A 144,179-nucleotide genomic window follows, 5' to 3' on the forward strand; every position below is an offset into this window, starting at 1 on the left:
TATGGGCACAAACAGTAAGTACCATCACTGACAATACCAACTATCCAGTCTTTCCTGATACATCCGGGGTGTGTCCCGAATAACACCCTACTCCCCATATACTGTAGTGCACTAGTTTAACCAGGGCCCATGGAGCTCTGTTCAAAAATATTTATATAGGGAATAGGGTTCCATTTCTGAAAAGCCTGGTGTTTGATATCTGTTATCTTTGTTAAAGGAAAATTCCACCCAAATCCTATATTTTGGTATGTGTTTCATTAGTCCATTGTTGACATATTCCCAAATTGTTTTGCCTGTCAGCAATCAAGTTTTCCAGATAAACTTTGAAAATACAGAAATCGTCCCTGTATTACGCATTTTGAAAGATTGGCTGCTGACATGCTAATCATTGTGGGACTGTTCCAACAATGGACTAATTAAACAAATACCACAAGATAGTTTTTGGGTGGAGTTTTCCTTCAACATCAACCCCTGACACTTCTGCTGCGGAGGACATAAATCAACTGTCACTCCTCTATCCCATCCCTCTCTCCTCCTCCTCTCCTCTGTAGGAAGATAGATTCACACGCTCTCTCAAATGGTAGGTATTGTCTTTGTTGAAATGATTCACCCTCCCTCTGGGATCACGAGACCTGAGTGAGAGAGGCAGGAGACAGAATAAATCACCAGTGTCATGAATCCACACACACACATTCTCCAATTCAGCCTGCCAGTAGGAGATGGAGCATCCTCTGCTGTCTGTTGGTAGGTTAGCAAGGGCTTGGAGGGATTAGCAGTCAGCAAGGTCTCGTAGGGACAACAGTCAGCCAAGTCTCGTAGGGACAACAGTCAGCCAAGTCTCGTTGGGACAACAGTCAGCCAAGTCTCGTAGGGACAACAGTCAGCCAGGTCTCGTAGGGGCAACAGTCAGCCAGGTCTCGTAGGGACAACAGTCAGCCAGGTCTCGTAGGGACAACAGTCAGCCAGGTCTCGTAGGGACAACAGTCAGCCAGGTCTCGTAGGGACAACAGTCAGCCAGGTCTCGTAGGGACAACAGTCAGCCAAGTCTCGTAGGGACAACAGTCAGCCAAATCTCGTAGGGACAACAGTCAGCCAAGTCTCGTAGGGACAACAGTCAGCCAGGTCGTCAAGAGACACATACATCATCAGAGTTCGCAGTGGAACATTGTATGCTGGAAACACTTGGTTTGTTATTTTTGATTAAAAACAAAACCGCTATTCATTAAATATGAATACCGAACTATACCGAGACCCAGTTAGCTTTTAACAGCAAGGACCACTATTTCTTGTCCCAGACTCCTGCTTAACAGACAGGTTGAAGCCTGCTTGACAGAGGCGCTAAGTTGCTAGCCATCAAGCTAATGAAGTTGGTACAAGATTCATTTTGCAATGGAGCCTTTTGTCTGAAGAAGTAAATTAATGGTTCCAGCACTGTAGGAGCTGTATCTTCTACGCTTTGTTTTGGGACAAACCAGATCACTCAGTTCCAATGCGGCAATTGTTTGCTTGCCATGGATTATAGACTTGAGGTAGCTTCCTTGATCACACAGCTCGCCAGCCTACATAAGACACTGGGGGGAAACCGCAGAGTGGAATTTTTACATTGTCTGAGCCGGTGGTTGGACAGCATTTGCGCTTGTTGGATGCATCTCCGCCTTGTCTGTTATCCGACTGGCCAGTGTTGCCCGGAACTCCCCCATCTGATAGCGGAGTCGAAGGAGCACAGCAAGAGGAGCAAGGCACAGCAAGAGGAGCAAGGCAATCAATAATGGTCGCATGTCACGAGCCGTGGAAGCAGACGACAGAGGCCTCCCGCAAAGTAGTCTACACTCCCAATGAGAGGCCCGGAGCCCCTGGGGGTGTCTGTGTCTGGAGCCTGATCTTCCTGCACCTTTGTCCCTGGGGGTGCCTGTGTCTGGAGCCTGATCTTCCTGCACCATCGTCCCTGGGTGTGTCTGTGTCTGGAGCCTGATCTTCCTGCACCATCGTCCCTGGGGGTGCTTGTGTCTGGAGCCTGATCTTCCTGCACCATCGTCCCTGGGTGTGTCTGTGTCTGGAGCCTGATCTTCCTGCACCATCGTCCCTGGGTGTGTCTGTGTCTGGAGCCTGATCTTCCTGCACCATCGTCCCTGGGTGTGCCTGTGTCTGGAGCCTGATCTTCCTGCACCTTCATCCCTGGGGGTGCCTGTGTATGCAGAGAAGGTATGATTTTGAAGTCGACGTCGGCAACCTTCTGTCCCTGCTCTGGATCAAGTGGGGCTTCTCCATCTGTTAAAAGCACCAGGCGCTGGGAGCAACGGGCTAAAGTTATCCTGCCTCTCTGAATAGTTGAAACTGGATTAAAGAGCTGATTGACACTCTGCTAAACACTAACAAAATACCCATCATATCTAGCCCTGTGCCTTCTCTGAATCGTGGCATTGAACGCTTTAGCAGGATTCATTCTCTTCACAACTGGCAACTCAATGGGTGTAACTTTTGTTGACAATTTCGATACCTTTTGGAAACAAAACACGTTTTATAAGGAGGGTGGGATCCACCCAAATCATTTGGGTTCCGGGATCGTTTCACAGCATTATAAGGCTGCGTGGAGATAATGACTTATCAATGACCCAAGTCCAGTTCAGCTAATGCCTACCATTGTGATGCAGAGTTGTCATAATCCTTCAGCAAATGTACATTACTCCAGGGGCATTGGTAGACATAATGTAAGTAGCCTAATGTATGTCCCTCTAACTGCCCTGAATGCCTCTGCTGATCCTACAGCTATTGTATACAGTAATCATGTGCATATAAACCAGATTTATACCGTTAGCACCGAGGCGGCATGCCCTAATAGGAAGTCCACTGTGTGCAGCTCACCCTGCACTAACATAAATAACATGAACATATCTACTTCTGCTAAGCGTCCCAATTAAGCAATGAAAACAATTAAGCATCCTAGAAGAAAAGTGCTCTAAATACCCACGTTAACACACGTCGCTTAAGAAACAAGGTTCATGAAATCAATAATTTGCTAGTAATAGATGACATTTATATTCTATCTCTGAAACTCACTGAGATAATACATTTGATGATACAGTGGTAGCAATACATGGTTCTAACATCTACTGAAAAGACAGAAATGCCAACGGAGGCGGTGTTGCTGTTTATATTCAGAACCACATCCCTGTAAAGCTTAGAGAGGATCCCATGTTAAAAACTGTTGAAGTAATGGCTACATGTTCATCTGCCTCACCTCAAGCCCATTCTTGTGGGATGCTGCTATAGACCATGAAGTGCTAATAGTCACTATCTGGATAATGTGTGAAATGCTAGATCATGTATGTGATATCAACAGAAATGAATATTTTCAGACACTGCACTTGACACATTTATGAAATTGCTTATTCCAGCTACTAATAAGCATGCACCCATTAAGAAAATTACTGTAAAAACTGTTAAATCCCCTTGGATTGATGAGGAATTGAGAAATTGTATGGTTGAGACGGGTGAGGCAAAATTAATGGAAAATAAGTCTAGTTGCACAACCGATTGGCAAACATATTGCAAATTGAGAAATCGTGTGATTTAAAATGAATAAAAAATATCTGTGAAATCTGTGAATGTATTGTAATTGTACAAACTGCCTGAATTTTGCTGTGGCAGCAGCTAATGGGGATAGATTACAAATACAACAGTCAGCCAGGTCTTGGAGGGACAACTGGCTGCCGTTTTACGGGCTCTTAACCAACTGTGCTATTTTGTGTGGGGTTTTTTTGCATGATTTGTAACTCATTTTGTACATAATGTTGCTGCTATCGTCTCTTAAGACCAAAAAGAGCTTCTGGATATCAGAACAGCGATTACTTACCTTGAGCTGGTCAAAGCTGGAGGTACAGGGGGCCGGAGACCAGGGTGCCTTGTGAGAATTTGTCGGCGAGTGGGTAACCCACCCCAACCATCCGTTCTATTGGCCAACGTACAATCACTGGAGAATAAACTGGATGAGCTCCGTTCGAGATTATCCTACCAACGGGACATTAAAAACTGTAATATCTTATGTTTCACCGAGTCTGGCTGAACAACGACATAGATAATATACAGTTGGCTGGGTTTTCCGTGTATCGGCAGGACAGAACAGCCACGTTCGGTAATATGAGGGGTGGCGGTGTGTGTCTATTTGTCAATAACAGCTGGTGGGCTGTATTAAGGAAGTCTCGAGGTATTGCTCATCTGAGGTAAAGTACCTGATGATAAGCAGTAGACCACACTGTCTACCAAGAGTTTTCATCTATATTTTTCGTAGCCCTCTATTTATCACCACAAACCGACGCTGGCACTAAGACCACACTCAACGAGGTGTATACGGCCATAAGCAAACAAGAAAATGCTCATCCAGAAGCGGCGCTCCTAGTGGTCGGGGACTTTAATGCAGGTTAACTTAAATCAGTTTTACCTCATTTCTACCAGCATGTCACATGTGCAACCAGAAGAAAAAAGACTCTAGACCACATTTACTCCACACACAGAGACACATTCAAATCTCTCCCTCGCCCTCCATTTGGTGAATCTGACCATAATTCTATCCTCCTGATTCCTGCTTACAAGCAAAAACTAAAGCAGGATATACCAGGGACTCGCTCAATACGGAAGTGGCCAGATGAAACAGATGCTAAGCTACAGGACTGTTCTGCTAGCACAGACTGGAATATGTTCTGGGATTCATCCAATGGCATTGAGGAGTATAGCACCTCAGTCATCGGCTTCATCAATAAATGCATCGACACCGCCGTCCCCACAGTGACCATACGTACATATCCCAACCAGAAGCCATGGATTACAAGCAACATCTGCACGAGCTAAAGGCTAGAACTGTCGCTTCAAGGACGCTAATCCGGACGCTTATAACAAATCTATGCCCTCAGACGAACCATCAAACCATCAAACCGGTAAAGCGTCAATACAGCCTAAATGACTTCTATGCTCGCTTTGAGGCAAGCAACACTGAAGCATGCATGAGACCACCAGCTGTTCCGAATGACAGTGTGATCACGCTCTCCATGGTCAATGCAAGACCTTTAAACAGGTCAACATTCACAAGGCTGCGGGGCCTGGCCGATTTCCAGGACGTCTACTCAGAACATGTACGGACCAACTGGCAAGTGTCTTTACTGACATCTTCATCCTCTTCCTGACCGAGTCTTTTTTAAATTATTTTTATTATTATTATTTATTATATATTTTTTAGCCCTTTTTCTCCCCAATTTCATGGTATCCAATTGTTTAGTAGCTACTATCTTGTCTCATCGCTACAACTCCCGTAAGGGCTTGGGAGAGACGAAGGTTGAAAGTCATGCGTCCTCCGATACACAATCCAACCAAGCCGCACTACTTCTTAACACAGCGCCATCCGCACCAATGTGTCAGAGGAAACACCGTGCACCTGGCAACCTTGGATAGCGCGCACTGCGCCCAGCCAGCCACAGGAGTCACTGGTGTGCACTGAGACAAGGATTTCCCTACCGGCCTCCCTAACCCGGACGACGCTAGGCCAATTGTGTGTCGCCCCACGGACCTCCCGGTCGCGGCCGGTTACGACAGAGCCTGGGTGCGAACCCAGAGTCTCTGGTGGCACAGCTGGCGCTGCAGTACAGCGCCCTTAACCACTGCGCCACCCGGGAGTTGACCGAGTCTTTAATACCTACATGTTTCAAACAGACCACCATAGTCTTTGTGCCAAAGAAAGCAAAGGTAGCCTGCCTAAAAGACTATCGCCCCGAAGCACTCACGTTTGTAGCCATGAAGTGCTTTGAAAGGCTGGTCATGGCTCACATCAACACCATAATCCCAGAAACCCTAGATCCACTCCAATTCACATACGGCCCCAAACAGATCCACAGATGACGCAATCTCAATCACACTCCACACTGCCCTTTCTTACCTGGGCAAAAGGAACACCTATGTGAGAATGCTATTCATTGACTACAGTTCAGTGTTCAACACCATAGTGCCCTCAAAGCTCATCACTAAGCTAAGGACCCTGGAACTAAACACCATCCTCTGCAACTGGATACTGAACTTCCAGACGGGCCGCCCCCCCAGGTGGTGAGGGTGGGCAACAACACATCTGCTACAGTGATCCTCAACACGGGATCCCCTAAGGGTTAGTGCTTAGTCCCCTCCTGTACTCCCTGTTCACCCATGGCCAAGCATGACTCCAACACATTAAGTTTGATGTCCCAACGGTTGTAGTCCTGATCACCAACAACAACGTGGTAAGTGTTCATGATGATTTATTAAAAACAAACTGAACACTGAAATACAAAACAATAAACGATGTGATGAAAACGAAAACCGAAACAGTACAGTGTGGCGACAAACACTCACACGGAAACAAACACCCACAAACCAACAGTGAAACCCAGGCTACCTAAGTATGATTCTCAATCAGAGACAACTAACGACACCTGACTCTGATTGAGAACCATACTAGGCCGAAACAGAAACCAAACATAGACTGCCCACCCCAACTCACGCCCTGACCATACTAAAACCTCTTGATACTAGCCATCCCGGATCCGGGATCGTGAATAGAGCCTCAAGCTCATTACCATAACGCAACGTTAACTATTCATGAAAATCGCAAATGAAATGAAATAAATATGCTAGCTCTCAAGCTTAGCCTTTTGTTAACAACACTGTCATCTCAGATTTTCAAAATATGCTTTTCAACCATAGCAAAACAAGCATTTGTGTAACAGTGTTGATAGCTAGCGTAGCATTTAGCGGGCAACATTTTCACAAAAACAAGAAAAGCAGTCAAATAAAATAATTTACCTTTGAAGAACTTTGGATGTTTTCAATGAGGAGACTCTCAGTTAGATAGGAAATGTTCAGTTTTTTCCAAAAAGATTCTTTGTGTATGAGAAATCGCTCCGTTTTGTTCAAAACCGAAAAAAATATTTTCAAAAAAAAAAACGAAAATTCAGTCATCAAAACGCCAAACTTTTTTCCAAATTAACTCCATAATATCGACTGAAACATGACAAACGTTGTTTAGAATCAATCCTCAAGGTGTTTTTCACATATCTCTTCGATGATATAATGTTTGTGGAAGTCTGCTCTCTCCTCTGAATCCCATGGAAGAATGCTTGCAGCTGAAGATTACGCACCAATTTTGACAAAGGACACCGGGCGGACACCTAGTAAATGTAGTCTCTTATGGCCAATCTTCCAATGATATGCCTACAAATACGTCACAATGCTGCAGACACCTTAGGGAAACGGCAGAAAGTGTAGGCTCGTTCCTGGCGCATTCACAGCCATATAAGGAGACAATGGAAAACAGCGCCTCAGAAATTTTGTTCACTTCCTGTTTAAAGTGTCATCTTGGTTTCGCCTGTAGCATCAGTTCTGGGGCACTCACAGACAATATCTTTGCAGATTTGGAAACGTTAGAGTGTTTTCTTTCCAAAGCTGTCAATTATATGCATAGTCAAGCATCTTTTCATGACAAAATATTGCGCTTAAAACGGGAACGTTTTTTTATCCAATAATGAAATAGCGCCCCCATAGATTCAAGAGGTTAAGACAAAACAAAGGAAATAAAGGTCAGTGACAGTACCCCCCCAAAGGTGCAGACTCCGGCCGCAAAACCTGAACCTATAGGGGAGGGTCTGGGTGGGCGTCTGTCCGCGTGGTGGCTCTGGCGCGGGACGTGGACCCCACTTCACCAAATTTGTCCTCCTCCTCAACCGCCCCGTGGCCTCTGAGTGGCGACCTCCGACTGGGGACCCTAGCCATGGGTCCCAAATGGACGGGAGATTCCGGCAGCGCCGGACGGACGGGAGGCTCCGGCAGTGCCGGACAGGCGGAAGGCTCCGGCAGCGCCGGACAGGCGGGAGGCTCCGGCAGCTCCGGAGTGAAGGGCGATTCTGGCATCGCCTGGCTGACTGACGGCTCTGGCGGTTCCTGGCTGGCTGACGGCTCTGGCGGCTCCTGGCTGGCTGACGGCTCTGGCGGCTCCTGGCTGGCTGACGGCTCTGGCGGCTCCTGGCTGACTGGCGGCCCTGGCGGCTCCTGGCTGGCTGGCTGCTCTGGTGGCTCCTGGCTGGCTGGCGGCTCCTGGCTGGCTGGCGGCTCTGGCGGCTCCTGGCTGGCTGGCGGCTCTGGCGGCTCCTGGCTGACTGGCGGCTCTGGCGGCTCCTGGCTTACTGGTGGCTCTGGCGGCTCCTGGCTGACTGGCGGCTCTGGCAACTCCTGGCTGACTGCCGGCTCTGGTGGCTCCTGGCTGATTGGCGGCTCTGGCGGCTCCTGGCTGACTGGTGGCTCTGCCGGCTCAGGACAGACTGGCGGCTCAGGACAGACTGGCGGCTCTGGCGGCTCAGGACAGACGGGAGACTCTGGCGGCTCAGGACAGATGGGAGACCCTGGCGGCGCTGGAGAGGAGGATGGCTCTAGCAGCGCTGGACTGGTGGGAACACCTGTAGGCAGAAGACGGAGAGACAGCCTGGTGAGGGGGGCTGCCACTGGCGGGCTGGTGCGTGGAGGTGGCACTGGGTAGACCGGACCGTGCAGGCGCACTGGAGCTCTTGAGCACTGAGCCTGCCCAACCTTACCTGGTTGAATGCTCCCGGTAGCCAGGCCAGTGTGGCGAGGTGGAATAGCCCGTACTGGGCTGTGCTGGCAAACCAGGGACACCATGTTTAAGGCTGGTGCCATGTACGCCGGCCCGAGGAGACGCACTGGAAACCAGATGCGTAGAGCCGGCTTCATGGCACCTGGCTCGATGCCCACTCTAGCCCGGCCGATACGAGGAGCTGGAATGTACCGCACCAGGCTATGCACACGCACCGGGGACACCGTGCGCTCCACCGCATAACCCGGTGCCTGCCCAGGCCCTCTCGCTCTCCGATAAGCACGGGAAGTTGGCGCAGGACTCCTACCTGGCTCTCCCTGTGTGCCCCCACCCAATACATTTTTGGGGCTGCCTCTCGGGTTTCCAGCCGCACTGCCGTGCTGCCTCCTCATACCAGCGCCTCTCTGCCTTCGCTGCCTCCAGCTCTGCCTTGGGATGGCGATATTCTCCAGCCTGTGCCCATGGTCCCTTGCCATCCAGAATCTCCTCCCAAGTCCATGAGTCCTGCGATCGCTGCTGCTGCCCGTTACCACGCTGCTTGGTCCTTTTGTGGTGGGTGTTTCTGTAACGGCAGATTTCCTCTTAGTCTGAAGAAGAGTAAGGATCGGAACAAGATGCAGCGTGGTAAGTGTTCATGACGATTTATTAAAAACAAACTGAACACTGAAATACAAAACAATAAACGATGTGATGAAAACCTAAACAGCACCGTGTGGCGACAAACACTCACACGGAAACAAACACCCACCAACCAACAGTGAAACCCAGGCTACCTAAGTATGATTCTCAATCAGAGACAACTAACGACACCTGACTGTGTTTGAGAACCATACTAGGCCGAAACAGAAACCAAACATAGAAAAACAAACATAGACTGCCCACCCAAACTCACGCCCTGACCATACTAAATAAAGAAAAAACAAAGGAAACAAAGGTCAGAACGTGACACGATCAGAGACCTGGCAGTGTGGTGACAGGACAACAACCTCTTCCTCAACATGAGCAAGACAAAGGAGATGATCGTGGACTACAGGAAAAGGAGGGCTGAACACTCCCCCGTTGTGGTGGAGCAGGTCGAGAGTTTCAAGTTCCTTGGTGTCCCCAGATCCTCAAACAGTTCTACAGATGCACCATCGAGAGCATCCTGACCGGTTGCATCACTGCCTGGTATTGTAACTGCTCGACACCGTAAGTTACTACAGAGGGTAGTGCGTACAGCCCATTACATCACAGGGGCCAAGCTTCCTGCTATCCAGGACCTACAGTGCATTCAGAAAGTATTCAGACCCCTTGACTTTTTCCACATTGTGTTACATTACAGACTTACTCTAAAATGAAGAAAAAAAACACACACAATACTATGACAAAGCAAAAACAGGTTTTTAGGATCATTAATCCCTCCAATACTATGATAAAGCAAAAACGGAAATATCACATTTACATAAGTATTCAGACCCTTTACTCAGTATTTTGTTGAAATACCTTTGGCAGCTATTACAGCTTTGAGTCTTCCTGGGTATGACTGTACATGCTTGGCACACCTGTATTTGGGGAGTTTCTTCCATTCTTCTCTGCAGATCCTTTCAAGCTCTGTCAGGTTGGATGGGGAGCGTCACTGCACAGTATTTTCAGGTCTCTCCAGAGATGCTCGATCAGGTTCAAGTCTGGGCTCTGGTTGGGCCACTCAAGGACATTCAGATACATGTCCCATAGCTACTCCTGCGTTGTCTTGGCTGTGTGCTTTGGGTCGATTGAAGGGAGGGATGGAGGAATGAAGGGAGGGATGGAGGAATGAAGGGAGGGATTACCAAATTACCGTACAACAGACCATGTATTCACCCTGCACACCCTAATTGACAACCAAACAAACCAAAACAAAGGCAAAGTCTTCTTTGTTGATTTCAAAAAAGCCTTTGACTCAATTTGGCATGAGGGTCTGCTATACAAATTGATGGGAAGTGGTGTTGGGGGTAAAACATACGACATTATAAAATCCATGTACACAAACAACAAGTGTGCGGTTAAAATTGGCAAAAAACACACACATTTCTTCACACAGGGTCGTGTGGTGAGGTGAACCTTTGCCCAGTCTGAGGGCCTGAGCCCTTTAGAGTAGGTTTTCATCAGAGATCTCTCTGTACTTTACTCCGTCTTTTGCTCTAACCTGACTAGTCTCCCAGTCCCTGCCGCTGAAAAACATCCCCACAGCATAATGCTGCCACCACCGTGCTTCACTGTAGAGATGGTTCCAGGTTTTCTCCAGATGTGACACTTGGCATTCAATCCAAAGAGTTCAATCTTGGTTTCATCAGACCAGAGAATCTTGTTTCTCATTGTCGGAGTCCTTTAGGTGCCTTTTGACAAACTCCAAGCGGGCTGTCATGTACCTTTTACTGAGGAGTGGCTTCCATCTGGCCACTCTACCGTAAAGGCCTGATTGGTGGAGTGCTGCAGAAATGATTGTCCTTCTGGAAGGTTCTCCCATCCCCATAGAGGAGCATTGGAGCTCTGTCAGAGTGACCATCGGGTTCTTGGTCACCTCCCTGACCAAGGCCCTTCTCCCCCGATTGCTGAGTTTGGCTGGACGGCCAGCTCTAGGAAGAGCCTTGGTGGTTCCAAACTTCTTCCATTTAAAAATGATGGAGGTCACTGTGTTCTTGGGGACCTTCAATGCTGCAGACATGTTTTGGTGGCGCCTCACGAGTGGCCCAGTGGTCTAAGGTACTGCAGTGCTTGAGGCTTCACCACAGATCCGGCTTTGATCGTGCGCTATGTCGCAGCCGGCTACAACCGGGAGACCCATGATACCCTTCCCCAGAACATTACCTCGACACAATCCTGTCTCGGAGCTCTACGGACAATTCCTTCAACCTCATTGCTTGTTTTTTGCTCTGACATGCACTGTCAACTCTGGCACCTTTTTATATAGACAGATGTGTGCCTTTCCAAATCATGTCCAATCAATCCAGTTGTAGAAACATCTCAAGGATGATCAATGGAAACAGGATGCACCTGAGCTAAATTTCAAGTCTCATAGTCTGAATCGTTATGTAAATAAGCTTTTTCTGTTTTTATTTTTAATACATTTGCAAGAATTTCTAAAAGCCTGTCTTCGGTTTGTCATTATGGGGTATTGTGTGTAGATTTAGAATAAGGCTGTAACATAACAAAATGTGGAAAAAGTCAAGAGGTCTGAACACTTTCCGAATGCACTATATATACTAAGTGGTGTCAGAGGAAGGCCCAAAAAGTAAGTAAGCATTTCACAGTAAGGTCTACAACACCTGTTTGTATTAGGCACATGTGACATACAATTTGATTTGATTTGAATTCATACTGCCTGACAAAATGCAGAGGCAACAGGGATCAGAGCTATGGCGCGCTGGTGAGAGCTATGGCCTGTTCTCGATGGGCCCTGGTCAGAAGTAATGCACTATATAGGGAATAGAGTGCCATTTGAAACTCAGACATTTCCTTCAGGATTGTGACAAAGTTTTAATCTGGAGTTAATCCCTCCACTTGGAGCAAAGAGGATGTTTGTATTCTCTCTAATGCTCCTTGATAGATACCGTGACTTAAGGATTCCCGATAATAAACACTGGGCTGAATTCAAACTTCCACTTAAGTCAAATATTCACTTAGTCTCGCATTCTTCTAAAGAAGGACTGACTTGATGTCAAAGGCAGACTACAGATGTCATCTGTATGTGACTTCTAAAGAAGAACTGATCCAGGATCTGTCCCTAAACCCAATTTCATAACAATCATTTCTACAACGATTAAGAATACCTGAACCTGTATCAGTCAGATCTGTGTTCAAATACTATTTGAAATATCTCTTTGCTTTAGCCTGTCTTGAGTGTTTTTCAACCCAAGTCTGGGTAGCCGAAACTTCAGACAAAATGACACAGTTTCCCCAGAGATTGTAAAACTTGTGAAAGACACTGCAGGGCTGTGTGTTTGTCTGAGACCTGAGACCGACAGACATACGACAATTAAAGACAGAGAGGCTGTACTGTTATAGGTATAGAGCCAGGTCAAAGAGAGGATGGGTAGTAAAGACGGAGAGAGAGAGAGAGAGAGAGAGAGAGAGAGAGAAGCCAGGTTAGACTAAGAGCGAGAAAGAGAGTTCCTGTTCAACAGAGCATCATGACTGTTCGTGAGTATGGATACACAGAGCATCATGACTGTTCGTGAGTAGGGATACACAGAGCATCATGACTGTTCGTGAGTATGGATACACAGAGCATCATGACTGTTCGTGAGTATGGATACACAGAGCATCATGACTGTTCGTGAGTAGGGATACACAGAGCATCATGACTGTTCGTGAGTATGGATACACAGAGCATCATGACTATTCGTGAGTATGGATACACAGAGCATCATGACAGTTCGTGAGTATGGATACACAGAGCATCATGACTGTTCGTGAGTAGGGATACACAGAGCACAGTGACACCTTGGGTGAGCGCTAAAGATAATCATCACGGTAGAGGAGACCAGGTCTTGCAGTGTACCGCTGTGCTTGTACAATTAAAAAACACAAACACACAAACAGACCACCACTGTGACAATTAAAACACACACAGAACACCACTGTGACAATTAAAACGCTTTCCTCAGGACAGCCTTTAAAATAACCTATTTACTGTAATTAAAGTATTGCTCTGAGAGAGAGAGAGAGAGAGAGACCATGCAGTGATTCATTAGGCCAGGCTGAGTGATGATGTTTATGCCACAGCACAGATGGGAATAATAAGTATGTGATTGTGTTGGTCATGAAGTTGTTATTCAACTGTTCCCATCTTAGCTAATCACAATACCACAAGTTATAATTCAATCACATTCACTATTATTCTGTCTTGGGCTTGGATAACGGCATCATAATAAACACAAAACCAATCTGGAGAAGCTTTTTTTCTGGCTGTATGTGTGTGGGTTTGTGTGTAGGTTAGGTGGACTAGGCTTTGAAGCTTGTGTTAATATTAATCAGTTGAAACACTTGACATTAATAGACCCAGGGATCACAGGGATTTCCTTTTCCTTTATTTTGCATCAGTGAGGTGAAGCTCCTCAGAACAAAAATAACACTATTATTCTCCATTAGCCTGATTCTTACTAGAGAACAGGGCCAACATAGATTTCTTTTTCCAGGACATACTAATATATTGATCTCGTCAAGGGTGAAAGTGGAATCACAGAACTGAAAACTCTGTTTCCTCTGTGTGGGTTAAAGACATTGCAGTAACATTCTCTATAAGGATATTTTTCTCATTGGCAAGAATATCAGTCCCATTTTAGTTCATGGTCCTCTGGATATTATACAGTATATAGATCCAGTCTAATATCAGTCATAGGAGTCCTCTGTATATGATATTATAGTTGTCCAGTCTAATATCAGACATAGGATCCATTTGCTGTTGACATGTAAAGTAGATATCTTCATCAGCAGCACTAGCCTGTAAACGTATTTGTTCCATTGTGTTGTTAACACTTAATTGTATTGTCCTCATAGTTTTTTGCTTCAAGTAAAGGTGAGTATATGGAACCATGAACCAGAAAGCATTATGTGATAATAAAACCACTGGAATCAATGTGGTCTAGTACAGTTTCATGCCTGATTTCTAAAGTCCAATGCCAATTTAATGCAAGTCCTATTCAAGCCAATCGTTGATACACACTGCTTATTACTGTAATCCGATATACACAGTAACACCATCTTATTGTGTTGGGTCTGTTAGGTTGCCGTGGTAACGTCAATGCCCCTAGGCGTCGTATTTTTTCAATAGGTCGCTCTGCCAGTGCCTCTTCTTGTCAGGGAAGACTTTAGGAACTTTGATCTTCCTAAAATCCTCAATACACTTTTTTAGATCTTCCTCCATCACCTTCCTCTCCTCCTCTTCCTCATTGACGCCTTTTGGGGGTCCCCCATTCTCCTTGGCGGTGCTGGGGCGCGGCAGGGTCTTCAGGGCGAGGGTGGTGGGCCGCTGGGGGCTCATGTCAGGCAGGGGCGGAGAAGGGGGAAGAAGGTCGGGGCTGACCGGGGCTGGGACTGAGGCTAGAGGAGGGGGAGGGAGAGGTGGGAGATTAGCAGGAGGAGGAGGGTTGACAGGCAGGCCGTTTCGCAGGTCCAGAGTGGTGCTTGTTTCTGGTTGGCTGACGGCAGTGCTGGGGGGGCAGGGGTCGTCGACGGGCTGGTCGGCGTGACGACTGGTGTCTGGGAAGTCGGAGGGCACAGGCTTGGGAAAGGTTAATCGCCCACCTGTAGCAGAGTGAGAGAGCGAGAAAGAGAAAGGTGGAGAGAGCGAGAGAATAGAACTTTAAAGGTGCACTATGCAGAAATAACTCCGCCATTTCCTGGTTGCTAAAATTCGAATAGTTTGACTACTTTCAGTTTATGTGATAAAACAATCAAGTATAGTGTGAAGAATCACACCAACAGAAACAACACTAAATAAAGAGAGACCTAAGACAAAAACATAGCAAGGCAGCAACGCATGACAACATAGCGTGGTAGCAACACAACATGACAACAACATGGTAGCAGCACAAAACATGGTACAAACATTATTGGACACAGACAACAGCACAAAGGGCAAGAAGGTAGAGACAACAATACATCATGCCTTTAATGTTGGGATTGATCAGTGTGTCAGCACTATACCACAGCTGCCTGGTAGGGAGAGAAAGCCTCTCAAACCGGATTAGATATGAGATTCTGTTGCCATGGGAACCAAGACAAATACACCCTGGAAGGAAGAATGTTACTAGTTACCACAGCCACAAGTCAACATTGGCTTTTTCACAAAAGTTAATGAAAACAAAAATGTGCTTTTAGATATTAATTTAAGGTTAGGGTTAGGCACAATGTTAGCAGTGTGGTTAGGGTTAGGCACAAGGTTAGCAGTGTGGTTATGGTTAAGGTTAGGTTTAAAGTCATATTTTAAGAAGATAATTTGAAGAAATATGCAGAGTTTAGTTATTTGTGGCTGTGGTAGCTAGTGATAAGCTGGAAGGAGAGAACAATGAGGATTGTGGGTAAAGAGGACAAGGAGAAACACAGCAGGAGAACATCAGCAGAAATTAATATGGAGTAAAAGCACATCAGGTAGGTGGTGTTAGGTAGTGCTAAGTAGTGTTAGGTGATGTTAGGTAGTGCTAAGTAGTGTTAGGTGGTGTTAGGTAGTGCTAAGTAGTGTTAGGTGGTGTTAGGTGGTGTTAGGTAGTGCTAAGTAGTGTTAGGTGGTGTTAGGTGTAGGCAGTGTTAGGTGTAGGTGGTGTTAGGTAGTGTTAGATGTAGGCAGTGTTAGGTGTAGGTGGTGTGAGGTAGGTGGTGTTAGGTGTCTGTGGTGTTAGGTGGTGTGAGGTGTAGGTGGTGTTAGTTGTGTGAGGTGTAGGTGGTGTTAGGTGGTGTGAGGTGTAGGTGGTGTTAGGTGGTGTGAGGTGTAGGTGGTGTTAGGTGTAGGTGGTGTTAGGTGTAGGTGGCATGCGGTGTAGGTGGTGTGAGGTGGTGTTAGGTTGCGTGAGGTGTAGGTGGTGGTAGGTGGTGTAGGTGGTGTGAGGTGGTATGAGGTGTAGGTCGTGTTAGGTGGTGTGAGGTGTAGGTGGTGTGAGGTAGTGTTAGGTGGTGCGAGGTGGTATGAGGTGTAGGTGGTGTTAGGTGGTGTGAGCTGTAGGTAGTGTTAGGTGGTGTGTTAGGTGGTGTGAGCTGTAGGTAGTGTTAGGTGGTGTGTTAGGTGGTGTGAGGTGTAGGTAGTGTTAGGTGGTGTGTTAGTTGGTGTGAGGTGTAGGTAGTGTTAGGTGGTGTGTTAGTTGGTGTGAGGTGGTGTGAGGTGTAGGTAGTGTTAGGTGGTGTGTTAGGTGGTGTGAGGTGTAGGTAGTGTTAGGTGGTGTGTTAGGTGGTGTTAGGTGGTGTTAGGTGTAGGTAGTGTTAGGTGATGTTAGGTGGTGTGAGGTGTAGGTAGTGTTAGGTAGTGTGTTAGGTGGTGTTAGGTGGTGTGAGGTGTAGGTTGTGTTAGGTGGTGTTAGGTGTAGGTAGTGTTAGGTGATGTTAGGTGGTGTGAGGTGTAGGTAGTGTTAGGTAGTGTGTTAGGTGGTGTGAGGTGTAGGTCGTGTTAGGTGGTGTTAGGTGTAGGTAGTGTTAGGTGATGTTAGGTGGTGTGAGGTGTAGGTAGTGTTAGGTGATGTTAGGTGGTGTGAGGTGTAGGTAGTGTGTTAGGTGGTGTGAGGTGTAGGTAGTGTTAGGTGATGTTAGGTGGTGTGAGGTGTAGGTAGTGTTAGGTGATGTTAGGTGGTGTGAGGTAGGTGGTGGTAGGTGATGTTAGGTGGTGTGAGGTGTAGGTAGTGTGTTAGGTGGTGTGAGGTGTAGGTAGTGTTAGGTAGTGTGTTAGGTGTTGTGAGGTGTAGGTAGTGTTAGGTAGTGTGTTAGGTGGTGTGAGGTGGTGCATTCCTACAGTACCACCATACAGACACACAGGTTACACACACACTGACGCACACACAAAGTTCCTATACACACAGAGATGCACAACATTTCCACTCACCATCATATAGACCGATCAATTGTTTTTAAAGACTTGCACATCATATGACACACACACACGTACACACGTACACACGTACACAGGCCCAGCGCCTCTGCCCTGGATCTCCCAGCAGGCCTGATCGTCAGGGTAACCCTGCTTATGTAACAACTTCAGAGCAGACAAAGGGAGAGAGAGAGAGCGTGTGTGTGTGTGTGTGTGTGTGTGTGTGTGTGTGTGTGTGTGTGTGTGTGTGTGTGTGGTGTGTGTGTGTGTGTGTGTGTGTGTGTGTGTTTTCATATGCATATGTGTGTAAGAGATAGGCCTATATATAGAGAGCTACGGAGCTAGAGAGAGAAAGAATAAGCAATGTAGGTTAGATAAAAACTACTGTACTGTGATATACTGTACTGTATTATACTGTACTGTAATGTACTGTAATATACTGTGATATACCGTACTGTATTATACTGTACTGTAATATACTGTACAGTATAATGTAATGTATTGTAACATACTGTGAAATACTGTACTGTATTATACTCTACTGTAATGTAATGTACTGTAATATACTGTACAGTATAATGTAATGTAATGTATTGTAATATACTGTGAAATACTGTACTGTATTATACTCTACTGTAATGTAATGTACTGTAATATACTGTACAGTATAATGTAATGTAATGTATTGTAATATACTGTATTATACTGTACTGTAATATACTGTACCAGTCAGAAGTTTGGACAAACCTACTCATTCCAGGGTTTTTCTTTATTTTTACTATTTTCTACATTGTAGAATAATAGTGAAGACATCAAAACTATGAAATAACACACATGGAATCATGCAGTATTACAGATAGTTGTGAATGAATCGTGAATAACGATGAGAGAGAAAGTTACAGATGTACAAATGTCATTCACCCAAGACATGTTAACCTCTCACCATTACAATAACATGGAAGGTTAGCATTTTGTATGATATATGTGTTTCTAATTTTCTCACTCATTATTATTCACGATTCATTCAGGACTATCTGTAATCATGGTAGCATCCACATTAATACAGAAGTGTTTAGAAATACACACACACACTTGACCAAAAGTGTGTGGACACCTTCTCGTCGAACATCTCATTCCAAAATCATGGACATTAACATAGAGTTGGTCCACCCCTTTGCTGCTATAACAGCCTCCACTCTTCTGGTAAAGCTTTCCACTAGATGTTGGAACATTTCTGCTTCCATTCAGCCACAAGAGCATTAGTGAGGTCGGGCACTGATGTTGGGCGATTACTAAGCCTGGCTCACAGTCGGCGTTCCAATTCATCCCAAAGGTGGTCGATGGGGTTGAGGTCAGGGCTCTGTGCAGGCCAGTCAAGTTCTTCCATACCGATCTGGACAAACCATTTATGTTTGGACCTGGCTTTGTGCACGGGGGCATTGTCATGCTGATACAGGAAAGGGCCTTCCCCAAACTGTTGCTACAAAGTTGGTTGAACAGTATCATCTAGAATGTCCTTGTATGCTGTAGCGTTAAGATTTCCCTTCACTGAAACTAAGGGGCCTAGTCCGAACCATGAAAAACAGCCCAAGATGATAATTCCTCCTCTACCAAACTTTGCAGTTGGCACTGTGCATTCCGGCAGGTAGCATTCTCCTGGCATCCCTCAAACCCAGATTTGTCCGTCGGACTGCCAGATGGTGAAGCGTGATTCATCACTCCAGAGAATGCATTTCCACTGCTCCAGAGTCCAATTTCGGCAAGCTTTACACCATTCCAGCCATTGCGCATGGTGATCTTAGGCGTGTGTGCAGCTGCTCAGCCATGGAAATCCATTTCATGAACATTTCATTGTGCTAACATTGCTTCCAGACGCAGTTTGGAACTCAGTATATAGTGTTGCAACTAAGGACAGGCAATTTTTACGCGCTATGTGCTTCAGCTGTCTCGTTCTGTGAGCTTATGTGGCCTACCACTTCTCAGCTGAGCCGTGGTTGCTCCTAGAGGTTTCCACTTCACAATAACCGCATTTACAGTTGACAGGGGCAGCTCTAGCAGTGCAGAGATGTGACGAACTGACTTGTTGGAAAGGAGTCCGTGCCCGGTGCCATGAGTCATTGAGCTCTTCAGTAAGGCCATTCTGCTGCCAATGTTTGTCTATGGAGATTGCATGGCAATGTGCTCAATTTTATGCAACTGTTAGCAGTGGGTGTGGCTGAAATAGCTGAATCCACTAATTTGAAGGGGTGTTCACATACTGCTGTATATACAGTGTATTTCTATGTTTGTATCTCTTTCTCCCTCTCTCTCCCACTCTCTCACCCGTCTGTTCATTGTGACACCTCTCTGTGTTTCCACCATCAGAGCCATTAGCAGCTCTAATGTGTCACCATTGCCAGGGCTTAGCACCTCATGTCAACTAATTTCTACTGCACCCAGCACATATTTCATATTAATCCTCCATCTCTTCTCTTCTACTCCAACTGTACATGACATTTATTTAGCTACAGAACAGTAATATATAGAAAAAAATGCATTACTTTGCTAACAGTCGACACAGTCCATAGATCTATAGATACTGAGTATGGTGAATGTATTAAATGAATATATTCAGATATTGGTGAATTTGAGGTTGTTTGATCTGCTGTCATTCTGTACTGATGAATTGACCCCGAGAATGAAGAACTACACCAAAACACAGGGAGTATTTTGTATCCATGGTAATGCTGTGACATGGGGAAAGACATTTCATAGTAACTAGTGGCTCTTTAGATCGAGTAGTGTTTTTTTTGTTGTCCTGGGGGAGTATTGGTGCATAATGGTCACATCCTGCACATTCAAAAGGGATATCACGCTACACGCTACTGCTACATATCTTCCACAACAGCACAGTGTTTTTGATCTAATTACCCATAATTCAGTTCAGTTCGTGCTATAAATTCTCAGACAACACAAAGATTCCTTGATGCCCTTCCAGGCTCCCTCTGCCTACCCAAGGACGTCAGAGGACAAAAATCAGTTAACCACCTAACTGAGGAACTCAATTTAACCTTGCGCAATACCCTAGATGCAGTTGCACCCCTAAAAACTAAAAACATTTGTCATAAGAAACTAGCTCCCTGGTATACAGAAAATACCCGCGCTCTGAAGCAAGCTTCCAGAAAATTGGAACGGAAATGGCGCCACACCAAACTGGAAGTCTTCTGACTAGCTTGGAAAGACAGTACTGTGCAGTATCGAACTGCTCGATCAAACTATTTTTCCAACTTAATTGAGGAAAATAAGAACAATCCGAAATTTATTTTTGATACTGTCGCAAAGCTATCTAAAAAGTAGCATTCCCCAAGTGAGGATGGCTTTCACTTCAGCAGTAATAAATTCATGAACTTCTTTGAGGAAAAGATCATGATCCTTAGAAATCAAATTACGGTCTCCTCTTTAAATCTGCGTAATCCTCCAAAGGATGTCCTGAGTCTGCACAACTCTGCCAGGACCTAGGATCAAGAGAGACACTCAAGTGTTTTAGTACTATATCTCTTGACACAATGATGAAGATAATCATGGCCTCTAAACATTCAAGCTGCATACTGGACCCTATTCCAACTAAACTACTGAAAGAGCTGCTTCCTGTGCTTGGCCCTCCTATGTTGAACATAATAAACGGCTCTCTATCCACCGGATGTGTACCAAACTCACTAAAAGTGGCAGTAATAAAGCCTCTCTTGAAAAAGCCAAACCTTAACCCAGAAAATATTAAAAACTATCGGCCTACATCGAATCTTCCATTCCTCTCTAAAATCTTAGAAAAAGCTGTTGCGCAGCAACTCACTGCCTTCCCGAAGACAAACAATGTATATGAAATGCTTCAGTCTGGTTTTAGACCCCATCATAGCACTGAGACTGCAGTTGTGAAGGTGGTAAATGACCTTTTAATGGCGTCAGACCGAGGCTCTGCATCTGTCCTCGTGCTCCTAGACCTTTGTGCTGCTTTTGATACCATCGATTACCACATTCTTTTGGAGAGATTGGAAACCCAAATTGGTCTACATGGACAAGTTCTGGCCTGGTTTAGATCTTATCTGTCGGAAAGATATCAGTTTGTCTCTGTGAATGGTTTGTCCTCTGACAAATCAACTGTACATTTCGGTGTTCCTCAAGGTTCCGTTTCAGGACCACTAATGTTTTCACTATATATTTTACCTCTTGGGGATGTCATTCGAAAACATAATGTTAACTTTCACTGCTATGCGGATGACACACAGCTGTACATTTCAATGAAGCATGGTGAAGCCCCAAAATTGCCCTCACAAAATTGCCTGTGTTTCAGACATAAGGAAGTGGATGGCTGCAAACTTTCTACTTTTAAACTCGGACAAAACAGAGATGCTTGTTCTAGGTCCCAAGAAACAAAGAGATCTTCTGTTGAATCTGACAATTAATCTTGATGGTTGTACAGTCGTCTCAAATAATACTGTGGAGGACCTCGGCGTTACTCTGGACCCTGATCTCTCTTTTGACGAACATATCAAGACTGTTTCAAGGACAGCTTTTTTCCATCTACATAACATTGCAAAAATCTGAAACTTTCTGTCCAAAAATTATGCAGAAAAATGTATCCATGCTTTTGTTACTTCTAGGTTAGACTACTGCAATGCTCTTTCCAGCTACCCGGATAAAGCACTAAATAAACTTCAGTTAGTGCTAAATACGGCTGTTAGAATCCTGACAATTTTTTTTATCATATTACTCCAGTGCTAGCCTCCCTACACTGGCTTCCTGTTAAGGCAAGGGCTGATTTCAAGGTTTTACTGCTAACCTACAAAGCAATACATGGGCTTGCTCCTACCAATCTTTCTGATTTGGTCCTGCCGTATATACCTACAAGTACGCTACGGTCACAAGACGCAGGCCTCCTAATTGTCCCTAGAATTTCTAAGTAAACAGCTGGAGGCAGGGCTTTCTCCTATAGAGCTTCATATTTATGGAATGGTCTGCATACCCATGTGAGAGACGCAGACTCTGTGTCGACATAAGTCTTTACTGAAGACTCATCTCTTCAGTGGGTCATATGATTGAGTGTAGTCTGGCCCAGGAGTGGGAAGGTGAATGGAAAGGCTCTGGAGCAACGAACCGCCCTTGCTGTCTCTGCCTGGCCGGTTCCCCTCTTTCCACTGGGATTCTCTGCCTCTAACCCTATTACAGGGGCTGAGTCACTGGCTTACTGGGGCTCTTTCATACCGTCACTAGGAGGGGTGCGTCAATTGAGTGGGTTGAGTCACTGACTTGATCTTCCTGTCTGGGTTGCCCCCCCCCCCCTTGGGTTGTGCCGTGGCGGAGATCTTTGTGGGCTATACTCGGCTTTGTCTCAGGAAGGTAAGTTGGTGGTTGAAGATATCCCTCTAGTGGTGTGGGGGCTGTGCTTTGGCAAAGTGGGTGGGGTTATATCCTTCCTGTTTGGCCCTGTCCGGGGGTATCATCGGATGGGGCCACAGTGTCTCCTGACCCCTCCTGTCTCAGCCTCCAGTATTTATGCTGCAGTAGTTTATGTGTCGGGGGGCTAGGGTCAGTTTGTTATATCTGGAGTACTTCTCCTGTCTTGTCCGGTGTTCTGTGTGAATTTAAGTATGCTCTCTCTAATTCTCTCTTTCTTTTTCTCTCTCGGAGGACCTGAGCCCTAGGACCATGCCTCAGGACTACCTGGCATGATGACTCCTTGCTGTCCCCAGTCCACCTGGCCGTGCTGATGCTCCAGTTTCAACTGTTCTGCCTGGGGCTATGGAATCCTGACCTGTTCACCGGACGTGCTACCTGTCCCAAACCTGCTGTTTTCAACTCTCAAGAGACAGCAGGAGTGGTAGAGATACTCTTCATGATCGGCTATGAAAAGCCAAGCACTCCTGAGGTGCTGACTTGCTGCACCCTCGACAACTACAGTGATTGTTATTATTTGACCATGCTGGTCATTTATGAACATTTTAACATCTTGGCCATGTTCTGTTATGATCTCCACCCGGCACAGCCAGAAGAGGACTGGCCAGCCCACATAGCCTAGTTCCTCTCTAGGTTTCTTCCTAGGTTTTGGCCTTTCTAGGGAGTTTTTCCTAGCCACCGTGCTTCTACACCTGCATTGCTTGCTGTTTGGGGTTTTAGGCTGGGTTTCTGTACAGCACTTTGAGATATCAGCTGATGTACGAAGGGCTATATAAATACGTTTGATTTGATTATGATTTGATTTGACGGGCGGGGAAGGAGAGGACAGGGCAGGGAAGGAGAGGACAGGGCAGGACAGAAGAGGGACAGGGCAGGACAGGAGAGGACATGGCAGGAGAGAAGAGGACATAAGAGAACAGGGGTACAGAGGCAGCAACACCTGTTCTAATACTACTACAGTATAACTCTACTGTTCTAATACTACTACAGTATAACTCTACTGTTCTAATACTATAATATAACTCTACTGTTCTAATACTACTACAGTATAACTCTACTGTTCTACTACTACAGTATAACTCTACTGTTCTAATACTACTACAGTATAACTCTACTGTTCTAATACTACTACATTATAACTCTACTGTTCTAATACTGCACTATAACTCTACTAGTACTACTACTACTGCTAAGGTACACTACTGACGATGCGCTCCCCAAATTTCACCAGGCTCACTGTTCATGAACTCTTGGAAGTGCTTGCACAAAGGATAGTAACATCTGTGTTCTTGGAATCTGAATATCTGGACTTGTCCAGTGACTGCTGAGAAAGATCAGCTGACAACAGGGGAAAGTCCTTGTGGCGGCACGGAGAGACGGCTGACAGGAGGGAATAGACCCCACTGGGACAGTCATGGGGTAGCTTCCCATTTCTGTAGTTTCCCATGCTTCGCAGTATGTTGGAAACACCCGCTTTAGCTACAGAAAGACAACATACCCCTAGAGTCTGCGAGAGCGGGGGTGGAAGATGACTCATCGGCTGACAACATGGTAACGACTGGACCGGAAACGACTACGAGTAATGAGAGCACAGCACGAGAACACCACAGCAACTGTCACAAGTTCTGCTGCAACAGCGGGCCACAAACAGATGCAGGTATGTGTCTGTGGTTGGAGGAAAGTTACATCACACCATGGGTTGAGGATCCACCAGGGGAAGAAGGAGTGTTTGTGTAAAGAGAGACAGAGGATTACTTTGATTGCATTGATTACTTTCTGCGAAAGCGATCAAATCAGTCGAATGAAGCACAGCAACTGGACGCAAACCATAGTTTGCAGTGCATCAGTACCACTATCATGGAGGACGTAAACTCAAGCACCAAAGTAACAACTGAGGTGGAACCAACAACAGGAGTGGAACTCACCCAGCCTCCCAGACCTGCAGTCGAGAGGAGACTACCAGGGCACAGATCGTATGTGAAGTGGCCTGGTGCCAGTGACAAGAAGTTGTGGGAAACAGTGAATACTGACCTTACCTTGATCCTCGAGAAACTTCGAGGCACAGTGGAGAAGAAGTTGGAGAGGATGGGGGACATCATCTATGAGTACGGGGCAGAAAGCTTTGGAGTGCAAGAGGCAAAAGGCGGGAGAAAGGTTCCAACTCCACCAGTTTCCAGGAGGCAACAAGAAATCAAGCGCCTCGTTCAAGAAAGGAGACAGCTTAAGAAACAGTGGAAGAAGGCCTCAGAAGTGGAAAAGGAGGGCATAGAGGCACTTCAGGCTGACATCAAAACCCAGTTGACATCCCTCCGTAGAGCAGAGAACCTACGGAAACGCAGAAGGATGAAAGAACAAACTAGAACTCGATTCTATTAAGATCCCTTCAAGTTCCTTAAAAGTCTCTTCACGAAGGAAAAAAGTGGAGCTCTAAAAACAACAAAGAAAGACCTAGAGGAGCACCTGAGAACAACAAACTTTGACTCAAAGCGACATGAACATCTGGCCATCCCATCAGATATCCCACCCATTGAACCCCCGGAACATCATATTGAGACCAGCCCTCCGACATGGAAAGAGGTGGAAAACACAGTGCAAGAACAGCATCAGCCCCGGGGCCAAATGGAGTCCCGTACAAAGTGTATAAGAACACATCAGACGTCCGGCATGTACCATTTCTCATGTACCATTTCTCCGTTGGCATTCATAATGGCAATGGAGGTTATCATCAGATCCTCAAAATGGGTTGCTGGTGGACAGCGAGTCGACTCTGGTTTCCGCCTCCCTCCACTCAGCGCCTACATGGACGACATTACAACATTGACCACCACTGTCCCATGCACCAGGAGACTGCTCAGAAAACTTGAGGAGAACATCAGCTGGGCCCGTATGAAGATTAAACCAAATCACGCAGCATCTCGATTGTGAAGGGAGTACTCTCTGACCTGAAATTCTTAATCGGAGATGACCAAATCCCAACTATGTCTGAGCAGCCGATAAAAAGCCTTGGAAGGTGGTATGATGCAAGCCTGAAGGACAAAGACCAGGTGCAACAGCTGCGCAAAGACATCAGTAGTAGCCTACAGTCCATCGACAACACCCAGCTACCTGTAAAGTTAAAGGCCTGGTGTCTGCAGTTTGGTCTCCTACCCCGGGTGTTGTGGCCCCTAGCAGTGTATGATGTTCCAATCTCAACAGTGGAGAAGATGGAAAGAGGAGTCACAGGCTACTTAAAGAAGTGGCTCGGAGTTCCACGATGCCTTACCACCATAGGCCTCTATGGAGATGGTGTCCTCAAGCTGCCCCTCGCCTGTCTAACAGAGGAATTCAAGTGTGCAAAAACCAGGCTCCAGATGACACTGAATGAATCTCGAGACCCAGTGGTGAGCAACAACGCGCAACTGGGCGCAAATGGAGGCCAGGAAAAGCAGTCCAGGAGGCAACAGCAGCCCTCAGACATGCTGACATTGTGGGTCATGTTCAGCAAGGGAGAGGAGGCCTTGGGCTAACTAGCCGTGCTGCTTGGAGTAAGGCCACTGCACCAGAGCGGCGGAAGATGGTAGTGCAGGAAGTACGCCATCAGGAGGAGGCTGCAAGGTGGGCCAAGGCAGTCTCTCTTGCCAAACAGGGACAGTGGACTCGATGGAACTGTGTGGAGAAGAGGAAGATCAGCTGGAAGAATCTGTGGGCCATGGAAGCGAGGAGGTTGAGCTTTTCCATCAGAGCAACATATGACGCCCTTCCAACACCAGTTAATCTTCACCAATGGTATGAGCGAGACCAGCTGCGCTTGGCACGCGACTGGAAAATGCTAGCTGACATTGGCCGGCAACTTGTGTTTCCTCCGGAGATCGCAACCACCACCCTAAGACATGACATGGTGCTCTGGTCCCGTTCACTCAAGAAGGTCTTCATCATTGAGCTCACAGTACCCTGGGAGGACTCAGTCGATGAGGCTTATGAGCGAAAACATCTGCGCTATGCCGATCTAGCTGCCGAAGCATGGCATCATGGCTGGAACACAGAAGTCCGACCAGTGGAGGTGAGCTGCAGAGGTTTTGTGGCAACATCTACTGCTTAGAGACCTGGGAATTAAGGACCAGAGCCAGCGTTCGGCAATCAAAGCTGTATCGGAGGCGGCAGAAAGCAGCAGTCAGTGGCTTTGGATGAAGAGGAAAGACCCCAGCTGGGCCCCGAAGTGAGAGGGCCAGGAGGTATGCGGTCAACAATGCTTGACTCAGGGAGGAGGACGCCCCTGCCATGCCTAGTCCCATGGGATGTTGGCTATCAACAACAAGGCAACTCCTATGACTAATTGGGAATGGGACGCAAGCGTAGGATTGATCACCCTGTCGCTGGCCGCCTTTGGGGAGGGTGTATAGTGTGAAAGGCCGAAACACCCTAGGAACCAAAGGTATACTACTGACGATGCGCTCCCCAAATTTCACCAGGCTCACTGTTCATGAACTCTTGGAAGTGCTTGCACAAAGGATAGTAACATCTCATCCTGTGTTCTTGGAATCTACAGTATAAAATGGCGCCGGAGAAGATGGCAGACATTTTACCGGTTGTGTTTTTTTGTTTGCTTATTTGCATTGTTTGTAACTTATTGTTTTACCTATTTTGTACATAATGTTGCCTTTACCGTCTCTTATGACCAAAAATAACTTCTAGACATCAGGACTGCGATTACTCACCACGGACTAGCAGAATCCTTTTTCCTTTCACGACTCTGACGAGCCCGATTCTGAGGATACGCTGCTTCCTCGGGAGCAGGCCCTGATCCCCGTGATCTGCGTGAAGAGTAGGCGACCAAAGAGGAGCCAAAAGTCTGTCTGCCTTCTAAGAATTTGCAAGCGATTGAATTAACCCCCACTATCCTTCATTCTGCTAGCAAACATGCAATGTTTGGACAATAAAATCGACGAGTTACACTGAAGATTAAACTACCAATGGGACATTAAAAACTGTAACATCTTATGATTCACGGAGTCATAGCTGAATGACGACAACATCAACACACAGCTGGCTGGTTATATGATGTACCGGCAGGATAGAACAGAGGCGTCTGGTAAGACAAGGGGCAGCAGACTATGTATTTTTGTAAACAGCTGGTTTCTTTGTAGCTGTTTGTAAACAATCTGTATTCTTTGTAGCTGTTTACATACTACCACAGTCAGAGGCTGGCACTAAGATAGCATTGAATGAGCTGTATTCCACCATAAACAAACAAGAAAACGCTCACCCAGAGGCGGCGCTCCTAGTAGCCGGGGACTTAAATGCAGGGGAACTTAAATCAGTTTGACCAAATTTCTATCAGCATCCAGAGGAAAAATACTCCACACAAAGAGACACGTACGAAGCTTTCCCTCGACCTACATTTGGGGAATATGACAATAATTCTATCCTCCTTACAAGCAAAAGTTCAAGCAGGAAGCACCAGTGACGAGATCAATAAAAAAGTTGTCAGATGAAACAGATGCTAAGCTACAGGACTGTTTTGCTAGCACAGACTAGAATATGTTCTGGGATTCATCCAATGGAATTGAGGAGTACACGACTTCAGTCATTGGCTTCATCAATAAGTGCATCGATGATGTCGTCTCCACAGTGACCGTACGTACATACCCCAACCAGAAGCCATGGATTACAGGCAGCATCCACACTAAGCTAAAGGCTAGAGCTGCCACTTTCAAGGACCGGGACTCTAACCCGGAAGCTTATAAGAAATCCCGCTATGCCCTCTGACGAACCGTCAAACTGGCAAAGCGTCAATACAGGACTAAGATCGAATCGTGCTACACCAGCTCTGAAGCTCGTCGGATGTGGCAGGGCTTGCAAACCATTACAGACTACAAGGGGAGGCACAGCCGAAAGCTGCCCAGTGACATGAGCCTGCCAGACGAGCTAAACGACTTCAATGCTCGCTTCGAGGCAAATAACACTGAAACATGCATGAGAGCTCTAGCTGTTCCGGAAGACTGTGTGATCACGGTCTTCGCAGCCGATGTGAGTAAGACCTTTAAACCGGTCAACATTCACAAGGCCGCTGGGCCAGACGGATTACCAGGATGTGTACCAGTACCCCTGTATATAGTCTCCACATTGACTCTGTACCGGTACCCCCCTGTATATAGTCTCCACATTGACTCTGTACCGTAACACCCTGTATGTAGTCTCCACATTGAATCTGTACCGTAACCCCCTGTATATAACCGCCACATTGACTCTGTACCGTAACACCCTGTATATAGCCTCCTCACATTGACTCTGTACCGTAACCCCCTGTATATAGTCTCCACATTGAAAATGTACCGGTACCCCCTGTATATAGTCTCCACATTGAATATGTACAAGTACCCCCTGTATATAGTCTCCACATTGAATATGTACCAGTACCCCCTGTATATGGTCTCCACATTGACTCTGTACCAGTACTCCCTGTATGTAGTCTTGCTGTTGTTATTTTACTGTTGCTCTTTAATTACTTGTTACTTTTATTTCTTATTCTTATCTGTATTTTTTGAAACTGCAATGTTGGTTAGGGGCTCGTAAGTAAGCATTTCACTGTAAGGTCTACTACACCCGTTGTATTCAGCATTTCCCTGTAAGGTCTACTACACCTGTTGTATTCAGCATTTCCCTGTAAGGTCTACTACACCTGTTGTATTCAGCATTTCCCTGTAAGGTCTACTACACCTGTTGTATTCAGCATTTCCCTGTAAGGTCTACTACACCTGTTGTATTCAGCATTTCCCTGTAAGGTCTACTACACCTGTTGTATTCAGCATTTCCCTGTAAGGTCTACTACACCTGTTGTATTCAGCATTTCCCTGTAAGGTCTACTACACCTGTTGTATTCAGCATTTCCCTGTAAGGTCTACTACACCTGTTGTATTCAGCATTTCCCTGTAAGGTCTACTACACCTGTTGTATTCAGCATTTCCCTGTAAGGTCTACTACACCTGTTGTATTCAGCATTTCACTGTAAGGTCTACTACACCTGTTGTATTCAGCATTTCCCTGTAAGGTCTACTACACCTGTTGTATTCAGCATTTCCCTGTAAGGTCTACTACACCTGTTGTATTCAGCATTTCCCTGTAAGGTCTACTACACCTGTTGTATTCAGCATTTCCCTGTAAGGTCTACTACACCTGTTGTATTCAGCATTTCCCTGTAAGGTCTACTACACCTGTTGTATTCAGCATTTCCCTGTAAGATCTACTACACCTGTTGTATTCAGCATTTCCCTGTAAGGTATACTACACCTGTTGTATTCAGCATTTCCCTGTAAGGTCTACTACACCTGTTGTATTCAGCATTTCACTGTAAGGTCTACTACACCTGTTGTATTCAGCATTTCCCTGTAAGGTATACTACACCTGTTGTATTCAGCATTTCCCTGTAAGGTCTACTACACCTGTTGTATTCAGCATTTCCCTGTAAGGTCTACTACACCTGTTGTATTCAGCATTTCCCTGTAAGGTCTACTACACCTGTTGTATTCAGCATTTCCCTGTAAGGTCTACTACACCTGTTGTATTCAGCATTTCCCTGTAAGGTCTACTACACCTGTTGTATTCAGCATTTCCCTGTAAGGTCTACTACACCTGTTGTATTCAGCATTTCCCTGTAAGATCTACTACACCTGTTGTATTCAGCATTTCCCTGTAAGGTATACTACACCTGTTGTATTCAGCATTTCCCTGTAAGGTCTACTACACCTGTTGTATTCAGCATTTCACTGTAAGGTCTACTACACCTGTTGTATTCAGCATTTCCCTGTAAGGTATACTACACCTGTTGTATTCAGCATTTCCCTGTAAGGTCTACTACACCTGTTGTATTCAGCATTTCCCTGTAAGATCTACTACACCTGTTGTATTCAGCATTTCCCTGTAAGGTCTACTACACCTGTTGTATTCAGCATTTCCCTGTAAGGTCTACTACACCTGTTGTATTCAGCATTTCCCTGTAAGGTCTACTACACCTGTTGTATTCAGCATTTCACTGTAAGGTCTACTACACCTGTTGTATTCAGCATTTCACTGTAAGGTCTACTACACCTGTTGTATTCAGCATTTCACTGTAAGGTCTACTACACCTGTTGTATTCAGCATTTCACTGTAAGGTCTACTACACCTGTTGTATTCAGCATTTCACTGTAAGGTCTACTACACCTGTTGTATTCAGCATTTCACTGTAAGGTCTACTACACCTGTTGTATTCAGCATTTCACTGTAAGGTCTACTGTTGTATTCGGCGCATGCGACTAATACAATTTGATTTCATATGTGGCCGTTCTACACCTACAGTGGATTTTATGTCTCTCAGGAGCTCAGCTAACTTTCGCCCAAGCCTACTGTTCTACTAATACAGTACAGTATCCAACCCCACTACTCTCCTCCTAGATTTGAACCCTAATGATATATTATAGTATAATATGGAAGACATTTAGTACACAGTATCCTGTCCTCACAGTATCCTGCCCTCACAGTACCATGCCCTCACAGTATCCTGTCCTCACAGTACCCTGTCCTCACAGTACCCTGCCCTCACAGTATCCTGCCCTCACAGTATCCTGCCCTCACAGTACCCTGTCCTCACATTATCATGTCCTCACAGTATCCTGCCCTCACAGTATCCTGCCCTCACAGTACCCTGTCCTCACATTATCATGTCCTCACAGTATCCTGCCCTCACAGTACCCTGCCCTCACAGTACCCTGCCCTCACAGTATCCTGCCCTCACAGTACCATGCCCTCACAGTATCCTGTCCTCACAATACCTCTTCATTTCTCTCTCTCCATCCATGTCTGTGTGATGTATCTGTCAGGTTTCAGAGGGCTAGGTCCACTGTAATCACAGCACTAATGGATGCTCTTTAATTATGTCTCTACGCTTTGTACTGGCACAAATCCATAATGGGTCGCACTCCTGGCCATAACTACCGTGTCTAGGAGAGAGAGGAAGAGAGGGGAGAGAGAAAAAATGAGAGATGGAGGGAAGGAGAGACAGTGGGGAGATAGAAAGATGAAATCCGAGAGAGGGAAAGCTGTCACCAGAATGACATTCAGCATTCTAACATCTGGTGTTACTGGACCGCAAAGACACACCGCTTTATCAGACAGTGATGTTTAATGAGTAGCCTCTCTCTCTCTCTCTAAAAACCCATGACCTTGCATGTCAGTGTCCCCAGTGTGTTATAAGACCAATATGTTCTGTGACAGCGCAGAAACCTCCGCCCTGCCACTAGAGGAGTGTCAGTCTGTGTGAGGAAACAGCAGAGTGTCAGTCTGTGTGAGGAAACAGCAGAGTGTCAGTCTGTGTGAGGAAACAGCGGAGTGTCAGTCTGTGTGGAAACAGTGGTGTCAGTCTGTGTGGAAACAGTAGTGTCAGTCTGTGTGGAAACAGCAGCTTGTCAGTCTGTGTGGAAACAATGGTGTCAGTCTGTGTGAGGCAACAGTGGTGTCAGTCTGTGTGGAAACAGTAGTGTCAGTCTGTGTGGAAACAGTGGTGTCAGTCTGTGTGGAAACAGTGGTGTCAGTCTGTGTGAGGAAACAGTGGTGTCAGTCTGTGTGAGGAAACAGTGGTGTCAGTCTGTGAGGAAACAGCAGAGTTTCAGTCTGTGTGGAAACAGTGGTGTCAGTCTGTGTGAGGAAACAGAGGAGTGTCAGTCTGTGTGAGGGAGGGAGGGAGGGAGAGAGAGAGAGAGAGAGAGAGAGAGAGAGAGAGAGAGAGAGAGAGAGAGAAAGGAGTCAAATAGATTGTTTATTTGTTTGCTAATGCATTTCTAAGTGGCCTGGCCTTAAAAGATGAAAGACTGACACGAAAGAGAGAGGGAGAGGAGAGAAGAGCGAGAGAGAGAGAAAATAAGCGACCAATTAGTGAGATTAGCCTTAGATCTTGACGCTTCGTTAACCTTACATGCAGTCCTCAGTCTTTATCCACTGAGGCTATTCCTGACCACTACGAATGTACATGTGTTGACTGAGAGGTGTGTGTGCGTGTGTGTGTGTGTGTGTGTGTGTGCGTGCGTGCGTGCGTGTTGTGCATGCGTATGCCGAGCAGGTCTGCAGGAGGCTACTCTGTGGCAGTAATATTAGCCTAGAACCAAACACTGACTGAGCAACCTCATTGACATGATAATCAAGAATCAGTATCACACACAGCCATGCCTCTCCAGTCTATGGCTTGGAAGACTTCAAATGGACCACAACAACTCCATTTAATATTACCCTGGAAGGGGATAGAGAGTAGCTATAATATTACACTGGAAGGAGAGATAGTAGTTATAATATTACCCTGGAAGGATAGACAGTAGTTATAATATTACCCTGGAAGGGGATAGAGAGTAGCTATAATATTATCCTGGAAGGAGAGAGTAGCTATAATATTACCCTGGAAGGGGATAGAGAGTAGCTATAATATTACCCTGGAAGGGGATAGAGAGCAGCTATAATAGTACCCTGGAAGGAGAGAGTAGTTATAATATTACCCTGGAAGGGGATAGAGAGTAGCTATAATATTACCCTGGAAAGGGAGAGAGAGTAGTTATAATATTACCCTGGAAGAAGAGAGAGAGTAGCTATAATATTACCCTGGAAGGGGAGAGAGAGTAGTTATAATATTACCCTGGAAGGGGATAGAGAGTAGTTATAATATTACCCTGGAAGGGGATAGAGAGTAGTTATAATATTACCCTGGAAGGAGAGAGAGAGAGTAGCTATAATATTACCATTGGAGGATAGAGAGTAGCTATAATGTTACCCTGGAAGGGGATAGAGAGTAGCTATAATATTACCCTGGAAGGAGAGAGAGAGTAGCTATTATATTACCCTGGAAGGGGATAGAGAGTAGTTATAATATTACCCTGGAAGGAGAGAGAGAGTAGCTATAATATTACCCTGGAAGGAGAGAGAGAGTAGCTATAATATTACCCTGGAAGGAGAGAGAGAGTAGCTATAATATTACCCTGGAAGGGGATAGAGAGTAGCTATAATATTACCCTGGAAGGAGAGAGAGTAGTTATAATATTAACCTGGAAGGGGATAGAGAGTAGTTATAATATTACACTGTAAGGAGAGAGAGTAGTTATAATATTACCCTGGAAGGGGATAGAGAGTAGCTATAATATTACCCTGGAAGGAGAGCGAGAGTAGTTATAATATTACCCTGGAAGGGGAGAGAGAGTAGTTATAATATTACCCTGGAAGGAGAGAGTAGCTATAGTATTACCCTGAAAGGGAATAGAGAGTAGTTATAATATTACCCTGGAAGGAGAGAGAGAGTAGCTATAATATTACCCTGGAAGGAGAGAGAGAGTAGCTATAATATTACCCTGGAAGGAGAGAGAGAGTAGCTATAATATTACCCTGGAAGGGGATAGAGAGTAGCTATAATATTACCCTGGAATGAGAGAGAGTAGTTATAATATTACCCTGGAAGGAGAGAGAGAGTAGGTATTATATTACCCTGGAAGGGGATAGAGAGTAGTTATAATATTACCCTGGAAGGAGAGAGAGGGTAGCTATAATATTACCCTGGAAGGGGATAGAGAGTAGCTATAATATTACCCTGGAAGGAGAGAGAGAGTAGTTATAATATTACACTGTAAGGAGAGAGAGTAGTTATAATGTTACAATGGAAGGAGAGCGAGAGTAGTTATAATATTACCCTGGAAGGGGATAGAGAGTAGTTATAATATTACCCTGGAAGGAGAGAGTAGCTATAGTATTACCCTGGAAGGGGATAGAGAGTAGGTATAATATTACCCTGGAAGGAGATAGAGAGTAGTTATAATATTACACTGTAAGGAGAGAGAGTAGCTATAACATTACCCTGGAAGGGGATAGAGAGTAGGTATAATATTACCCTGGAAGGAGAAAGTTTTTTATAATATTACCCTGGAAGGAGAGAGAGAGTAGTTATAATATTACCCTGGAAGGAGAGAGAGAGTAGCTATAATATTACCCTGGAAGGAGAGAGAGAGTAGCTATAATATTACCCTGGAAGGGGATAGAGAGTAGCTATAATATTACCCTGGAAGGAGAGAGAGAGTAGTTATAATATTACACTGTAAGGAGAGAGTAGTTATAATGTTACCATGGAAGGAGAGCGAGAGTAGTTATAATATTACCCTGGAAGGGGATAGAGAGTAGTTATAATATTACCCTGGAAGGAGAGAGTAGCTATAGTATTACCCTGGAAGGGGATAGAGAGTAGGTATAATATTACCCTGGAAGGAGATAGAGAGTAGTTATAATATTACCCTGGAAGGAGAGAGTAGCTATAGTATTACCCTGAAAGGGAATAGAGAGTAGTTATAATATTACCCTGGAAGGAGAGAGAGAGTAGCTATAATATTACCCTGGAAGGAGAGAGAGAGTAGCTATAATATTACCCTGGAAGGGGATAGAGAGTAGCTATAATATTACCCTGGAATGAGAGAGAGTAGTTATAATATTACCCTGGAAGGAGAGAGAGAGTAGGTATTATATTACCCTGGAATCGGATAGAGAGTAGTTATAATATTACCCTGGAAGGAGAGAGAGGGTAGCTATAATATTACCCTGGAAGGGGATAGAGAGTAGCTATAATATTACCCTGGAAGGGGATAGAGAGCAGCTATAATAGTACCCTGGAAGGAGAGAGTAGTTATAATATTACCCTGGAAGGGGATAGAGAGTAGCTATAATATTACCCTGGAAAGGGAGAGAGAGTAGTTATAATATTACCCTGGAAGGAGAGAGAGAGTAGCTATAATATTACCCTGGAAGGGGAGAGAGAGTAGTTATAATATTACCCTGGAAGGGGATAGAGAGTAGTTATAATATTACCCTGGAAGGGGATAGAGAGTAGTTATAATATTACCCTGGAAGGAGAGAGAGAGAGTAGCTATAATATTACCATTGGAGGATAGAGAGTAGCTATAATATTACCATTGGAGGATAGAGAGTAGCTATAATATTACCCTGGAAGGGGATAGAGAGTAGCTATAATATTACCCTGGAAGGAGAGAGAGAGAGTAGCTATTATATTACCCTGGAAGGGGATAGAGAGTAGTTATAATATTACCCTGGAAGGAGAGAGAGAGTAGCTATAATATTACCCTGGAAGGAGAGAGAGAGTAGCTATAATATTACCCTGGAAGGAGAGAGAGAGTAGCTATAATATTACCCTGGAAGGGGATAGAGAGTAGCTATAATATTACCCTGGAAGGAGAGAGAGTAGTTATAATATTACCCTGGAAGGGGATAGAGAGTAGTTATAATATTACACTGTAAGGAGAGAGAGTAGTTATAATATTACCCTGGAAGGGGATAGAGAGTAGCTATAATATTACCCTGGAAGGAGAGCGAGAGTAGCTATAATATTACCCTGGAATGAGAGAGAGTAGTTATAATATTACCCTGGAAGGAGAGAGAGAGTAGGTATTATATTACCCTGGAAGGGGATAGAGAGTAGTTATAATATTACCCTGGAAGGAGAGAGAGGGTAGCTATAATATTACCCTGGAAGGGGATAGAGAGTAGCTATAATATTACCCTGGAAGGGGATAGAGAGCAGCTATAATAGTACCCTGGAAGGAGAGAGTAGTTATAATATTACCCTGGAAGGGGATAGAGAGTAGCTATAATATTACCCTGGAAAGGGAGAGAGAGTAGTTATAATATTACCCTGGAAGGAGAGAGAGAGTAGCTATAATATTACCCTGGAAGGGGAGAGAGAGTAGTTATAATATTACCCTGGAAGGGGATAGAGAGTAGTTATAATATTACCCTGGAAGGGGATAGAGAGTAGTTATAATATTACCCTGGAAGGAGAGAGAGAGAGTAGCTATAATATTACCATTGGAGGATAGAGAGTAGCTATAATATTACCATTGGAGGATAGAGAGTAGCTATAATATTACCCTGGAAGGGGATAGAGAGTAGCTATAATATTACCCTGGAAGGAGAGAGAGAGAGTAGCTATTATATTACCCTGGAAGGGGATAGAGAGTAGTTATAATATTACCCTGGAAGGAGAGAGAGAGTAGCTATAATATTACCCTGGAAGGAGAGAGAGAGTAGCTATAATATTACCCTGGAAGGAGAGAGAGAGTAGCTATAATATTACCCTGGAAGGGGATAGAGAGTAGCTATAATATTACCCTGGAAGGAGAGAGAGTAGTTATAATATTACCCTGGAAGGGGATAGAGAGTAGTTATAATATTACACTGTAAGGAGAGAGAGTAGTTATAATATTACCCTGGAAGGGGATAGAGAGTAGCTATAATATTACCCTGGAAGGAGAGCGAGAGTAGTTATAATATTACCCTGGAAGGGGAGAGAGAGTAGTTATAATATTACCCTGGAAGGAGAGAGTAGCTATAGTATTACCCTGAAAGGGAATAGAGAGTAGTTATAATATTACCATGGAAGGAGAGAGAGAGTAGCTATAATATTACCCTGGAAGGAGAGAGAGAGTAGCTATAATATTACCCTGGAAGGAGAGAGAGAGTAGCTATAATATTACCCTGGAAGGGGATAGAGAGTAGCTATAATATTACCCTGGAATGAGAGAGAGTAGTTATAATATTACCCTGGAAGGAGAGAGAGAGTAGGTATTATATTACCCTGGAATCGGATAGAGAGTAGTTATAATATTACCCTGGAAGGAGAGAGAGGGTAGCTATAATATTACCCTGGAAGGGGATAGAGAGTAGCTATAATATTACCCTGGAATTAGAGATAGAGTAGTTATAATATTACACTGTAAGGAGAGAGAGTAGTTATAATGTTACCATGGAAGGAGAGCGAGAGTAGTTATAATATTACCCTGGAAGGGGATAGAGAGTAGTTATAATATTACCCTGGAAGGAGAGAGTAGCTATAGTATTACCCTGGAAGGGGATAGAGAGTAGGTATAATATTACCCTGGAAGGAGATAGAGAGTAGTTATAATATTACACTGTAAGGAGAGAGAGTAGCTATAATATTACCCTGGAAGGGGATAGAGAGTAGGTATAATATTACCCTGGAAGGAGAAAGTTTTTTATAATATTACCCTGGAAGGAGAGAGAGAGTAGTTATAATATTACACTGTAAGGAGAGAGAGTAGCTATAATATTACCCTGGAAGGGGATAGAGAGTAGGTATAATATTACCCTGGAAGGAGAGAGAGAGTAGCTATAATATTACCCTGGAAGGGGATAGAGAGTAGCTATAATATCACCCTGGAAGGAGAGAGTAGTTATAATTTTACCCTGGAAGGAGAGAGTAGTTATAATATTACCCTGGAAGGAGAGAGCAGTTATAATATAACCCTGGAAGGAGAGAGTAGCTGTAATATTACCCTGGAAGGAGAGAGAGAGTAGGTATAATATTACCCTGGAAGGAGAGAGAGGTTATAATATTACCCTGGAAGGAGAGAGAGAGTAGTTATAATATTACCCTGGAAGGGGATAGAGAGTAGCTATAATATTACCATGGAAGGAGAGAGTAGTTATAATATTACCCTGGAAAGAGAGAGAGTAGTTATAATATTACCCTGGAAGGGGATAGAGAGTAGGTATAATATTAACCTGGAAGGAGAGAGATAGTAGTTATAATATTACCCTGGAAGGAAAGAGAGAGTAGTTATAATATTACCCTGGAAGGAGAGAGAGAGTAGCTATAATATTACCCTGGAAGTAGAGAGAGAGTAGTTATAATATTACCCTGGAAGGAGAGAGAGTAGCTATAATATTACCCTGGAAGGAGAGAGAGAGTAGCTATAATATTACCCTGGAAGGAGAGAGAGAGAAGCTATAACATTACACTGGAAGGAGAGAGAGAGTAGCTATAATATTACCCTGGAAGGGGATAGAGAGTAGCTATAATATTACCCTGGAAGGAGAGAGAGTAGTTATAATATTACCCTGGAAGGAGAGAGAGAGTAGGTATTATATTACCCTGGAAGGGGATATAGAGTAGTTATAATATTACCCTGGAAGGAGAGAGAGAGTAGCTATAATATTACCCTGGAAGGGGATGGAGAGTAGTTATAATATTACACTGTAAGGAGAGAGAGTAGTTATAATATTACCCTGGAAGGGGATAGAGAGTAGTTATAATATTACCCTGGAAGGAGAGCGAGAGTAGTTATAATATTACCCTGGAAGGGGATAAAGAGTAGCTATAGTATTACCCTGGAAGGGGATAGAGAGTAGGTATAATATTACCCTGGAAGGAGATAGAGAGTAGTTATAATATTACACTGTAAGGAGAGAGAGTAGCTATAATATTACCCTGGAAGGGGATAGAGAGTAGGTATAATATTACCCTGGAAGGAGAGAGTTTTTTATAATATTACCCTGGAAAGAGAGAGAGAGTATTTATAATATTACACTGTAAGGAGAGAGAGTAGCTATAATATTACCCTGGAAGGGGATAGAGTGTAGGTATAATATTACCCTGGAAGGAGAGAGTAGTTATAATATTACCCTGGAAGGAGAGAGAGAGTATGTATTATATTACCCTGGAAGGAGAGAGAGGTTATAATATTACCCTGGAAGGAGAGAGAGAGTAGTTATAATATTACCCTTGAAGGGGATAGAGAGTAGCTATAATATTACCCTGGAAGGAGAGAGTAGTTATAATATTACCCTGGAAAGAGAGAGAGAGTAGTTATAATATTACCCTTGAAGGGGATAGAGAGTAGCTATAATATTACCCTGGAAGGAGAGAGTAGTTATAATATTACCCTGGAAAGAGAGAGAGTAGTTATAATATTACCCTGGAAGGGGATAGAGAGTAGGTATAATATTAACCTGGAAGGAGAGAGTAGTTATAATTTTACCCTGGAAGGAGAGAGAGAGTAGGTATAATATTACCCTGGAAGAAGAGAGAGAGTAGCTATAATATTACCCTGGAAGTAGAGAGAGAGTAGTTATAATATTACCCTGTTAGGAGAGAGAGTAGCTATAATATTACCCTGGAAGGAGAGAGAGAGTAGGTATAATATTACCCTGGAAGAAGAGAGAGAGTAGCTATAATATTACCCTGGAAGTAGAGAGAGAGTAGTTATAATATTACCCTGTTAGGAGAGAGAGTAGCTATAATATTACCCTGGAAGGAGAGAGAGAGTAGCTATAATATTACCCTGGAAGGGGATAGAGAGTAGCTATAATATCACCCTGGAAGGAGAGAGTAGTTATAATTTTACCCTGGAAGGAGAGAGTAGTTATAATATTACCCTGGAAGGAGAGAGAGTGTAGCTATTTGTCTTTATGAATAAATATCTACCCTATGTGGTCTGACAGAAGAACATACACACACCTTGTTGAATAAACATGTTGCCTTGCAGTGCGCTATATAGGGCTCAGGTCTAAAGTAGTGCACTATATAGGGCTCAGGTCTAATGTAGTGCACTATATAGGGCTCAGGTCTAAAGTAGTGCACTATATAGGGCTCAGGTCTAAAGTAGTGCACTATATAGGGCTCAGGTCTAAAGTAGTGCACTATATAGGGCTCAGGTCTAAAGTAGTACACTATATAGGGCTCAGGTCTAAAGTAGTGTACTATATAGGGCTCAGGTCTAAAGTAGTGCACTATATAGGGCTCAGGTCTAAAGTAGTGCACTATATAGGGCTCTGGTCTAAAGTAGTGCACTATATAGGGCTCTGGTCTAAAGTAGTGCACTATATAGGGCTCTGGTCTAAAGTGGTGCACTATATAGGCTCTGGTCTAAAGTGGTGCACTATATAGGGCTCATGTCTAAAGTGGTGCACTATATAGGGCTCAGGTCTAAAGTGGTGCACTATAGTGCACCACTTTAGGGCTCTGGGGCTCTGGTCTAAAGTGGTGCACTATATAGGGCTCTGGTCTAAAGTGGTGCACTATATAGGGCTCTGGTCTAAAGTGGTGCACTATATAGGGCTCTGGTCTAAAGTGGTGCACTATATAGGCTCTGGTCTAAAGTGGTGCACTATATAGGGCTCATGTCTAAAGTGGTGCACTATATAGGGCTCAGGTCTAAAGTGGTGCACTATATAGGGCTCTGGTCTAAAGTAGTGCACTATATAGTGCTCTGGTCTAAAGTGGTGCACTATATAGGGCTCTGGTCTAAAGTAGTGCACTATATTCGGTTCTATATTCGGCTTTAGGGCTCTGGGGCTCTGGTCTAAAGTGGTGCAATATATAGGGCTCTGGTCTAAAGTGGTGCACTATATAGGGCTCTGGTCTAAAGTGGTGCACTATATAGGGCTCAGGTCTAAAGTGGTGCACTATAGTGCACCACTTTAGGGCTCTGGGGCTCTGGTCTAAAGTGGTGCACTATATAGGGCTCTGGTCTAAAGTGGTGCACTATATAGGGCTCTGGTCTAAAGTGGTGCACTATATAGGGCTCTGGTCTAAAGTAGTGCACTATATAGGGCTCTGGTCTAAAGTAGTGCACTATATAGGGCTCTGGTCTAAAGTGGTGCACTATATAAGGCTCTGGTCTAAAGTAGTGCACTATATAGTGCTCTGGTCTAAAGTGGTGCACTATATAGGGCTCTGGTCTAAAGTAGTGCACTATATTCGGTTCTGGTCTAAAGTAGTGCACTATATTGGGCTCTAGTCTAAAGTAGTGCACTGTATAGAGTTCTGGTCTAAAGTAGTGCACTATATAGGGCTCTGGTCTAAAGTAGTGCACTATATAGGAGATAGGGTGCCATTTGGATGCAGTAGCGTAATGTCTACATGGGCGAGCCCTCTATTGATGTATAATTCATACCAACATCTCTACATTGACGAGAATTGCAGTGCTGTATCTAGAAACTCAAATAAACTGAATGCTGAGTTGTATCCAAAGAACACCATACCTACTGTGAAGCATGGGGGTGGAAACATCATGCTTTGGGGCTGTTTTTCTGCAAAGGGACCAGGACGACTGATCCGTGTAAAGGAAAGAATGAATGGGGTCATGTATCGTGAGATTTTGAGTGAAAACCTCCTTACATCAGCAAGGGCATTGAAGATGAAACGTGGCTGGGTCTTTCAGCATGACAATGACACACCGCCCGGGCAACGAAGGAGTGGCTTTGTAAGAAGCATTTCAAGGTCCTGGAGTGGCCTAGCCAGTCTCCAGATCTCAACCCCATAGAAAATCTTTAGGGGGAGTTGAAAGTCTGTGTTGCCCAGCAACAGCCCCAAAACATCACTGCTCTAGAGGAGATCTGCATGGAGGAATGGGCCAAAATACCAGCAACAGTGTGTGAAAACTTTGTGAAGACTTACAGAAAACGTTTGACCTCTGTCATTGCCAACAAAGGGTATATAACAAAGTATTGAGATAAACTTTTGTTATTGACCAAATACTTATTTTCCACCATAGCAAATACATTCATTAAAAATCCTACAATGTGATTTTCTGGATTTCTTTCTCATTTTGTCTGTCATAGTTGAAGTGTACCTATGATGAAAATTACAGGCCTCTCTCATCTTTTTAAGTGGGAGAAATTGCACAATTGGTGGCTGACTAAATTATTTTTTGCCACACTGTATCTATTCCGTCTCTGTGTATATATCTATTCCCTCTATGTGTATATCTATTCCCTCTGTGTGTATATCTATTCCCTCTATGTGTATATCTATTCCCTCTATGTGTATATCTATTCCCTCTGTGTGTATATATATTCCCATCTGTGTATATCTATTCCCTCTATGTGTGTATCTATTCCCTCTGTGTGTATATATATTCCCTCTGTGTATATCTATTCCCTCTATGTGTGTATCTATTCCCTCTGTGTGTATATATATTCCCTCTATGTGTATCTATTCCCTCTGTGTGTATATATATTCCCTCTGGGTGTATATCTATTCCCTCTATGTGTGTATCTATTCCCTCTGTGTGTATATATATTCCCTCTATGTGTATCTATTCCCTCTCTGTGTATCTATTCCCTCTGTGTGTATATCTATTCCCTCTATGTGTGTATCTATTCCCTCTGTGTGTATATATATTCCCTCTGTGTGTATCTATTCCCTCTGTGTGTATATATATTCCCTCTGGGTGTATATATATTCCCTCTGTGTATATCTATTTCCTCTGTGTGTATATCTATTCCCTCTGTGTGTATAGCTATTCCCTCTATGTGTATATATATTCCCGCTGTCTATATCTATTCCTTCTATGTGTATTCCCTCTTTCCTTCTCTAACTGTGGCTTATCTGGCAGGGGAAATGAGGAGGATCCAACTGCGTGTATGGCACCCTGTTCCATATTTAGTACACTACCTTTGACCAGAGCTATATAGGAACGACATAGGGACGACATAGGGAACAGGGTGTAATTTGTTCCGCAAACACAGAGATTGAAGCTGACTGCTGAAGGCATGTTGTCCTGAAGATGCACAGGGCCTTATCTCTCTCTGGCTCAGGGACTTTCAAGGCTAAGCTACAGTGTAAGGCCTACTGTGTCCCTGGCTCTCTCTACTCCACTCTCCAGTCCACACATAGAGCACCAGTACTAATGTTGTCTGGTGCTAGAGGGCTCTAATAGCAACACTCTAGAACACTCCGGAGCACTCTATAGCTACATTCCAGTAGATTCCGGAACACTCTATAATACTCCCCCTCTCACATGTTGTGTTCTGAAGGACATGTGAAGACCGAGAAGGTGAGAAATATAATAACAGAAATAGGAGGTAGATGACACAGTGTTATGAATGCATGCTTAGTGTAACTATCTTACCGTACAAGATTCTGGACAGCATATTAAAAAAGGTAGATAAGAACCATGCATGATACAATGTCTTTATTGTACGATCATGACATGGTATTCTGGTGACTGTTCACACCTGCTCACTATATGGCTCACAACCAAACATGCTAGACTTTTCAAACCAGCTTTAGATCACCATCCGGGATAGCTTCATCGTATTTAAGTGACACTATTACATCAACAGTGTTTTTAAAGTTTTTTTCCCCCTTTATTTAACCAGGTAGGCCAGTTGAGAACAAGTTTTAATTTACAACTGTGACCTGGCCAAGATAAAGCAAAGCAGTGTGAACAGACAACAACACAGAGTTACACATGGAATAAACAAAACATACAGTCAATGACACAATAGAAAATCTGTATACAGTGTGTGCAAATGGAGTAAGGAGGTAAGGCAATAAATAGGCCAATAGTAGCAAAGTAATTACTGATGACTGCTGAGCCTCATCGTTAACCTGTAGCATGAACACTACCTTCTGAAAGTCCCTCAATGTGCTTCTGCACCTTGCAGCTAACGGCTTGCTGTGGCGTTTTACACTACGATGTGGATGTGCAGTCACTCACTGACGAGACCAAACCCACACTCATACCACCGCCTCATTAACTCCAGACTCAGTTTGGATTGGTCGGAAAAACATTCCAGGCACTGTGACAACACTATAGAGGATTCCACCGCCGTCATCCAAAAATAGACAGATCTAGAAGAGAGAGAGGCAGCACATAAAGATTTTAACGTGTGTGTGTGTGCGTGCGAGCGAGCGCCAGACTGAGAATATTTTGAGAGCTTCCGACATCGAAGCCATTTCAAATATTTATGACTTACTCACTTTATATAAAGGTTATGATTCATTGACTTGATTCATACTTAATAGACTCACTCACCTCACTTTATATAAAGGTTATGATTCATTGACTTGATTCATACTTAATAGACTCACTCACCTCACTTTACATAACAAGGGTTGAGTGGATTCATACTTAATTGTGAGAAAAAAAATTCAAATCTATTTCACACATCACACACACAAGTCAACTCCATCCAACAAGATCTCACAGTCTCGGCAAAATGAGATGTTCAGCCACGTTCTCCTGCTGCTCTGTATCGTTCCATTTCTCCAAACGTCAACTTTAAAAGTTAAAGGTTAAGTTTAGGCACTCATTCCAAATGGTTAAGGGTTTGGGATAGGGTTGAAACCAGAAATAAAAACCAGTGTCCACAACTGGGATCAAACACCCAACCTTCTGATCCAGAGTCAAGGGATTACCCAGGCCTACTTGATGCTAATAGCGCTCACTTTGCCCCTATTGGCTGGTTTTGAAGGCATTTCCTGACATCCTCAGGACATGGATAGTTGTCCAATTTCGTCGCCCACAAATGGTACATCTTGCTGTTTGAGCATCAGAGAGGGCAATGGGAGAAAAATACAGAGACTGTTGACTGTATTCAATGGGAGAAAAATACAGACTGTTGATTGTATTCAATGGGAGAAAAATACAGAGACTGACTGTATTCAATGGGAGAAAAATACAGAGACTGTTGACTGTAATCAATGGGAGAAAAATACAGAGACTTGACTATATTCAATGGGAGAAAAATACAGAGACTTCGTTTTCTCTGTTTCGATGGAAACCAGTGATCCCTGTTTGCAATCTACCTGGCCTGGCTATCACTCAACAACAACTATGTTAATTAATATCTGGTGTCTGACTGATACTAGGTTACTACAGTATATTCAGGTCTAATTAGTAATATCTGGTGTCTGACTGATACTAGGTTACTACAGTATATTCAGGTCTAATTAGTAATATCTGGTGTCTGACTGATACTAGGTTACTACAGTATATTCAGGTCTAATTAGTAATATCTGGTGTCTGACTGATACTAGGTTACTACAGTATATTCAGGTCTAATTAGTAATATCTGGTGTCTGACTGATACTAGGTTACTACGGTATACAGTTACATTTATAGGCCTGTGGTCCCTTCGGTAAAAACATGAACATTTGAAAGGATTTACTTGTGAAATATTTTATAGTCTTTTAACACTTTTCAGTTACAACAATAATAATAATAATAATATCAATGAGAGCGTACACAACTACTGAAATATGTTACCCTAGTTAGTTACTAAAACAATTCATAAAAGGATGTACAATGCAAGATAAATAACCCATTTGAATTGACAGACGACATTTTCCTTTTGTCTGCTGTATAACAAGAGGAATATGCTGACACACACCCAAAAACTGTTTTGTAGAGGTTCTGATTAACGGAGAGTAAGCTATGAAAAGAAAGTCACACACTAATTATGTTCCCAAACATTTAGTAGGTACAGCAACCGTAGGTATACAGTACACCCTGTATGACAAACATGTTCCCCCCCATTGCTGTTTGGTCTACGTTTGACTTGTGACATCGACACTGAAGCTGACATTGACGACTCAATGCTCCTGTCAACACTGTGATATCATACTCTAAGAACGCGCCATCACACTCCAAGAACGCGCCATCACACTCCAAGAACGCGCCATCACACTCCAAGAACGCGCCATCACACTCCAAGAACGCGCCATCACACTCCAAGAACGCGCCATCACACTCCAAGAACGCGACATCACACTCCTAGAACGTGCCATCACACTCCAAGAACGCGCCATCACACTCCAAGAATGCGCCATCACACTCCAAGAACGCGCCATCACACTCTAAGCCATCACACTCTAAGAACGCGCCATCAGACTCTAAGAATGTGCCATCATACTCTAAGAATGTGCCATCATACTTTAAAAATGTGCCATCATACTCTAAAAATGTGTTATCATACTCTAGCGATATCCGATAAAAGATTGATCATCCGTCAGGTATTCAGAATGTCTTCTTCACATCAAAATCACTCCGTCTACCGAACAGTCAAGGCAGTTTCTTTAACAAGAGTTTCTCTTTGTCAGGGAGAATATTCTGTACTTTACAAGTCATATAGTTTACAAGTCATATTACTAGTTGATCCATTGATTATTACTGGTACATGTTTAGCCTTTTCAGATCATTAGTGTTTCTTGGTATTGGAGATGATTCTCAAGCTTTATTTGACCTACTGAGGTACTGTTGGTTGAAGTTGTGAGGTTGTTGTTGATATGCAGACTTGCCCTGAGGGTATACCTGAAAATTACCCTATACCACTTAACCCCTCTTAACCATTCACACACTTTCTTCTGTTACTGTGGTTATAGTTGCTGTGGGTACAATTACTGTTCAGTCCTACTACAGTCAATTCCTAAAATACAACTGGTGTGACTGTACTGACGACGTGCACTAACCAGTGATTTTGCACTTATAAGAGGTGCACTTATCAGGAATCAACTGTACTACAACATTCCCTCAAAAATATGCACAATATCCATGTCCTATCCTATACGGTTGTTTAGCTGCTAGAGTTTTGGGAGAATGTCGTCCTTTGTCTGGTAATGGCGTACACCTGTCTCCTTCTCCCGGGTATACACATTACAGTCAATGAAAGCTACCAAATATCAAAGAGCTTAAAAGTGGAATACTGAACTGAATAGAAGAGTTTGGGATAGATAGATAGAGTAAAAACACATTCCAATGAGAAAAGGGATTGTCCTTCATTAATGTAAACCAGTTCCAGAAGAGGGCTAAGAGCCAAAACGCTGTGGGCTTTCAATAACAAGAGAGGCGGTATAAAAACCAAGATGAGAGGAGGAGGAAGAGTACGAGGATGGGTAGGAGAGGTTCTGTGGACATTGTGATGTAACACTTCACATCTCCTCTGGTCTTCCAGGCATGGGCCATGGACGATTAGAATTCTCAACACTCCTTCGAACAATCAAATAACACACTTCAACCACCCTATTCCCCATGTAGTGCACTACTTTTGACCAGAGCCTGCATAGGGCTTTGGTCAAAAGTAGTGCACTACATAGAGGATAGGGTGCCATTTCCGACAAACCCTCACCCTGTACTAAAACCACTCTGTACTAAAACCACTTATTTCTCTTTCTTGCAGTCAAACACACAACTTGATCTTTTCTCGCATTTTTTCCCCTTGTTTGTTAGCTTTGACTCTCGGACAAGACCCAGCGTTGTTTTTCTAGCATTAAGGATCCCCTCTAGATTGCAAATACCTGGGTTGTCCTAAAGAATATATACATGAACAGCTCGAGAGGATATTGATGGTCCATATAGATCTTCTTTTACCTTATAAGGAGTTCACTGTGCTTTTTTGTGAGACAAGGTGGCATCATGTAAGCTGGTTGTCTTCACAAGCAGAGACTTAACAAAAGGTGAGGCGTTATCTTTACAAGAAAAAGATAATCATTTTTTAATTTTACCTTTATTCAACTAGGCAAGTCAGTTAAGAACAAGTTCTTATTTTCAATGACGGCCTAGGAACAGTGGGTTAACTGGTCTAGGAACAGTGGGTTAACTGCCTGTTCAGGGGCAGAACGACAGATATTTACCTTGTCAGCTCGGGGGTTCAATCTTGCAACCTTTCAGTTACTAGTCCAACGCTCTAACCACTAGGCTATCCTGCCTCTAACCACTAGGCAACCTGCCTCTAACCACTAGGCAACCTGCCTCTAACCACTAGGCAACCTGCCTCTAACCACTAGGCAACCTGCCTCTAACCACTAGGCAACCTGCCACCTCTACACTCTAACCACTAGGCAACCTGCCTCTAACCACTAGGCTATCCTGCCTCTAACCACTAGGCTATCCTGCCTCTAACCACTAGGCTATCCTGCCTCTAACCACTAGGCTATCCTGCCTCTAACCACTAGGCTATCCTGCCTCTAACCACTAGGCAACCTGCCTCTAACCACTAGGCAACCTGCCGCCTCTACACTCTAACCACTAGGCAACCTGCCTCTAACCACTAGGCAACCTGCCGCCTCTACACTCTAACCACTAGGCAACCTGCCTCTAACCACTAGGCTACCTGCCTCTAACCACTAGGCTACCTGCCTCTAACCACTAGGCTACCTGCCTCTAACCACCTGGCTACCTGCCTCTAACCACTAGGCTACCTGCCTCTAACCACTAGGCTACCTGCCTCTAACCACTAGGCTACCTGCCACCCCATTTTAATAGTAAAAGTGCACGGCCCCTTTCCCAACAGTTTGGTCTCAGACATATAAGGAAAATAAGAAGAGGGGATGGAGGAAATTAAAGACTTTCGTTTTGTGTGCCCGGCTGGCCACTCTCTCGCTCTCTCGCTCTCATTCCTCTAGGCTGCTTAGATGTCACATTATTTGGCCATTTTAGTTCAGAGGAGTAGGAGGGTCTGCTGGAGAGATTCAGAACAAAATAGTACTTCAATCTAGGCCCTTTTCCGATTGGCCCCTCCAGCCTGCTAAAGGTACAGACCAGGCAGGACCTGAACTGGACTAAACAAGCTCTTTTACACACAGCATTGTGCTTCACCAAGGCAGATACTATATACAAGAGGAAGGACAGTACATGGAGGGTGGGGGGAGCAGTCTCTGTAGGATGGTTAGGGGGGCTGTGGTCGGGTCTCTGAGGCTTGGTGCTGGGGCAATGGTTGGGTTATAGCTGGATCAGGAGAGGGGACCGCAGAGGTGGTAAGGATTACAGCTGATGGGTGAGAGAAAAATATGGAGAGAGGGGACGGCTGGTTGGAGGCAGGGGGGCTTGACGCATGGGGCCAGGGCCCATGGAGATTGGGGCCAGGGGTGCTTGAAGCAGGAATCCAGGGCTGGGGGCTAGGGAGCACTAAGGGGGCCAAAGAGCCAGGGGGCAGGGGCTGGAGGCTGGGGTCCAGGAGGCAAGGGAATAATTGATGGATCCAGGGATGCAAGGGGGCCCAGGGCTGGATACAGGGAGACGAGGGGGCCCAGGGCTGGATACAGGGAGACGAGGGGGCCCAGGGCTGGATACAGGGAGACGAGGGGATCCAGGGCTGGATACAGGGAGACGAGGGGATCCAGGACTGGATACAGGGAGACGAGGGGATCCAGGACTGGATACAGGGAGACGAGGGGATCCAGGACTGGATACAGGGAGACGAGGGGGCCCAGGGCTGGATACAGGGAGACGAGGGGATCCAGGACTGGATACAGGGAGACGAGGGTAGAGGCTGGATGCTGGGGACCACTAGGGGGACCGGGGACCAGGGCTGATGATGACCTCACTCACGGTAGAACACGTATTCAGTGTAGCTGGTCCAGATCTTGTCGTCCGTCTGCTCGTGAGCGAAGGCGCAGGTCCCCGTGGAGTTACAGGCCACCATGTGAAACCCAGCGTCTGCCAGCTTGTCAAAGGCCTGCTCCAGGAAGGTGAATTTGAGGTAGTAGCGTGACGTGTAGCGCTCTGGGGGTCGGTCCGGGTCCCGGCTCTCGTTCAGCGTCTCCCCAAACACCTCTTTAGCCAGCGACGTCTTGCCACAGACCATAATGCGAGCAACACGTCTGAACTTGGCGTCGGTCTGGCTGTCGCGCCCCAAAGTATAGGAGCCGCGATAACCGATGGTGATGAATCCCGAGCGTTTACCGTCTCCGCTGGGGACCAGACTGGCGCAGGCGGCAGTGCCCAGCGAGGCCAGGTTGCGCCCGGTGTCGATGCCTGGCGAGGAGTCCTCCGGGTCACTCTGACAACCCTCGTCGCCCAGCGAGTTCTGCTTGCTGAGTTTGGGCGCCAGGATCTTTATGAGCTCAGGTAGGTTGAAGAACTCAGCCTCCCGCTGCAGGCGACCCCGCTCTGGGAAGTGGTCAGGGAGCACCAGCTGCTGATCTCTCATGTAGTCCAGAATATACCGGAACAGGAAACCATCTCGGTCCAGGAAGAAACGGCCCTTGGTGTCCCTCGCCAGCCCTTTGGTGGATTTCCTGCTAAACATCTCCCACAGGAGAGAGTCTGGTACGCTGACGAGGGTTGAGTAGCGAGTGATGTACACCTGGCCGCCCACGTTCAGCTCTACTACCTCAGGGAAGATGACTGCTTCCTCTAAAGGAATGCTGGGGGTGTTATCGGGCAGAGCCATGGCTATGGCCGTTCTGTTACAGAGAACTCTGCAACCCTACTCCTACTGTCACCTTGCTAGTGAGGTGGGGAGATTTGTTTCCAAGTTATAGCCTACAACTGTACACAGCAGCTCAGAATAGGTTACTTGCGTTCAAATGAAATACATTTGAATTTTAAAAAATGAGTTTTCTGAACAAAAGGGTATTTCTGAAACCCTAAAGGTGATCAGCTGATAAAAAAGGGCTTAACTACAGCAGCGCACTATTCCTAAAAGAGCAAAGCAATCACCTAAACTGCAGTTATATCATCTCAGGCCGTTAATAGCAAAACTTGACAACACGAAGGCATGTATTCTAACTACAGGTAGCTAAAACACCTTGTGTCCATGTCCTTTACGCGTAAACCAATGGAATATCCTGAATATTGCACCCGAGGATTAAAACAAAATATCCTACCAAAATCCGTTCACGCTTGCATTTCTCAACGAGTCTTGTCTATATATGGAGAACAGTCCGGAATGGATAATAGCTCACAGCAGTCCTTGATCGTTTCCTCTTATTTCGCCCGATTGTCTTGACGCAAAAATACAAAAGGTGGAACTTCAGTACAATCCATAATTGGAGGTGTCGGTTGGAGTACGGATCAGGAATAGCCAATAAAGGAAGCAGAATTCCCAGACGAAATGCGAGCTAGAGCCGTGAACAAAAACAACTCTAGTCGTGCCATCGCCGAGGGGACGACGCTATCTGTCTTTCATTCGGTAGGTTTTCTCCTCCCGTAGTAATAGCCACTCTCTTATGCCATCCCGGAGAGCTCTGCTGCTGCAAAAAAGTACCGTAAATAATCAGCCCCGTTAAACCCCACCTACCTGCCGGTGACGCGCTCTAGCTTTGCCCCGGCCCGGGTCAGTGTTTATATTATGCAAAACTAACAGTTTCACTTACAGCTATAAACACAAAAGCAGATCTTTGATTGTTTAGATGATTCATCAAATGGAATTATGAAGATGATTCATCATTTGGTGTCATGTCATTTCTGTCATGAGCCATAGAGCAAAGCAATTGAGATGTCAATTTGATTTGCAATGTCAATTTAAATTAATTTGTCCTTTTTGAACATCAACTGTGAATAGTATAGTCAACAGGGGTGTAAATGACCAACTAGGGGTCCTTAGAATTGTCATTAACGATCCTTATAATAAAACTCAGATCCCTATAATAAAACAGGACAGCAGCGACACCTATCGGATATAACTACAACTACAACAATGGCAAATACCCAAGACTAAATACAAAACATTGAGCACTCCGTAAAAACGTTAGATATAATTTGAATTCCAAATAAATAAACATCTAAATTGCATTGTAATTAAGATCACTTTATTGGTCAATTGCACACAAGGTCCAACCAAAATTTGACTTCCGCTATTAACCCAACCCCTCTGAAAGACACACACACATATACCGTTTTTTGGAGGAGAGGTGCGGGGGCTGCCAGACTGGGTGCCCAGGGAGCTGTTGTAGTGGGGGGTTGCCTTGTCCAAGGGCACAAAAGCAAGCAATGGTATCTAGGATTTGATACCAGCAACCCTTTGGTAGCCTGCTCACTTCCTGACAGAATTTTCCTGTCTGACCCGGGATTAGAACAAGTAACCCTCCTGCTGCTGGCTCACCTCTCTTACCACTAGGTTACATGCCCTCACCTCTCTTACCACTAGGCTACATGCCCTCACCTCTCCAACCACTAGGCTACATGCCCTCTCCTCTCTTACCACTAGGCTACATGCCCTCACCTCTCTTACCACTAGGCTACATGCCCTCACCTCTCCTACCACTAGGCTACATGCCCTCACCTCTCTTACCACTAGGTTACATGCCCTCACCTCTCCTACCACTAGGTTACATGCCCTCACCTCTCTTACCACTAGGTTACATGCCCTCACCTCTCCTACCACTAGGTTACATGACCTCACCTCTCTTACCACTAGGTTACATGCCCTCACCTCTCTTACCACTAGGTTACATGCCCTCACCTCTCTTACCACTAGGCTACATGCCCTCACCTCTCTTACCACTAGGCTACATGCCCTCACCTCTCTTACCACTAGGTTACATGCCTTCACCTCTCTTACCACTAGGCTACATGCCCTCACCTCTCCAACCACTAGGCTACATGCCCTCACCTATCTTACCACTAGGTTACATGCCCTCACCTCTCCAACCACTAGGTTACATGCCCTCACCTCTCTTACCACTAGGCTACATGCCCTCACCTCTCCAACCACTAGGTTACATGCCCTCACCTCTCTTACCACTAGGCTACATGCCCTCACCTCTCTTACCACTAGGTTACATGCCCTCACCTCTCCTACCACTAGGTTACATGCCCTCACCTCTCTTACAACTAGGTTACATGCCCTCACCTCTCTTACCACTAGGTTACATGCCCTCACCTCTCTTACCACTAGGTTACATGCCCTCACCTCTCTTACCACTAGGCTACATGCCCTCTCCTCTCTTACCACTAGGTTACATGCCCTCACCTCTCTTACCACTAGGTTACATGCCCTCACCTCTCTTACCACTAGGTTACATGCCCTCACCTCTCTTACCACTAGGCTACATGCCCTCTCCTCTCTTACCACTAGGCTACATGCCCTCACCTCTCATACCACTAGGCTACATGCCCTCTCCTCTCCAACCACTAGGTTACATGCCCTCACCTCTCTTACCACTAGGTTACATGCCCTCACCTCTCCAACCACTAGGCTACATGCCCTCTCCTCTCCAACCACTAGGCTACATGCCCTCACCTCTCTTACCACTAGGCTACATGCCCTCACCTCTCTTACCACTAGGTTACATGCCCTCACCTCTCTTACCACTAGGTTACATGCCCTCACCTCTCTTACCACTAGGTTACATGCCCTCACCTCTCTTACCACTAGGCTACATGCCCTCACCTCTCTTACCACTAGGCTACATGCCCTCACCTCTCTTACCACTAGGTTACATGCCCTCACCTCTCTTACCACTAGGCTACATGCCCTCTCCTCTCTTACCACTAGGTTACATGCCCTCACCTCTCTTACCACTAGGCTACATGCCCTCACCTCTCTTACCACTAGGTTACATGCCCTCACCTCTCCTACCACTAGGTTACATGCCCTCACCTCTCTTACCACTAGGCTACATGCCCTCACCTCTCTTACCACTAGGTTACATGCCCTCACCTCTCCAACCACTAGGTTACATGCCCTCACCTCTCTTACCACTAGGCTACATGCCCTCACCTCTCCAACCACTAGGCTACATGCCCTCACCTCTCCTACCACTAGGCTACATGCCCTCACCTCTCCTACCACTAGGCTACATGCCCTCACCTCTCCAACCACTAGGTTACATGCCCTCACCTCTCCAACCACTAGGTTACATGCCCTCTCCTCTCTTACCACTAGGCTACATGCCCTCACCTCTCCTACCACTAGGCTACATGCCCTCACCTCTCCAACCACTAGGTTACATGCCCTCACCTCTCCAACCACAAGGTTACATGCCTACCTGGCAGCTAGCCTAGCGGTTAGAACAAGATTTGAGCCACATCCACGTGTCTTGTTGTTTATAAGATATTTGATTTGCAATGGTACTTTAGAATAAACTGCTGGTCAATAAGATGTTGTCTGGTTGATGATTACGGCACCTTAGTAGAACAGGGAGTATTCCAATCACTCCTACAGGAGTCCCTCCTGCCAATACCAGTGTTCCAGCTCCTATAGGAGTCCCTCCTGCCACACCAGTGTTCCAGCTCCTTCAGGGGTCCCTCCTGACACACCAGTGTTCCAGCTCCTATAGGAGTCCCTCCTGCCACACCAGTGTACCAGCTCCTATAGGAGTCCCTCCTGACACACCAGTGTACCAGCTCCTACAGGAGTCCCTCCTGGCACACCAGTATACCAGCTCCTATAGGAGTCCCTCCTGACACACCAGTGTTCCAGCTCCTATAGGAGTCCCTCCTGACACACCAGTGTTCCAGCTCCTATAGGAGTCCCTCCTGACACACCAGTGTTCCAGCTCCTATAGGAGTCCCTCCTGCCACACCAGTGTTCCAGCTCCTATAGGAGTCCCTCCTGACACACCAGTGTTCCAGCTCCTATAGGAGTCCCTCCTGCCACACCAGTGTTCCAGCTCCTATAGGAGTCCCTCCTGACACACCAGTGTTCCAGCTCCTATAGGAGTCCCTCCTGGCACACCAGTGTTCCAGCTCCTATATGAGTCCCTCCTGACACACCAGTGTTCCAGCTCCTATAGGAGTCCCTCCTGACACACCAGTGTTCCAGCTCCTATAGGAGTCCCTCCTGGCACACCAGTGTTCCAGCTCCTATAGGAGTCCCTCCTGACACACCAGTGTTCCAGCTCCTATAGGAGTCCTTCCTATAGTATTCAGACCCCTTGACTTTATCCACATTTTGTGACGCTACAGCCTTATTATAAAAATGATTAAATAGTTTTCTTCCCCCTCAACAATCTACACACACATTTTTTGTTGTTGAAATTTTGGTAAATGTATTAAAACTTAAACTTAAATATCACATTTACAGAAGTATTCAGAACCTTTACTCAGTACTTTGTTGAAGCACCTTTAACAGCAATTCCAGCCTTGAGTTTTCTTGGGTTTGACTCGAAAAGCTTGGCACACCTGTATTTGGGGAGTTTTCAGGTCTCTCCAGAGATGTTTGATTGGGTTCAAGTCCGGGCTCTGGCTGGGCCACTCAAGGACATTCAGAAACGTGTCCCCAAGCCACTCCTGTGTTGTCTTGGCTGTGTGCTTAGGGTCGTTGTCTTGTTGGAAGGTGAACCTTCGCCACATTCTGAAATCCTGAGCGCTCTGGAGCAGGTTTTCATCGAGGATCTCTCGATCCGTTCATCTTTTCCTCGATCCCGACTAGTCTCCCTGTCCCTGCCGCTGAAAAACATCTCCACAGCATGATGATGCCACCAACATACTTCATCGTAGGGATGGTGCCAAGTTTCCTCCAGAAGTGACGGTTGACTACTGCAGAAAGAGAGAAAGAAGTCACGTCTATTGACTAATGCAGTAAGAGCGAGGAGTCATGTCTATTGACTACTGCAGTAAGAGAGAGAGTGGAGTCATGTCTATTGACTAATGCAGTAAGAGGGGAGTCATGTCTATTGACTACTGCAGTAAGAGGGGAGTCATGTCTATTGACTAATGCAGTAAGAGGGGAGTCATGTCTATTGACTAATGCAGTAAGAGTGAGGAGTCATGTCTATTGACTACTGCAGTAAGAGGGAGAGGAGTCATGCCTATTGACTACTGCAGTAAGAGAGAGAGAAGTCATGTCTATTGACTACTGCAGTAAGAGAGAGAGTGGAGTCCTGTCTATTGACTACTGCAGAAAGAGGAGTCATGTCTATTGACTACTGCAGTAAGAGAGGAGTCATGACTATTGACTACTGCAGTAAGACAGGAGTCATGTCTATTGACTACTGCAGTAAGAGAGGAGCATTTCTATTGACTACTGCAGTAAGAGAGAGGAGTCCTGTCTATTGACTACTGCAGTAAGAGAGGAGTCATGTCTATTGACTACTGCAGTAAGAGGAGTAATTTCTATTGACTACTGCAGTAAGAGAGAAATGAGTCATGTCTATTGACTACTGCAGTAAGAGAGGAGTCATGTCTATTGACTACTGCAGTAAGAGAGGAGTCATGTCTATTGACTACTGCAGTAAGAGAGGAGTAATTTCTATTGACTACTGCAGTAAGAGAGGAGTCGTGTCTATTGACTACTGCAGTAAGAGAGGAGTCCTGTCTATTGACTACTGCAGTAAGATAGGAGTCATATCTATTGACTACTGCAGTAAGAGAGAGGAGTCATGTCTATTGACTACTGCAGTAAGAGAGGAGTCATTTCTATTGACTACTGCAGTAAGAGTGGAGTCATGTCTATTGACTACTGCAGTAAGAAAGGAGTCCTGTCTATTGACTACTGCAGTAAGATAGGAATCATGTCTATTAACTACTGCAGTAAGATAGAGGAGTCATGTCTATTGACTACTGCAGTAAGAGGGGAGTCGTGTCTATTGACTACTGCAGTAAGAGAGAAAGGAGTCATGTCTATTGACTACTGCAGTAAGAGAGGAGTCATGTCTATTGACTACTGCAGTAAGAGAGGAGTCATTTCTATTGACTACTGCAGTAAGAGAGGAGTCATGTCTATTGACTACTGCAGTAAGAAAGAGGAGTCATGTCTATTGACTACTGCAGTAAGAGAGGAGTCATTTCTATTGACTACTGCAGTAAGAGAGGAGTCATGTCTATTGACTACTGCAGTAAGAGAGGAGTCCTGTCTCTTGACTACTGCAGTAAGAGGGGAGTCATGTCTATTGATTACTGCAGTAAGAGAGGAGTCATGTCTATTGACTACTGCAGTAAGAGAGGAGTCATGTCTATTGACTACTGCAGTAAGAGAGGAGTCATGTCTATTGACTACTGCAGTAAGAGTCATTTAAGGCCTTTTCTTATTGATCTCACTGTTCTGTTTTTCCAGATATTTAGTAAGTGATGACATATTCAGTGCATCATCCATAGGAATATGATGCATTCCTCTTCCACTCCCCGTGTCCATAGCAACCATGTGAACCCACCTGTTTCATTCCATGTCCCTCCTGTGAGATGCATCGTCCATCAGCAGTGTCTCCAGAGAGAGGTTACAAAAAGCAGGGGAAGAGCTCTATTTTTGATTCAGTATGTTGATTCAGTCTACTGCTGAGTCTACAGTATGTGGATTCAGTCTACTGCTGAGTCTACATTATGTTGATGTTGATTTATGTAGATTTTTTTTATCACCCGTAGTGTCCAGCCTCTCCCTCTGGGTTCAACTACAGGACTAATCACCCATAGTGTCCAGCCTCTCTCTCTGGGTTCAACTACAGGACTAATCACCCATAGTGTCCAGCCTCTCTCTCTGGGTTCAACTACAGGACTAATCACCCATAGTGTCCAGCCTCTCTCTCTGGGTTCAACTACAGGACTAATCACCCGTAGTGTCCAGCCTCTCCCTCTGGGTTCAACTACAGGACTAATCACCCGTAGTGTCCAGCCTCTCTCTCTGGGTTCAACTACAGGACTAATCACCCGTAGTGTCCAGCCTCTCCCTCTGGGTTCAACTACAGGACTAATCACCCATAGTGTCCAGCCTCTCCCTCTGGGTTCAACTACAGGACTAATCACCCGTAGTGTCCACCCTCTCCCTCTAGGTTCAACTACAGGACTAATCACCCATAGTGTCCAGCCTCTCTCTCTGGGTTCAACTACAGGACTAATCACCTGTAGTGTCCAGCCTCTCCCTCTGGGTTCAACTACAGGACTAATCACCCGTAGTGTCCAGCCTCTCTCTCTGGGTTCAACTACAGGACTAATCAACCGTAGTGTCCACCCTCTCCCTCTAGGTTCAACTACAGGACTAATCACCCATAGTGTCCAGCCTCTCTCTCTGGGTTCAACTACAGGACTAATCACCCGTAGTGTCCACCCTCTCCCTCTAGGTTCAACTACAGGACTAATCACCCATAGTGTCCAGCCTCTCTCTCTGGGTTCAACTACAGGACTAATCACCCGTAGTGTCCAGCCTCTCCCTCTGGGTTCAACTACAGGACTAATCACCCGTAGTGCCCAGCCTCTCTCTCTGGGTTCAACTACAGGACTAATCACCCGTAGTGTCCAGCCTCTCCCTCTGGGTTCAACTACAGGACTAATCACCCATAGTGTCCAGCCTCTCCCTCTGGGTTCAACTACAGGACTAATCACCCATAGTGTCCAGCCTCTCCCTCTGGGTTCAACTACAGGACTAATCACCCATAGTGTCCAGCCTCTCCCTCTGTGTTCAACTACAGGACTAATCACCCGTAGTGTCTACCCTCTATAGGGAATAGGGTGCCATTTTGGACACACAGCAAAGAAGGCCTTCCCCATTTCCAAAATGATAACCCACTCTAGACAGGTTAATGACTAGGTATTTTCCAAAATGATAACCCACTCTAGACAGGTTAATGACTAGGTATTTTCCAAAATGATAACCCACTCTAGACAGGTTAATGACTAGGTATTTTTATCTCATCTGGTAATGTGTTGTCATACTAGTCATTCATTTTTCTAAATTTCCATGGAGTTAAGACCACCATCTTGTGGTGATTACTGAGCTGAGATCAATCCTATTCCCTGCACTACATTTCACCAGAGAATTAAAGGCCTTTAGGGAATAGGGTTCCATTTGGGATTCAGTTATCCCCCCCCCCCCCCCCCCCCCCAAAAAAAAAAGGCAGCAGAAACTAAAAAGATAACTGTTTATTTCGGTTCCTCCTCAACAGTAGTTTCTGAACAATCAAACAAGAAAATTTGACAACGAAAGTACAAGAAAATGCACACATTTTGAACCACAATTAAACTCCATGGGACAGCATATTATGTGCATACTGTAAGAAGTCAATGCCAATCTCTCAACCATTGTATTCAAGGTGAGTGTAGCCCAGTCACTGTGGGGTTGCTGGATACCAGTGAGCAGAACTCTTACCAGAAAGACCAACCATTTACCTATGAGCTATCAATACAAAACAGTTCAGCTGTCTCTCTATTGACAATACATTTCATATGAATACCGATCGCTACCGTCCCAACTATACAAGGTCCTGATATACCCCAACCTCTCTCCCCACCACTCATATTGTCTGTTATATTCAGGGAATATAAATTATACACCCTTTGCATACATGTAAAAATTAACAAAATGATAAAGTGCTTTCTACCGACTCAAACGGACACACAATCTCTTAGAGAATGGTACTTTACACAACGGAGTACGTCTGAGACTTAAAATCACTTTACTTTTCAGATCTCTGTTTTTAGCAGAGCTCAGTGCATGAGGAGAAACAGAACATATAAGACATGACCATCGGATGGTTGGCTTGTTTGACCACATCTGTGTTCTGTGTGATGACACGTACACATCCTATACAAATCTTACAGTGGCATTCACAACAAGGTCAACAACAAAAAAACCTGCAGTGACAACTGCTGGAGTTCTTACCAAAACGCACAGAACGGAACCATCTGTCCACCTAACATGACATTAAAACATTCAAGTTTAATTAATAATAGTCGACACTGTTAAGAAACAGAACAAAAGTTGTTTGTTAAAAAAAAATAAAAAATGAGTTGGTTTCGTAGCTCATAGGTTAAGGTGCTTGTGTAAACATTGTTCCACTCTGACGTCACAGGTGGACCAGCCAAACGGGCCACTCATGTTACTCAGATTCATAATAAACTACATGATTGTGATTCAGATTTCCTTTAAAACCAACAGGATTATGGTAAAAAGCAGGTTATTGGGAGGAGACTTAGACCTGGGTTCAAAAACTATTTCAAATACATACTTTAGTTGGGCTTGCCTGGCACAATGGAACCAACAGATTTGCAAAAGTCCAAACCCCTTGTAGGCAGGATAAAGCAAACGCTAAAACGTATAAGAAATAATTGATAAACGATTTGAACCCAGGTTTGGAGATACTAGTCGGTAGAGTGGAGAGAAGAGCGATGCAGCTCTCCTGTATGTACTAGTTTGATACAGTCTGGTGAGAGAGAAACAGAGAGAGAAACACACAGAGAGAGAGAGAAACACAGAGAGAGAGCGAGGGAGAGAAACACAGAGAGAGAGCGAGGGAGAGAAACACAGAGAGAGAGAAAGAGAAACACAGAGAGAGAGAAAGAGAAACACAGAGAGAGAGAGAGAGGGAGAGAAACAGAGAGAGAGAGAAACACAGAGAGAGAGAGAAACACAGGGAGAGAGAGCGAGGGAGAGAAACACAGAGAGAGAGAGAGAAACACAGAGAGAGAGAGAAACACAGGGAGAGAGAGAGAAACACAGAGAGAGAGAGACACAGAGAGAGAGAGAAACACAGAGAGAGCGAGGGAGAGAAACAGAGAGAGAAACACACAGAGAGAGAGAGAAACAGAGAGAGAAACACAGAGAGAGAGAGCGAGAGAGAAACACAGAGAGAGAGAAACACAGAGAGAGAAACACAGAGAGAGAGCGAGAGAAACACACAGAGAGAGAGCGAGAGAGAGAAACACAGAGAGAAACACAGAGAGAGAAACACAGAGAGTGAGAAACACAGAGAGTGAAACACAGAGAGAGAAACACAGAGAGAGAGAAACACAGAGAGAGAGAGAAACACAGAGAGAGAGAAACACAGAGAGAGAGAGAGAAACACAGAGAGAGAGAAACACAGAGAGAGAGAAACACAGAGAGAGAAAAACACAGAGAGAGAGAAACACAGAGAGAGAAACACAGAGAGAGAGAAACACAGAGAGAGAGAGAAACACAGAGAGAAACACAGAGAGAGAAACACAGAGAGAGAGAAACACAGAGAGAGAGAAACACAGAGAGAGAGAGAAACACAGAGAGAGAGAGGCCTGAATGTTCTCAAATAACCATCCGTCTTCCCACCTTAGAGTTTCAACATGTATAAAAAATAGACTTAATTTGAGACCCTGAATAATAAATGTTCATCATATGGTGAATCCTCTCTCTGCAGATAAATACATACATAAAGACTACATGTACCCTGGTTTTAATCTTCTCCCAACTTCCAGAATATGCTTAGTTTGATTACACCTGGGGGAGAGGGAATGGGGGGGGTCTGGTGAGACCTCTTCCTACTCTATACAACCAGTAGAAAAAGAGAAGCAGTCAGTCAGAATGTTATCGTCGCTAGCCGTCTAAATGTACCATTCCATCCTTATCAACTTCCTAAACGTGTTCCCCCTTTGTCGTGTGAATCAGGTCTACGTAGACCGAGTGTGTGCAGTCTGATTCTATCCGGGTAACGTTGTGTCGTCACTGTATTCACAACGCTCCATCAACATATCTTTGTGATGCCTGGCTATGTGCTGGCTCTTCTCCGAGGGCCTTCGGAAGCCTTTACAACAGTAGTCACAGCAGTGGGGGTATTCCTTGGTGTGGATCGAGATCACGTGGCGTTTGAATCCTGAAGCGTCTGGGCTGTTGTACTCGCAGTACTGACACTGGTACACCTTCCTCCCGCTGTGGGTCTTCATGTGTTTCTTCAGCTCCGTGGACTGGCGGAACCCTCGCCGGCAGCGTTTACACTTAAAGGGGAGGTCCTTGGTGTGAACGGACAGGATGTGTCTGCTGAGGGTGAAAGGTTCAGAGGTCGTGAAGTTACAGTGCCTGCACTGGTGCACCTTGTTGCCCTTGTGCATCTCTGAGTGTTTCTTCAGCTCAGAGGGCCGGTGGAAGCCCTTCTCACACACGTCACACTGGTGAGGGAAGTCTTTAGTGTGAACAGATATTACGTGTCGTTTTAGATCAGAGGAGTTGGTGCTCTTGTGTTCGCAGTGGGGACACTGGTGGGTCTTGTGGCCCTGCACCATCTCTGTGTGCCGCTGCAGCTCCCCTTCGTCAGCGTAGGCCTGGGGGCAGTGGCCACACTTAAAAGGCAGGTCGGCACCGTGCTTGCTCTTGATGTGAGTCTTTAGGTTGGACTGGTCTGCACAGCGAAAGTCACAGTGCGGGCAGCAGTACGGCTTCTCCCCCGTGTGGGTCCGCATGTGCTTCTTGAGCTCTGACGGGTGCCGGAAGCCTTTAGTGCACTCCACGCACACGTGGGCGAAGTTCCTGCTGTGAACGGCCAATAGGTGGCGGTTGAGGAGCCCCTGCTCTGCAGTCTCATAGTCACAGTACTTACAGTGGTGCAGTTTGGACTCCTTGTCCCTCAGGATCAGCTTGTTAGATCCTAGCTGGCTGTCTTCGTGGTAACGCCGGGTGTATTCTGTGTAGGTCCTGTTGTATTCTGGGTACTCTGGGGTGGTCCTGTTGTATTCTGGGTACTCTGGGGTGGTCCTGTTGTAGTCCGGGTACTCTGGGGAAGAGGTTCGGTCTCTGTCACTGCGATGAACCAGTAGCTTGTGGGACTCCAGGTGGTTGTGGAAGTTGACCTTGAAAAACAAAACAGAATTTATTTATAGCTCGTTTCACAGACATGTCACAAGAGCAACACACTTAACAGGGAAAAGTAGGAAGGGAAACAATCACAACAACGTAATAATATAAAACAGGTTGTTTCGATCCTGGAGGCTGATTGGTTGATATATGGGAGTTGTGGGACAACAATTCCTGCAACATACCATGAAATATCCATCTCATTATTCCACTGTCCCTCAGCCCAGGCAGGAAATTCATAAACTTTATCTCCCGAGGGGAAAAAAGCATCTACACATAATTCTTTCAATGCTACCATTTGGTTTGCAACAGTTGGGGGTTGAATAAACCTACCTGTAAGCCTCTACGACCTGTGCAACAATGTATCATTTTACAAATGCGATCTCTCCTGTGCCAATAGGCTAGCTAGCCCAAGAATGAACGTGAATCTAATTATTCACCATGGAAACAGTAAACACCAGTGCAGTGTGGCCTATTGGATATTTATTCAAATAATTATTTATAAAAAATATTTTCTCTCGTCATCATTTAATCTCTGCTAGCTGGCTTCAGATGAAGTCGGAAGTTTACATACACTTAGGTTGGAGTCATTAAAACTTGTTTTTCAACCACTCCACAAATTTCTTATTAACAAACTATAGTTTTGGCAAGTCGGTTAGGACATCTACTTTGTGCATGACACAAGTCATTTTTCCAACAATTGTTTACAGACAGATTATTTCATTTATAATCCATTGTATCACAATTCCAGTGGGTCAGAAGTTTACATACACTAAGTTGACTGCGCCTTTAAACAGCTTGGAAAATTACAGAAAATGATGTCATGGCTTTAGAGGCTTCTGATTAGCGAATTGACATATTTTAGTCAATTGGAGGTGTACCTGTGGATGTATTTCAAGGCCTACCTTCAAACTCAGTGCCTATTTGCTTGACATGGGAAAATCAAAAGAAATCAGCCAAGACCTCAGAAAATAAATTGTAGACCTCCACAAGTCTGGTTCATCCATGGGAGCAATTACCAAACGCCTGAGGGTACCACGTTCATCTGTACAAACAATAGTACGCAAGTATAAACACCATGGGACCGCGCAGCCGTCATACCGCTCAGGAAGGAGACGCGTTCGGTCTCCTAGAGATGAACGCACTTTGGTATGAAAAGTGCAAATCAATCCCAGAACAACAGCAAAGGACCTTGTGATGATGCTGGAGGAAACAGGTACAAAAGTATCTATATCCACAGTAAAACGAGCCCTATATCGACATAACCTGAAAGGCCACTCAGCAAGGAAGAAGCCACTGCTCCAAAACCACCATAAAAAAGCCAGACTACGGTTTGCAAATGCACATGGGGACAAATATCGTACTTTTTGGAGAAATGTCCTCTGGTCTGATGAAACAAAAAATAGAACTGTTTGGCCATAATGACCATTGTTATGTTTGGAAGAAAAAGAGGGATGCTTGCAAGCTGAAGAACACCATCCCAACAGTGAAGCACGGGGGTGGCAGCATCATGTTGTAGCTGCAGGAGGGACTGGTGCACTTCACAAAATAGATGGCATCATGAGGAGGGGAAAATTATGTGGATATATTGAAGCAACATCAGACATCAGTCAGTTAAAGCTTGGTCACAAATGGGTCTTCCAAATGGACAATGACCCCAAGCATACTTCCAAAGTTGTGGCAAAATGGCTTAAGGAAAACAGAGTCAAGGTATTGGAGTGGCCATCACAAAGCCCTAACCTCAATCCCATAGAAAATTTGTGGGCAGAACTGAAAAAGCGTGTGCGAGCAAGGAGGCCTACAAACCTGACTCAGGTACACTAGCTCTGTCAGGAGGAATGGGCCAAAATTCACCCAACTTATTGTGGGAAGCTTGTGGAAGGATACCCAAAACATTTGACCCAAGTTAAACAATTTAAAGGCAATGCTACCAAATACTAATTGAGTGTATGTAAACTTCTGACCCACTGGGAAAGTGATAAAAGCTGAAAATATAATTCTGTCTACTACTAATCTGACATTTCACATTCTTAAAATAAAGTGGTGATCCTAACTGACCTAAAACAGGAATTCTTACGAGGATTAAATGTCAGGAATTGTGAAAAACTGAGTTGAAATGTATTTGGCTAAGGTGTATGTAAACTTCCGACTTCAACTGTACATGCGAATGATTTGTTTAGCATAGCAAAGTGGAATGAATAGAATAATTAGAATGAACAACCAGCCTGCTTGGTAGCAACTTCAGAACGCAAAAACAAATGTACTCATAAAAAAATAAAGTTTTATAATTAGAAAATATAAATCATATTTTTTATAAATATGTTGGCAACCGTTTCAAAAAAGCAATAATGCCCTCGAACCTGGGAATTATACCTGGGAATTATAGTGGCTTCACCTTGGGCCTCAGAACAGACCTTGTCAGAAGTTGTCATATGATAATTCCTGGGGTCTCAGGCATTACTGCTTAAATAACATAAAATAATAGAGAATGAAGGGGAGAAAAAAGAAGAGTAATAACAGATAAGGTCCAATGACGTGAACATCAGAGATATGAGAGACGACAGAGACCTTCTTGTTGGTGGTGAAGTCACAGTCGGTACACTGGTACTTCTTAAGGTGGTGGTCAGGATGGTTCTTCATGTGGCACTTGAGGAAGTCTTGTGACCTGAACTTCTTACCGCAGATGTGACAGGGGTAGACGGTCAGGGGCATGCCGTCTGGACCGATGATCACAGCTGGGATGAGACAGGGAGATACTGTATATTACTGAGGACTAGATTTTAAAAAACTCACTACAAGATCTAACAATAAGCTGAATTTCAAGCCACAAAAAGAAAGCAAAAGGAAATTTCTGCCTTGTTTTCACCCCTCTGATAATTTGATACAACTAGTTAGTTATATCTCCTGAATGTCAGCCGAAGGGATAATGTAATGTCTGTCTGTACCGGTCTGGCACTGCCATGATAATGTAATGTCTGTCTGTACCGGTCTGACACTGCCGTGATAATGTAATGTCTGTCTGTACCGGTCTGGCACTGCCGTGATAATGTAGTGTCTGTCTGTACCGGTCTGACACTGCCGTGATAATGTAATGTCTGTCTGTACCGGTCTGACACTGCCGTGATAATGTAATGTCTGTCTGTACCGGTCTGACACTGCCGTGATAATGTAATGTCTGTCTGTACCGGTCTGACACTGCCGTGATAATGTAATGTCTGTCTGTACCGTTCTGGCACTGCCATGATAATGTAATGTCTGTCTGTACCGGTCTGGCACTGCCATGATAATGTAATGTCTGTCTGTACCGGTCTGGCACTGCCATGATAATGTAATGTCTGTCTGTACCGGTCTGGCACTGCCGTGTCTCTCCCTTCCTCTTCTTCTTCCTGATCTTCTGTTTGAGGGCTCTGTTGGTACCCTGACCGTCTCTGATCTGAATGTAGGGCCTGGTCCCTCCATTCTTCACTGTGTCCACACTGTTATCTATATATAAACAGCAGGGGGGAGAAACCTACTTCAGAAAGTATTCAGGCACTTTGATCCCCCCCCCCCCAAATCTACACACAATACCCCATAATGACAGAGCAAAAAAAAAAAAAGATTTTTTAGAAAATGTATAAAAATATCTCATTTACATAAGTATTCAGACCATTTACTCAGTACATTGTTGAAGCATCTTTGGCAGTGATTACAGTCTTCTTGGGTATGACGCTACAAGCTTGGCACACCTGTATTTGGGGAGTTTCTCCCATTATTCTCTGCAGATCCTCTCAAGCTCTGTCAGGTTGAATGGGGAGCGTCGCTGCACAGCTATTTTCAGGTCTCTCCAGAGATGTTAGATCGGGTTCAAGTCTGGGCTCTGGCTGGGCCACTCAAGGACATAGAGACTTGTCCTGAAGCCACTCCTGCGTTTGGCTGTGTGCTTAGGGTCGTCGTCCTGTTGGTGAACTACCCTCCAGTGTGCGGTGCTGAGCACTCTGGAGCAGATTTCATAAAGGATCTCTCAGTACTTTGCTCTGTTCATTTTTCCCTCGATCCTGACTAGTCTCCCATGATGGTGCCACCATCATGCTTCACCGTAGGGATGGTGCCAGGTTTCCCCCAGAAGTGATGCTTGGCATTCAGGCCAAAGAGTTCAATCTTGGTATCATCAGACCAGTGAATCTTGTTTCTCATGTTTTGAAAGTCCTTTAGGTGCCTTTTGGCAAACTCCAAGTGTGCTGTCATGTGTCTTTTACTGAGGAGTGGCTTCTGTCTGGCCACTCTACCATAAAGGCCCAATTGGTGGTGTGCTGCAGAGATGATTGTCCTTTTGGAAGGTTCTCCCATCTCTACAGAGGAACAATCAGGTTATTGGTCACCTCTCTGACCAAGGCCCTTCACCCCCGATTGCTCAGTTTGGCCAGGTGGCCAGCTCTAGGAAGAGTCTTGGTGGTTCCAAACTTCTTCCATTTAAAAATCATGGAAGCCACTATGTACTGTGTTCTTGGGGACCTTCAATACTGCAGAAATGTTTTGATACCCTTCCCCAGATCTGTGCCCCAATACAATCCTGTCTCTGAGCTCTATGGACGATTGATTCAACCTCATGGCTTGGTTTTTGCTCTGACATACACTATCAACTGTGGGACCTTATATAGACAGGTGTGTGCCTTTCCAAATCTCCGGCATTGTGTTGTGTGACAACAAAACTGCACATTTTAGTGGCTTTTTATTGTTCCCAGCACAAGGTGCACCTGTGTAATGATCATGTTGTTTAATCAGCTTCTTGATTTGCCACACCTGTCAGGTGGATGGATTATCTTGGCAAAGGAGAAACGTTCACTAACAGGAATGTAAACAAATTTGTGCACAACATTTGAGAGATAAACTTTGTGTGTGTGGAAAATGTCTGGAAACTTTTATTTCAGCTCATGAAACACGGGACCAATACTTTACATGTTGTGTTTATATTTTTGTTCAGTGTAGAACAGTGTGGACTGCAAACATACTTAGCAAAGATGGATATGTCTGCATCTTGTTACTGTCAGATGTTTAACTAACTACAAATGGACTGCCATTGGAATTGGAGTTGATTTCAAGGCAATACATAAAAGACCGTAAATACACAACTTGAAGCAACCACATATTTAGTCATGGAGCACGTTGTGATTGGCCAGAGAGAGGCCAAGCCTTAACACACCCACAATTTGTTTATTCATCAAAACCCAGTCCTTCGCGCCACCGCCAGCACTGAGATGATCATTTGGGGTTGTGAAAATAGCAAAAATATTTCTGACACGCCCCCGAACAGATAGTGGTACTGCCAACGCTTGGATTTACCATTTCAATAGGTTTGTTTTAATAGAGCCCATAGTTGTGTGTGTGTGTTATATCCAGCTGAAGGAATGCTGTTATTACTGAACATAAAATCAGTTGATCACAAGACAGTAGTGAATCCTTATTCCTTACCATAGGCAGCAGCCCAGGAGACCGGGACAAACATCTTGCTGTTTGGAGAGTCATCTAGCTGGTTCTCCTGGACTGCTGAAGTCTCCTCCTCTCCAACAATCACCTCCATGTACACCTGCTCTGCCATGTCTGACACATCTGTAAAAACACAGAGACAGACAGATTCAGGAACAACGCTCACCCTCCTCCTCATCTACACCTGCTCAGCCATGTCAGCCTGGTCTGGAAAACAGAGACACATGAGATAGTCAGTTACAGGACACGTACAAACACTTTCTTCATTTTCCCGAAGCCCTGTTCAAATCCTTTTGAAGTGCACCTGTGAAAGCTATTTGTTGGAACCTTTTTGTTGTTGTTGACCTGTCCAGTCACGTTTCATCACATGATTGGACAGGTGAAATGAAGGGTTCCACTAAAAAACATTCACAGCTGCAGTCATGTGAGAGGAGTTATTTCTTTAAAGAAGAGTGTTTACTCACTGATATCTTCCTCTGACTGGGATTGGTCCTTCACAGCCATGTCCGTCACCTCCCCCAGACCCCCCCCGGCCATGTCCGTCACCTCCCCCAGACCCCACCCCCCGGCCATGTCTGTCTCCTCCCCCAGTTGGATGTAAACCTAGCTAGTAAAACACAGTTTACACCATCTCTCCATCTCTCTACTCCTCTGAGGAAGCCTTACCGTCTAAAGTATCATATCCTTGTATGTAGCTGATACTACAAGTTAGTAGATAATAGTTTGATGCCATTCACAGTATGCAAATGCTGCTTCGCGTTTCAATTGACATGAGCCTCTTGAAATGTTGGGACTCTTTGATGAAAGAATGGTGCTTTCAAGACAACTGGGAACTCTGAAATAACCGAGGTCAAATCATAGCGTCGTTGATCTTCAGGTCGGAAATTCGTAGCTCAAGAAAGATGCCAGAGGTTCCGAGTAGGGATTCCAAGGTGGACGACCGTTCAAAACGATTTTTCCCAGTCCGAGTTTTTTTTAAAATGCATTCCCAGTTGTCTTGAACTCACTGTAGTCTGAGATTTCTGAGTTCCCAGTTGTCTTGAACTCACTGTAGTCTGAGATTTCCGAGTTCCCAGTTGTCTTGAACGCACTGTAGTCTGAGATTTCCGAGTTCCCAGTTGTCTTGAACTCACTGTAGTCTGAGATTTCCGAGTTCCCAGTTGTCTTGAACGCACTGTAGTCTGAGATTTCCGAGTTCCCAGTTGTCTTGAACGCACTGTAGTCTGAAATTTCCGAGTTCCCAGTTGTCTTGAACTCACTGTAGTCTGAGATTTCCGAGTTCCCAGTTGTCTTGAACTCACTGTAGTCTGAGATTTCTTCCCAGTTGTCTTGAACGCACTGTAGTCTGAGATTTCCGAGTTCCCAGTTGTCTTGAACGCACTGTAGTCTGAAATTTCTTCCCAGTTGTCTTGAACTCACTGTAGTCTGAGATTTCCGAGTTCCCAGTTGTCTTGAACGCACTGTAGTCTGAGATTTCCGAGTTCCCAGTTGTCTTGAACTCACTGTAGTCTGAGATTTCCGAGTTCCCAGTTGTCTTGAACGCACTGTAGTCTGAGATTTCCGAGTTCCCAGTTGTCTTGAACGCACTGTAGTCTGAGATTTCCGAGTTCCCAGTTGTCTTGAACTCACTGTAGTCTGAGATTTCAGAGTTCCCAGTTGTCTTGAACTCACTGTAGTCTGAGATTTCCGAGTTCCCAGTTGTCTTGAACTCACTATGTAGTCTGAGATTTCCGAGTTCCCAGTTGTCTTGAACTCACTGTAGTCTGAGATTTCCGAGTTCCCAGTTGTCTTGAACGCACTGTAGTCTGAGATTTCCGAGTTCCCAGTTGTCTTGAACGCACTGTAGTCTGAGATTTCCGAGTTCCCAGTTGTCTTGAACGCACTGTAGTCTGAGATTTCCGAGTTCCCAGTTGTTTTTTTAACGTGACAGTACCAGTACCACTCACCTATCTCCACATCGTCATCGGCCTCTGCTTTGAAAATGTAGACCTTGATGACCTCTGACCCCTCCTTGTTGGAGCCATCGTCCTGCATCATCTCAGTAGTGATCTCTAGAGGAGTGTCTCCTATGTCCAGTTTCTCACCAACGTCATCCACTGGATGGACACAAATAACACATCGCAGTTAGCTTTTACCGCACAGCAGGGTAGGACAACAACAAGGACTTGGGAGGCAAAAATGTCCAGAAGAGCTCATGAAATGCTCTCCAAACAATCCTTCAGATGTATTCTAGCCTATTAATTTGCAGTAGTTGTAAACAATGATTAAAAATACACAACAACCCCACACTGTAGAGCACTAATCACAGCAAATCATTCAATGAAATCAAGCCTTTTTATACACTGAACAAAAATAAAAACGCAATATGCAACAATTTCAAAAATACATACTGTACAAATACTGTAACTCAGTAAAACAGAAATCAGTCAATTTAAATAAATTCATTAGGCCCTAATCTATGGATTTCACATGACTGGTCACAGACAACTTATCAAAAGAAAGTAGAGGCGTGGATCACAAAACCAGTCATTATCTAGTGTGACCATTTGCTTCATGCAGCGCGACATCTCCTTCACATAGAAGTGATCAGGCTGTTGATTGTAGCCTGTGGAATGTTGTCCCATTGGCTGTGGGAAGATGCTGGATATTGGCGGGGACTGGAACACGCCAATCCAGAGAATCCCAAACACGTTTTTTTTATTTTTATAACTAGGCAAGTCATTTAAGAACCAATTCTTATTTACAATGATGGCCTACACTGGCCAAACCCAGACCAATTGTGCGCCGCCCTATGGGGCTTCAAACACAGCCGGTTGTGATACAGCCTGGATTCGAACCAGGGCATCTGTAGTGATGTCTCTAGCACTGAGGATGCAGTGCCTTAGACCGCTGCGCCACTCTGGAGCCCAATGGGTGACATGTCTGGTGAGTATGAAGGTCATGGAAGAACTGGGACATTATTTATTTTGTTTTTTATTTATTCGTTATTTTACCAGGTAAGTTGACTGAGAACACGTTCTCGTTTACAGCAACAACCTGGGGAATAGTTACAGAGGAGAGGAGGGGGAATAAATGAGCCAATTGTAAACTGGGGATGATTAGGTGACCATGATGGTTTGAGGGCCAGATTGGGAATTTAGCCAGGACACCGGGGTTAACACTTTATTTTTAAATAAAGGTGAAATAAATAAATAAACACCCCTACTCTTAGGATAAGTGCCATGGGATCTTTAATGACCTCAGAGTCAGGACACCCGTTAAACGTCCCATCCGAAAGACGGCACCCTACACAGTGCAGTGTCCTGGAACATTGGGATATTATTTTAGACCAGAGGAAAGAGTGCCTCCTACTGGCCCTCCAATACCACTTCCAGGAGAATCTGGTCTCCCATCCAGGCACTGACCAGGACCAACCCTGCTTAGCTTCAGAAGCAAGCCAGCAGTGGTATGCAGGGTGGCATGCTGCTGCCTTATTATCAAGGTGGCATGCTGCTGCCTTATTATCAGGGTGGCAAAATTAAGTACAGATCCTTGTGACATGGGGCCACGCATTATCATGCTGAAACATGAGGTGATTGCGGGTGGATGACTGGCACGGCAACGGGCGTCAGGAGCTTGTCGTAGTATCTCTGTGCATTCAAATTGCCATCGATAAAATGCAATTGTGTTCGTTGTCTGTAGCTTATGCCTGCCCATACGATAACCACCATGAGGCACTCCGTAAACAACAGCAAACTGCTCGTCTACATGACATCTGCGGTTGTGAGGCCGGTTGGACATACTGCCAAATTCTCTAAAACGACATTAGAGGTGGCTTATGGTAGAGAAATTAACAGTCATTTCCCTGGACATTCCTGCAGTCAGCAATCCAATTGCCCACTCCCTCAAACCTTGAGACAAAATTGCACATTTTAGTGGCCTTTTATTGTCCCCAGCGCAAGGTGCACCGGTCTAATGATCATGCTGTTTAAGCAGCTTCTTGATATGCCACACCTGTCAGGTAGATGGATTATCATGGCAAAGCAGAAATGCTCACTAACAGGGACGTAAAACACATGTGTGCACAACATTTGAGAGAAATAAGCTTTTTGTGCTTATGGAACATTTCTGGGATCTTTAATTTCAGCTTATGAAACATGGGACCAACTCTTTACATGTTGCTTTTACATTTTTGTTCAGTGTAGGTTGTAGGGCTAGTTGGTTAGTTGACTCACAGGAGATCATGAGGTAGTCCTCCGAGGTGCTCTTCACATCCTCCTCATCCTCGTCAGTCTGCAGAGAGACAGCCTCCACCTCCAGCTCCTCGTGGGCCTGGATCACTGTCTCCTCCTGCCCCACCTCCTCCCCAATCAGCACCTCCTGGTCCAAGCCCTCCACCCCATCCTCCTCCTGGTGCTCCACAAAGAGCTGGTTTGGCATGTGGTGGTGATGGTGGACTGAGCCCTGAATGAGGTCTGAGGTTAGAACATGGTGAAGGTGGTGGTGGTGGTGAGAGTCCATAGCCACTTCGGCACCCAGCAAGGGCTCGTGGCCGATGTCAGGGCCTTCAATCACCTCCGTCTCTAGGTCTTCTTCGAGACCCTCGACCATCTGTGTCTCCAGCTCCACCACCTCCGTCTCCAAGCCCTCCACCTCCGTCTCCAGGCCCTCCACCTCCGTCCCCAGGCCCTCCACCTCCGTCCCCAGGCCCTCCACCTCCGTCCCCAGGCCCTCCGTCCCCTCCGTCTCCAGGCCCTCCACCTCCGTCCCCTCCGTCTCCAGGCCCTCCACCTCCGTCTCCAGGCCCTCCACCTCCGTCTCCAGGCCCTCCACCTCCGTCTCCAGGCCCTCCACCTCCGTCTCCAGGCCCTCCACCTCCGTCTCCAGGCCCTCCACCTCCGTCTCCAGGTTCTCCACCTCCGTCTCAAGGCCCTCCACCTCCGTCTCAAGGCCCTCCACCTCCGTCTCAAGGCCCTCCACCTCCGTCTCAAGGCCCTCCACCTCCGTCTCAAGGCCCTCCACCTCCGTCTCAAGGCCCTCCACCTCCGTCTCAAGGCCCTCCACCTCCGTCTCAAGGCCCTCCACCTCCGTCTCCAGGCCCTCCACCTCCGTCTCCAGGCCCTCCACCTCCGTCTCCAGGCCCTCCACCTCCAGGCCATGCTCCAGCAGAATGCCTTCGTCCGTCATGACGTCAGACAGGAGCATGCCCTCTGGCATGGACACCACAATGTGATCCCCTTCGATGTGGGCCAGGCCCCTCATTCCTGCCACTGTACAGGGAAACAGTAAGAGGGGGAAGATTACTACAGGAAAGTTTCCACTGCAGCCCTGGTTTGGACTGAGGCTTTCCAGGCTTTCCTCTTAGTGGAAAAACACCCAAAAAAGGACTAAGATACAGCTACACAAGACGTTGCTGTAGTGTGGTCAGCATCTAACTTTGCACAAGGCATTGGGCTCTCAAGTGAAGACTAATGAACACAATATATACATTATCAAAAGGCCATATTGACCTACCAAAGTCTTGCATGATCATGGTGTGAGGCATCTTTAACTCCTGTGTGTGTAGCTCCAGGATCCCTCCGCCGTGGTCCATCTCTTTGATCTGAAAACGGTGTAAATAAAATGATTAATGTTAGGCCTACACATCATTTCAGAGGTTCTATATTCGTTACACAAAGCATCTCAGAGTGCTGAACTAGGATCAGTTTGGCCTTTAGATCATAATGAATAATATTACATGGACAGATCCTAGATCAGCACTCCTACTCGGGAGACACTTTGTGGACACAGGCCCTGGATATTGATTAGTGTCAGTGTGTATTACCTTCACATTTGATGCCAATGCTCTCTAAAATAAGAACAGTGTGTTGCTGGTGTTTCTTCCTTCCATCGGGGGAGAGAACCCTGCAAAGGAAGGGACAACATAAGCTGTGAGATAGATGCCACTGAAAACATTGATCTTTCATCCATGTACCATGAGAGGAAATGTGGGAAAGGCTGATGACATCACCTACCCGGTAGATCAAATCAAATGTTATTTGTCACATGCGCCGAATACAACAAGTGTAGACCTTACAGTGAAATGTTTACTTACAAGCCCTTAACCAACAATGCAGTTAAGAAAAATAAGTGTTAAGTATTTGTTTTTAAATAGATCAGTAAAAAAATACAAAGTAACATGTAGCAGTACAATAACAGCAGGGAGGCTATATACAGGGGGCACCGGTTAGTCCAGGTAATATGTACACATATGTAGAGTTAAGGTAACTATGCATAGATAATAGAGGCAATGCAAATAGTATGGGTAGCCATTTGATTAGCTTATGGCTTGGGGGTTAAGAGCTGTTTAAGAAGCCTTTTGGACCTAGACTTGGTGCTCCAGTATCGGGTTGCAGAGAGAACAGTCTTTGACAAGATATTCTCCGTAAGCTATTTTATGATGATAAAGATGTTGAAACTGCAGTATTCTAGCTGCTTGTATAGCTGCTGGTGTCTGTCTTGCCATAATTAATGTCTGGGAAAAATATGACCACATTCTCAACTGGTGCTGCAGTGGAAAGTGTTGATTAGTTAACACTTGTTGATGCCATTTGAGTCAGTCCTAGTTTATGAATATGAATGAATTATGAGATATTGAGCCATATATTTCTATTACGAGACCGTTCCAGCTTTAAAATGTCGAAAAGGACCTAGAACGGATATGTTGTTTTTCCTGCTTAACTGTAATGATTTGCGCGTCCCACACACGCCCACCGTTCATTGCCCAATTTAATGGTTACCTGGATTATGCATCTGAAGCAGGGCAAACTAGCGAGCAACTCGCTATTTAAAAGAAATCAAGATAACCAACTAGCTAGTGTTACCACATCCACCTGATTGCCAAATGTCCGTGATAAAACTTGCAAACGTGTTAGTCAATCCACATTCATTGGGTGGGATATGTGTAACGGGCTAGTCAGCTAGTTAATAACTAGATAAGCTAACTAGCTAGCTAAGCAAGCTTGTTTGGCGCTGTGCAGACGTTTTGCTGCGGATGCCGACATCTGGGGGGAAATTTCACAAACGCAACGTTGTGCAATACTGAAAAGAAATTAGATGTATATAGAACAGTCATATCGTTGAACTGTGTGTGTGGTGCTTAATGGCTGTTTTTTACGGTATATTCTTGAAACGTTGCGCCCACAACAACGTTAGCCAATTTCGATTCCGCCATTTTGGTTAGATAGCTTGTTAGTTAGCGTGTTTTAAAACTCCAGAAACCTCCACAAAATGATTGGTGCTAAATGAACAACTTGACACGCAAGCGATACCACAATGTAAACACAAGCGACGTGTGCATTCACAACATTTGTCGATGCATTTTGAATTGCGAAGGAACATTAGCTGGCTAGCCTAGCATTTTAGCTATCGCATGCGGCATAATCAACCATGTTGTTTTCCGAGGGGCTGAAGGCCCACAACAGCCGAATGGGCCCTAGTCTCATATACGATATGCAATTTCAATCGTCTCGAATGCTTTTACCTGATTATGGACTCCTTCAAATATATCGTCGTTATTTCTTCTTTCTCGGTTTTGTCTGTTATTGTTTGGGTATATTTTTTCGACACTAAGCTAAATGCGGCCTGTACATTTGGATCCCCGGGCACTCTTTCCGAGGCCTGGGCCAATCACGTTGCTCGCTTGCAACCAAGGGAGGGCAGACTATGCGTGGCCTCGTTTAGCGCTGATCCCTGTCTATTTGCGTCACGCAAGGGAGAGCTTCGAGTCCAAATCGATGTTGTCAAGTTGATAGACAACGTACTATTTACCTATTAATCAGGATTGTTACAGCAGTTGATTAAATAAAAAATATACTTGTGTGATTATCAAGCAAGGTTCAACATTGGATAGAGGACAGCAGTGCATTGAAGTTACAATCAATCATGTGCATGCATACACTCATAGTTCCTAATAAAACGTTCTCCCCTACTACAATGACACTACACGTTTTGGAATAGACATTAACTGGTTCAATAAAACATAACAGTAGGGTTATTCTTAGATTGAGTTTCAAAAACAGAACAGATTATTTTTATTTACCAGAATGTTCCAGCCTACAGCACATCAATATCTAGTGCATGCAGAGGAATAGCATCTACACAAGCAGCAGAGTAAATATTCAAGTTCTGGGTAGGTTTTATTCTTCATTTTCATTACAGTTCCTGATTTTCAGAGGCACTCCGCATGAGGGTGCATAGCTGGTTGTCTCTTAGAAAGAGCATAAAGGCCGTTACTTCGTGCGTCAACAGTTTGTTTTATTAGTACAGCGGCATTAAAAACCCAACACCCAGATTCACCAACCGATATGCAGTAAAAACAACAGTGGTAAATCAATGTATTACAGCATCTCATCTACAAGTAGTAGTTTGTTGGATTTGTAGAAACGATGCTGCAGCAACAGATATGCACCTTGGCACAACGAACTTATTCCAACGATAACTTTTCTTTTGTGTTCTTAAGGGAGGGGGGGGGGGGGGGGGTCTTGATGGAAGGGCAGTGTGGTCCAGAGCTGTTGCATTAGTCGGCAAAACACAATTATACAGGAATCACAACCAATCCCACAAACATTTAAAAAAAACTTCCCACACGCATCAACATGAGGGTGTTCCTTAGAAGAACAGACTTATTATTTATAAGGCTATTATATAACAAACTAATTTCTTTGTCCTCAGAGAAAAGAAAACTAAACAAAAACATCATGCAACACCCAAGTAACATGTGATCACCTTAAATATCAGAGTTCAACTTCACACACACAATAGAACAAACAGTCCATCCAAAGTCTTCAATAATTTGTAAATCTACAGAACGTAAACAAATTAACAACCCTTTGTCTTCTCTCAACTATCATAAAATATAGACTGGAATTGGAATGTTATAAAACAACATCTTCTGTACTCTGGAAGCTCTGTCTAGGTCCTGTCTCCAGTGTATCCGTGGGGTGAGAAGGTTCTCCATGCCAGGGAAGCTCTGTCTAGGTCCTGTCTCCAGTGTATCCGTGGGGTGAGAGGGTTCTCCATGCCAGGGAAGCTCTGTCCAGGTACCGTCTCCAGTGTATCCGTGGGGTGAGAGGGTTCTGCATGCCAGGGAAGCTCTGTTCATCTACAGTGTTCCAGCCTACAGAGGTATGTTCATAGGCCAGCGGTATGGTCAGAGACAAGTAAGTTGGTGTTGCCTACAGGGGTACGTTCAGAGGCAATTAAGTTGGTGTTTATATAAAACCGTGAGGTGGAGGAAGTTTCCTTGTTGCCTCAGTAGCAGCCGTCTCGCCACGACTCATTTGAGATTGGGCCATTCGTTCTAGTCATCCCCATAGACCTAACGAACAAAGACAACAATGACATAAGTCTTGATACTTGTAAGAGAGCCATTCAAACGGTTTGTGCCCTCCACTGATAAGGAGTAATCAGGTTTAACCAACGGAATGACTGTATTGAAATTCACACTCGTATCAACTCACTTTGAGTAATCATCCCAAGACATAATACTGAATGTGTATTTCTAAATAATCACCTTCTATGTGGATGGGCCAGTCTACTCCTTGAGGATGGGGCTGCTGCTTGCCTCCCACCCCCAGTAGAGGCTCTCCCGGCTGGGTAGGCTCCCCCATTGGCAGGCCCTGTGGACTGGACCCTCCGTACCCCTCCATTGGGTCCACTCTGGACTACAGGCAGGCCCCTGTAGGGCTGGCGGGCCCCCGGCATGGAGCCCATGGCTTTGACAGGGACCCGCATGGACAGATGGGACTGGCCACTGCCTCGCATCTGACTGGATGACGTACCTGGGGGTGATGGGCATGACGAGATGGGTTTAGGAGAGCACTATCCACACACTGCAAAGTAGTACACTCAAAAAGTTTACATGTGGTCTTTCACTTATTTCATGTTCATATGCCAATGCTCTGATGACAGTACAATACATGAGAGAAGAGCACATTCTCTGTATACATGACATCAGGAATTGTGGCAGCAAAAAGTTGTAGACTAGATGCTTTTATCCAGAGGACTATTTAGTGGAACTGAGGTGTATAACCAGGGAGGAAGGGACCGTGCTGAGGGAGGAGTTGTAGACTAGATGCCTGTACCCAGAATAATATTAGTGGAAGTGAGGTGTATAACCAGGGAGAGAGGGAGGGACAGTACTGAGGGAGGAGTTGTAGACTAGATGCCTGTACCCAGAATAATATTAGTGGAACTGAGGTGAAGTTGTGAGCAGGTCTGATTTAGGGTCTGCTGTGGGGTAGACGGACAATGGTTACCTGAGGAGGGGGGAGTGGGGTAGGTGTAGGTAAGGGTTACCTGAGGAGGGGGGGGAGTGGGGCAGGTATAGGTAAGGGTTACCTGAGGAGGGGGGGAGTGGGGCAGGTGTAGGTAAGGGTTACCTGAGGAGGGGGGGGGGGGGGGCAGGTGTAGGTAAGGGTTACCTGAGGAGGGGGGGGGGGGGGGAGGGGGGAGTGGGGCAGGTGTAGGTAAGGGTTACCTGAGGAGAGGGGGCGTGGGGCAGGTGTAGGTAAGGGTTACCTGAGGAGGGGGGCAGGTGGGATATACGGTTACCAGAGCTCTGGAGGTTAGCCTCCATGCTGCGACTGTTCCTGACCGCCTCCAGGGAACGCAGGCTGGTGCGGGGGGCCAGGTTAGGCATGCTGTGCCTCACCTCTTCTGGAACCACACACAAATGGCTAAAGTTGGAGAAAGACCAAACTGAAACTGCATTCTATAGCAGGATCTGTCAAAGTTGGTCCTGGGGCCCTCCCATGGTGCGTATTTTGGCTTTTGCCCTAGCACTACACAGCTAATTCAAGTAAAAAAAAAAGCTTAATGATGAGTTGGTTACTTGAAATAGCGGTGTAGGACTAGGACAAGAACCTAGGGGGGGGGAGGCCCAAGGGCGGCGTTTGGGAAACACTGTTCTATAGCACTAATCCATTTATAAGTCACGTCTTCAAACAAGAGAGTACATTAACTGAATTCCCTGTAGTTCTGACTGTGTACTGCTATGTGTTCGGTTTGTGTGTGATACAGGAACACTCCTCTCCAATCTCCTACCCTCGGTCTTGGCGAACTTTAGCAGCTCGGGCCCGGGCCCCTGTAGCGATCGTCGTGGAACACGTTGTCGGGGGGCCCCCAGCCTGCTGTACTCTGCCTGGCCCTGCAAACCCGTGGAGGGGGAGAGGCAGCGGGGCGAGCTCAGGGGAGAGGGGGAGTAGCGGAGGCGTCGCTGGGGCAGAGAGCAGCACTCATCCTCCTCATCCTCCAGGCTGTAGGTATCAAACTCCTGGTCACTGTAGGTCCCACCCCGACGTAGAGACTGGAGGGAGGCAGAGGAACTACGACGAGACACTGAGGCAGAGCTGGAGGCATAGTCCTGTCTCAGACCTGAGAGGGGAGAGAGTTACTGACCCTGGACGCTGCCACAGGTGAGGACATACACATGAAAGAACAAGGGTCTACTGTATTTTATCACCTCCCTGACCAAGGCCCTTCTCCCCCGATTGCTCAGTTTGGCTGGGTGGCCAGCTCTAGGAAGAGTTTGTGGTTCCAAACTTCTTCCATTTAAGAATTGTATTTTTTATTTCACCTTTATTTAACCAGGTAGGCCAGTTGAGAACAAGTTCTCATTTACAACTGCGACCTGGCCAAGATGAATCAAAGCAGTTCGACACAGAGTTACAAACAAACGTACAGTCAAAACACAACAGAAAAATAGAAAGTTCTATGTGCAAATGTAGAAGAGTAGGGAGGTAGGCAATAAATAGGCCATAGAGGCGAAAATAATTACAATTTAACATTAATACTGGTGTGATGGATGTGCAGATGATGATGTGCAAGTAGAGATACCGGGGTGCAAAAGAGCAAGAGGGTAAGTAATAATATGGGGATGAGGTAGTCAGGTGTGTTATTTACAGATTGGCTGTGTACAGGTACAGTGATCACTAAGCTGCTCAGACAGCTGATGCTTGAAGTTAGAGGGAGATATGAGTTTCCAGCTTCAGTGATTTTTGCAATTCGTTCCAGTCATTGGCAGCAGAGAACTGGAAGGAAAGGCGGCCAAAGGCTTTGGGGATGACCAGTGCAATATACCTGCTGGAGCGCATGCTATGGATGGGTGTTGCTATGGTGACCAGCTGAGATAAGGCAGGCTTTACCTAGCAAAGACATATAGATGACCTGGAGCCAGTGGGTTTGGCAATGGATATGTAGCGAGGGCCAGCCAACGAGAGCATACAGGTCGCAGTGGTGGGTAGTATATCAAATCAAATGTATTTATATAGCCCTTCGTACATCAGCTGATATCTCAAAGTGCTGTACAGAAACCCAGCCTAAAACCCCAAACAGCAAGCAATGCAGGTATAGAGGCACGGTGGCTAGGAAAAACTCCCTAGAATGGCCAAAACTTAGGAAGAAACCTACAGAGGAACCAGGCTATGTGGGGCGGCCAGTCCTCTTCTGGCTGTGCCGGGTGGAGATTATAACAGAACATGGCCAAGATGTTCAAGTGTTCTGGATATGTATATGGGGCTTTGGTGACAAAACGGATGGCACTGTGATAGACTACATCCAGTTTGCTGAGTAGAGTGTTGGGGGCTATTTTGTAAATGACATCGCCGAAGGATAGTCAGTTTTACGAGGGTATGTTTGGCGGCATGAGTGAAGGAAGCTTTATTGCGAAATATGAAGCCGATTCTAGATTTAATTTTGTATCGGAGATGTGAGTCTAGAAGGAAAGTTTACAGTCTAACCAGACACTGAATTATTTGTAGTTGTCCACATATTCTAAGTCAGAACCGTCCAGAGTAGTGATGCTAGCCGGGCAGGAGGATGCGGGCAGCAATCGGTTGAAGAGCATGCACTTAGTTTTACTAGTATTTAAAAGCAGTTTGAGGCCACGGAAGCATGGCGTTGAAGCTCATTTTGAGGTTTGTTAACAGTGTCCAAAGAAGGGCCAGATGTATACAGAATGGTGTCATCTGTGTAGAAATGGATCAAAGAATGACCCGCAGCAAGAGCGTTTTTTAGGAGCATATACCCACGTGGGTGATTGAAAGATGAACTGAGGTCCACACTCCAGTTGGTTGTGGTAATGCACCGTAAAGTTGGTTGCCAGCCAGGGAATCACCCGCAGCAAGAGCGACATCCTTGCTATATACAGAGAAGAGTCGGCTCGATAATTGAGCCCTGTGGCAACCCCATAGAGATTGCCAGATGTCCGGATAACAGGCCCTCCAATTTGACACACTGAACTCTGTCTGAGAAGTAGTTGGTGAACCAGGCGAGGCAGTCATTTGAGAAACCAAGGCTGTTGAGTCTGCCAATAAGAATGCGGTGATTGACAGAGTCGAAAGCCTTGGCCAGGTCGATGAAGACGGCTGCACAGTACTGTCTTTTATCGATGGTGGTTATATCGTTTAGGACGTTGAGCGTGACTGAGGTGCACCCGTGACCAGCTCAGAAACCAGATTGCACAGTGGAGAAGGAACGGTGGGTTTCGAAATGTTCGGTGATCTGTTTATTAACTTGGCTTTCGAAGACTTTACAAAAGGCAGGGCATAGCAAAGGGTCTGAATATTTATGTAAATAAATGTGTCATTATGAGGTATTGTGTAGATTGTTTAGGATTTAGAATAAGGCTGTAACATAACAAAATGTAGAAAAAGTCAGTGGGTCTGAACACCGTATACAAAGAACTATCAATAGAAAACAGAAAACAGAAAACAGGTCAAACGAAAGGAAGTGCAGCTAGTTTGCCGTCTTTCCAGCTTCAGTTTGAAGTTACTGTGTGAGCTGTGTTGTTGACTAGCTCCTTTGAACAACAGTGTCCAGCTTCAGTTTGAAGTTACTGTGTTAGCTGTGTTGTTGACTAGCTCTCGTACAACAGTGTCCTGACGAGAGAGCACATTTTCCTATACCAAGTGAATTTGCGCATCATTAGCTAACATGTTATGGATGTATCCACATAAATGGCACTGGAGAACAAACAAATGCAGCTACTTTGTTGTTATTCTGGCTGCACTGTTTGATGTGACTGTAAATTAGCCTTAGATAGCTAGCTAGCAACCCTAGCTGTGCGTCAGGACTATATCTTGTGGGAGGATGAAATTGTATGAATATATTCATCACTTTTAAAGTTGAATGAAAATGTCAATCATTATTTGAATGTGTTGGTAACTTGTTGTATAAAGGCGATAATGCCCTCGAAGCCAGTGTTTGGAGGATATATTGGCATGGGTAACACTGGCTTCTCAGGCACTATCACTTAAGTGTATATCTAGTATCTACATGGACAATAACCCTGAAAGACATGGACACACCCACCCACACATTACAAACACAGTCCTGCCCTAAGCACGCACTACCACAAAGAGTCAGCATATTCTCAGTCTGTTATTGTCAATATGCTGAGAATATAGTAATGATGTAACCCTTTAGACTTTGGTAACACAGTATTCAAGACAACACCACTCCCTCTTCCTGAAACGCATGATCACGGGAGTCATTATTCTAGACAACACCACTCCCTCTTCCTGAAACGCATGATCACGGCAGTCATTATTCTAGACAACATCACTCACTCTCTTCCTGTAGGCGGGCCATGATCTGTACGTCAGTGAGGTCCTGTAGCTTGTAACCCATGGTGATGGAGTCGTCTGAGGTACTCAGCTCACTGTCTACAGAAGACTGGGAACTCAGAGCAGAGTGCGCACTCACGTAGCCTGAAATTACAATAACACAACCGTGATTTAGATCACACACAGACACAACTTCAGAATCCACCACAGTTTTGACATACACAACTTCCCATTGAGAGATAAAAATAAGGACTATAATACAACCTGAAACCATGCAAGGAAAGGACATGCAACTATACATTATCCATACCAAGCTATACAGTAGTCTATCTGTATTACTCTCCAATCATAGACTGAGGGCTGGTCCAGTAACAATTTTTCTGGACCAGGTCTGCATTATGAGAGGAGATATTTTAGAAGTCCTGACTTCCCGGTCTGTCCTACTGGATTAGTCTAGACACAGTGCTGAGGATAGCTGGAAGCATGAGGTGTCTACTAGGCATCAGCAGGGCCATCGTCTGACCCCCCCCCCCCCCCCAACTGGAACACACACACCCTTCATTCAAACTGACAGAGAGGCAACAACAGCATCCACGGTGTTTGGTTATGTAACAGATGTGGGATTAGGAGGGGTCACCAGCAAGCAAAACATTCACATACTTCATTCAAAGGAGTGTTATTTACAGTCTGTGTTCATAATAACAACATAAGCATTGTGTTGGTTTATATAGCACCACCCACACATTGAGAAGTTTTCCCAGTATCGCTAAGGGCCAACGTATTTGATATCCACACCACTCTGCAAAGAAAGCCTGTAAATTCCATTTGTATTGGTAAAATAATGATCAATGCATAGTACAAGACACCATTCAGCATCTTGGCTGTAGTAGGCCAATATACACAATAGATCCAACCTTTGACCCTTTGCGTCATTGAGTTAAGGAGAACAACCCTTTGAAGAAACGTTGCATGTAACATTAAACAAACATTTCAAATATTAAAAACTCCTTACAAACATCTTACTCCAGTCTCCCTTTTAGCTCATGAATCACCTGTTGTATTTAAAAACGCCCACCCCACTAGGTGGTCCAGGTGTCCAGATTACTGCATTTATACATGGGCTATTGTTTATCCCAACAGGAAAAGTTTGAGAATTAAAGTTTCAAAAAAAAATCTGATACTACTTTATCTTGAGTTCCACCAACACAAAAAAACCCAGAGAGGAGCTGAATGTAAAGCATGTGGTGTATTAAAATCAGGCATACCTGAGCCACCACTGGCCAGTAGGGTTTTGTTAGTGGATTTGTTGTGGTACCCAGGAGAGAGGAGGCCAGAGGAGCCAGCCTCCCCCATCTGACCAGAGCTGCTGTAGATGTTCCTCCAGCGAGATGCTAAAAAGGCACACAGGAAGAGACTCACAGTTACATAAAACAGAGTCAAGGCACAGTTTAAGGCAGCCTGTATCGTGCCAAAAGAGTGTTTACTTCACTAGAGCGTGTTAATACTTTTTTGGCCAACATCCGTGCCTTGTAGGCAAAAAAAACAACCTTGGGGTGGGCGCGAGTATGTGTTCAGGATTCCTTTACCGGTTCTTTAGATACCGAGTCTGAAGTGAACAAGAACTTTTAAAAAAGTCATTCCTGATCAGAGAGAAAGTACAACTTTCTGAGTTTCTAAATGGCCGTGGCTGGTTCAATTTGAGCTGTGAGACTAGAGGCATTAGTTTTCCAACAGCTTTTAGAACTTACTGTCCTAAATCAATACTTACATAAGAGTTAACAATGGAGGCTGTGACAGGACATTCATTCCTAGGGCAATGGGTTCTATATAATGTTATCTTACTTCATCAAGTGTCATTGCTTGCTGATATACACTGTTTGACACTACCTTCATTCTAGTCGGCTCCATTGGTGTCAATATTTTTACTGACTTCACACAGCGTCATTGTCGGCTACTACCTCCATTCAGACTCATTGCAGCTGCCAAATGGGCCACAACACAAGTTTGGGAGGGGTGTAACTGATCTTGGATCACCCTTATAGGCTATGAGAGGTAGCAATGAGGTAATGGCAGGTCATTATTCTTAAGGCACTGGTTCTTATGTTTTATTTCATCCAGGAAGCAGTATTGTTTGCTATTCACTGTCTGCCATTGGCTCGGTCAGTCATTGAGCCAATGGGCCACAACAACAAGTTTAGCAGGGTGAAACTGTCCAATATCACACTTCTATAACATGACTCCTAACTACGGGGTGGGTTATAATAGCCTAGTGAATGACTTTCTAGATTCTCCCGCTGCCAGTGGTTAGGTGGTGTAATACAGTGAGTGTAGGAGTAAACTCTGGAGCCGTAGTCTCCTGTATCACACATGAAAGTAGCATGGTGGTGTGCATGTTAACATTTCCCTTCTAAAGTGGGTAGTTTCATGGCCTAACAGACAGCTGTGTTCTGGTGCTATAAGACTATCTGACCCAGGGCAAGGTAATTCATCATCAAATATTTTTGTCAAGATTACGAGATAGACGGTCTACATTAGGAGTGGATGTATTTGAGGACACGGTCTACATTAGGAGTGGATGTATTTGAGGACACGGTCTACATTAGGAGTGGATGTATTTGAGGACACGGTCTACATTAGGAGTGGATGTATTTGAGGACACGGTCTACATTAGGAGTGGATGTATTTGAGGACACGGTCTACATTAGGAGTGGATGTATTTGAGGACACGGTCTACATTAGGAGTGGATGTATTTGAGGACACGGTCTACATTAGGAGTGGATGTATTTGAGGACACGGTCTACATTAGGAGTGGATGTATTTGAGGACACGGTCTACATTAGGGGTGGATGTATTTGAGGACACGGTCTACATTAGGGGTAGATGTATTTGAGGACACGGTCTACATTAGGGGTGGATGTATTTGAGGACACGGTCTACATTAGGAGTGGATGTATTTGAGGACACGGTCTACATTAGGGGTGGATGTATTTGAGGACACGGTCTACATTAGGGGTAGATGTATTTGAGGACACGGTCTACATTAGGGGTGGATGTATTTGAGGACACGGTCTACATTAGGGGTAGATGTATTTGAGGACACGGTCTACATTAGGGGTGGATGTATTTGAGGACACGGTCTACATTAGGAGTGGATGTATTTGAGGACACGGTCTACATTAGGAGTGGATGTATTTGAGGACACGGTCTACATTAGGGGTGGATGTATTTGAGGACACGGTCTACATTAGGAGTGGATGTATTTGAGGACACGGTCTACATTAGGAGTGGATGTATTTGAGGACACGGTCTACATTAGGAGTGGATGTATTTGAGGACACGGTCTACATTAGGGGTGGATGTATTTGAGGACACGGTCTACATTAGGAGTGGATGTATTTGAGGACTGTCTACATTAGGAGTGGATGCATTTGAGGACACGGTCTACATTAGGGGTGGATGTATTTGAGGACACGGTCTACATTAGGAGTGGATGTATTTGAGGACACGGTCTACATTAGGAGTGGATGTATTTGAGGACACGGTCTACATTAGGGGTGGATGTATTTGAGGACACGGTCTACATTAGGAGTGGATGTATTTGAGGACTGTCTACATTAGGAGTGGATGCATTTGAGGACACGGTCTACATTAGGGGTGGATGTATTTGAGGACACGGTCTACATTAGGGGTGGATGTATTTGAGGACAAGTTGACAGCAGTGTCAGTGCACCAGAAGCAGTCAGACTCTATAAATATCAAAGACCACATTTGATTGATTAGACCACATATGATTGATTGGACCACATATGATTGATTAGACCACATATGATTGATTAGACCACATATAATTGATTAGACCACATATGCCATAAGTAGCCATGTGCTGATGCATAGACCTGGGCCTTCTTATCAAAGCTCCAGCTGCGGTCAATCTATCCTCAATACAACCAATCCTTTTTTATAGAATTTCTCATGATCAACAAAACAACTTTTGTTACGTCTTGGATCACCAGAAAATGATCTTGTGATCGCTATTTTATAAAAAAATTAAGTATTATAATGTCCTCTCTAGACTTCCTTCCGTACAAAATAAAACTCCTGGTCGCGTAGCAAAATACTTCAGCGCATTTTAGAGCCCTACACACAAAACAAGCAGTAAACAAGACTACAGAGGCTTGGGAGGATAGATAAACTGTAGCAAAGTTCCACTGAAACTGACCATGACAATTGCTCGGTCAACACCTTTGCCATTGTCCCATATAGCACCCTATTCCCTGTTAAGTGCACTACTTTTGACCAGGGCCATAGGCTCAAACCATTCTGTGTGCATATTGCCATGTAATGCATCCACACTCCCTGGAAAGATATTTAGCACTCTTGAGGAAACTTGGAGTTACCGATGGCAACTTCTCTTTCCTGGATACCGGTACCTCGGCTGGGACCGAGGTGTAGGAAGCGGAGAGAGACTTGGGGCTGTGGTCGGAACAACTGTAACTAGCATTCCAACGGGGAGATCGTGAGGTGGCTGGTTAGATACAAGGCCCACGTTCGGCTGGCGGTTTCTCAGGTAACGAAGAGGACTTAGTTCCGGGACAGTTATGGGAGTAACGGAAGAAAACCTAGTATCCAACATATCGTTCATAAAACTGTGCCACAACCTGGTCCAACCCGCATTCAGCTATGATGATGCTGCATGGGTGTGGCCCCTTCAGGATCTTGAAGGGATGGAGGGGGCAGGACTGCTGCACACGCCTCCAGTGAATGGCAAGCTAGCTGACTACCTAGCACAATTGGCTAAAAGGGGGTGGCTAATGCAAATCCTACGATCCTTAACAAGCACTGTCGCTTGTCGGATGCTGATCTGGTAAGCGAGTTTAATAGCAAGTGCATCGGTGATGTTGTACCCACGGTGACTATTAAAACCTTCCCCAACCAGAAACCGTGGATTGATGGCAGCCTTCGTGCAAAACTGAAAGCGCGAACCACTGATTTTAATCATGGCAAGGCGACCGGAAACATGCCCGAATACAAACAGTGTAGCTATTCACTCTGCAAGATGAACTAGCTAGCTAAGCGGCAGTATAGAGACAAAGTTGAGTTGCAATTCAACGGCTCAGACACAAGACGTATGTGGCAGCGTCTACAGGCAATCACAGATTACAAAAAGAAAACCAGCCTCGTCGGACACCGATGTCTTGCGCCCAGACAAATTAAACAACTTCTTTGCTCACTTTGAGGACAATACAGTGCCAATGACATGGCCAGTTACCAAAGCCTGTGGGCTCTCCTTCACCGCGGCCAACGGGAGTAAAACATTTAAAGGTGTTAACCCTCGCAAGGCTGCAGGCCCAGACGGCAAAGACCAGCTGACTGGTGTGTTTACGGACATATTACAATTTATTTCCTTACCTCCTTACTCCATTTGCACTGTATACAGATTTTCTATAATGTTATTGACTGTACTTTTGTTTATCCCATGTGTAACACTGTTGTTTTTTGTCGCACTACCTCGCTTCATCTTGGCCAGGTCGCAGTTGTAACTGAGAAGTTTTTCTCAACTGGCCTACATGATTAAATAAAGGTGAAAAAAAAGATCAATCCCTATCCCAGTCTGCTGTTCCCACACACTTCAAGTGGGCCACCATTGTTCCTGTTCACAAGAAAGCCAAGGTAACTGAGCTAAACGACTATCGCCCCGTAGCACTCACTTCGGAAGTGCTTTGAGAGACTAGTCAAGGACCAGTTCACCTCCACCCTAGTCCCACTAATTTGCTTACCGCCCCAATAGGTCCACAGACGACGCAATCACTGCACACTGCCCTAACTCATCTGGACAAGAGCAACACTAACGTAAGAATGATGTTCATCGATTACAGCTCAGCATTTAACACCATAGTACCCTCCAAACTCGTCATTAAGCTCGAGACCCTGGGTCTCGACCCCACCCTGTGCAAATGGGTCCTGGACTTTTGACGGGCCGCCCCCAAGTGGTGAGGGTAGGAAACAACATCTCCACCCTGCTGATCCTCAACACTGGGGCCCCACAAGGGTGCGTCCTCAGCCTTCTCCTGTACTCCCTGTTCTCCCATGACTGCGTGGCCACGCACGCCTCCAACTCAATCATTAGTTTGCAGACGGCACTACAGTGGTAGGCTTGAATACCAACAACGACGAGATGGCCGACAGGGAGGAGGTGAGGGCCCTCGGAGTGTGGTGTCAGGAAAATAACCTCACTCAACGTTAACCAAACAAAGGAGATGATCGTGGACTTCAGGAAACAGCAGATGGAGCACGAGACAGTAATGGAGAAGGTGGAAAGTTCCTCGGCGTACACATCAGACAAACTGAAATGGTCCACCCACACAGACAGCGTGGTGAAGGCGCAACAGCGCCTCTTCAACCTCTGGAGGCTAAAGAAACTTAGCTTGTCACCCAAAATCCTCACAAATTTTTACAGATGCACAATCGCTGGTATTTCCTGGTTCCGAAAAGGGACAGGGGGTTACGCCCCATTCTAGACATGCGTGACCTGAGCAAACATCCGAGTTTGCAAATTCTATATGCTCACAAAGCAACAGCTGTTACGATTCGTGCTTCTCAGCAACTGGTTCGCCACCATCAACCTAAAGGATGCATACTTTCATGTGCCCATGTACCCTAGTCACAGAAAGTTCCTGAGAATCCATTACGAGGCAATAGCCTATGAGTTGTTGGCACTCCCATTCGGCTTGTCCCTCTCACCTCGTCTTTGCAAAAGGTGGTGGAGGCAGCTCTGGCACCCATGAGGGGCCAGGGGCTGAGGGTATGGGCCTCTCTGGATGATTGGCTGATAGCAGAGGAGTCTAGGTAACAAGCGGTTACATACATCCAGGCTGATGTTTCATGTTCAGGTCTACGTGTTATTGTAAATCAGAAAAGGAGCCGTCATAGCAGCACATTCCATTCCTGGGGCTTGAGTTACAGGCACACTTAACTATCCCTGGCACACCAGTGGCCTTGGATCCTCCTTTACGCGTTGCCACCAGTGGTTCTGATTCCACCCACGTTAGAGAGGAAGCGCTGGGAGGGCTAATCATACATTTGTGTGTATCCCAGTTGGCCCAGGCAGCTTTGGTTCGCAGAGATCATTCACCTTTTAGGCGGGGACCCGTGGCAACTCCAGTTGCGCAGGGACCAGTCGTCCCAGGCGCATGGACCGGTTTGGTACAAGAGGCCGGAGATTTGGTTCCTATGGCCCGAGTGGGCCAATCTGATGGCTAGGGGTTTACCTCTGAATGTCATTGCTACCATTCATTCTATGAGTGTAAGTGGCAAGAGTTTGAGCGCTGGTGCCAAGACTTTGAACCATTTCCCTTTTCACCTCCTTTTGCTTCTGAAGAGCAACAGAGGTTGCATGCCGTGTGTTCGGTGCAAGCTTTACCGACATACATAGAATGGCCCCGGGATATCCGGTCATGTGCCCAGCTTTGTCTGTTTTGGCTAATCCAGCTCACGGCAGTGTCTCTCCCACTGGATTGCATCTCCCTGGCATATAGCAGCAAGGGTTACCTAGTGCCCACTCCACCAGGGGTCTGGTGGCGTCTTTTCATGGGTTGACTATAGGAGATTTCTGCCACGGCGAGTTGGGCATCACCACACACTTTTTGTGGGGTTTTCTAGCTTGTTACAGCTCCCAGTGAGGCCCACAGGGTGCTGACTGCTGGGACAGGGGAAAGTCAACCGGTAGCACGCAATACCCAGGCTGCCGCATCGATGGGCCATTTAACCATGGACCATTTAACTTAGTATCCATTGGGGTCGACTTGGGGCATGATTAAACTTCCCCATAGTATGTGGTTGACTGACAAAGGCAACGTAACGTTATGACGAACTACTGTTCCCTGAAGGACAGGAAACAACATTGGCCCTACACCGCCTGTTCCTGGGCTCGGTGAAGAGCGGTATGAAATTGAAGGAATGAATCCGAGCCTCACGCTTCTCACTTGTGGAACGCAGGGCTTCCAGCGAGGCGCAGACTTCATTGACCATGTCAGGAGTGATTGTAAATCCTTTGACTGAAGTGGTGAGAGTGCAACACCTCATAGTATGGTGTACTTAGTTTCCCTCCTTCAGGGAACAGTAGTTCTAGTCATAACAGTTATTGGATAGGAGGCCATACTGGTTGTTACCAGATACTGCGCTATGACTGCATTCACTGGTGGTCAGTGACAAACTAAATTTTCTGTATTAGTTTATTGCTTGTTGTGAGGTTATTGGGTGTAGGACGGGCTGTTGGTTATTATAAGGTTACTGTACGGAAGGATTCCTATAGCTATGTTATTATACAGTTATGTTTATGGCTACCAAAATTTATGATTATTATAGTTATAGGATTACTATAAGGTTATTGTACATGGTTAGTGTAAGGTTACTATAGTATAGTTACTTTAGGGTTGTTATATAGTCATCGTAAGGTAATTATAAAGGTTACGAGGTAGGTGCGTACTCTGGTCGAGACGGTTGAGCAGGGTGCGACAGGCCACCTCAGTCTCTGGGCTGGGGTGGTCCAGAACCTTCCGGCACCACTTCAGAGGAGACTCAGGTCTGGGCTCGGCAACTACCTGCTTCATAGGGGAGACATACAACCTGCAGAGACAGAGAGAGAAGAGATGAGGCAGGCAGATGGGGATGGAAAACAGAGAGAAGGAGAGCAATGTGTTAGATAAAGAGGCAGGGAGTGATGAAAGGAAGAGGATGAGAAAGTGAGGTGGCAGTGGATGGAGAGAGAGAGAGGCAATTTACATTTTGCAAAGCCTCAAAGCCTGTTTATCCAGCCTGCCTGCAGCCAAGCAAACAGCAAAACAGTGAAATAAGAACACAGTATTAAAATGGTTCGCTGGCCTGTGAGGTAAGCATTTAATAACCTTTAGTATGTGGGAATGTCTACAAGACGCATGCCTTCGTCGTTTAACCATGGTGGAACACAACCACACACACAGGAACAAACTCAGTATCCTTCCTAACACTAATCATCTATTAGTAGAAATAGGCTAGCTGTTACATATGCCTCTTGGAGGAGGGAACAACACCTTGCTACACTCAACTCCCCGTGGAGTGAAAGAGGTATGGGATTGTAGGTGCGGGTAAGGATGAGAGAGGCACAGAACATTACCGTTTACAGGGAGTTTATTCCTAGAAAATACTCAACTAGTTCCAACATACAGCAGCATGTCTTGGTTGCAAACATAAGCCACAGCCAAAGGACACAGTGTAGCGGGACGATCAGGACACAGTGTAGCGGGCGGATCAGGACACAGTGTAGCGGGAGGACCAGGACACAGTGTAGCGGGACGATCAGGACACAGTGTAGCGGGACGATCAGGACACAGTGTAGCGGGACGATCAGGACACAGTGTAGCGGGACGATCAAGACACAGTGTAGCGGGACGATCAGGACACAGTGTAGCGGGACGATCAGGACACAGTGTAGCGGGACGATCAGGACACAGTGTAGCGGGACGATCAGGACAGTGTAGCAGGAGGATAAGGACACAGTGTAGCGGGAGGATAAGGACAGTGTAGCGGGAGGATAAGGACACAGTGTAACGCGCGGACAAGGACACAGTGTAGCGGCATTACCTTCTACTGTACTGTCCTCTCCCAGCCATCACTACGCATTACCTTCTACTGTACTGTCCTCTCCCAGCCATCACTACGCATTACCTTCTACTGTACTGTCCTCTCACAGCCATCACTATGCATTACCTTCTACTGTACTGACCTCTCCCAGCCATCACCTTCTACTGTATTGTCCTCTCCCAGCCATCACTATGTATTACCTTCTACTGTACTGTCCTCTCCCAGCCATCACTACGCATGACCTACTGTACTGTCCTCTCCCAGCCATCACTATGCATTACCTTCTACTGTACTGTCCTCTCCCAGCCATCACTATGCATTACCATCTACTGCCAGAGTTGTCCGCTGACACCACGTCTTGCCTACTGTAGACAATATGCCTAGTCTACTACACAACCACCTCACGTGATGATCTCAACTGATGTCTATATTTAACATCAGTGATCAGCCTGATAGTCTTGCATTGCTTTGACAGTTTCTAGAGTACATGTGAAGTCTAGCTAAGTAGCGGTGAGTGTTTGAGTTGAGGGACTGCCAAGTCCGTTAGGTCGTTTGATCCGGGGTCACATGCGGAATGCGTTGAGCCGCGACACATACACCTGGCTGTGCTAACTGGTTTTTGAGTAATCAACTTGGGCTCATCTTCCCATTTGACAAACACAACCCCTCTATTCCATTGGGACCTCTTAACACAAAAAGAAATGATCCACGTCACTCTCACATACCGGACAGCTGATAGAGTAGTCAGTCGGGGCTCTAAAGTCAGACAACTTGATCCTGGAACCATTTACCAGCAATTGGAGAGCTGACCGGCAGTGGCTGATGCTAACGAGTAGCCCAGTTAGCTAGGCCAGTTGTTTAACAGCCAGATCATTTGATACTCAGAGCTACAGTTAAAGTGTAGAGGCACTAAGGGCAGATCATTTGGTAAATGGACCATTTGGGATTTTACATAGAGATAAATATACCGTCAGGCACGCCATCACCTGCACGCAAAACAAAGCTCTCGCGCCATCACCTGCACGCAAAACACAGCTCTCGCGCCATCACCTGCACGCAAAACAAAGCTCTCGCGCCATCACCTGCACACAAAACAAAGCTCTCGCGCCATCACCTGCACACAAAACAAAGCTCTCGCGCCATCACCTGCACACAAAACAAAGCTCTCGCGCCATCACCTGCACACAAAACAAAGCTCTCGCGCCATCACCTGCACACTTTTTTTCTCCTTAGCTGGTGTGCCGTTTCTTGGCAGGTTCCTTGCACAACGGGGTTCCTTCAAGCCAAACCTCCCAGTAAATGTTTTAAGTAGCAGAAGGTCTATGATGGATCACATGCTGCCTAAGTCCTCCCCAAAGCAGTTTAGCCCCCAGCAGCATCCACCCGGCTCCCAGCCCAAATGGCACCCTATATAGTACATTTGGGATGTAACCCTGAGCCCTAGACTCCAGCCCAAAGCAGCTTGGCGGTCCATGGCTGGGCGGATTATTTATTTAATGTTGTGGTAGAGAGAACCTCCTGGGCCTCATGCAGACTGGTTAATGATGTGGTAGAGAGAACCTCCTGGGCCTCACAGGCAGACTGGTTAATGTTGTGGTAGAGAGAACCTCCTGGGCCTCATACAGGCAGACTGGTTAATGTTGTGGTAGAGAGAACCTCCTGGGCCTCATACAGGCAGACTGGTTAATGATGTGGTAGAGAGAACAAGGCCTCATACAGGCAGACTGGTTAATGATGTGGTAGAGAGAACAAGGCCTCATACAGGCAGACTGGTTAATGATGTGGAAGAGAGAACAAGGCCTCATACAGGCAGACTGGTTAATGATGTGGTAGAGAGAACAAGGCCTCATACAGGCAGACTGGTTAATGATGTGGTAGAGAGAACAAGGCCTCATACAGGCAGACTGGTTAATGATGTGGTAGAGAGAACAAGGCCTCATACAGGCAGACTGGTTAATGATGTGGTAGAGAGAACAAGGCCTCATACAGGCAGACTGGTTAATGATGTGGTAGAGAGAACAAGGCCTCATACAGGCAGACTGGTTAATGATGTGGTAGAGAGAACAAGGCCTCATACAGGCAGACTGGTTAATGATGTGGTAGAGAGAACAAGGCCTCATACAGGCAGACTGGTTAATGATGTGGTAGAGAGAACAAGGCCTCATACAGGCAGACTGGTTAATGATGTGGTAGAGAGAACAAGGCCTCATACAGGCAGACTGGTTAATGATGTGGTAGAGAGAACAAGGCCTCATACAGGCAGACTGGTTAATGATGTGGTAGAGAGAACAAGGCCTCATACAGGCAGACTGGTTAATGATGTGGTAGAGAGAACAAGGCCTCATACAGGCAGACTGGTTAATGATGTGGTAGAGAGAACAAGGCCTCATACAGGCAGACTGGTTAATGATGTGGTAGAGAGAACAAGGCCTCATACAGGCAGACTGGTTAATGATGTGGTAGAGAGAACCTCCTGGGCCTCATACAGGCAGACTGGTTAATGATGTGGTAGAGAGAACAAGGCCTCATACAGGCAGACTGGTTAATGATGTGGTAGAGAGAACCTCATGGGCCTCATACAGGCAGACTGGTTAATGATGTGGTAGAGAGAACAAGGCCTCATACAGGCAGACTGGTTAATGATGTGGTAGAGAGAACAAGGCCTCATACAGGCAGACTGGTTAATGATGTGGTAGAGAGAACCTCCTGGGCCTCATACAGGCAGACTGGTTAATGATGTGGTAGAGAGAACAAGGCCTCATACAGGCAGACTGGTTAATGATGTGGTAGAGAGAACCTCATGGGCCTCATACAGGCAGACTGGTTAATGATGTGGTAGAGAGAACAAGGCCTCATACAGACAGACTGGTTAATGATGTGGTAGAGAGAACAAGGCCTCACACAGGCAGACTGGTTAATGATGTGGTAGAGAGAACAAGGCCTCATACAGGCAGACTGGTTAATGATGTGGTAGAGAGAACCTCCAGGGCCTCATACAGGCAGACTGGTTAATGATGTGGTAGAGAGAACAAGGCCTCATACAGGCAGACTGGTTAATGATGTGGTAGAGAGAACAAGGCCTCATACAGGCAGACTGGTTAATGATGTGGTAGAGATAACCTCCTGGGCCTCATACAGGCAGACTGGTTAATGATGTGGTAGAGAGAACAAGGCCTCATACAGACAGACTGGTTAATGATGTGGTAGAGAGAACAAGGCCTCATACAGGCAGACTGGTTAATGATGTGGTAGAGAGAACAAGGCCTCATACAGGCAGACTGGTTAATGATGTGGTAGAGAGAACAAGGCCTCATACAGGCAGACTGGTTAATGATGTGGTAGAGAGAACAAGGCCTCATACAGGCAGACTGGTTAATGATGTGGTAGAGAGAACCTCCTGGGCCTCATACAGGCAGACTGGTTAATGATGTGGTAGAGAGAACAAGGCCTCATACAGGCAGACTGGTTAATGATGTGGTAGAGAGAACCTCATGGGCCTCATACAGGCAGACTGGTTAATGATGTGGTAGAGAGAACAAGGCCTCATACAGGCAGACTGGTTAATGATGTGGTAGAGAGAACAAGGCCTCATACAGGCAGACTGGTTAATGATGTGGTAGAGAGAACCTCATGGGCCTCATACAGGCAGACTGGTTAATGATGTGGTAGAGAGAACAAGGCCTCATACAGACAGACTGGTTAATGATGTGGTAGAGAGAACAAGGCCTCACACAGGCAGACTGGTTAATGATGTGGTAGAGAGAACAAGGCCTCATACAGGCAGACTGGTTAATGATGTGGTAGAGAGAACAAGGCCTCATACAGGCAGACTGGTTAATGATGTGGTAGAGAGAACCTCCTGGGCCTCATACAGGCAGACTGGTTAATGATGTGGTAGAGAGAACAAGGCCTCATACAGGCAGACTGGTTAATGATGTGGTAGAGAGAACAAGGCCTCATACAGGCAGACTGGTTAATGATGTGGTAGAGAGAACCTCCTGGGCCTCATACAGGCAGACTGGTTAATGATGTGGTAGAGAGAACAAGGCCTCATACAGGCAGACTGGTTAATGATGTGGTAGAGAGAACCTCATGGGCCTCATACAGGCAGACTGGTTAATGATGTGGTAGAGAGAACAAGGCCTCATACAGACAGACTGGTTAATGATGTGGTAGAGAGAACAAGGCCTCACACAGGCAGACTGGTTAATGATGTGGTAGAGAGAACAAGGCCTCATACAGGCAGACTGGTTAATGATGTGGTAGAGAGAACCTCCAGGGCCTCATACAGGCAGACTGGTTAATGATGTGGTAGAGAGAACAAGGCCTCATACAGGCAGACTGGTTAATGATGTGGTAGAGAGAACAAGGCCTCATACAGGCAGACTGGTTAATGATGTGGTAGAGATAACCTCCTGGGCCTCATACAGGCAGACTGGTTAATGATGTGGTAGAGAGAACAAGGCCTCATACAGACAGACTGGTTAATGATGTGGTAGAGAGAACAAGGCCTCATACAGGCAGACTGGTTAATGATGTGGTAGAGAGAACAAGGCCTCATACAGGCAGACTGGTTAATGATGTGGTAGAGAGAATAAGGCCTCATACAGGCAGACTGGTTAATGATGTGGTAGAGAGAACAAGGCCTCATACAGGCAGACTGGTTAATGATGTGGTAGAGAGAACAAGGCCTCATACAGGCAGACTGGTTAATGATGTGGTAGAGAGAACAAGGCCTCATACAGGCAGACTGGTTAATGATGTGGTAGAGAGAACCTCCTGGGCCTCATACAGGCAGACTGGTTAATGATGTGGTAGAGAGAACAAGGCCTCATACAGGCAGACTGGTTAATGATGTGGTAGAGAGAACAAGGCCTCATACAGGCAGACTGGTTAATGATGTGGTAGAGAGAACCTCCTGGGCCTCATACAGGCAGACTGGTTAATGATGTGGTAGAGAGAACAAGGCCTCATACAGGCAGACTGGTTAATGATGTGGTAGAGAGAACCTCATGGGCCTCATACAGGCAGACTGGTTAATGATGTGGTAGAGAGAACAAGGCCTCATACAGACAGACTGGTTAATGATGTGGTAGAGAGAACAAGGCCTCACACAGGCAGACTGGTTAATGATGTGGTAGAGAGAACAAGGCCTCATACAGGCAGACTGGTTAATGATGTGGTAGAGAGAACCTCCAGGGCCTCATACAGGCAGACTGGTTAATGATGTGGTAGAGAGAACAAGGCCTCATACAGGCAGACTGGTTAATGATGTGGTAGAGAGAACAAGGCCTCATACAGGCAGACTGGTTAATGATGTGGTAGAGAGAACCTCCTGGGCCTCATACAGGCAGACTGGTTAATGATGTGGTAGAGAGAACAAGGCCTCATACAGACAGACTGGTTAATGATGTGGTAGAGAGAACAAGGCCTCATACAGGCAGACTGGTTAATGATGTGGTAGAGAGAACAAGGCCTCATACAGGCAGACTGGTTAATGTTGTGGTAGAGAGAACAAGGCCTCATACAGGCAGACTGGTTAATGATGTGGTAGAGAAAACAAGGCCTCATACAGGCAGACTGGTTAATGATGTGGTAGAGAGAACAAGGCCTCATTCAGGCAGACTGGTTAATGATGTGGTAGAGAGAACAAGGCCTCATACAGGCAGACTGGTTAATGATGTGGTAGAGATAACCTCCTGGGCCTCATACAGGCAGACTGGTTAATGATGTGGTAGAGAGAACAAGGCCTCATACAGGCAGACTGGTTAATGATGTGGTAGAGAGAACAAGGCCTCATACAGGCAGACTGGTTAATGATGTGGTAGAGAGAACAAGGCCTCATACAGGCAGACTGGCTAATGATGTGGTAGAGAGAACAAGGCCTTGCTGCTTTGGATTGTTAATCCACAGATCAGCTGCTAAAGTAGCTACCAGGAATACAACATGGTGCCCGGTTGTTTGCGTCGGACAATACTGTACAAAACGGGACGGATAAACAAACGCATAAGGGGGTTTAAAAAAACACCCTGGACTTGGCAAACACACACAACCCACAGGCCTAGATGAACCTTGTGGTGTACAGAGGGAAAATTAAATTAAAATGGATTATTTGGGAATTAGCAGTCTGCCATTACAAACATTGAGGTAATCCAATCGTGTTAATTAAATTCTGATAAACAAGCCAAGCTTCTCCACAACAGAAGAACCCAGACACACAGTAACAACAGTACAGGGCTGACATTAATTTGAATGATGCAAAATATGGTACTGACTTCCAGGACTTTGCCAGCAGTAGAAGCCCGGACTAGCGACTGAACTAGGAGCTCTGCATGTGGGATAAACAGAGGACAACTAACGCCTTGTTTGCACTAGTAATGCACCGATATGACATTTTTGGCCGATACCAATATCCAATATTTACAATTTTAGTGGCTTTTTAAGCATTCTAGTACAGTTAAATAGTTAACACACACACACGGACGCAGAGGTCTAAGGTACTGCATCTCAGTGCAAGAGGCGTCACTACAGTCTCTGGTTTGAATCCAGGCTGTACCACATCCGGTTGTGATTGGGAGTCCTATAGTACGGCGCACAATTGGCCCAGTGTCGTCAGGGCTGTCATTGTAAATAAGAATTTGATCTTAACTGACTTAACTTTTGTGTGTGTAACCTTTTATTTATTTTGTTGGCATTTACGCATGTCCCCATTACCAGTAAAACATCATCAAAACCTATTTTTTTCCACTTACTTGCTGTGCCGTTTCGTTCAGTCGTTTCATTCTCAACCAGGATTGCTATGGAACCCCGTTTGGGTCTTTGTGTGTCAAAAAAGATACAAATAATAACATCTGTTTCAGTAGCTATAATTTATAGCTAGGTGTCGTATAAAAATAACCCTAATTTATAAGAGAGTTCTTATTTGGTTAATTGTGGTCGGACTGATCAATGTGAAGGTAGCCACAATAAGGATTAGCCACAAGTGGCCTTTGCTGTTAGCCTTCAAAATAAAATAATGGCATAATACTACTATTTGTATTAATTTGCATTACAATTACATACTTTTATTTTGAAGGCAAACCGCAAATTCCACTATTGTGCCTAATCCTTATTGTGGCTAGCATCACAACACATAACCCCGTGCAGTCGAGCCTCACTAGACTTATGAAGCTCGCTGGCTGCTTATAACGTTAGCTTTGGTCAACAGGGTTAAGTAGTTGGCTAGCTATTTATTTTCATGAACTGAAGTTCAATTTCAATAGGCAAACGACAAGTGGCTAACTAGCTAATACTTACCCACAAGGATTCCTAAATCATTGAAAGAATAATGAAAATGACTTCAGGTTCTACTGGTCATTGTTTTCAGGCTGGTTGTATTGGTGCTAGCTAGGTACTAAGCTAAAGCTAGCTACCTCAGAAGTTGCAGTCAAACAAATGATACTTTATTACCGATGAGGTATTGTAAACAGAGTTTGAGGCTGGTGTTTGCAGACTTTTTTGTACAGCTTTGACAGTGCTACTGTATTTTCTTTGACACGCAAAGACCCAAACGACATTCCATAGTATGTATGTCGTGAAGCTAATAGCAGGGTCTATTACTGTGTAACTCCGGTAGGGCAACATCTGAAAAATAGCGCACCTGGTAGTTTGTACCGGTGCTTGACCAGTCGGCGAAAGCAAACATCACCCACGACAGAGAACGGTTGATTGTCAAAGGCTATAAATTCCATTATCTTGGCTTTAATGGATTTCGCGTTTGAGTTGTCTCGCTTAAATGTTCTTACTTTTTCAAATGACTACTCGACTTGTTGACTTCTCGATCCACACAGCAGACTTTGTGGGCTAGGTTAGGAATGCTGTGTTGCACGTTTAGCGCAAAATTTTACATGGAGCCATTACATCATGTACGTTATATAGCTATGCATGTCAGCTTTGACATCAGTTTTGCACACTGGGGCGTTAAACTAGACATCGGCCAATACCGATGTTGCCATTTTTTGCTAATATCGTCCGATTCCAATATGTTCACCGATATATCTCGCATCCCTAGTTTCCACTTCTCTGGCTGTGGAAAATGCTGTATTGACTGCAGCCTTGGATCATCACAGTTTAACAGAGGCACATAAGTAACTGCCTGTGTCCTTTTGAACTTTGCCAAGAAGCAATAAGTCATGCCATTGGAGTGCCTATGGCTGTATCTATTAGGGCCTATGGCTGTATCTATTGGGGCCTATGGCTGTATCTATTGGGGCCTATGGCTGTATCTATTGGGGCCTATGGCTGTATCTATTAGTGCCTATGGCTGTATCTATTAGTGCCTATGGCTGCATGCATTGGGGCCTATGGCTGTATGCATTGGGGCCTATGGCTGTATGCATTGGGGCCTATGGCTGTATGCATTGGGGCCTATGGCTGTATGCATTAGTGCCTATGGCTGTATCTATTAGTGCCTATGGCTGTATCTATTAGTGCCTATGGCTGTATCTATTAGTGCCTATGGCTGTATCTATTAGTGCCTATGGCTGTATCTATTAGTGCCTATGGCTGTATCTATTGGGGCCTATGGCTGTATCTATTGGGGCCTATGGCTGTATGCATTGGGGCCTATGGCTGTATCTATTAGTGCCTATGGCTGTATCTATTAGTTCCTATGGCTGTATCTATTAGTGCCTATGGCTGTATCTATTAGGGCCTATGGCTGTATCTATTAGGGCCTATGGCTGTATCTATTAGTGCCTATGGCTGTATCTATTAGTGCCTATGGCTGTATCTATTAGTGCCTATGGCTGTATCTATTAGTGCCTATGGCTGTATCTATTAGTGCCTATGGCTGTATCTATTAGTGCCTATGGCTGTATCTATTAGTGCCTATGGCTGTATGTATTAGTGCCTATGGCTGTATGTATTAGTGCCTATGGCTGTATCTATTAGTGCCTATGGCTGTATCTATTAGTGCCTATGGCTGTATCTATTAGTGCCTATGGCTGTATCTATTAGTGCCTATGGCTGTATCTATTAGTGCCTATGGCTGTATCTATTAGTGCCTATGGCTGTATCTATTAGTGCCTATGGCTGTATCTATTAGTGCCTATGGCTGTATCTATTAGTGCCTATGGCTGTATCTATTAGTGCCTATGGCTGTATCTATTAGTGCCTATGGCTGTATGTATTAGTGCCTATGGCTGTATGTATTAGGGCCTATGGCTGTATCTATTAGGGCCTATGGCTGTATCTATTAGTGCCTATGGCTGTATCTATTAGTGCCTATGGCTGTATCTATTAGTGCCTATGGCTGTATGTATTAGTGCCTATGGCTGTATCTATTAGGGCCTATGGCTGTATCTATTAGGGCCTATGGCTGTATGTATTAGTGCCTATGGCTGTATGTATTAGTGCCTATGGCTGTATCTATTAGTGCCTATGGCTGTATCTATTAGTGCCTATGGCTGTATCTATTAGTGCCTATGGCTGTATGTATTAGTGCCTATGGCTGTATCTATTAGTGCCTATGGCTGTATCTATTAGTGCCTATGGCTGTATCTATTAGTGCCTATGGCTGTATCTATTAGTGCCTATGGCTGTATCTATTAGTGCCTATGGCTGTATCTATTAGTGCCTATGGCTGTATCTATTAGTGCCTATGGCTGTATCTATTAGTGCCTATGGCTGTATCTATTAGTGCCTATGGCTGTATCTATTAGTGCCTATGGCTGTATCTATTAGTGCCTATGGCTGTATCTATTAGTGCCTATGGCTGTATCTATTAGTGCCTATGGCTGTATGTATTAGTGTCTATGGCTGTATCTATTAGTGTCTATGGCTGTATCTATTGGGGCCTATGGCTGTATCTATTAGTGCCTATGGCTGTATCTATTGGGGCCTATGGCTGTATCTATTAGTGCCTATGGCTGTATCTATTAGTGCCTATGGCTGTATGTATTAGTGCCTATGGCTGTATCTATTAGTGCCTATGGCTGTATCTATTAGTGCCTATGGCTGTATCTATTGGGGCCTATGGCTGTATCTATTAGTGCCTATGGCTGTATGTATTAGTGCCTATGGCTGTATGTATTAGTGCCTATGGCTGTATCTATTAGTGCCTATGGCTGTATCTATTAGTGCCTATGGCTGTATGTATTAGTGTCTATGGCTGTATCTATTAGTGTCTATGGCTGTATCTATTGGGGCCTATGGCTGTATCTATTAGTGCCTATGGCTGTATCTATTAGTGCCTATGGCTGTATCTATTAGTGCCTATGGCTGTATGTATTAGTGCCTATGGCTGTATCTATTAGTGCCTATGGCTGTATGTATTAGTGCCTATGGCTGTATCTATTGGGGCCTATGGCTGTATCTATTAGTGCCTATGGCTGTATCTATTAGTGCCTATGGCTGTATGTATTAGTGCCCATGGCTGTATCTATTAGTGCCTATGGCTGTATGTATTAGTGCCTATGGCTGTATCTATTAGTGCCTATGGCTGTATATATTAGTGCCTATGGCTGTATGTATTAGTGCCTATGGCTGTATGTATTAGTGTATGGCTATGGCTGTATCTATTAGTGTCTATGGCTGTATCTATTGGGGCCTATGGCTGTATCTATTAGTGCCTATGGCTGTATCTATTAGTGCCTATGGCTGTATCTATTAGTGCCTATGGCTGTATGTATTAGTGCCTATGGCTGTATCTATTAGTGCCTATGGCTGTATGTATTAGTGCCTATGGCTGTATCTATTGGGGCCTATGGCTGTATCTATTAGTGCCTATGGCTGTATGTATTAGTGCCTATGGCTGTATCTATTAGTGCCTATGGCTGTATCTATTAGTGCCTATGGCTGTATCTATTAGTGCCTATGGCTGTATCTATTAGTGCCTATGGCTGTATCTATTAGTGCCTATGGCTGTATCTATTAGTGCCTATGGCTGTATCTATTAGTGCCTATGGCTGTATCTATTAGTGCCTATGGCTGTATGTATTAGTGTCTATGGCTGTATCTATTAGTGTCTATGGCTGTATCTATTGGGGCCTATGGCTGTATCTATTAGTGCCTATGGCTGTATCTATTGGGGCCTATGGCTGTATCTATTAGTGCCTATGGCTGTATCTATTAGTGCCTATGGCTGTATGTATTAGTGCCTATGGCTGTATCTATTAGTGCCTATGGCTGTATCTATTAGTGCCTATGGCTGTATCTATTGGGGCCTATGGCTGTATCTATTAGTGCCTATGGCTGTACGTATTAGTGCCTATGGCTGTATGTATTAGTGCCTATGGCTGTATCTATTAGTGCCTATGGCTGTATCTATTAGTGCCTATGGCTGTATGTATTAGTGTCTATGGCTGTATCTATTGGGGCCTATGGCTGTATCTATTAGTGCCTATGGCTGTATCTATTAGTGCCTATGGCTGTATGTATTAGTGCCTATGGCTGTATGTATTAGTGCCTATGGCTGTATCTATTAGTGCCTATGGCTGTATCTATTAGTGCCTATGGCTGTATGTATTAGTGCCTATGGCTGTATCTATTGGGGCCTATGGCTGTATCTATTAGTGCCTATGGCTGTATCTATTAGTGCCTATGGCTGTATCTATTAGTGCCTATGGCTGTATGTATTAGTGCCTATGGCTGTATCTATTAGTGCCTATGGCTGTATGTATTAGTGCCTATGGCTGTATCTATTAGTGCCTATGGCTGTATATATTAGTGCCTATGGCTGTATGTATTAGTGCCTATGGCTGTATGTATTAGTGTCTATGGCTGTATCTATTAGTGTCTATGGCTGTATCTATTGGGGCCTATGGCTGTATCTATTAGTGCCTATGGCTGTATCTATTAGTGCCTATGGCTGTATGTATTAGTGCCTATGGCTGTATCTATTAGTGCCTATGGCTGTATGTATTAGTGCCTATGGCTGTATCTATTGGGGCCTATGGCTGTATCTATTAGTGCCTATGGCTGTATCTATTAGTGCCTATGGCTGTATGTATTAGTGCCTATGGCTGTATCTATTAGTGCCTATGGCTGTATGTATTAGTGCCTATGGCTGTATCTATTAGTGCCTATGGCTGTATATATTAGTGCCTATGGCTGTATGTATTAGTGCCTATGGCTGTATGTATTAGTGCCTATGGCTGTATCTATTAGTGCCTATGGCTGTATATATTAGTGCCTATGGCTGTATGTATTAGTGCCTATGGCTGTATGTATTAGTGCCTATGGCTGTATCTATTAGTGCCTATGGCTGTATCTATTAGTGCCTATGGCTGTATGTATTAGTGTCTATGGCTGTATCTATTAGTGTCTATGGCTGTATCTATTGGGGCCTATGGCTGTATCTATTAGTGCCTATGGCTGTATCTATTAGTGCCTATGGCTGTATCTATTAGTGCCTATGGCTGTATGTATTAGTGCCTATGGCTGTATGTATTAGTGCCTATGGCTGTATGTATTAGTGCCTATGGCTGTATCTATTGGGGCCTATGGCTGTATCTATTAGTGCCTATGGCTGTATCTATTAGTGCCTATGGCTGTATGTATTAGTGCCTATGGCTGTATCTATTAGTGCCTATGGCTGTATGTATTAGTGCCTATGGCTGTATCTATTAGTGCCTATGGCTGTATATATTAGTGCCTATGGCTGTATGTATTAGTGCCTATGGCTGTATGTATTAGTGCCTATGGCTGTATCTATTAGTGCCTATGGCTGTATATATTAGTGCCTATGGCTGTATGTATTAGTGCCTATGGCTGTATGTATTAGTGCCTATGGCTGTATCTATTAGTGCCTATGGCTGTATCTATTAGTGCCTATGGCTGTATGTATTAGTGCCTATGGCTGTATGTATTAGTGCCTATGGCTGTATCTATTAGTGCCTATGGCTGTATCTATTAGTGCCTATGGCTGTATCTATTAGGGCCTATGGCTGTATGTATTAGTGCCTATGGCTGTATCTATTAGGGCCTATGGCTGTATCTATTAGTGCCTATGGCTGTATCTATTAGTGCCTATGGCTGTATCTATTAGGGCCTATGGCTGTATCTATTAGTGCCTATGGCTGTATCTATTAGTGCCTATGGCTGTATCTATTAGGGCCTATGGCTGTATCTATTAGTGCCTATGGCTGTATCTATTAGGGCCTATGGCTGTATGTATTAGTGCCTATGGCTGTATCTATTAGTGCCTATGGCTGTATCTATTAGGGCCTATGGCTGTATCTATTAGTGCCTATGGCTGTATCTATTGGGGCCTATGGCTGTATCTATTGGGGCCTATGGCTGTATCTATTAGTGCCTATGGCTGTATGTATTAGTGCCTATGGCTGTATGTATTAGGACCTATGGCTGTATCTATTAGTGCCTATGGCTGTATGTATTAGTGCCTATGGCTGTATCTATTGGGGCCTATGGCTGTATCTATTGGGGCCTATGGCTGTATCTATTAGTGCCTATGGCTGTATCTATTAGGGCCTATGGCTGTATCTATTAGTGCCTATGGCTGTATCTATTGGGGCCTATGGCTGTATCTATTAGTGCCTATGGCTGTATCTATTAGGGCCTATGGCTGTATCTATTAGTGCCTATGGCTGTATCTATTAGGGCCTATGGCTGTATGTATTAGTGCCTATGGCTGTATCTATTAGGGCCTATGGCTGTATCTATTAGTGCCTATGGCTGTATCTATTGGGGCCTATGGCTGTATCTATTGGGGCCTATGGCTGTATCTATTAGTGCCTATGGCTGTATGTATTAGTGCCTATGGCTGTATCTATTAGGGCCTATGGCTGTATCTATTAGTGCCTATGGCTGTATCTATTAGGGCCTATGGCTGTATGTATTAGTGCCTATGGCTGTATCTATTAGTGCCTATGGCTGTATCTATTAGGGCCTATGGCTGTATCTATTAGTGCCTATGGCTGTATCTATTGGGGCCTATGGCTGTATCTATTAGTGCCTATGGCTGTATGTATTAGTGCCTATGGCTGTATCTATTAGTGCCTATGGCTGTATGTATTAGGACCTATGGCTGTATCTATTAGTGCCTATGGCTGTATGTATTAGTGCCTATGGCTGTATGTATTAGTGCCTATGGCTGTATGTATTAGTGCCTATGGCTGTATGTATTAGTGCCTATGGCTGTATATATTAGTGCCTATGGCTGTATGTATTAGTGCCTATGGCTGTATGTATTAGTGCCTATGGCTGTATCTATTAGTGCCTATGGCTGTATATATTAGTGCCTATGGCTGTATGTATTAGTGCCTATGGCTGTATGTATTAGTGCCTATGGCTGTATCTATTAGTGCCTATGGCTGTATCTATTAGTGCCTATGGCTGTATGTATTAGTGCCTATGGCTGTATGTATTAGTGCCTATGGCTGTATCTATTAGTGCCTATGGCTGTATCTATTAGTGCCTATGGCTGTATCTATTAGGGCCTATGGCTGTATGTATTAGTGCCTATGGCTGTATCTATTAGGGCCTATGGCTGTATCTATTAGTGCCTATGGCTGTATCTATTAGTGCCTATGGCTGTATCTATTAGGGCCTATGGCTGTATCTATTAGTGCCTATGGCTGTATCTATTAGTGCCTATGGCTGTATCTATTAGGGCCTATGGCTGTATCTATTAGTGCCTATGGCTGTATCTATTAGGGCCTATGGCTGTATGTATTAGTGCCTATGGCTGTATCTATTAGTGCCTATGGCTGTATCTATTAGGGCCTATGGCTGTATCTATTAGTGCCTATGGCTGTATCTATTGGGGCCTATGGCTGTATCTATTGGGGCCTATGGCTGTATCTATTAGTGCCTATGGCTGTATGTATTAGTGCCTATGGCTGTATCTATTAGTGCCTATGGCTGTATGTATTAGGACCTATGGCTGTATCTATTAGTGCCTATGGCTGTATGTATTAGTGCCTATGGCTGTATCTATTGGGGCCTATGGCTGTATCTATTAGTGCCTATGGCTGTATCTATTAGGGCCTATGGCTGTATCTATTAGTGCCTATGGCTGTATCTATTAGGGCCTATGGCTGTATCTATTAGTGCCTATGGCTGTATCTATTAGGGCCTATGGCTGTATGTATTAGTGCCTATGGCTGTATCTATTAGGGCCTATGGCTGTATCTATTAGTGCCTATGGCTGTATCTATTGGGGCCTATGGCTGTATCTATTGGGGCCTATGGCTGTATCTATTAGTGCCTATGGCTGTATGTATTAGTGCCTATGGCTGTATCTATTAGGGCCTATGGCTGTATCTATTAGTGCCTATGGCTGTATCTATTAGGGCCTATGGCTGTATGTATTAGTGCCTATGGCTGTATCTATTAGTGCCTATGGCTGTATCTATTAGGGCCTATGGCTGTATCTATTAGTGCCTATGGCTGTATCTATTGGGGCCTATGGCTGTATCTATTAGTGCCTATGGCTGTATGTATTAGTGCCTATGGCTGTATCTATTAGTGCCTATGGCTGTATGTATTAGGACCTATGGCTGTATCTATTAGTGCCTATGGCTGTATGTATTAGTGCCTATGGCTGTATGTATTAGTGCCTATGGCTGTATGTATTAGTGCCTATGGCTGTATGTATTAGTGCCTATGGCTGTATCTATTAGGGCCTATGGCTGTATCTATTAGTGCCTATGGCTGTATCTATTAGGGCCTATGGCTGTATGTATTAGTGCCTATGGCTGTATCTATTAGTGCCTATGGCTGTATCTATTAGGGCCTATGGCTGTATCTATTAGTGCCTATGGCTGTATCTATTGGGGCCTATGGCTGTATCTATTAGTGCCTATGGCTGTATGTATTAGTGCCTATGGCTGTATCTATTAGTGCCTATGGCTGTATGTATTAGGACCTATGGCTGTATCTATTAGTGCCTATGGCTGTATGTATTAGTGCCTATGGCTGTATGTATTAGTGCCTATGGCTGTATGTATTAGTGCCTATGGCTGTATGTATTAGTGCCTATGGCTGTATCTATTAGTGCCTATGGCTGTATGTATTAGTGTCTATGGCTGTATCTATTAGTGTCTATGGCTGTATCTATTGGGGCCTATGGCTGTATCTATTAGTGCCTATGGCTGTATCTATTGGGGCCTATGGCTGTATCTATTAGTGCCTATGGCTGTATCTATTAGTGCCTATGGCTGTATGTATTAGTGCCTATGGCTGTATCTATTAGTGCCTATGGCTGTATCTATTAGTGCCTATGGCTGTATCTATTGGGGCCTATGGCTGTATCTATTAGTGCCTATGGCTGTATGTATTAGTGCCTATGGCTGTATGTATTAGTGCCTATGGCTGTATCTATTAGTGCCTATGGCTGTATCTATTAGTGCCTATGGCTGTATGTATTAGTGTCTATGGCTGTATGTATTAGTGTCTATGGCTGTATCTATTGGGGCCTATGGCTGTATCTATTAGTGCCTATGGCTGTATCTATTAGTGCCTATGGCTGTATCTATTAGTGCCTATGGCTGTATGTATTAGTGCCTATGGCTGTATCTATTAGTGCCTATGGCTGTATGTATTAGTGCCTATGGCTGTATCTATTGGGGCCTATGGCTGTATCTATTAGTGCCTATGGCTGTATCTATTAGTGCCTATGGCTGTATGTATTAGTGCCTATGGCTGTATCTATTAGTGCCTATGGCTGTATGTATTAGTGCCTATGGCTGTATCTATTAGTGCCTATGGCTGTATATATTAGTGCCTATGGCTGTATGTATTAGTGCCTATGGCTGTATGTATTAGTGTCTATGGCTGTATCTATTAGTGTCTATGGCTGTATCTATTGGGGCCTATGGCTGTATCTATTAGTGCCTATGGCTGTATCTATTAGTGCCTATGGCTGTATCTATTAGTGCCTATGGCTGTATGTATTAGTGCCTATGGCTGTATCTATTAGTGCCTATGGCTGTATGTATTAGTGCCTATGGCTGTATCTATTGGGGCCTATGGCTGTATCTATTAGTGCCTATGGCTGTATCTATTAGTGCCTATGGCTGTATGTATTAGTGCCTATGGCTGTATCTATTAGTGCCTATGGCTGTATGTATTAGTGCCTATGGCTGTATCTATTAGTGCCTATGGCTGTATATATTAGTGCCTATGGCTGTATATATTAGTGCCTATGGCTGTATGTATTAGTGCCTATGGCTGTATGTATTAGTGCCTATGGCTGTATCTATTAGTGCCTATGGCTGTATATATTAGTGCCTATGGCTGTATGTATTAGTGCCTATGGCTGTATCTATTAGTGCCTATGGCTGTATGTATTAGTGCCTATGGCTGTATGTATTAGTGCCTATGGCTGTATGTATTAGTGCCTATGGCTGTATCTATTAGTGCCTATGGCTGTATCTATTAGTGCCTATGGCTGTATGTATTAGTGTCTATGGCTGTATCTATTAGTGTCTATGGCTGTATCTATTGGGGCCTATGGCTGTATCTATTAGTGCCTATGGCTGTATCTATTAGTGCCTATGGCTGTATCTATTAGTGCCTATGGCTGTATGTATTAGTGCCTATGGCTGTATGTATTAGTGCCTATGGCTGTATGTATTAGTGCCTATGGCTGTATCTATTAGTGCCTATGGCTGTATGTATTAGTGCCTATGGCTGTATGTATTAGTGCCTATGGCTGTATCTATTAGTGCCTATGGCTGTATGTATTAGTGCCTATGGCTGTATCTATTAGTGCCTATGGCTGTATATATTAGTGCCTATGGCTGTATGTATTAGTGCCTATGGCTGTATGTATTAGTGCCTATGGCTGTATCTATTAGTGCCTATGGCTGTATATATTAGTGCCTATGGCTGTATATATTAGTGCCTATGGCTGTATGTATTAGTGCCTATGGCTGTATCTATTAGTGCCTATGGCTGTATCTATTAGTGCCTATGGCTGTATGTATTAGTGCCTATGGCTGTATGTATTAGTGCCTATGGCTGTATCTATTAGTGCCTATGGCTGTATCTATTAGTGCCTATGGCTGTATCTATTAGGGCCTATGGCTGTATGTATTAGTGCCTATGGCTGTATCTATTAGGGCCTATGGCTGTATCTATTAGTGCCTATGGCTGTATCTATTAGTGCCTATGGCTGTATCTATTAGGGCCTATGGCTGTATCTATTAGTGCCTATGGCTGTATCTATTGGGGCCTATGGCTGTATCTATTGGGGCCTATGGCTGTATCTATTGGGGCCTATGGCTGTATCTATTAGTGCCTATGGCTGTATGTATTAGTGCCTATGGCTGTATCTATTAGTGCCTATGGCTGTATGTATTAGGACCTATGGCTGTATCTATTACTGCCTATGGCTGTATGTATTAGTGCCTATGGCTGTATGTATTAGTGCCTATGGCTGTATCTATTAGTGCCTATGGCTGTATCTATTAGTGCCTATGGCTGTATCTATTAGTGCCTATGGCTGTATCTATTGGGGCCTATGGCTGTATCTATTGGGGCCTATGGCTGTATCTATTAGTGCCTATGGCTGTATGTATTAGTGCCTATGGCTGTATCTATTAGTGCCTATGGCTGTATGTATTAGGACCTATGGCTGTATCTATTAGTGCCTATGGCTGTATGTATTAGTGCCTATGGCTGTATGTATTGGGGCCTATGGCTGTATCTATTAGTGCCTATGGCTGTATCTATTAGGGCCTATGGCTGTATCTATTAGTGCCTATGGCTGTATCTATTGGGGCCTATGGCTGTATCTATTAGTGCCTATGGCTGTATCTATTAGGGCCTATGGCTGTATCTATTAGTGCCTATGGCTGTATCTATTAGGGCCTATGGCTGTATGTATTAGTGCCTATGGCTGTATCTATTAGGGCCTATGGCTGTATCTATTAGTGCCTATGGCTGTATCTATTGGGGCCTATGGCTGTATCTATTGGGGCCTATGGCTGTATCTATTAGTGCCTATGGCTGTATGTATTAGTGCCTATGGCTGTATCTATTAGGGCCTATGGCTGTATCTATTAGTGCCTATGGCTGTATCTATTAGGGCCTATGGCTGTATGTATTAGTGCCTATGGCTGTATCTATTAGTGCCTATGGCTGTATCTATTAGGGCCTATGGCTGTATCTATTAGTGCCTATGGCTGTATCTATTGGGGCCTATGGCTGTATCTATTGGGGCCTATGGCTGTATCTATTAGTGCCTATGGCTGTATGTATTAGTGCCTATGGCTGTATCTATTAGTGCCTATGGCTGTATGTATTAGGACCTATGGCTGTATCTATTAGTGCCTATGGCTGTATGTATTAGTGCCTATGGCTGTATGTATTAGTGCCTATGGCTGTATGTATTAGTGCCTATGGCTGTATGTATTAGTGCCTATGGCTGTATCTATTAGTGCCTATGGCTGTATGTATTAGTGTCTATGGCTGTATCTATTAGTGTCTATGGCTGTATCTATTGGGGCCTATGGCTGTATCTATTAGTGCCTATGGCTGTATCTATTGGGGCCTATGGCTGTATCTATTAGTGCCTATGGCTGTATCTATTAGTGCCTATGGCTGTATGTATTAGTGCCTATGGCTGTATCTATTAGTGCCTATGGCTGTATCTATTGGGGCCTATGGCTGTATCTATTAGTGCCTATGGCTGTATGTATTAGTGCCTATGGCTGTATGTATTAGTGCCTATGGCTGTATCTATTAGTGCCTATGGCTGTATCTATTAGTGCCTATGGCTGTATGTATTAGTGTCTATGGCTGTATCTATTAGTGTCTATGGCTGTATCTATTGGGGCCTATGGCTGTATCTATTAGTGCCTATGGCTGTATCTATTAGTGCCTATGGCTGTATCTATTAGTGCCTATGGCTGTATGTATTAGTGCCTATGGCTGTATCTATTAGTGCCTATGGCTGTATGTATTAGTGCCTATGGCTGTATCTATTGGGGCCTATGGCTGTATCTATTAGTGCCTATGGCTGTATCTATTAGTGCCTATGGCTGTATGTATTAGTGCCTATGGCTGTATCTATTAGTGCCTATGGCTGTATGTATTAGTGCCTATGGCTGTATCTATTAGTGCCTATGGCTGTATATATTAGTGCCTATGGCTGTATGTATTAGTGCCTATGGCTGTATGTATTAGTGTCTATGGCTGTATCTATTAGTGTCTATGGCTGTATCTATTGGGGCCTATGGCTGTATCTATTAGTGCCTATGGCTGTATGTATTAGTGCCTATGGCTGTATGTATTAGTGCCTATGGCTGTATCTATTAGTGCCTATGGCTGTATCTATTAGTGCCTATGGCTGTATGTATTAGTGCCTATGGCTGTATCTATTGGGGCCTATGGCTGTATCTATTAGTGCCTATGGCTGTATCTATTAGTGCCTATGGCTGTATGTATTAGTGCCTATGGCTGTATCTATTAGTGCCTATGGCTGTATGTATTAGTGCCTATGGCTGTATCTATTAGTGCCTATGGCTGTATATATTAGTGCCTATGGCTGTATGTATTAGTGCCTATGGCTGTATGTATTAGTGCCTATGGCTGTATCTATTAGTGCCTATGGCTGTATATATTAGTGCCTATGGCTGTATGTATTAGTGCCTATGGCTGTATCTATTAGTGCCTATGGCTGTATCTATTAGTGCCTATGGCTGTATGTATTAGTGCCTATGGCTGTATGTATTAGTGCCTATGGCTGTATCTATTAGTGCCTATGGCTGTATCTATTAGTGCCTATGGCTGTATGTATTAGTGTCTATGGCTGTATCTATTAGTGTCTATGGCTGTATCTATTGGGGCCTATGGCTGTATCTATTAGTGCCTATGGCTGTATCTATTAGTGCCTATGGCTGTATCTATTAGTGCCTATGGCTGTATGTATTAGTGCCTATGGCTGTATGTATTAGTGCCTATGGCTGTATGTATTAGTGCCTATGGCTGTATCTATTGGGGCCTATGGCTGTATCTATTAGTGCCTATGGCTGTATCTATTAGTGCCTATGGCTGTATGTATTAGTGCCTATGGCTGTATCTATTAGTGCCTATGGCTGTATGTATTAGTGCCTATGGCTGTATCTATTAGTGCCTATGGCTGTATATATTAGTGCCTATGGCTGTATGTATTAGTGCCTATGGCTGTATGTATTAGTGCCTATGGCTGTATCTATTAGTGCCTATGGCTGTATATATTAGTGCCTATGGCTGTATATATTAGTGCCTATGGCTGTATGTATTAGTGCCTATGGCTGTATCTATTAGTGCCTATGGCTGTATCTATTAGTGCCTATGGCTGTATGTATTAGTGCCTATGGCTGTATGTATTAGTGCCTATGGCTGTATCTATTAGTGCCTATGGCTGTATCTATTAGTGCCTATGGCTGTATCTATTAGGGCCTATGGCTGTATGTATTAGTGCCTATGGCTGTATCTATTAGGGCCTATGGCTGTATCTATTAGTGCCTATGGCTGTATCTATTAGTGCCTATGGCTGTATCTATTAGGGCCTATGGCTGTATCTATTAGTGCCTATGGCTGTATCTATTAGTGCCTATGGCTGTATCTATTAGGGCCTATGGCTGTATCTATTAGTGCCTATGGCTGTATCTATTAGGGCCTATGGCTGTATGTATTAGTGCCTATGGCTGTATCTATTAGTGCCTATGGCTGTATCTATTAGGGCCTATGGCTGTATCTATTAGTGCCTATGGCTGTATCTATTGGGGCCTATGGCTGTATCTATTGGGGCCTATGGCTGTATCTATTAGTGCCTATGGCTGTATGTATTAGTGCCTATGGCTGTATCTATTAGTGCCTATGGCTGTATGTATTAGGACCTATGGCTGTATCTATTAGTGCCTATGGCTGTATGTATTAGTGCCTATGGCTGTATCTATTGGGGCCTATGGCTGTATCTATTAGTGCCTATGGCTGTATCTATTAGGGCCTATGGCTGTATCTATTAGTGCCTATGGCTGTATCTATTGGGGCCTATGGCTGTATCTATTAGTGCCTATGGCTGTATCTATTAGGGCCTATGGCTGTATCTATTAGTGCCTATGGCTGTATCTATTAGGGCCTATGGCTGTATGTATTAGTGCCTATGGCTGTATCTATTAGGGCCTATGGCTGTATCTATTAGTGCCTATGGCTGTATCTATTGGGGCCTATGGCTGTATCTATTGGGGCCTATGGCTGTATCTATTAGTGCCTATGGCTGTATGTATTAGTGCCTATGGCTGTATCTATTAGGGCCTATGGCTGTATCTATTAGTGCCTATGGCTGTATCTATTAGTGCCTATGGCTGTATCTATTAGTGCCTATGGCTGTATCTATTAGTGCCTATGGCTGTATCTATTAGTGCCTATGGCTGTATCTATTAGTGCCTATGGCTGTATCTATTAGTGCCTATGGCTGTATGTATTAGTGTCTATGGCTGTATCTATTAGTGTCTATGGCTGTATCTATTAGTGTCTATGGCTGTATCTATTAGTGTCTATGGCTGTATGTATTAGTGCCTATGGCTGTATCTATTAGTGTCTATGGCTGTATCTATTAGTGTCTATGGCTGTATCTATTAGTGTCTATGGCTGTATCTATTAGTGTCTATGGCTGTATCTATTAGTGTCTATGGCTGTATCTATTAGTGCCTATGGCTGTATCTATTGGGGCCTATGGCTGTATCTATTAGTGTCTATGGCTGTATCTATTAGTGCCTATGGCTGTATCTATTGGGGCCTATGGCTGTATCTATTAGGGCCTATGGCTGTATCTATTAGTGCCTATGGCTGTATCTATTAGGGCCTATGGCTGTATCTATTAGTGCCTATGGCTGTATCTATTAGGGCCTATGGCTGTATCTATTAGTGCCTATGGCTGTATCTATTGGGGCCTATGGCTGTATCTATTAGTGCCTATGGCTGTATCTATTAGTGCCTATGGCTGTATCTATTGGGGCCTATGGCTGTATCTATTAGTGCCTATGGCTGTATCTATTAGGGCCTATGGCTGTATCTATTAGTGCCTATGGCTGTATCTATTAGGGCCTATGGCTGTATGTATTAGTGCCTATGGCTGTATCTATTAGGGCCTATGGCTGTATCTATTAGTGCCTATGGCTGTATCTATTGGGGCCTATGGCTGTATCTATTGGGGCCTATGGCTGTATCTATTAGTGCCTATGGCTGTATGTATTAGTGCCTATGGCTGTATCTATTAGGGCCTATGGCTGTATCTATTAGTGCCTATGGCTGTATCTATTAGTGCCTATGGCTGTATCTATTAGTGCCTATGGCTGTATCTATTAGTGCCTATGGCTGTATCTATTAGTGCCTATGGCTGTATCTATTAGTGCCTATGGCTGTATCTATTAGTGCCTATGGCTGTATGTATTAGTGTCTATGGCTGTATCTATTAGTGTCTATGGCTGTATCTATTAGTGTCTATGGCTGTATCTATTAGTGTCTATGGCTGTATGTATTAGTGCCTATGGCTGTATGTATTAGTGTCTATGGCTGTATCTATTAGTGTCTATGGCTGTATCTATTAGTGTCTATGGCTGTATCTATTAGTGTCTATGGCTGTATCTATTAGTGTCTATGGCTGTATCTATTAGTGCCTATGGCTGTATCTATTGGGGCCTATGGCTGTATCTATTAGTGTCTATGGCTGTATCTATTAGTGCCTATGGCTGTATCTATTGGGGCCTATGGCTGTATCTATTAGTGCCTATGGCTGTATCTATTAGTGCCTATGGCTGTATCTATTAGGGCCTATGGCTGTATGTATTAGTGCCTATGGCTGTATGTATTAGTGCCTATGGCTGTATGTATTAGGGTCCACAGTAGCAAAATGCTTTAAAAACAGAAAACACGAGCCTTTCTTATTGGACACGTTCAGGTAGTCCCTGTTTCAGTCCATTTTATTTGGTGCCTGTTGAATAGGACCCATGTGTCCTTGACCATTGAGAGGCCAAGCTGTGCTGTGCTAGTTCTGGCTCTGAGCTCAAGCCTCTAGCTTCCTTCCGTCTCTGGGTATTCACATCAGCACTGCACTGAGTAAATCACGTTGGCTGGCTGCCCCTAACCCAGTGGTAACAGTGGCCTCTCTCCCTCTGTGCCCCTCTCCCTCTAGAGCAAGGTGCTCCCTCTCTCTTTCCATTTGTCTCCCTCTCAGTCACTATCCATCCTCTCTCTCTCTCCACACTACCCCCTCTTTTCTCCCTCTCCAAATCACAGATTCAGTGATCAGAGGGACTGCCTGTCACAGCCCATTTTATACAGCCCACAAAGCCGAGCATTTCCAAAGCAGAAGCAGCACTCAGATATTTCCATCGAAAGGCTGCTGTGGCCAACTAGCTCTGCTGCATAAAATCTGCCTATTTTCTGCACGGTTTCCTCTGGTTGTTACATATCACTGAAACCAGGCCAACTGCCACTGCAGAGACCCACCTCCAACCTAGGTCTACGTCCCAAACAGTGTCCTATTCCGTAGGACAGGCTGCCATTTGGGACATATGCCAGGTCAAATATACATTTTTGTATAAAAAAAAAAACATTCAAAAAAGTTGCAGTCATAGTCTCTCTACTTCTAGGAGTGAAAGGTTCAACAGAACCATAATGACTAATCTGGCTATAGGGCCTTCCATCATCCTGAGTGTGAACACAGTATGACATCAAGCTGACCCCTGGAGACCGTGGAAAACAGATGCCACCACTCCAACATGTGGGGTACAGACTAGTGAATGTTAGTCTACATGAGTTCCTCGGTCGTCTGCAGTGATCAGAATGTCTACTAGGAATAAGTTTCATCTGAACAGTTGTTTCACGACAGAGCACAGAGTGCAGTATCTGCAGGTATAGCAGAAAGGAAGGGACAGGAGACTAAAACACTGACACGCCGAAGGCGGACCAAGACCCTTTATGATCCAAGCATAGTGAATAAAAACATACGCGACCTTCCAGACAGTGTGCAGAGAACTCAGGCTGCATCTGAAAGGCACTCTGTTTGCTACACAGTGCACTACTGGATGAGAGACCTATGAGGCCCCGGTCAAAAGTACAGCATTAGCTAAACAGGAAACTGGGTGCAATTTCACATGCAGCCATTCTCTCTCCTATCACCATGGTACCTACCAGCTGTCCTCGTCATCCACCTCTGCAAGGTCCTCCCATAGGTCCAGAACATCCACTTCATCCAGAGCCAACTGGTCCACCCCTGAGTCGCTCTCCGCCAGGGTCTCAGACTCATAACTGTCCAAAGAGGGACTCTCTGGGGTTGTGCTTAGCCCCTGTGTCTGCGCCGGTCCTGGTCCGTTCCCGCACGGCAGGGTCAGAAAGCCTGCACACAGTCCACCATCCTCCTCTTCCCGGTTAACTACAGGGAGCTGGGACATATCCTCACTGCTACTACTGTCCTGAGGAGGGGACAGCTCCAAGTCACTACTGCTGTCCTGAGGAGGGGACAGCTCCAAGTCACTACTGCTGCCGCCTAGTTCCGTTCCACAGCTTCCACTGCTCCCCAACCTGAGAGAGGAGTTGGTGTTGATCACTCCTTCACAGGAGGAGATTATCTCATTGATGTTGGTACTGGTTTTGAAGTTACTGTTGTTTGTGGTGGTCTCTCTGAGATGTAGATTCTTACTGCCTCCCCTGTTGCGGAGTGTTTGATTCTGGACCTCAAGTCTTCGAATGAGTTCCTGGAGCTTACGTACCTCCTCCAACTCCACCCCTGCTAGCTCCTGCTCCTCCTCGTAGCTCGGCTGGGAGGGCTTCACAAGACCCTCGGCACAGTCATTGTCTGCTGGTTGCACCGCGCTGGAGCTGTGCGGAACTACCATGTTTCTCCCGGTCCGCTAGAGGAAGAGAATGTTTCGATCAGCAGCTTGTCCAAGGAACAACAAACCATACGATCTTGGGTACAGACGCTCAGCGAGGTACAGATCATGGTTGAAAACAGTGGGGGGGTTTTGTCACCGCGTTGCGTAAAATGGGGGGTAACTAATCAATTTGATCATAGCAACGTTTGCTTGCCAATAAAGCCAAGGCCATATAGACGGGGGTTAAATGTATTTTCTGCCTAGATCAATTAACTAGCAAGCTCCCATGATTAGCACCAATAATACCGCCATGATGAATAAAGAAATGTCCTAAAATAACGGCCGAAGCCTCAAAGGCTGACAAATTACAGACTAGAGACACAAACAGCCCCCACACTCGTTCAGTTTCATTGAATGCCGCCAACATTTACAGTTTAAAGATAAGTCCAGCTTCTTCTTGCTATTTGTTATTCGCTAATTATCAAAAGTACAACTTTAATACACATGCATTTATAATAATATATAACTCTAAAACACACACATGCATTTATATAATTTATCATGCAAGCCAATAGATAATTTGATGTTATATCGATGCATTTTCAAGAGTCGTTGGGTTAGTTAGCTGAACATAACAAACCTGCTGTACCTGCACCGGTTGAGCTGAGCCGTGTTGGTGTCAAAAGATGTTCGAATGAGCCTGCTAAATCCAACAAACGAGAGTTTGCATGAATCAAGTAGGTTTGCAAGGTATACTAAAAACGTAAATCATATGTATCAAAAAAAGTACAGCTATATGATTGTCGATGTGATGTGGGGGGACCACGCTAAGCCATTTTCCCCGTTAGCCTGTAATTGGCTAGCTAACTAGCAGCTAGCTATGTTTTGCCAGCTTTTGAGGGACTCGAGTTGACCCAATCAGGGCATTGCTCCCGCCCCGTATTTGACATGACCACGATATTTGGTGCCACCTGCAGGATACTCCAGGTGTTGCCTGCCGTTCTCTTCTCATGCGCTAGAGGTCGCCGAATACAAGGAGAAAGCAAAAAGAAACATGTAACCCACAATGGCACACCTGGGGTGCATTCAGTTCGCTTCAACGTTTGCTACGTTGCGTGACTATTTGTACTTAACGACACATTTCCCCAAAACGCTGAGCATTGTTCTTCAACAGCATTTGAGGTATAGCCACAAAAATGTCAGTCGACATGAGAGTAAATTAGATGTATTGGGAATGTTTGGTTGCACTAGTTATGTCATCTACCACAATACCTATAATTATCAAATTAACCCGTCTTCAACATAACAGAACTACATGAGCTGTGAAAGGGGAAGAAAAGAAACAGAGGAAAATAACTCCTCTGTAGTATTGTGACGCCACACCTCTCTTTATCTGTGCCAAGATAACACACCAAAACGTACCATCATTGCTCAAGTTCTGCAGAGCTCTTACTTCTGTTGCAAAGGTGATTCTCACGGCAATAAACATGCTTCACTTATTGAATTGTACCCGTAGATAATAGAGCTATGAGTAAGTAGTAGCCTACGACCAGAAACAAGCTCAGGGCAGAGACTAGATCTGATGTTGACCTAGTGGAAGAATACTGGGTTGGGTTCCCAAAGTGAAGGCAGAGAGAGAGGGTGGAACCTGTGAGGAGTGTCAGTTTGATAGTAACTCTGCTGGTTCGGGAACGTGTACTAACAAGTATGCACATGTTACTGTGTGTGTACACCACCATATTCTTCACTATATCAAATCAAATCAAAGTTGATTTGTCACGTGCGCCGAATACAACAGGTGTAGTAGACCTTACAGTGAGATGCTTGCTTAAAAGCCCTAACCAACAGTGCAATTGTTAAGTAAAATATAGGTATGAGGTGAACAATAGATAAGTAATGAAATAAAACAACAGTAAAAAGACAGTGAAAAATAACAGTAGAGAGGCTTTATACAGTAGGGAGACTATATACAGTAGAGAGGTTATATACAGTAGAGAGGCTATAACAGTAGAGAGGCTATATACAGTAGAGAGGCTATATACAGTAGAGAGGCTATAACAGTAAAGAGGTTATAACAGTAGAGAGGCTATATACAGTAGAGAGGCTATATACAGTAGAGAGACTATATACAGTAGGGAGACTATATACAGTAGAGAGGTTATATACAGTAGAGAGGCTATAACAGTAGAGAGGCTATATACAGTAGAGAGGCTATATACAGTAGAGAGGCTATAACAGTAAAGAGGTTATAACAGTAGAGAGGCTATATACAGTAGAGAGGCTTTATACAGTAGGGAGACTATATACAGTAGAGAGGTTATATACAGTAGAGGCTATATACAGTAGAGAGGCTATATACAGTAGAGAGGCTATATACAGTAGAGAGGCTATATACAGTAGCGAGGCTATACCAGTAGAGAGGCTATATACAGTAGAGAGGCTATAACAGTAGAGAGGCTATATACAGTAGAGAGGCAATAACAGTAGCGAGGCTATATACAGTAGAGAGGCTATATACAGTAGAGAGGCTATATATAGTAGAGAGGCTATAACAGTAGAGAGGCTATATACAGTAGAGAGGCTATAACAGTAGAGAGGCTATATACAGTAGAGAGGCTATAACAGTAGCGAGGCTATATACAGTAGCGAGGCTATAACATTAGCGAGGCTATATACAGTAGCGAGGCTATAACAGTAGCGAGGCTATATACAGTAGCGAGGCTATAACATTAGCGAGGCTATATACAGTAGCGAGGCTATATACAGTAGAGAGGCTATAACAGTAGAGAGGCTATATACAGTAGAGAGGCTATAACAGTAGAGAGGCTATAACAGTAGAGAGGCTATATACAGTAGAGAGGCTATAACAGTAGAGAGGCTATAACATTAGCGAGGCTATATACAGTAGCGAGGCTATATACAGTAGCGAGGCTATATACAGTAGCGAGGCTATAACATTAGCGAGGCTATATACAGTAGCGAGGCTATATACAGTAGCGAGGCTATAACATTAGCGAGGCTATATACAGTAGCGAGGCTATATACAGTAGCGAGGCTATAACATTAGCGAGGCTATATACAGTAGCGAGGCTATAACAGTAGCGAGGCTATAACAGTAGCGAGGCTATGTACAGGCACCGGTTAGTCGGGCTGATTGAGGCAATATGTACATGTAGGTATAGTTAAAGTGACTATGCATATATGATCAACAGAGAGTAGCAGCAGCGAAAAAGAGGGGTTGGCGGGTGGGGGGTGGGCGGGTGGCGGGACACAATGCAAATAGTCCGGGTAGCCATTTGTTTGCCTGTTCAGGAGTCTTATGGCTTTGGGGAGACGCTGTTGAGAATCGTTTTGGTCCTAGACTTGGCGCTCCGGTACCGCTTGCCATGCAATTTTTTGACAATTATTAGGGGCTTCCTCTGACACTGCCTGGTGTAGAGGTACTGGATGGCAGGCAGCTTAGCCCCAGTGATGTACTGGGCCGTTCGCACTACCCTCTGTCGTGCCTTGCGGTCGGATACCGAGCAGTTGCCGTACCAGGCAGTGATGCAACCAGTGCTCTCGATGTTGCAGCTGTAGAACCTTTTGAGGATCTTTTTTAGTCTCCTGAGGGGGAATAGGCTTTATCGTGCCCTCTTCACACCTGTCTTGGTGTGTTTGGACCATGATAGTTGTTGGTGATGTGGACACCAAGGAACTGGAAGCTCCCAACCTGCTCCACTACAGCCCCGTCGATGAGAATGGGGGCGTGCTCGGTCCTCCTTTTTCCTGTAGTCCACAATCATCTCCTTTGTCTTGATTATGTTGAGGGATAGGTTGTTATTCTGGCACCACCCGGCCAGGCCAGGACCTCCTCCCTATAGGCTGTCTCGTCGTTGTCGTTGATCAGGCCTACCACTGTTGTGTCGTCTGCAAACTTAATGATGGTGTTGGAGTCGTGCCTGGTCATGCAGTCGTGGGTGAACAGGGAGGACAGGAGGGGACTGAGCACGCACCCCATGAGCTTGTTATGGTGTTATGATTATGGTCTGGGTTCAAAGTAAAGATGGGTGGGGGCTGTTCAAAAGGAAATTCAAGCGTCTTATTGTGGATAGATAACCACAGTAAATATAGGATCAACATGGAGTTTGCTCGTTACATTTACTTACAGTACTTACTTACATTTGCTCCCTGTTGTTCATGTGTTACTCTGTGCATCGTCAATTCTGTGTGTGTCATCTGTCTTCTGCTAATGAGATCATGTGTCCTCTGTGCATACTGCACAGAGGAAACATTTACATGACATTTTACATCTCTCATTTTTATTCAGAGCGACTTACAGTCAGTTTACAATATGTTGCAATATGTGAAATATCTCCCTGGTATATTTTTCCCCGTTTGATCAAAGATTAGATATGCCTTATCTGTCTCATCACCACAAACACTCATCTACTCCAACAAATACAAGGAAGTACACGACAACAATTCCTGCCTGACTGCCATCACTACACACACACGCACACACACACACGCACACACACGCACACATGCACGCACGCACACACACACACACGCACACACGCACACGCACGCACACACACACACACACACACACACACACACACACACACACACACACCATTGTTTCTGTACCCATGAAAGCAAAGGGAACTGAACTAAATGTCTATCGCCCCATAGCACTCACTCTTGTCATCATGATGTGCTTTGAGGGACTTGTCAAGGATCATATCACCTCTACCTTACCTGACACCCTAGACCCACTTCAATTAGCTTACCACCCCAATAGATTCACAGACAATGCAATCGCCATCACACTGTACTCTGCCCTATCCCATCTGGACAAGAGGAATACCTATGTGAGAATGCTGTTCATTGACTATAGCTCAGCATTCAAACCCATAGTACCCTCCAAGCTCATCACTAAGCTCGAGGCTCTGGGTCTGAACCCCGCCATGTGCAACTCGGTCCTGGACTTCTTGATGGGCCGCGCTATATATATATATATATAATTTTCAACTGGCATTCGGGGTCAGCCCTCAGGCACCCGGCCCGCTACAAGGAGTCGCTAGAGCGCAATGAGCCAACTAAAGCCCCACTAGCCAAACCCTCCCCTAACCCGGACGATGCTGGGCCAAACCCTCCCCTAACCCGGACGACGCTGGGCCAAACCATCGCCTAACCCGGACGACGCTGGGCCAAACCCTCCCCTAACCCGGACGACGCTGGACCAAACCCTCCCCTAACCCGGATGACGCTGGGCCAATTGTGCGCCATCCTATGGGACTCCCGACCACAGCTGGTTGTGGCACAGTCCAGGATATGAACCAGGGATCTTAGTAACGCAATGCAGTGCCTTAGACCGCTGCACCACTCGGGAGCCCAAAATATTTACATATTCTTAATTCCATTCCTTTACTTTAGATTTGTGTGTATTGTTGTGAAATTGTTCGATATTACTTGTTAGATATTATTGCACTGTTGGAGCTAGAAACACAAGCATTTCGCTATGCTCACAGTAACATCTGCTTAACATGGGTATTTGGTATTTTATTAGGATCCCCATTTGCGGTTGCAAAAGCAGCAGCTACTCTTCCTGGGGCCACACAGAACATGAACCATGATGTAACAGCAGCAGCTACTCTTCCTGGGGCCACACAGAACATGAAACATGATGTAACAGCAGCAGCTACTCTTCCTGGGGCCACACAAAACATGAAACATGATGTAACAGCAGCAGCTACTCTTCCTGGGGCCACACAAAACACGAAACATGACATAACAGCAGCAGCTACTCTTCCTGGGGTTCACACAGAACATGACATAACAGCAGCAGCTACTCTTCCTGGGGTTCACACAGAACATGACATAACAGCAGCAGCTACTCTTCCTGGGGTTCACACAGAACATGACATAACAGCAGCAGCTACTCTTCCTGGGGTTCACACAGAACATGACATAACAGCAGCAGCTACTCTTCCTGGGGCCACACAGAACATGAAACATGATGTAACAGCAGCAGCTACTCTTCCTGGGGCCACACAGAACATGACACATGATGTAACAGCAGCAGCTACTCTTCCTGGGGTTCACACAGAACATGAAACATGATGTAACAGCAGCAGCTACTCTTCCTGGGGTTCACACAGAACATGACATAACAGCAGCAGCTACTCTTCCTGGGGCCACACAGAACATGACACATGATGTAACAGCAGCAGCTACTCTTCCTGGGGCCACACAGAACATGACACATGATGTAACAGCAGCAGCTACTCTTCCTGGGGTTCACACAGAACATGAAACATGATGTAACAGCAGCAGCTACTCTTCCTGGGGTTCACACAGAACATGAAACATGATGTAACAGCAGCAGCTACTCTTCCTGGGGTTCACACAGAACATGACACATGATGTAATACAGAACATTAATAGACAAGAACAGCTCAAGGACAGAACTACATCAATGTTTTTTTAAAGGCACACGTAGCCTACATATCAATACATTCACACACACTATCTGGGTCAAATAGGGGGGAGTCGTTGTGCCGTGAGGTGTTGCTTTATCTGTTTTTTGAAACCAAGTTTGCTGTTTATTTGAGCAATATGAGATGGAAGGAAGTTCCATGCAATAAGGGCTCTATATAACACTGTACGTTTTCTTGAATTTGTTCTGGATTTGGGGACTGTGAAAAGACCCCTGGTGGCATGTCTGGTGGGAGAAGTGTGTGTGTCAGAGCTGTGTGTAAGTTGTATGCAAACAATTTGGGATTTTCAACACATTGTTGTTTCTCATAAAAAGAAGAAGTGATGCAGTCAGTCTTTCCTCAACTCTTAGCCAAGAGAGACTGACATGCATAGTATTTATCAGCCCTCTGATTACAATTAAGAGGAAAACGTGCCGCTCTGTTCTGGGCCAGATGCAGCTTAACCAGGTCTTTCCTTGCAGCACTGGACCACACGACTGGACAATAATCAAGATCAGATAAAACTAGAGCCTGCAGAACTTGCTTTTTGGAGTGTGATGTCAAAAAAGCAGAGCATCTCTTTTTTACGGACAGACCTTTCCCCATCTTTACAACCATTGAATATATATGTTTTGACCATGACAGTTTACTATCTAAGGTAACGGCAAGTAATTTAGTCTCCTCAACTTGTTCAACAGCCACACTGTTCATTACCAGATTCAGCTGAGGTCTAGAATTTAAGGAATGATTTGTACAAAATACAATGATCTTAGTTTTAGAGATGTTCAGGACCAGTTTATTAATGGCCACCCATTCCAAAACAGACTGCAACTCTTTGTTAAGGGTTTCAGTGACTTCATTAGCTGTGGTTTCTGATGCGTATATGGTTGAATCATCAGCATACATGGACACACACAGACTTTGTTTAATGCCAGTGGCAGGTCATTGCTAAAATTGGAAAAGAGCAGAGGGCCTAGAGAGCTGTCCTGCGGTACACCGCACTACATGTTTGACATTAGAGAAGCTTCCATTAAAGAAAACCCTTTGAGTTCTATTAGATAGATGGCTCTGAATCAACGATATGGAAGAGGTTGAAAAGCCATAACATAAGTTTTTCAACAACAGATTATGGTCAATAATATCAAAGGCTGCACTGAAATCGAACAGTACTCTTGTTACTGCTCCCACAATCTTATTATTAATTTCTTTCAACCAATCATCAGTCATTTGTGTCAGTGCAGTACATGTTGAGTGCCCTTCTCTATAAGTCTGTTGTTAATATGTTTACAGAGAAATAGCATTGTATTTGGTCAAACATAATTTTTTCAGTTTGCTAAGAGCTGGCAGCAAGCTTACAGGTCTGCTGTTAGAACCAGTAAAGGCCGTTTGACCACTCTTGGGTAGCGGAATGACTTTGGCTTCCCTCCAGGCCTGAGAACAAAGACTTTCCTCTAGGCTCAGATTAAAGATATGACAGATAGGAGTGGCTATAGAGTCAGCTACTATCCTCAGTAGCTTTCTATCTATGTTGTCAGTGCCAGGAGGTTTGTCATTATTGATCGATAACAATAATTTTTCCACCTTTCCCACACTAACTTTACAAAATTCAAACCTACAATGCTTTTCTTTCATATAGATTTTTTTATGCATGAATACAATTGCTCACTGTTCGTTGTTGGCATTTCCTACCTAAGTTTGCCAACTTTGCCAATTAAGTAATCATTAATAAAATAATTGCCAACATCAAATGGTTTTGTGATGAAAAAGCCATCTGATTGGATGAAAGATGGAATTGAATTTGTCTTTCTGCCCATCATTTCATTTAATGTACTCCAAAGTGTTTTTCCATCAGTCTGTATATCATTTATTTTGGCTTCATAATTCAGTTTCTTCTTCTTCTTGGTGAGTTTAGTCATTTCATCATTTCTCGATTTGCAGTAGGTCAGCCAGTCAGATGTACAGTAGTAGGTCAGCCAGTCAGATGTGCAGTAGGTCAGCCAGTCAGATGTGCAGTAGGTCAGCCAGTCAGATGTGCAGTAGGTCAGCCAGTCAGATGTACAGTAGGTCAGCCAGTCAGATGTACAGTAGGTCAGCCAGTCAGATGTACAGTAGGTCAGCCAGTCAGATGTACAGTAGGTCAGCCAGTCAGATGTGCAGTAGGTCAGCCAGTCAGATGTACAGTAGGTCAGCCAGTCAGATGTACAGTAGGTCAGCCAGTCAGATGTGCAGTAGGTCAGCCAGTCAGATGTGCAGTAGGTCAGCCAGTCAGATGTGCAGTAGGTCTACCAGTCAGATGTACAGTAGGTCAGCCAGTCAGATGTGCAGTAGGTCAGCCAGTCAGATGTGCAGTAGGTCAGCCAGTCAGATGTGCAGTAGGTCAGCCAGTCAGATGTGCAGTAGGTCAGCCAGTCAGATGTGCAGTAGGTCAGCCAGTCAGATGTGCAGTAGGTCAGCCAGTCAGATGTGCAGTAGGTCAGCCAGTCAGATGTGCAGCCAAACTTATTAGCCATTCCTTTAGCCCCATCTCTTTCAACCATACAGTTTTTCAATTCCTCATCAATCCACGGAGCCTTAACAGTTCTAACAGTCAGTTTCTTAACAGGTGTATGTTTATCAATAATTGGAAGAAGCAATTTCATAAATTCATCAAGTGCAGTGTCTGGATGCTCCTCATTAATCACATCAGACCAACAACTATTTTTTAACATTATCCACATAAGAGTCACAGCAAAATCTTTTGTATGATCTCTTATACAGTACACTATTTTAGGCCCAGCTGTTGAAACTTTGGCTTTCCTGGATATAGCCACTGTATTGTGATCACTGCATCCAATGGGTACAGATACAGCTTTAGAATCAATCAATCAATCAATCAAATGTATATATAAAGCCCTTCGTACATCAGCTGATATCTCATGGTGCTGTACAGAAACCCAGCCTAAATCCCCAAACAGCAAGCAATGCAGGTGTAGAAGCACGGTGCCCAGGAAAAACTCCCTAGAAAGGCCAGAACCTAGGAAGAAATCTCTTCTGGCTGTGCCGGGTGGAGATTATAACAGAATATGGCCAAGATCTTCAAATGTTCATAGATGAACAAAGTTCTACAGTATCAGTAAAAATGTGATCGATACATGTGGATGATCTTGTTACTGTAGTGTTTGTAAACACCCTATATGTGACCAATACAATTTGATCTGACACACACACACAGTAGCCTAAAGTGCTGTCAGAAAGTACAGTGCCTTGCGAAAGTATTCGGCCCCCTTGAACTTTGCGACCTTTTGCCACATTTCAGGCTTCAAACATAAAGATATAAAACTGTATTTTTTTGTGAAGAATCAACAAGTGGGACACAATCATGAAGTGGAACGACATTTATTAGATATTTCAAACTTTTTTAACAAATCAAAAACTGAAAAATTGGGCGTGCAAAATTATTCAGCCCCCTTAAGTTAATACTTTGTAGCGCCACCTTTTGCTGCGATTACAGCTGTAAGTCGCTTGGGGTATGTCTCTATCAGTTTTGCACATCGAGAGACTGAAATTTTTTCCCATTCCTCCTTGCAAAACAGCTCGAGCTCAGTGAGGTTGGATGGAGAGCATTTGTGAACAGAAGTTTTCAGTTCTTTCCACAGATTCTCGATTGGATTCAGGTCTGGACTTTGACTTGGCCATTCTAACACCTGGATATGTTTATTTTTGAACCATTCCATTGTAGATTTTGCTTTATGTTTTGGATCATTGTCTTGTTGGAAGACACATCTCCATCCCAGTCTCAGGTCTTTTGCAGACTCCATCAGGGTTTCTTCCAGAATGGTCCTGTATTTGGCTCCATCCATCTTCCCATCTGTTACGAATCCCTTTTGGCCCGACAGTCTAGGGGGGATGGTAATGAGACGCGTAACATAAATCATGCAAATTATAATTGTGACAAAGTAAAAGTGTGAACGTAATAACCAGGACAACTGAAATCTACCGTCAAACTCAAGGTTTATTTGATAAACACACGGTAATGGGGGGGAGCAGGAAAAGGGGCTGAGCTGGACCCAAGGAAAGAAACAAATATGCAAAAACACCCCTAAGCTAGACTAGCCTACTTTAACAACAGCTAACTAACTAACCAAAAATACAGTGGGTGGTCCACCCAGTTCTAACTAGTGTTTTTAACAAAGTTTACCTACGGGTAGTGTATGCCCATGGGCGACTTGTCTTGGTTTCCCCTTTTCCCACCAGCAAACACCATAAGCAAAAACAATACTCACAGGAGATGACAAAGTGATTTGGAGGTGCTCAAACAAAAGAGAGGTTTAAGACACAAAGAGAGAGAGTCGAAAAACAGAGATCTACCAACATGGCATTTACAAAGAGATTGAGCTCTAGAGCAAACAAATGATGGGGTTTTTAAACCATGGGGAAGGAACTGTGATAGGGTAGGAAACAGGAGGAGGTGGGTCTTCTGATTGATGGGTTGATTGTTGACTGATTGGGGAGTGATGATTTTCACCTGTGAGGGGAGAAGGAGAGAAAAGAAACACACAGGATACACACACACAGGATAATGGTATCCGTAACACCATCAATTTTAACCATCTTCCCTGTCCCTGCTGAAGAAAAGCAGGCCCAAACCATGATGCTGCCACCACCATGTTTGACAGTGGGTATGGTGTGTTCAGGGTGATGAGCTGTGTTGCTTTTACGCCAAACATAACGTTTTGCATTGTTGCCAAAAAGTTCAATTTTGGTTTCATCTGACCAGAGCACCTTCTTCCACATGTTTGGTGTGTCTCCCAGGTGGCTTGTGGCAAACTTTAAACGACACTTTTTATGGATATCTTTAAGAAATTGCTTTTTTCTTGCCACTCTTCCATAAAGGCCAGATTTGTGCAATATACAACTGATTGTTGTCCTATGGACAGAGTCTCCCACCTCAGCTGTAGATCTCTGCAGTTCATCCAGAGTGATCATGGGCCTCTTGGCTGCATCTCTGATCAGTCTTCTCCTTGTATGAGCTGAAAGTTTAGAGGGACGGCCAGGTCTTGGTAGATTTGCAGTGGTCTGATACTCCTTCCATTTCAATATTATCGCTTGCACAGTGCTCCTTGGGATGTTTAAAGCTTGGGAAATCTTTTTGTATCCAAATCCGGCTTTAAACTTCTTCACAACAGTATCTCGGACCTGCCTGGTGTGTTCCTTGTTCTTCATGATGCTCTCTGCGCTTTTAACGGACCTCTGAGACTATCACAGTGCAGGTGCATTTATACGGAGACTTGATTACACACAGGTGGATTGTATTTATCATCATTAGTCATTTAGGTCAACATTGGATCATTCAGAGATCCTCACTGAACTTCTGGAGAGAGTTTGCTGCACTGAAAGTAAAGGGGCTGAATAATTTTGCACGCCCATGTTTTCAGTTTTTGATTTGTTAAAAAAGTTTGAAATATCCAATAAATGTCGTTCCACTTCATGATTGTGTCCCACTTGTTGTTGATTCTTCACAAAAAAATACAGTTTTATATCTTTATGTTTGAAGCCTGAAATGTGGCAAAAGGTCGCAAAGTTCAAGGGGGCCGAATACTTTCGCAAGGCACTGTATATTTACCCTTTGAATCATTCCACATTTTGTTGTGTTACAGCCTGAATTCAAAATGGATTAAATAGATTTTTTAAAATCTCATCCATCTACACACAATACCCCATAATGACAAAGTGAAAACCTGCTTAGCAAAATTTTAGCAAATGTATTGATTTGTTAAGCACATTTTTACTCCTGAACTTATTTAGGTTTGTCATAACACAGGGGTTGAATACTTATTGACTCTTGACATTGCAGCTTTTAATTTTTAATTTATTTGTAAAAATGTAATTCCACTTTGACATTATGGGGGTATTGTGTGTAAGCCAGTGACACAACATCTCAAATGAATCAATGAATGAATGAAGTTCAGGCTGTAACACAATAACATGTGAAAAAGTCAAGGGGTGTGAACACTTTCTGAAGGCTCTGCATGTGCACGTTCAGCAGTAGGACACACATCACTGAGGATATCACCACTGTGGGCTTAAGATACTGAGGAAACTGAAGACCTACAATCCTATTCAACAGATTACTATCCAAGTGCGACAAGAATCGTGTTAGATCTGCAGACAACACAGCTAGGGAGGGCTTAGGATGTGTGGTGCCTTAGTTTATGTCCCAAATGGCTCCATATTTCCTGTATCGTTCACTACCATATAAGGCCCTTGTCAAAATTAGTGCACTATATTGGGAATAGCGTGCCATTTGGAACACGGCCCTCGGCCTACTCTTAGTTGGTTGGTGATTGGTTGTGAGATACGGGTAGTCTGAGGATCTCTCTCACTCTATGGTCTTTGTCCTCCTAGATACTACCGGTCTCTATGACGTGTGTCATCCATTAGACTAGACTACTAGAGAGTTCATCCTTATGACACCATAGAGATAGTGAAGAGGGGCATGTGGAACTCTGCCAGGGCAGATTCCGTCTCTATTTGAGACCATATTTAACCAATTATCCCATAGCTGAGATAAACATCCTCCCAGTGAGGAGAATAAAGGCTGTAGCTAAGGTGGTCCACTCACAAAAACAACAAAGGGATAATTATCATAATTAAATGAAATAAAAATAAATGATAATTGGTTGAATACATGCGTTTATACCAATCACTGGGAGGACGTTTCTCATTGATGGGATAATTGGTTGAATACAGCCTTTTACTCGTCACTGGGAGGACGTTTATCTATGAATGATGTCCTATGATTGTAACTCCCTCTTACTTACAATAATATGTCAGAAACACACTGTCAAACACACTGTGGGGTCAAACACACTGTGGAGTCAAACACACTGTGGAGTCAAACACACTGTGGAGTGTGTGTCTGTGAGATCTGACAAGCCTATTCCACAAGTGGAAGCAGGATCCAGAGGAAGCGTGTTGTAGCAAACCGGAGGTTTAAAAACAACAACATCCTTCTTGGTACCCAGTTATTTTAAATCTCCTCTGCTAAATTCATTGACATGAGTCCTCTCTTTCTCAGCTATAAGAACAGGCAGACCTGTTACTAACATGATCTTGACTTCCCCTTTTTTTTGCAGTGCCGTAACTTAAAAAGTGTTGGGTAATTGTGCAGAAGAAGACCCCAGACAATGCAATATATACATCAGCTAATACAGCACCCATAACTCATAACTCTGTTGGTCCACTGCTGAGGCAGATTGAGGAGAGGAGCATGCTGGGACCTGCTGCAGAGGCAGAGGTAGGAGAGGGGCATTCTGAGGCCTGCTGCAGAGGCAGAGGGAGGAGAGGGGTACAGTCGTGTCCCAAATGTCTATTAATTTTGTAGTGCACTACTTTTGATCAGGCCCATAGTGCCCTGGTCAAAAGTAATGCTATATATAGGGAATAATGTACCATTTGGGACAGAAACTGTCACTACACCAGGCTGGATATCGAAAAACCCTAAAAGTTTTACCCAAGCAATGCAGAATGTGTGGGGAGAAACCTTGGTAGAGCTTGCATTTCAATATTCAAGGAAGCGCCCAACTAAATGTACAGCTCGGATTATACTTGTGCTTGTGTTGTGCTGCAATGCTGTTCCTATGAAAAACATCTGCTGTTAACTTTTGTTTGAAGGCGCATCACTGTAATAGTTTTAGCATAGTGAAGGGTGTTTCACGTTTGACTGGAGGATCCTCAGCTTTGCTTGAGATTGTAGTCAGAGTGGGAGGTATCAGTTGAACGGCTGACTAGCTACATATGTTACACTTGGCTGAGACTAAATAGTATTGCAATACCTGTGTAGCACACAATGACATGTAAATATTTTCATTTCAGGGCCAACAAAAGCACCGTATCAATGGAGAACGCCTGAACCCTCTAATTGAAGCCACGGCGGTTCAAGGCGGTACTGCAGGCATTGTTTGCAGAAAACAGGGCCTCCAATTATAGTGAATGGAAAAATTGTAATCTTCATGATCAATCTTCATGTAAATAAAATTATGTTTTGAAGACAATCATGGTACAAATGATTTATTGTAATACACCAGATGTATGTCCTTGAACTGATTATTTTAAAATCATGCAGAAGGATAATTTAAGGATCATTTAGTTACTAATGGCATCTGCAGTGCCCCGTTCAGCCTGCAGCTGCTCTAGTCAGCAACGTCACTTCCTGGAGTAGCTCAAACGGCGCATCTTATGTCTCCATGAGACGCCATCTTAACGGACTTCATTTGGTTTCAATGCGCTATTGAGTCTTCACATAGGAATGAATGGTGTCACATGATCGATGGCTTTGTCCATTCATATACAGTGCATTCGGAAAGTATTCCGACTCCTTCACTTTTTCCACATCTTGTTACTTTACAGCCTTTTTCTAAAATGGATTACATTTTTTCCCCCTTCATCAATCTACACACAATACTCCATAATGACAAAGTGAAAACAGGTTTCTAGACAACAACAAAAAATGAAATACCTTATTTACACAAGTATTCAGATCCTTTGATCCTTTGCTATGAGACTCGAAATCGAAATTGTTTCCATTAATCATCCTTGAGATGTTTCTACAACTTCATTGGAGTCCACCTGTGGTAAATTAAATTGATTGAACATGGTTTGGAAAGGCACACAGCTGACAGTGCATGTCAGAGCAAAAACCAAGCCATGAGGTCGAAGGAATTGTCTGTAGAGCTCCGAGACAGGATTGTGTCGAGACACAGATCTGGGTAAGGGTACCAAGACATTTCTACAGCATTGAAGGTCCCCAAGAACATAGTGGCCTCCATCATTCTTAAATGGAAGAAGTTTGGAACCACCAAGACTCTTCCTAGAGCAGGCCGCCCGGCCAATATGAGCAATCGGGAGAAGGGCCTTGGTCAGGGAGGTGACCAAAAACCCGATGGTCACTCTGACAGAGCTCCAGAGTTCCTCTGTGGAGATGAGAGAACCTTCAAAAAGGACAACCCTCTCTGCAGCACTCCACCAATCAGGCCTTTATGGTAGAGTGGCCATTTAGAAACCACTCCTCAGTAAAAGGCACATGACAGCCTGCTTAGAGTTTGCAAAAAGGCACCTAAAGGACTCTGACCATGAGAAACAAGATTCTCTGGTCTGATGAAACCAAGATTGAACTCTGGCCTGAATGCCAAGCGTCACTGCCACGCCCTGATCTGTTTCACCTGTCTTTGCGATTGTCTCCACCCCCTCCAGGTGTCGCCCTTCTTCCCCATTATCCCTGTGTATTTATACCTGTGTTCTCTGTCTGTCTGTTGCCAGTTCGTTTTGTTTCGTAAAGCCTACCAGTGTTTTACCCTCTGCTCCTGTCTCTCGATTGTTCCTGTTTTCCTAGTTTTCCTGGTGTTGACCATTCTACCTGCCCTGACCCTGCCGTCCTGTACCTTTGCCCCACCTATCTGTATACCGCCCTCTACCCACCTTGACCTGCTTTTTGCCTGCTCCTGTTCGATTATTAAATTGTTGTTACTTTGACGTTGTCTGCATCTGGGTCTTACCTGAAACGTGATAGTACGAACTGACCATGACTGACCCAGCAGATCCGGACCAGCTACGAAACACCATCTCCTGACATGACATGTCCGCATTTGTCGCCACTTGCATGGTTTGTGCACAGAACAACACTTCTCGGCAAGCTCTGGCTGGTCTCCTCCAACCTCTGTCTGTCCCTCACCGTACCTGGTCTCACATCTCCCTGGACTTTGTCACGGGTCTTCCCCCACCATCCTGATTGTGGTGGATCGGTTTTCCAAAGCTGCCCACTTCATTCCTTTCCCCAAACTACCCTCTGCCAAAGAGATGGCCCAGCTCATGCAGCACATCTTCCAGATCCATGGTCTACCAGTAGACATGGTCTCCGACTGGGGTCCTCAGTTCTCCCCCCAGTACTGGAAGGCGTTCTGCACCCTCATTGGGTTGTTGGCCATCCTGTCCTCCGGGTTCCACCGCCAGTCGGAGCGAGCCAACCAGACGACTCTGCTCTGCCTGGTCTCCGCCAACCCTACCACCTGGAGCCAGCAGCTTGTGTGGGTTGAATATGCCCACAACACCCTTCCCTGCTCTGCCACTGACCTATCACCTTTTGAATGTTCCCTGGGGGTATCAGCCCCCGCTCTTCCATGAGCAGGAAGAAGAGGTCGGCATACCTTCTGCCCAGATGTTTGTTCACCGCTGTCGTCGTACCTGGAGGAGAGCCCGGTCGGCCCTCCTCAAGACCACCTCCAGGTATCGACGACAAGCAGTTCACAACCGGACCCCGGCATTGGCTAGGACAGAAGGTATGGCTGTCCAACCGGGATCTGCCCCTCCGGGTGGTTTATCGGCCATTTCCCATCTCCAAAGTCGTTAGCCCCTCTGCTGTTCGTCTTCTGCTGCCCCGTACCATTCATATACATCTTACCTTTCATGTGTCCAGAGTTAAACCAATGTCTCACAGCCCTTTGTCTCCTGTTTCCTTGATTGTTCCTGTTTTCCTAGTTTTCCCAGTGCTGACCATTCTGCCTCCCCTGACCCTGCCTGCCGTCCTGTACCTTTGCCCCACCTATCTGGATTACCGCCCTCTGCCTGCCTTGACCTGCTTTTTGCCTAAACTCAGCTGTTGTTACTTCGATGTCGTCTGCATCTGCGTCTTACCTGAAATGTGATAGTCACGTCTGGAGGAAACCTGGCACCATCACTACAGTGAAGCATGTTGGTGGTGGCAGCATTATGCTGTGGGGATGTTTTTCAGTGGCAGGGACTGGGAGACTTGTCAGGTTCGAGGGAAAGATAAATGGAGAAAAGTACAGAGAGATCCTTGATGAAAACCTGCTCCAGAGTACTCAGGACCTCAGACTGGGGCGAAGGTTCTCCTTCCAACAGGACAACAACCCTATCACACAGCCAAGACAATGCAGGAGTGGCTTCGGGACAAGTCTCTGAATGTCCTTGAGTGGCCCAGTCAGAGCCCGGACTTGAACCCGATCGAACATTCCTGGAGAGACCTGAAAATAGCTGTGCAGCGACGCTCCCCATCCAACCTGACAGGGCTTGAGAGGACCTGCAGAGAAAAATGGGAGAAACTCCCTAAATACAGGTGTGCCAAGCTTGTAGTGTCATACCCAAGAAGACTTGAGGCTGTAATCGCTGCCAAACGTGCTTCAACAAAGTACGGAGTCTGAATACTTATGTAAATGTGACATTTCCGTTCTTTATTTTTAATACATTTGCTTACATTTCTAAAAACCTGTTTTGCTTTGTCATTATTGGGTATAGTGTGTTGATTGATGAGAGGGATTTTTTTTTCTCCATTTTAGAATAAGGCTGTAACATAACAAAATGTGGAAAAAGTCAAGAAGTCTGAACACTTTCCAAAATGTGCTGTACTGTAACGGGTTTCGTCTTCATACGAAGGAGAGTCGGACCAAAATGCAGCGTGTGGTTTACGATCCATGTTTATTAATAATACGAAACACGAATCTCCAATACAATACTACAAAAACAAAACGTAACGAAACCCTAACAGCCTATATAGTGTGAACACAGGGACACATAGGACAGGAACAATCACCCACAAACACACAGTGAAACCCAGGCTACCTAAATATGGTTCCCAATCAGAGACAATGACGAACACCTGCCTCTGACTGAGAACCATATCAGGCTGAACATAGAAATAGACAAACAAGACATGAAACATAGAATACCCACTCAGATCACACCCTGACCAATCAAAACATAGAAAATACAAAGTAAACTATGGTCAGGGCGTGACAGTACCCCCCCCCCCAAGGTGCGGACTCCGGCCGCAAAACCTGAACCTATAGGGGAGGGTCTGGGTGGGCATCTGTCCGCGGTGGCGGCTCTGGCGCTGGACGTGGACCCCACTCCATGACAGTTTTAATCCCCCTCCTAAACGTCCCTAAATAGGTTACCCACCACAATGATAACATGGGACAGAGGGACAGCTCGGGACAGAGGTAACTCGGGACAGATAGGTAGCTCAGCACTGAGAGGAAGCTCAGCACTGAGAAGAAGCTCAGCACTGAGAGGAAGCCCAGGCAGGTAGTAGAAACTACCAGAACCTGGCTGGCTGGCGGTTTCAGCAGATCCTGGTCGACTGGCGGTTTCAGCAGATCCTGGTCGACTAGCAGATCTGGGAGAATCTGGTCGACTGGCGGATCTGGGAGAATCTGGTCGACTGGCGGATCTGGGAGAATCTGGTCGACTGGCGGATCTGGGAGAATCTGGTCGACTGGCGGATCTGGGAGAATCTGGTCGACTGGCGGATCTGGGAGAATCTGGTCGACTGGCGGATCTGGGAGAATCTGGTCGACTGGCGGATCTGGGAGAATCTGGACGACTGGCAGATCTGAGAGAGTCTGGACGACTGGCAGATCTGGAAGAGTCTGGACGACTGGCAGATCTGGAAGAGTCTGGTCGAGAGATCTGGAAGAGTCTGGTCGACTGGCAGATCTGGAAGAGTCTGGTCGACTGGCAGATCTGGAAGAGTCTGGTCGACTGGCAGATCTGGAAGAGTCTGGTCGACTGGCAGATCTGGAAGAGTCTGGTCGACTGGCAGATCTGGAAGAGTCTGGACGACTGGCAGATCTGGAAGAGTCTGGACGACTGGCAGATCTGGAAGAGTCTGGACGACTGGCAGATCTGGAAGAGTCTGGACGACTGGCCGATCTGGAAGAGTCTGGTCGACTGGCAGCTCTGTCTGCTCCATGCTGACTGGCTGCTCCATGCTGACTGGCAGCTCTGGCTGCTCCATGCTGACCGGCTGCTCCATGCTGACTGGCAGCTCTGGCTGCTCCATGCTGACTGGCTGCTCTGGCTGCTCCATGCTGACTGGCTGCTCTGGCTGCTCCATGCTGACTGGCTGCTCAATGCTGACTGGCTGCTCCATGCTGACTGGCGGCCCTGGCTGCTCCATGCTGACTGGCGGCCCTGGCTGCTCCATGCTGACTGGCGGCCCTGGCTGCTCCATGCTAACTGGCAGCTCTGGCGGCTCCTTGCAGACTGGCAGCTCTGGCGGCTCCTTGCAGACTGGCAGCATCCTGCAGACAGGCAGCTCTGGCGGCTCCTTGCAGACTGGCAGCTCCATGCAGACTGGCAGCTCTATGCAGACTGGCAGCTCCATGCAGACTGGCAGCTCCTTGCAGACTGGCAGCTCCTTGCTAACTGGCAGCTCCATGCTAACTGGCAGCTCTATGCTAACTGGCAGCTCTGAACAGGCGGAAGACTCCGGCAGCGCTGTAGAGGCGGAAAGCTCTGACAGCGCTAAACAGGCGGGAGACTCCGACAGCGCTGGAGAGAAGGAGGGCTCCGACAGCGCTGGACAGGCGAGGCGCACTGTAGGCCTGATGCGTGGTACTGGCACTGGTGGTACTGGGCCAAGGACACGCACAGGAAGCCTGGTGCGGGGAGCTGCTACCGGAGGGCTGGGGTGTGGAGGTGGTACTGGAAAAACCGGACCGTGCAGGCGCACTGGAGCTCTTGAGCACCGAGCCTGCCCAACCTTACCTGGTTGAATGCTCACGGTCGCCCTGCCAGTGCAGCGAGGTGGAATAGCCCGCACTGGGCTATGCAGGCGAACCGGAGACACCGAGCGCAAGGCTGGTGCCATGTAAGCCGGCCCAAGGAGACGCACTGGGGACCAGCTGCGTAGAGCCGGCTTCATGGCATTAGGCTCAACGCTCAATCTAGCCCGGCCGACACGCGGAGCTGGAATATACCGCACCGGGCTATGCACCCGCACTGGAGACACCGTGCGCACCACTGCATAACACGGTGCCTGTCCGGTCTCTCTAGCCCCCCGGTAAGCACAGGGAGTCTGCTCAGGTCTCCTACCTGGCATAGCCATACTCCCTGTTAGCCCCCCCCCAAGAAATTTTTGGGGCTGCCTCTCAGGCTTCCATCCGCTACGTCGTGCTGCCTCCTCGTATCTGCGCCTCTCAGCTTTCGCCGCCTCCTGTTCTTCTTTGGGGCGGCGATATTCTCCTGGCTGAGCCCAGGGTCCTCTTCCTTCTAATTCGTCCTCCCATGTCCATACCTCCTCTTTGGGCTGCTCCTGTTGTTTCTTCTCCCGCTGCACCTTAGTGCGGCTACACTCCCCTGGTTTAGCCCAGGGTCCTCTCCCGTCGAGGATTTCCTCCCATGTCCAGAAATCCTTATTGCGCTTCTCCTCGCGCTGCTCCTGCCTGTTGACACGCTGCTTGGTCCGTTGGTGGTGGGTGATTCTGTAACGGGTTTCGTCTTCATACGAAGGAGAGTCGGACCAAAATGCAGCGTGTGGTTTACGATCCATGTTTATTAATAATACGAAACACGAATCTCCAATACAATACTACAAAAACAAAACGTAACGAAACCCTAACAGCCTATATAGTGTGAACACAGGGACACATAGGACAGGAACAATCACCCACAAACACACAGTGAAACCCAGGCTACCTAAATATGGTTCCCAATCAGAGACAATGACGAACACCTGCCTCTGACTGAGAACCATATCAGGCTGAACATAGAAATAGACAAACAAGACATGAAACATAGAATACCCACTCAGATCACACCCTGACCAATCAAAACATAGAAAATACAAAGTAAACTATGGTCAGGGCGTGACATGTACATATTTTAATGAATCTTAATAGGATTGTATACTCAATATAATGATAAAAACATCACAAGATTACACTTATTGACTGAAGTCAAAATAATTAAGACAAGACCCAAATTTAGTTTTACAACACTCATTTTATTAAAACAAAAATATCTTCTCTCATGTTATTGTTACAGAACTTATCCAGAATGGCACTGTGTACAGGCAGAACATTGGGCATAGTTGACAGTGGAACAGACGGTGACAGTATTATCGCTCATAGACACAAACACAACGTGTTCATTTCTTCCTTCTGTTCAACCCTGGCTCATCCATCTTTATCTTAGTTCACCCCTTTCCAACCAAGACTGCATAAAAAAAGCCTAATTCAAAACATTTGACAGTTAAAATCATATTGGCCTTCCCTTTACTAATCATGCACCCCTAACCCCACAGCATCAGAGTCAACGCCATTGTGATTAACTAACATGGCGATACGGAAAGAAGCAGAAGCGATAGTCATATTTATTAGGTGGAGGAGAAGAGAGAGGGATGACTGGAGGAGAGGAACCATGGCGTTTCATTTGGAGCCCTCTTCAGCTTTCTTCTCCTGCTCGATATCTGTGAGAGAAAGAGAGAGCGAGGGAGGGGGAGAGCGAGAGACTTAGTGATTAGTCTATGTCTTGATCACTGTTGTGATGGATACATGGCATATTGAGTAATCAAACTATCATATATATTTGTTAATCACCTCATTTACTTCAAAACACTCAAAACAGGACATCACAACCCATCCAAAATGGAAGATACTGTATCAGAAAATGGCAGTACATCATCATACAGAACGTTAAAATCACGAGCTATCACTGAGCAATAGAACACAGGAAGATTCCACTCTCATCAGGAGGGGGGCTGGTTGAGAGGCAGCTTCTGAGACAGATGGTTCCTCTCCTGTCATTGGCTCGTTATCAGCCTGGCTGGCAAAACCGCCAGTCCAATAGTCAAGCATCTTTTATTGTGCTATCAACAACCCTCTCCTCAGGTTTCTACGGTAAATCCTGCTATCAACAACCCTCTCGTCAGGTTTCTACGGTAAACCCTGCTATCAACAACCCTCTCATCAGGTTTCTACGGTAAACCCTGCTATCAACAACCCTCTCCTCAGGTTTCTACGGTAAATCCTGCTATCAACAACCCTCTCGTCAGGTTTCTACGGTAAACCCTGCTATCAACAACCCTCTCATCAGGTTTCTACGGTAAACCCTGCTATCAACAACCCTCTCCTCAGGTTTCTACTGTAAATCCTGCTATCAACAACCCTCTCCTCAGGTTTCTACGGTAAACCCTGCTATCAACAACCCTCTCCTCAGGTTTCTACTGTAAATCCTGCTATCAACAACCCTCTCCTCAGGTTTATACGGTAAACCCTGCTATCAACAACCCTCTCCTCAGGGTTCTACTGTAAATCCTGCTATCAACAACCCTCTCCTCAGGTTTCTACTGTAAATCCTGCTATCAACAACCCTCTCCTCAGGTTTCTACTGTAAATCCTGCTATCAACAACCCTCTCCTCAGGTTTCTACTATAAATCCTGCTATCAACAACCCTCTTGTCAGGTTTCTACTGTAAATCCTGCTATCAACAACCCTCTCGTCAGGTTTCTACTGTAAATCCTGCTATCAACAACCCTCCTCCTCGGGTTTCTACTGTAAATATTCAAGAGGTGTGTGTGAGGCTGTCTGAGTGAAGCTATATGGTATGTCTGCTGGTAATACTGCACTGTACAGCCCTGTCTAAGTTGGTACTTGCCAGAGTTTATGGGGAAATTGTGCTTTAAGAAATAAAATGGAAGACTACACAATAGAAAATGGTAACAGAGTAATTGTCATGTCATTTTAATATTATGACCATGTAATACTGATGTAAATACCTGGTAAATAGAGAACTGGAAATAGAAAGCCTAACCAACCAACTTCAATTGGGGGTCTGGATTTCATTACTAGAGGTTTCTCCCTGCATTGCAGTATTCTCTGTCCTGGGGTGGGGGTTATTGCAGTATTCTCTGTCCTGGGGTGGGGGTTATTGCAGTATTCTCTGTCCTGGGGTGGGGGTTATTGCAGTATTCTCTGTCCTGGGGTGGGGGTTATGATGCTTACTACTGCTCTCCCAATCACACCTCTTACCACACTGCTACTGACAGAGAACATCTTGAATATCCACCCAAATCACACCTCCTACCACACTGCTACTGACAAACAATTTATATACATTTCCACACTATGAGTTTGGAATAATACTGTGAAATTGTGAAAAGGATGATGCCATTTCAGTGTAAGAGCTGTTTGAAAAAGCTGCCTGAAATTTCAGCCTGTTTTGGTGGGAGTGAGATTTGGCGTTCCATGGTAACATCACCATGCGGTAAAATTAGTTAATAGACCAATAAGAAAGAGAGTTCCAAACCCCTCTGCCAATAACAGCTCATTTTCTGTTTTCCGCTCCCTACTCAAAACCTGCTAAATTCTTGCTTGAGAAATTGCTCTTCGCTAAGAAGATATTTTTGTTTCTCTTTGACAATTTTAACTCACAGCAATCACAGTAATCACAGTAATCACAGTAATCACAGTAATCACAGCAATCACAGTAATCACAGTAATCACAGTAATCACAGTAATCACAGCAATCACAGTAATCACAGTAATCACAGTAATCACATCAATAGCCTAGTGGTTAGAGTGTAGAGGCGGCAGGTAGCCTAGTGGTTAGAGTGTAGAGGCGGCAGGTAGCCTAGTGGTTAGAGTGTAGAGGCGGCAGGTAGCCTAGTGGTTAGAGTGTAGAGGCGGCAGGTAGCCTAGTGGTTAGAGTGTAGAGGCGGCAGGTAGCCTTGTGGTTAGAGTGTAGAGGCGGCAGGTAGCCTAGTGGTTAGAGTGTAGAGGCGGCAGGTAGCCTAGTGGTTAGAGTGTAGAGGCGTCAGGTAGCCTTGTAGTTAGAGTGTAGAGGCGGCAGGTAGCCTAGTGGTTAGAGTGTAGAGGCGGCAGGTAGCCTAGTGGTTAGAGTGTAGAGGCGGCAGGTAGCCTTGTGGTTAGAGTGTAGAGGCGGCAGGTAGCCTAGTGGTTAGAGTGTAGAGGCGGCAGGTAGCCTAGTGGTTAGAGTGTAGAGGCGTCAGGTAGCCTTGTAGTTAGAGTGTAGAGGCGGCAGGTAGCCTAGTGGTTAGAGTGTAGAGGCGGCAGGTAGCCTTGTGGTTAGAGTGTAGAGGCGGCAGGTAGCCTTGTGGTTAGAGTGTAGAGGCGGCAGGTAGCCTAGTGGTTAGAGTGTAAAGGCGGCAGGTAGCCTAGTGGTTAGAGTGTAGAGGCAGCAGGTAGCCTAGTGGTTAGAGTGTAGAGGCGGCAGGTAGCCTTGTGGTTAGAGTGTAGAGGCGGCAGGTAGCCTAGTGGTTAGAGTGTAGAGGCGGCAGGTAGCCTAGTGGTTAGAGTGTAGAGGCGGCAGGTAGCCTAGTGGTTAGAGTGTAGAGGCGGCAGGTAGCCTAGTGGTTAGAGTGTAGAGGCGGCAGGTAGCCTAGTGGTTAGAGTGTAGAGGCGGCAGGTAGCCTAGTGGTTAGAGTGTAGAGGCGGCAGGTAGCCTAGGGGTTAGAGCGTTGGACTAGTAACCGAAAGGTTGCAAAATGTTGCATTCCCGAGCTGCCAAGGTAAAAATCTGCCGTTCTGCCCCTGAACAAGGCAAGTAACCCACTGTTCCTAGGCCATCATTGAAAATAAGAATATGTTCTTAATTAACTGACTTGTCTAGTTAAATTAAGGTAAAATAAAAAATAAAATCTATGAAGTTTGAGATGTGGGCATGCAGTATCTCAGGTTAGGATACAATTTGGGATGGAACAAGAGAAAGGAGGAATCAGGCAGTATCTGATGGAGGGGGGTGATAAGGATCAGTTCATGTTGATGAGGCTGCTGTCATGGTGACCGCGTAACTCCTCTCTTCCTGCTCCTCTGTCACGTCACTTCCTGTCTGACCTACGGCTTCAGCCTTGTCCATCCTGTCTGAACTAAGACCTCTTTAGGTCTGCACTAAAGCCTTAGCTAGTACAGTCCCTTTCTGCACCAGAAGGCAGACTCTCCTCCCCTAACTGCACTAAGATTGCATCTCCAATGCAGCTTGACTTCAAAGCTCAATGCACAGGCCTAGAAAGCACAGCTTTTTGTGACTACTCTGCATAATGTTATTAATACCAACAAAATAACTGGTGGCTGCCAGGCCTCAGAGCCACTAAAATATCATCACGGTTCTGTAACGCTGCTGGATAGCAGTCAGACAAGCGTGTACTTGATAACTGGAATGCATTGGGCGTAACTGTAAAAATGTTACCTACGGTAAGTGTTCTTCTCAACAGTGTTGTACTGTTTCTGGATGGTCAGGTGAAGATTTACCCTCTACTTTACATACAGTCAAATAAAGAGAAACTACACATCACTAACTCTACAGTAGAAGGGCACTAACTCTACAGTAGAAGGGCACTAACACACTACTAACTCTACAGTAGAAGGGCACTAACTCTACAGTAGAAGGGCACTAACTCTACAGTAGAAGGGCACTAACTCTACAGTAGAAGGGCACTAACTCTACAGTAGAAGGGCACTAACACACTAATAACACTACAGTAGAAGGGCACTAACTCTACAGTAGAAGGGCACTAACTCTACAGTAGAAGGGCACTAACACACTAATAACACTACAGTAGAAGGGAACTAACACTACAGTAGAAGGGCACTAACACACTAATAACACTACAGTAGAAGGGAACTAACACTACAGTAGAAGGGCACTAACTCTACAGTAGAAGGGCACTAACACACTAATAACACTACAGTAGAAGGGCACTAACACTACAGTAGAAGGGCACTAACACACTACTAACTCTACAGTAGAAGGGCACTAACACACTACTAACACTACAGTAGAAGGGCACTAACACTACAGTAGAAGGGCACTAACACACTACTAACACTACAGTAGAAGGGCACTAACACTACAGTAGAAGGGCACTAACACACTACTAACACTACAGTAGAAGGGCACTAACTCTACAGTAGAAGGGCACTAACACACTACTAACACTACAGTAGAAGGGCACTAACACTACAGTAGAAGGGCACTAACACACTACTAACACTACAGTAGAAGGGCACTAATACACTACTAACACTACAGTAGAAGGGCACTAATACACTACTAACACTACAGTAGAAGGGCACTAATACACTACTAACACGACAGT

At 45.1% G+C, this 144,179-nt stretch overlaps 3 protein-coding genes across 6 annotated transcripts; all 3 read right to left on the reverse strand.

Annotated features, from left to right (window-relative positions):
• Window positions 1-14,387: 14,387 nt before the first annotated feature.
• On the reverse strand, window positions 14,388-51,074 carry LOC139391112 (BTB/POZ domain-containing protein KCTD12-like). The gene is made up of 2 exons (XM_071138639.1): window positions 49,481-51,074; window positions 14,388-14,884 (listed from the first exon to the last, which is right to left on the reverse strand). Exons 1-2 carry the CDS (start codon window positions 50,322-50,324, stop codon window positions 14,388-14,390), a joined length of 1,341 nt encoding a protein of 446 aa, XP_070994740.1. The 5' UTR covers window positions 50,325-51,074.
• Window positions 51,075-58,654: 7,580 nt separating this feature from the next.
• Window positions 58,655-75,516, reverse strand: LOC139390787 (zinc finger protein 711-like). Its single transcript, XM_071138182.1, has 9 exons — window positions 75,310-75,516; window positions 73,612-73,691; window positions 73,302-73,389; window positions 72,023-73,057; window positions 69,755-69,904; window positions 67,794-67,931; window positions 65,688-65,825; window positions 64,911-65,077; window positions 58,655-62,338 (listed from the first exon to the last, which is right to left on the reverse strand). The coding sequence occupies exons 3-9, from the start codon at window positions 73,378-73,380 to the stop codon at window positions 61,196-61,198; spliced, it is 2,850 nt and encodes a 949-aa protein (XP_070994283.1). The 5' UTR covers window positions 73,381-73,389; window positions 73,612-73,691; window positions 75,310-75,516; the 3' UTR covers window positions 58,655-61,195.
• Window positions 75,517-75,830: 314 nt separating this feature from the next.
• On the reverse strand, window positions 75,831-118,645 carry LOC139391169 (SLAIN motif-containing protein-like). 4 transcript variants are annotated; one of them, XM_071138736.1, is made up of 9 exons: window positions 118,473-118,645; window positions 117,141-117,859; window positions 90,880-91,019; window positions 83,659-83,784; window positions 82,397-82,537; window positions 78,873-79,202; window positions 78,381-78,485; window positions 77,341-77,608; window positions 75,946-77,145 (listed from the first exon to the last, which is right to left on the reverse strand). In XM_071138736.1, exons 2-9 carry the CDS (start codon window positions 117,842-117,844, stop codon window positions 77,079-77,081), a joined length of 1,881 nt encoding a protein of 626 aa, XP_070994837.1. In that variant the 5' UTR covers window positions 117,845-117,859; window positions 118,473-118,645; the 3' UTR covers window positions 75,946-77,078. The 4 variants fall into 4 exon arrangements, with proteins under 4 accessions (XP_070994836.1, XP_070994837.1, XP_070994835.1 ...); XM_071138734.1 differs by having other exon boundaries at window positions 118,464-118,645; XM_071138737.1 differs by having other exon boundaries at window positions 76,304-77,145; window positions 78,381-78,482; window positions 118,464-118,645.
• Between the last annotated feature and the right edge of the window lie 25,534 nt (window positions 118,646-144,179).

The sequence above is a fragment of the Oncorhynchus clarkii genome, chromosome 31 (genome assembly GCF_045791955.1).
Source record: "Oncorhynchus clarkii lewisi isolate Uvic-CL-2024 chromosome 31, UVic_Ocla_1.0, whole genome shotgun sequence".
NCBI classification, from domain to species: Eukaryota; Metazoa; Chordata; class Actinopteri; order Salmoniformes; family Salmonidae; genus Oncorhynchus; species Oncorhynchus clarkii.

Bases quoted from the DNA above. Each gene is read 5' to 3' on its own strand.
- LOC139391112 (XM_071138639.1), bottom strand. From the start codon at position 50,324: ATGGCTCTGCCCGATAACACCCCCAGCATTCCTTTAGAGGAAGCAGTC. The intron at 14,885-49,480 runs GTGAGTGAGGTC...ACTCTGCTACAG, and splicing joins CACTGAATACGTGTTCTACC to GTGGGCGATTAACCTTTCCC.
- LOC139390787 (XM_071138182.1), bottom strand. From the start codon at position 73,380: ATGGACCACGGCGGAGGGATCCTGGAGCTACACACACAGGAGTTAAAG. The intron at 73,058-73,301 runs GTAGGTCAATAT...TTCCCTGTACAG, and splicing joins CATGATCATGCAAGACTTTG to TGGCAGGAATGAGGGGCCTG. The intron at 65,826-67,793 runs GTAAGGAATAAG...GTTTATATATAG, and splicing joins CTCCTGGGCTGCTGCCTATG to ATAACAGTGTGGACACAGTG.
- LOC139391169 (XM_071138735.1), bottom strand. From the start codon at position 117,844: ATGGTAGTTCCGCACAGCTCCAGCGCGGTGCAACCAGCAGACAATGAC. The intron at 78,486-78,872 runs GTAGGAGATTGG...GTGTGGTTCCAG, and splicing joins AAAGTTCGCCAAGACCGAGG to AAGAGGTGAGGCACAGCATG. The intron at 77,609-78,380 runs GTAACCGTATAT...CATCACCCCCAG, and splicing joins GGCTAACCTCCAGAGCTCTG to GTACGTCATCCAGTCAGATG.